Below are 144,179 nucleotides of genomic sequence, written 5' to 3'. Positions count from 1 at the left end.
CTGGATTCCAGATGGTGGTTTCAGGAGAAAGAGATGAAATTACAAGCCTCCATCGTCTTTGCTGCATCCATCCACCCTTTAACATCGGGTGTGTACATTTCAAAAAATAGAAATGAAAAATATAGTTTTTATATTATTACTAGTACTACTAATAATAATACGGCACATTACTCTCATCCTGGGATGACAACTCTTTGAACTGTAGGACGAGTTATATATCAAAATGTGTGGTTTTATCGGGATCAGTGTGCTATTACCTTTCTCTACAAAATAGAAATTTGCAAAAACTTTTGCATTGACATGAATGAGATGGGCGGGGATAAAAATAGGGAAAAAGAAAAATTGATGGAGTTTTTCAAACGTCTACTACTCAGGCATACTTTCACCTGGAGACTTCATTTAAACTAAGCTTTCAACTGTGGACACAAGTCTTGTGTATTGGTGCATTAATCCACATTTTGTTAGGTCATATAGTTTTTGATCAATCACTGTTAATGACCACGATCATGTTTGGAGAAATTTTGAGATATTAATCAATGTGTATTGCATAGAATGTTCGTGCTAGAGTGGATGACATCATCAGTTAGAGTGGGGGAAGGTGTCTGACATTGTTTGGAACTTTTCTCTTTCCACGTTCCTCCCGGCCAAAACTTACACTCAACACACAAGATTTTTTCCCCAGTTGTAGACAAACTTGTTCTGTCTCTCACAATGTGTTCGGCAAAGCAGTGAGATGTACAGAATTTAAACTGTGAGCCTCTGAGTGCGTCTATCTTTGCTCATCATTGACTCCAATGCAAAGATTTTGTCACAGAAGCAGGGGCTCCAAGTGTGTGTGTGTGTGTGTGTGTACTGTGTGTGGTGTGTGTGTGTGTGTGTGTGTGTGTGTGTGTGTGTGTGTGTGTGTTTACTGTGTGTGGTGTGTGTGGTGTGTGTACTGTGAGTGGTGTATGTGTGTGTGTGTGTGGGTGGGTGTGTACTGTGAGTGGTGTATGTGTGTGTGTGTGTGTGTGGTGTGTGTGTGTGTACTGTGTGTACTGTGTGTGGTGTGTGTGGTATGTTTGTGTGTGTGTGGTGTGTGTGTGTGTGTACTGTGTGTAGTGTGTGTGTGAGTGTGAGTGTGGTGTGTGTGTGTGTGTATGCTGTGTGTGGTGTTTGTGTGTGGTGTTTGTGTATGGTTGTGTGTGTGTACTGTGTGTACTGTGTATGGTGTGTGTGGTGTGTGTGTAGTGTGTGTGTACTGTGTGTGTATGTGGTGTGTGTGTGGTTTGAGGGATGTTTTTCATGAGTCTTGCATGAAATTCTTTTATTTTTACCGCCTTTTATGGTGAAATACCTTTTAAATCAACATCTCATTCATCAGTGTGAACATTTATTGAGTAACTGCGACACAACAGAACATATGACTGAGGAGAAGATGATGTGAGTTGACCAGACTCTCTCTGATATCCGGCTCTGTAGCGTTCAAGATGTTAAAGCTAAATAGTACAACACAGTCAAGCCCAAGTTCCATGTGTGGGCCATTGTATTATTAATATTATTATATTATATTATTATCCATTATGGATTTAGAATTGGGCGGCACTGATGCTTCCCAGCGAGAAGGTTCGGGTTTGAGTCCAGCTCAGGTGACCATGGGCCTCTTGGCTGCTTCTCTGACCAGTGCTCTCCTCGCTCGCTCTGTCAGTTTAGGTGGACGGCCATGTCTTGGTAGGCTTGCAGTTGTGTCATACTTTTTCCATTTTTGGATGATGGATTGAACAGTGGTTCTTGAGATGTTCAAAGCTTGGGATATTTTTTTTAATAACCTAACCCTGCTTTACACTTCACCACAACTTTATCCCTGACCAGTATGTCGAGTTCCTTGTTCTTCATGATGCTGTTGTTCACTAGTGCTCTCTAACAAAACACCAAGGACTTCACAGAACAGGTGTTTTTATACCATGAGTAAATTACTTACATAAGGAGTCAATTTACTAATTAGGTGACTTTTGAAGGCAATTGATTGCACTGGATTGTATTTAGGGGTGTCAGAGTACAAGGGGCTGAATACAAATGCACACCTCACTTTTCAGATTTATATTTGTTTAAAATTTTGAAATGTTATTTTCATTGCACTTCACAATTATGTGCTACTTTTTGTTGGTCTATCACATAAAATCTCAATTACAATCATGTTAAAGTGATTGTAAAGTCACAAAATGTGAAAAAGTTCAAGGGGTATGAATACACTTTCAAGGCACTGTATATCTGAACATTGCAAATGTCCAGCATTTGCAATGTGAACTTCTCATTGCACTTGGAACATCAATGCAGGAACTAAAAATGCAGATAACAGAGTCCGTGGAATTAGTTCAAGTACATGGGCGAATTAGTTTTACCCACCTAAATTTCTTTGGAAAACTCCAACCCACAGCATGTGATTTCCCAGCATTCAGTGTGTTCTCTCTATATAAACCTGATGTGGTTCTGTGGTTCTGAACAGCAGCTTTGAGCCGACGACCGATTCAAACAGCCAACCACTGTCTGCAGACACGTAAGAGTTCAACTACTTTCTGATCATCTTTAGTGTCTCTTCATCTTGTTGTGTTTTAACATGTCTTCATCCAGTCAGACTGCACATCTACAGCTCATTTTAGGTTTTACTAAATGTATTTTTGTAAAATATTTGTGTATTCTTTGAATTAACTGTTCTGTCTTGAACGAGTAAATGATCATTTCTGTGTTGCTATTTTAAATGTAATCATATGTGTAGTTTGTTACTTCATGATTTCACTCTGAAAAAGCCCTTATTTTTCAATAATGCACCTGATAGTGTGGCAGCATGTCACCAGTAGCTCCGAGATGTTTACCTTTTTAGGTTATTCTTAGCACCAATCACCATGGTTTTTCACAGTTTGTTGTCTTATTGTGGCACTTTTTTGTCATTTATTTTTTCTGGATTTTTCATATGGGGCCAGAACACTGACTTTAATCTTTGGCATTGTAACAAAAGTTGCCTGTCTTTTACGACGTCACTTTTTTTCGATCTCACTGTCTCACAATTTTGTCAGTAACACCAGTAACTGCTGTGTTGCTCCCAAGTCCAAGCTCTACCAGAACTATCTCAGGATAAAAACAAGATGGAAAGCTTGAAAACATGGAGTGGACCATGTCTCTAGACTTGAACCCCATGGAGCCGGTTTGTTATAAACTGGACAGAAAAGTGGAAGCACAGCTCCCTACAGTGACACACATTTCTGGGTAGACAAACATTGGATTTCCATTTTAGAAAGACAGAATGTCACATTAAATTAGACAAAGATGGGTGCTCTGATGAGTCCAAAGTTTAGAATAGATTTTGGGTTATATATTGACTCCATGATTTTTTTTAACAACTTCAGTAGTTTTATTTCGTCTATGCTGTCTATAAAGTGTTCTCAAAACTTTTGACCACTAGTGTACATGGTTTAGCATATTGGACTTTTCAGTCCCACTTCCGTCAAAACTGAAGTACACAGTATGATCCCAGAAATGCTGAAGAGTGATGACTTTGTCATATTTTGGGGGAAGATGTCCATGTTGTCCCGTTATGGAGTGAACATCTAGCATTTGCTTCACATCTGTGGGGGGTTTCTGAGGCAATGAAACATGAGACTGGTTGTTGTGGTGGTAGTTGTCTTTCTGCTTTGCTGGATGGACACCATACCACACTGCTGTGATGGCCGATTCATTCTTCAGGACCAGCATCATGCCCAACCTTTGCCCAGCTGTGACTGCAGTGGATCAAGCTTACTTCACACTTATGTCCACACAATCAATTTCAAAGGAGTGCATTGAGTACTGGGAGAATAATTTGATGAGACGTTGTTGAACTATAATTATACCATGGTCCGGGTGAATCCTCGATTCTGATTGGCTGCAGGGTGAACATTAAAAGTGGACAATGGACACTCATAAAGGCGTTCCGGTCAAATTGCCTAATGACAGTTCTAAATCATTGTGCTGGCTCAAACGCTTTGGTAACTGCGGAAACAGAAACACAGACACAGACTCTGTCCAGTCCACCAAGGAAGGAGGAGAATATACAGTGTTGCCAGCTTTAGGAGAAACTATCTGTGGACTCTGTGGAAATTTTGCATGATTCTCTGGAGACTCACGCGATAATAAGTGCACTGACCCTCTGAAATTATACTGTGTATCACGTAACGTTAAATAGACCACTCGGCCACTTCTTGTGAACAATGTATGATTTAAACAGTAAAAAACAACATTAACGTATTAATAATTGACCTAATATTTATTTGTTTCGTGAGTGACCATAGTATAAGCGGAGTAATGCCCTTCGAGGTGTCCATTAGACAAAATTAATGGACTTCATTTACAAAATATGCTCCCCGTACAATAGTGAGTAAAACATAAAAAAATAGACAATACTATAACAGACAGCATTATGATTTATTTTTATTTTATTTTAATCTTTAAGCTACTACACCATTTTAATGAATTTTATCTTTCTTTTTACTTTTGGTTTTTAAAAGTGAAACTAAGCTATTGTGGCCAAGTAATTTCCCTTGTGGATCATTAAAGTCTGTCTAAGTCTAAATCCTTTCTCTTTATTTGATGCAGGAAATCAAAATGACCACCTACATCACTGAACTCGCTGTGTCTCTGAATGAAGCTGAAGAGAGTCAGCTCCGTAAACGAAACTTCCAGAAAATTTATGTTAATCTGTACCAAGGAGCCGGAGAAAACGGCATCTACCTTTGGTACAAAACAGGAAGCTCTGGCCCAATCACCAGGATCCAGTTTTCATTCACCTCCGCGATGACTAAGGGTCTGAACAACACAGGGTACACAAAGATCGACAAAGATCTCAATGCTGGAACAGAGGGGGACAACATCTACCTGTGGTTCTACAATGGTTCCTCAGAGTACGATGTTCCCATCGTGAGCATTGACGTCACGCTAACAGATGATGCCCAGAAGTTTAAATCTGGCTGGGAGAGATCAGCCTGTGATCTGAACCGTGATGCTGGAGGAAAGATGATCTACCTGTGGGTGAAGAGAGAGAAACCAACGTACATCTGTGACATCACTGCCACTGAGGGTTTTGGAGGAGATGATGAGCACTTCAAGAACGGGTTCATCCGAGTGGATCAAGACACCAGCAGAGGTGCAGAAGGATCCTATGTCTTCATCTGGTTCCGTCTGACCACTGACAGTAAGAAGGCCATCAGAGATCTGCAAATCTCCATAAATCATGATCAATATGTCAACTATCAAAAGCATGGCTATCAGATGGTGAACATAGATCTCAACCAGGGTACTGGAGGAAACCAGGTGCTCCTGTGGTACAAGAAAGATCCCAAGTGTGTCAACCCCGTCAAAGATTTCACTCTGATCGTCGGCAGCGGTTTCATCGCTACATTCAAGGGGGCCGGGGTCGTGGTCATCGACAAAAGTCTCAATACAGGAAACAGCAGCTACTATGACATGTACCTGTGTTATTATCGCTGAGAGTTGTCATGGTAACAGAGCTGAGCATGCTCACTGAGGAGAAACAGAATCAAACATATTCCTGTTTAATTGCTTTGTCTGATGAAATTGGATGATTTTAATCACATATAATCTACAATGAATCAAATGAATCAAACTGTTTGATGTGTTCTTGAATAACTCTGTATCACTTCATTCTGATGATTCTCTGATTTAATAAAGTTTCTCCAGCATATCAAAAACCTTTGACTTGTTTTTCATTGAAGACGAAGAAGAGCTTTAAATAAAAAATTCTATTAAATACATGAGTGGATGATTTACTGGATGTTCAGGATGAATTAATCGATGATGAATGGATGGATGGAGCCATTAATCAAGGTATTAATGATAGAAAATAATAAATAAACCAGTCCTAATACCACCATGAGGCCCTGCAGTCCTAATATGCCTCTTGTAGACTTTTAAGATATTTACTAAAGTGTATCAGAGAACTGGTCTGGAATCAATCGGAGGGTAGCTCGATGGTATAATTCACAGTTGCGTAGTTCGGAAGCTGGAAAGAATGTGTCCCGCTTCACTGATTTCTGTCTGATATTTCCAGGTTAGCTACTCGTTTTTTCCGTTACTTCAGATGGTTATAAGCTAATGTGAATCCCCGGTGATTATTGGTCCATAAGCTAAAAGCTCGTAAAGTGTGTGAGTAAAGTGTCACGGTACGTGACTCGTGTAGTAGAGAAAATGGCGTCCGACACCGAAGCCAAACGTTTACTTTCGTTTGTTTCTTTCAGCTCCTGGGCATTTGTGGGTTATTACGGCATGTGTGAAAAACAATGCGTGTATGTGGTACATTATTTGAATTGGGGCATTTGTGGGTTGTTGCGTGTGTAGCGCATTGCTTGAAATGCTAAAGCTAATGTTAATGTGCAGGTTAGGGCCATAAATCCAGCTACGGCTACATCCTTGTTGAAGGGCACAAGTAAATCACAAACAATGAGAAGTTCACGGGTTAAAGCAGCAAGTTATGAGTCAGACGTGCTTATTATTTCAGTTTGGGTTCAGTTGTGTAAAGAGAGATTTATTCTGTCATATTAAGTGAGGACTTCTGTACACTTAAAGAAAATACTCTTGATCAGAAATAAAGAAGATGTGTGTGGATACATGATTGGCGATAGACAGATGACATGACTAACGAGGGAAATGTTTATCTTTGGTTTGATACAAACTCTGATGCGTTTATTCCTTGAAAATATGAAAGTATATGTATATTTAATGTGAATGTTATCTTAAAATGGTTAATACCAGTGTTGCTTTGAAAACGCATGGTTCTCCGAATTCTCCAATAAAACAAGATTATGCAGGTCATTTTATTTTTCCTCTGCAGCAGAACTTCATCTCTAACCAGGACCTCTTCTTCTTCATGGTGTTAATGTGTCAGTGGAGAATCACTACATCACCCATGAGTCCAGAGTCAGGACTACACACCAATTTAATATTAACTTAATTATTTAGCTGGAACCAGAACATCAGCTGGAACATTTTGAACACACTGTAGTCGTCTTGATAGTTATCAGTCCAAATCCACTGGATCCCAAACTGATCAAGTATCTGTGGGATGATCCACTGTATTTGAACGTCTACAGGAAGGCTCCGGGACCACATGGAGTGTCTCCTCCTGCCTGAAAGTCTTCACTCCGATCTTCAACAGCTCCGTGGAGTTGGTGAGGTCCCCTCCTGCCTCAAACGCTCCACCATCATCCCAGTCCCCAAGAAGTCCCCCATCACAGGATTAAGTGACTACAGACCAGTTGCCCTGACGTCTGTAAAAAAAAAATAGTATATATATGCTATTTTTTTATTCTGAAAGTCTATTATATTGTACAGTATTTCTATTTTTGCGTACATTTTTATTCTTTTACTTATTCAAGTGTTGTCTTTCATTTTGTTGTGCCATTGAGCAAAGTGTCAAGAGTCAAATTCCTTGTATGTGTTACATACCTGGCCAATAAAGCGGATTCTGATACACAGAATTTATGGCATGTTGATATTTCACGTTAACACAAATCGTTTTTTATTTTTCTGTTATATACTGTATATGATGTTTGTTTTATGTTCCAACATTTCTGTTTATTTCATATAAATATACTAGTGTAATTTTTATGTTTTGTATATATTTCTTCCTCCCAACACTTTGTAATTTTTACCCTTTTAATAACTGTCCATTGTGTCTCTAATGATGATACTGATACTCTTAAATAATTAATATAAAAACAAAGCAGGAACTTAGTCTGGCCTCTGATTAGTTACATTCACATTTTATTGCAATATTTAGTCTCACTTAAACAAACAAACTGTTTATAAACTGAACATCAGTCACTCCTCCAGCCTCAGGCCGACTCCATTCAGGAAACTGTAGATTTTACTGAAGCAGCAGTCAAACGGTCTCTTGGTTCTGGGACTTTCGTCCCTCCCGTCCCTCCATAGGGCCCAGCAGTACGGCCTGGGCCTCCAGCAGAGTGGTGTCGGTCTTGCCCCCCAGGAAGCGGGCGGTGAGCTCCATGTCCTGCAGCCGCAGACGGACCCTGGTTCCCCGCTTCAGCTTGTCTCCTCCCTCCGCCGGCCGCCGACCCACACAATGGAACTTCCCCCCGAAGTCGATGTACAGGTCGTCCTTTTTCTGTTGGTTGGTTTGTAGTATGGTTTACAAATACAAAACACTTCGGTGTCATGTGGGATTGCCTCTTCTCCCAGGTTCACCTCTTTCAGACCATAGTGAACATTGGTCTGCTCAGCATAGGCAAGTTGCAGTATTAAATATTCCCTGTTAGTTACTTCTGGTTGTAATTTGGATAATTTTATTTCCTGGTGTTTTCTCTGCAGACCTCCCTGGTTGACGTGGAGCAGGTCCACCCCTCACCTCCATTCCTATTTTCTGATGAGGAAACCCGGGAGGAAAACGTTTCGCTTGGAATAAACTGATAGACAAAGAGAAGGTGAGGACTTGGAGAACCTGGAGGACAACACAGCAGCCATTGAACATTGATTGATCAAAAACTATATGACCTAACAAAATGTGGATTAATCAAACATATTCCTGTTTAATTTCTGTTCGATGAAATTTGATGATTTTAATCACACATAAATCTACAATGAATCAAATGGATCAAACTGTTTGATGAGTTCTTGAATGACTCTGTATCACTTTATTCTGATGATTCTCTGATTTAATAAAGTTTCTCCAGCATCTCAAACACCTTTGACTCATTCAGAACTTATTTTGACAGTTTTTCATGGAACATTAAGAGGAACAAGAAATAAAGAGTAGAAGTGAAGTGTGGATTCATGGATAAATTTAAAAGCTTTCTCAACTGACTCTGATTCTGCAAACATTCTGTTGTCATCAAACAAGGAATATTATTCAATGCATCAAACAACTTGAACACAGTCCAGAAGCTGCATCTAGTAGATTTAACACGTAAACACTGGATTCCTGATGGTGGTTTCAGGAGAAAGAAATTAAATTATCAGCCCACGTCTTGAAAACAAGCCTCCATTGTCTTTGTCTTTCTGGCAGCAGGGGCGCCATAAAAATACCGTAAAATAACGGAAAATTACTTTCTTGTAAAAATACAGATATTTTCCATAATTATAAATACAGTTTGTACATGTAATTTTAACAAGATTTTGTCGTATTTTCACGTTATTTTAACATATATTTAGAAACATTTTCACATGTTAAAACAATTAGATCACCTAGAAATATGGTAAATAATGTTGTATTACGAACAATAATGCGTAAATTTACAGAAATGTGCTGTCATTAATCGGTTTTAATGACATTATTTTATGGGAAGAGATTGTATGACAATTTATATTTGATGTAATACATACATGTAATACATGTGTTTATGACACAAAATAATGTGATTAATCTTTCAAAACACGTCAAAAAACTGTTGCAAAACTAGATATTTGGTTAGACTGCAAGAATTTACTGTTAATTTTAGAAAACATCAAATGGATATTTAATTGTTTTACGTTGTTTTTAATGTTTAATTACAAACATTTTACATTTTAAAATAATGAAATTACCCATAAAGACGGCAAATTAACATTGTTATATGAATAATAACGCTTAAAGTTACAGAAATGTGCTATATTCGATTAGATGTAATATAACAGTATACAACAATAATTTGATATTTTCAAAACATGAGAACATGAGAAAAAATGAGACCAAGCTGAACAAGAACAGCTACAATTTCCCATTCTCCGTATTTTTATTCAACTGTAGCAGGTAGCCATTATTACAGCAATATTAAAAATCTATTCAATTAAAATGACTGGTTCTGAAACAAAAACAAAACCAAAACCAAATTCAACGGAACTGTTACTGAAAGAAAAAAGTTTAAAAAAATAAAAATAAAAAAAAAAATAGTTGAGTTAACAATTTACATACAAGTCACCATACATCCACAACACTGATTAGAAACTCGGTAAAACATCACTGGAAATAAATCCATACTCTATACCAGGGGTCGGCAACTCTCAACACTCAAAGAGCCATTTGGAAAGAAAACACTGGGAGCCACAAAACCCATTTGACATCTAAAATGAAGATAACACTGCATATATCGTTTTCACCTCTATGCTAGGCCCATGTTGCATTTATGAAATGAAATAACGGCTACAGAGACAACGAAATTGCATTATGCATACATAACAGGGATTTATCCATGGTTGGCTTACCTGGGGTCGAAAAGTTCAATAAATAGTGGGCTGGACCTGCAGGCGGGTGTCGTATGTCGGCAGTTGTGGCGTATATTTTGTGCAACAAAAAATTAAATACATTTTATTTTAATGTTAAAAGATAACCATCAATTCAAATTTAGAATTATATTTAAAAAACTAATGCACTAAATAAAAATACATTTGAATTAAATACTCAAAAGCAACTAGTAAATGAGCTGCAATGCACTGTGGGAGTTCAGTGTTTTTTGGTTGATATTACAACCGTGAGTGTGGTGTGGCATTCAGTGTCATTCAGTTGTTGTGTAACTCTCGCTCGTTCACTGATGAGTGACTAGTTACTAACTGCCTCGCTATTCTGAGGCAGTTAGTTAGCGTGAAAAAGTGAACGGCTTTGATCAGTGTCCTTGCTCTGCACCGCTCGCTGCAGAGAGCTGCAGCAGAGGAACGAAAGAACTGCATGTGGCTCTGGAGCCGCGGGTTTCCGACCCCTGCTCTATACAGCTGACGAGGTGTGGTGTCCATACTTGAACTACTTGTTGATCGTAGAGAAGTTGCGGTTTCTGAGCTGTAACCACCTGAAGAGAAGACAGAAAACATTAGCGGTTATTAAATAATAACAGCTAATAACAGTTTAAGAGGCAGGACCAGGATAAAGGTGCAAGAATATACAGCCTTTTCCAACACCACAGCAGTCACACGAGTCCCACTATAGATGACACCGTTTCTTTGGGACAGACAAGCTTGCAAGATCTCAACATAACACACTACAAAGAAAATACACACCAGGCTGACTATACATGGGAACTAAATGAACAACATATTGTTGTTGAGGGAACTATTGCTACTGCTGGATACAAAAGTCATTTTTTTATGTACATTGTGATAAAGTATCCTGTGTTCATCCCATAATCCCATCCCATCATTAGTTGTGTGTCTGACATACAGAATTTAAACTGTGAGCCTCTGAGTGCGTCTATCTTTGCTCATCATTGACTCCAATGCAAAGATTTTGTCACAGAAGCAGGGGCTCCAAGTGTGTGTGTGTGTGTGTGTGTGTGTAGTTTGTGGTGTTTGTGTGCGGTGTGTGTGTGTGTTTGTACTGTGTCTGTGTGTGGTGTGTGTGTGTACTGTGTGTGGTGTGTGTGTGTGTCTGTACTGTGTCTGTGTGTGGTGTGTGTGTGTGTGTACTGTGTGTGGTGTGTGAGTGTGTACTGTGTGTGTGTACTGTGTGTGGTGTGTGTGTGTGTATGTTAGTGTGTGTGTACTGGGTGTAGTGTGTGGTGTTTGTGTGTACTGTGTGTGTGGTGTGTGTGTGTGTGTGTGTGTACTGTGTGTGGTGTGTGTGCGGTGTTTGTTTGTGTATGTGTGTGTGTGTGCGTGTATGTGGTGTGTGTGTGTACTGTGTGTGGTGTGTGTGTGGTGTGTGTGTGTACTGTGTGTGTGTGTGTGGTTTGAGGGATGTTTTTCATGAGTTTTTTACTGCCTTTTATGGTGAAATACCTTTTAAATCAACATCTCATTCATCAGTGTGAACATTTATTGAGTAACTGCGACACAACAGAACATATGACTGAGGAGAAGATGATGTGAGTTGACCAGACTCTCTCTGATATCCAGCTCTGTAGCGTTCAAGATGTTAAAACTAAATAGTACAACACAGTCAAACCCAAGTTCCATGTGTGGGCCATTGTATTATTAATATTATTATATTATATTATTATCCATTATGGATTTGGAATTGGGCGGCACTGATGCCTCCCAGCGAGAAGGTCGGGGTTTGAGTCCAGCTCAGGTGACCATGGGCCTCTTGGCTGCTTCTCTGACCAGTGCTCTCCTCGCTCGCTCTGTCAGTTTAGGTGGACGGCCATGTCTTGGTAGGTTTGCAGTTGTGTCATACTGTTTCCATTTTTGATGATGGATTGAACAGTGGTTCTTGAGATGTTCAAAGCTTGGGATATTTTTTTTATAACCTAACCCTGCTTTAAACTTCACCACAACTTTATCCCTGACCAGTCTGGCGAGTTCTTTGTTCTTCATGATGCTGTTGTTCACTAGTGCTCTCTAACAAAACACCAAGGCCTTCACAGAACAAGTGTTTTTATACCATGAGTAAATTACTCACAGGAGGAGTCAATTTGCTAATTAGGTGACTTTTGAAGGCAATTGATTGCACTGGATTGTATTTAGGGGTGTCAGAGTACAAGGAGCTGAATACAAATGCACACCTCACTTTTCAGATTTATATTTGTTTAAAATTTTGAAAAATTATTTTCATTCCACTTCACAATTATGTGCTACTTTTTGTTGGTCTATCATATAAAATCTCAACTACAATCACATCAAAGTGATTGTAAGGTCACAAAATGTGAAAAAGTTCAAGGAGTAGTAAAGGCGACGGTGGCAATAACAGGAAAGTATGATACTGCTGCCACAAGATTGACCTACCAGAACAACCAACTCATCAATGCAGGAACAAAAAATACAGATAACAGATTCCGTGGAATGAGTTAAAGTACATGGGCGAATCAGTTTTACCCACCTAAATTTCTTTGGAAAACTCCAACCCACGGCATGTGATTTCCCAGCATTCAGTGCACTCATTTTAGGTTTTCCCCGGTCCGGGGATCCTCCTTAGTGAACCTGGATGAAGAGGGCAATAAAATCTTTTCCATAACGACAGTCATCACTGTAAGAAAAATATTATTATAGCATTACAGTAAGTGGAACAGAAGTGGCAAAAGCTAGCAGGCAAAGTCAAGATGTAAATTAAGGTTGATTGGGTGGAGCTGGGGACGGAGGTGGGTGGGTGGGGTCAGAGGTCAGGGGTCATGGACTAAGGAATGACATTTCTACAATAATAATAATATTTATAAAAACGATATTAAAATAATATCTGACGGCATTCAATAAAGGCGGACATTTCTAGCGATCCTGTATAAGAGACCGATATAACAAATAACCATTAATTTTTTTTCGAATCTCAAAGTGCCGAATCCTGCAGCAAAATTGACGTTACATTAAAAACCGAAATAAGACCATTAAAAATCTAGTCTAAATGAAATAAAATCAAACCTCCTTATTGTGCAGTGTCACATTGACAGTCGTCCTCATAGCACGAAATAACTTCCAATTGAAATACATCAGTTTGAAATTCGTTTCGAGCGGCATGAAAATTTGAGAAAAATCGGCAGGCACCAAACAATAGATTAATTTTCGTGACAGTTTCACATCCACTGTGAGACCGGGTTGGCATCTAACCGCTTCTTCATACAGGATCGCTAGAAATGTCCGCATTTATTGAATGCCGTCAGATATTATTTTAATATCGTTTTTATTTATATTATTATTATTGTAGAAATGTAATTCTTTAGTCCATGACCCCTGACCTCTGAACAAACCCTACAGCACTAAAGATTTGCCTCTGTTCTTCTTGTGGTTGCTATCAAATCACCTCCTGACCTCTGACCCTGAATCACCTCACCAACCCAAAGGCACTTTTAGGAGCCACATCTCTAGGACCACGCCGTGCCACTTTTGTGGCCTGTTTCATGTGTTTCATGTGTTTGTGTAATGTGCTCAGAGCATTGATAATCATTCTGATTATGTGTGTTGGTTTAAATGAAAATAAAGTGAACTAAATGCATTCCTTTTGTCTTTACTGTCCAGGCTCTCATTTCATTGTGCCTCATATTTGTTTATAATAGTCTTATATCCACAACACCTCATTTGCACTAATTTACCTAAAGCTGACAAATAACACCTATGATATTAACATTGTGCATATGGGGCAAAGATGCCAGACTCAGGACTTAGTTCATTGCACCTTTTGATTACTCATAGTAACTTATATCTGTTAATAATAGTGTCATATTGTTGTCACTTTATTTAGAGCTGACAAATAGCGCTTATGATATTGCATAGCTGTTTATAAGTGTGTGCTGTAGGGAGAGGTAAACATTATTATGACTTTATTACATATACTTATAACTACAGATATAAAGCACTATAGGTGAAGTCAAAAGTCATTATGCATCACTATGCACATTTAGCAAAGCAAAGTAGTTATGATGCATCATAAAATGAACAAGTAACTAGGCAGATATTGACATATTTATAATGCACTATTCAGATTAAAATTACAATCATTCAAAACCAGTTGTCATAATGCATCATGAAGTTGGTTATGACGACTTGTGAATATGTATAGATGGGAATAATGACCATTATAATGCTTTATAGACACCTTATAAAATATTATGAGTGCATTCATAGGGCATTATAAATACAACCTTCATAGAAAGTGTTACCGAGTTTTGGTATGTTGGTGACGAGTTGTGGTGGCTGTATGCAGTTCTGGAGCACTGGGATTTTCTTTCTGATTGTCTTGGTCACCTGTAGGTATTGGAGGAAGTTTCCATTTCTTATTTCAAACGTATCAAATAAATCTGTATGATTCATAAGTAAGTTCCCCTGGAAGAGGTGATGGAGGCGGGTAATTCCTTTATGCTTCCAAGTGCTGAGGTGAAGAGGGACTTTGTTATTCACAAACTGCCTGATGACAGTTCTAAATCATTGCGCTGGCTCAAACGCTTTGTTAACCGTGGAAACAGAATCACAGACACAGACTCTGTCCAGTCCACCAAGGAAGGAGGAGAATATACAGTGTTGCCAGTTTTAGGAGAAACTATCTGTGGAAATTTTGCATGATTCTCTGGAGACACACGCGATAATAAGTGCACTGGCCTTCTGAAATTATACTTTGTATCATGTAACGTTAAATAGTCCACTCAGCCACTTCTTGTGAAAAATGTATGATTTAAACAGTAAAAAACAACATTAACGTATTAATAATTGACCTAATATTTATTTATTTCGTGAGTGACCATAGCATAAGCGGGGTAATGCCCTTCGAGGTGTCCATTATACGAAATTAATGGACTTCGCTTACAAAATATGCTCCCCGAACAATATTGAGTAAAACATAAAAAAACATACAATACTATAATAGACAGTGACAGGAAAAAACAGCGGTAGCAAAATATGACGGTTCACCTGGAGCTCCTCAGTCGCCAGTAAGTCTGTCGTTCTCTTTTGTTCATCTAGGACCCTGTGGCATTAAATTTTATCTTGTACTTTATGACAACCGACTAACTGCAACGTTACTATGAAAAGAGTAAATAGTAAATATTACATTTTTGGGTAGCTAAGCTTAGCTAAAGTTTGTAGACTGTGTCGGTCCTTACAAAGCACAAGACAGAGTTTGACGCTGCAGGGTCCTGCGAAAATGCGTTTACATGCATGTGAAAAAAACAAATTATTGCCTAAATCGGACTTTAACAGGAGAACTTAAGTGCATGTAAACACAAGTTCTCATTATCCGATTGAGGCGCCCAGATAATGCGATTTAATTGGAGTTGTCAATCGGATAATGTGTATGCGCATGGTCCACCACCGCTGCGCTGGCATGTGACCCCGGAACAAAAACGTCCAAGAAAAGCCGATTGCAGAAGAAGAAGAAGAAGTAGAAGAGAAACGGAGCCATCTGAGGGATAGTGCAGATCTTACATGCACCAGAAGTAGCGCGAATATTACGTACAGGATTAAAAAAATGTAGTATTATACGTCTGGTTGTTGTTTGAAATGCCGGTCGGCCGCATGAACGACTCTTGTTTATTATATCACGTAAAAGGGAAATCGGGCCGTATTAACGTGATATTAACCCACTGAAAAGACACGTATTGCCACCTAGTGTGGAAGAGGAGAACAGTTATTCGATTTTCTTGCGCTGCATGTAAACTGGGGCAAGGACTGTAGTGAGGAAGTCGAATTTTGAGCATAGCTCGATTAAAATCTGCATGTAAACGCACTGACAGGCAGCAGCTGCAGAGACCACCGCTATTAGTCTCAGCCTGGAGGCACATTCACACGTTCCCTAGCCCCAAACCCTCCCCGCCAAGATCCTGCCAGTAAGTTGGCAGCTAGCGCGTAAGTTAGCGCTGATGCCTCCCAGTGAGAAGGTCCAGGTTCGAGGTCCGACTTTCTTTCTGGGTGGAGTTTGCATGTTCTCCCTGTGTCTGTGTGGGTTTTCTCCAGGTAATCCGGTTTCCTCCCACCTCCAAAGATATGCTCTTTAGGCTGATTGGTGACTCTAAATTGACCCTAGGTGTCACACCATGGTGAGGTCATGTTTTATTATTAGTGTGTTTGTCTCGTCATTTCCAGCCTTATTTTGGAAAGTAACTCTCCTCTCGTTTCTCCTTTGTTTCCTCCTTCTGGAGTGATTTTGTGTTTAGTCTTTCTTTGCTCATCCTCCCGTTATTTTGGAGTGATTCTTTGTTTTCCTAGTGTTCCTTTCCAGGTTTTGCTTCCTCCCTTTTGGAGCGCCTTTTGTTTGTCAGGGTTTTATTTTTCCCCTCCCGTTAGGTCAGGTTAATTTGTTCGTTAGTGTAGTTAGTATTGTGAGTTTCCTCCCTTTTGGAGCGCCTTTCGTTTGTAAGCTTTCATAGCCGTGAGAATCTTTGTTTTTTTTCCTCCTCTGGAGGGATTTTACTTTGATAAGATTTCATAGCCACGTCAGGAGTTTGTTTCATAGCACTTTTATTTACACTCTGTTTGAGTATCCTTCCCTGTTGATTCTGTGAAATAAAGTCACCTTAATTGCCAACCCTCTGCATCTGAGTCCTGCTTTGAGCCCGGCCTGACACTAGGTGTGACTGTGAATGGTTGTCTATGTGTTAGCCCTGCGATAGACTGGAGACCTGTCCAGGGTAGACCCCGCCTTCACCCGATGCCAGTAGCCCCTGGATTAAGCGCTATGGAAGATGAGATGTGATATCAAAACTGAAAAAAAAAAAAAAAAAAAAAAAAACAACGTAAAAAGATCGACAACTTTTGTTCTTGCCACATACTGCTGCCAGCTGCCCTGTCCCTGCTGAAGAAAAGCACAGCATGATGTTGCCACCAACATTTTTCACAGTGGGGATGGTGTGTTCAGGCTGATGAGCAGTGTTAGTTTTCCGCCACACACAGCACTTGTCATTTTGGCAAAAAAGTAAAATTTGGGTCTCACCTGACCAAAGCACCTTCTTCCACATGTTTGCGGTGCCCCCCACATGGCTAGTGGCAACTGCAAACAGGACTTCTTATGCCTTTCTTTCAACAATGGCTTTCTTCTTACCACTCTTCCATAAAGGCCAGATTTGTGGAGTGCACGACTTATAGTTGTCCTCTGGACAAATTCTTCCACCTGAGTTGTGGATTTCTGCAGCTACTCCACAGTGACCATGGGCCTCTTGGCTGCTTCTCTGACCAGTGCTCTCCTCGCTCTGTCAGTTTAGGTGGACTGCCATGTCTTGGTAGGTTTGCAGTTATGTCATACTGTTTCCATTTTTGATGATGGATTGAACAGTGGTTCTTGAGATGTTCAAAGCTTGGGATATTTTTTTAAATAACCTAACCCTGCTTTAATCTTCACCACAACTTTATCCCTGACCAGTCTGGCGAGTTCCTTGTTCTTCATGATGCTGTTGTTCACTAGTGCTCTCTAACAAAACACCAAGGACTTCACAGAACAGGTGTTTTTATACCATGAGTAAATTACTTACATAAGGAGTCAATTTACTAATTAGGTGACTTTTGAAGGCAATTGATTGCACTGGATTGTATTTAGGGGTGTCAGAGTACAAGGGGCTGAATACAAATGCACACCTCACTTTTCAGATTTATATTTGTTTAAAATTTTGAAATGTTATTTTCATTGCACTTCACAATTATGTGCTACTTTTTGTTGGTCTATCATATAAAATCTCAACTACAGTCACGTTAAAGTGATTGTAAGGTCACAAAATGTGAAAAAGTTCAAGGGGTATGAATACGTTTTCAAGGCACTGTATATCTGAACATTGCAAATGTCCAGCATTTGCAATGTGAACTTCTCATTGCACTTAGCATGTTGATTGCCAACTAATCAAGCAAAGAGTCAGCTCGCGGCAAAGGCAACGGCGGCAATAACAGGAAAGTATGTTACTGCTGCCACAAGATTAACTTACCGAAGCAACCAACTCATCAATGCAGGAACAAAAAATACAGATAACAGATTCTGTGGAATGAGTTAAAGTACATGGGCGAATCAGTTTTACCCACCTAAATTTCTTTGGAAAACTCCAACCCACAGCATGTGATTTCCCAGCATTCAGTGTGTTCTCTCTATATAAACCTGATGTGGTTCTGTGGTTCTGAACAGCAGCTTTGAGCCGACGACCGATTCAAACAGCCAACCACTGTCTGCAGACACGTAAGAGTTCAACTACTTTCTGATCATCTTTGGTGTCTCTTCATCTTGTTGTGTTTTAACATGTCTTCATCCAGTCAGACTGCACATCTACAGCTCATTTTAGGTTTTACTAAATGTATTTTTGTAAAATATTTGTGTATTCTTTGAATTTACTGTTCTGTCTTGAACGAGTAAATGATCATTTCTGTGTTTCTATTTTAAATGTAATCATATGTGTAGTTTGTTACTTCATGATTTCACTCTGAAAAAGCCCTTATTTTTCATTAATGCGCCTGATACAGTGGCAGCATGTCACCAGTAGCTCCGAGATGTTTACCTTTTTAGGTTATTCTTAGCGCGATAGTGGTCATTTTATTTGTCTTACTTGTCCTTCTCTTTTTTGTGCCGAAAAACCAGTCACCATGGTTTTTGACAGTTTGTTGTCTTATTGTGGCACTTTTTTGTAATTTTTTTTTTCTGGATTTTTCATATGGGGCCAGAACACTGACTTCAATCTTTGGCATTGTAACAAAAGTTGTCTGTCTTTTACGACGTCACTTTTTTTCAATCTCACTGTCTCACAATTTTGTCAGTAACACCAGTAACTGCTGTGTTGCTCCCAAGTCCAAGCTCTACCAGAACTATCTCAGGATAAAAAACAAGATGGAAAGCTTGAAAACATGGAGTGGACCATGTCTCTAGACTTTAACCCCATGGAGCTGGTTTGTCATAAACTGGACAGAAGAGTGAAAGCACAGCTCCCTACAAGTGACACACATTTCTGGGTAGACAAACATTGGATTTCCATTTTAGAAAGACAGAATGTCACATTAAATCAGACAAAGATGGGTGCTCTGATTTTGGGTTATATATTGATTCCATGATTTTTTTTTAACAACTGCAGTAGTTTTATTTCGTGTATGCTTTCTATGGAGTGTTCTCAAAACTTTTGACCACTAGTGTACGTGGTTTAGCATATTGGACTTTTCAGTTCCACTTCCGTCAAAACTAAAGTACACAGTATGATCCCAGAAATGCTGATGAGTGATAACTTTGTCATATATTGGGGTTAGATGTCAATGTTGTCCCATTATGGAGTGAACATCTAGCATTTGCTTCACATCTGTGGGGGGTTTCTGAGGCAATGAACCATAAGACTGGTTGTTGTGGTGGTAGTCGTCTTTCTGCTTTGCTGGATGGACACTGCTGTGATGGCTGATTCATTCTTCAGGACCAGCATCATGCCCAACCAGTGCCCAGCTGTGACTGCAGTGGATCAAGCTTACTCCACACTTATGTCCACACAATCAATTTCAAAGGAGTGCATTGAGTACTGGGAGAATAATTTGATGAGACGTTGTTGAACTATAATTATACCATGGTCCTCGATTCTGATTGGCTGCAGGGTGTACATTAAAAGTGGACAATGGACACTCATAAAGACGTTCCGGACAAATTGCCTGATGACAGTTCTAAATCACTACGCTGGCTCAAACGCTTTGGTAACTGTGGAAACAGAAACGCAGACACAGACTCTGTCCAGTCCACCAAGGAAGGAGGAGAATATACAGTGTTGCCAGTTTTTGGAGAAACTATCTGTGGACTCTGTGGAAATTTTGCATGATTCTCTGGAGACACACGCAATAATAAGTGCACTGGCCTTCTGAAATTATATTTTGTATCATGTAACGTTAAATAGTCCACTCAGCCACTTCTTGTGAAAAATGTATGATTTAAACAGTAAGAAACCACATTAACGTATTAATAATTGACCTAATATTTATTCATTTCGTGAGTGACCATAGTATATGCGGGGTAATGCCCTTCGAGGTGTCCATTATACAAAATTAATGGACTTGGCTTATAATATATGCTCCCTGTACAATATTGAGTAAATCACAAAAAAAATAGACAATACTATAATAGACAGCATTATGATTTATTTTTTATTTTATTTTAATCTTAGCTACTACACCATTTTAATCTATTTTATCTTTCTTTTCACTTTTGGTTTTTAAAAGTGAAACTAAGCTATTGTGGCCAAGTAATTTCCCTTGTGGATCATTAAAGTCTGTCTAAGTCTAAATCCTTTCTCTTTATTTGATGCAGGAAATCAAAATGACCACCTACATCACTGAACTCGCTGTGTCTCTGAATGAAGCTGAAGAGAGTCAGCTCCGTAAACGAAACTTCCAGAAAATTTGTGTTAATCTGTACCAAGGAGCCGGAGAAAATGGCATCTACCTTTGGTACAAAACAGGAAGCTCTGGCCCAATCACCAGGATCCAGTTTTCATTCACCTCCGCAATGACTAAGGGTCTGAACAACACAGGGTACACGATGATCGACAAAGATCTCAATGCTGGAACAGAGGGGGACAACATCTACCTGTGGTTCTACAATGGTTCCTCAGAGTACGATGTTCCCATCGTGAGCATTGATGTCTCGCTAACAGATGATGCCCAGAAGTTTAAATCCGGCTGGGAGAGATCAGCCTGTGATCTGAAACGTGATGCTGGAGGAAAGATGATCTACCTGTGGGTGAAGAGAGAGAAACCAACGTACATCTGTGACATCACTGCCACTGAGGGTTTTGGAGGAGATGATGAGCACTTCAAGAACGGGTTCATCCGAGTGGATGAAGACATCAGCAGAGGTGCAGGAGGATCCTATGTCTTTATCTGGTTCCGTCTGACCACTGAGAGTCAGAAGGCCATCAGAGATCTGCAAATCTCCATCAATCATGATCAATATGTCAACTATCAAAACCATGGCTATCAGATGGTGAACATGGATCTCAACCAGGGTACCGGAGGAAACCAGGAGTTCCTGTGGTACAAGAAAGATCCCAAGTGCGGCAACCCCGTCAAAGATTTCACTCTGATCGTCGGCAGCGGTTTCATTGCTCCATTCAAGAGGGCCGGGGTCGTGGTCATCGACAAAAGTGTCAATACAGGAAACCGCAGCTACTATGACATGTACCTGTGTTATTATGTCTGAGAGTTGTCATGGTAACAGAGCTGAGCATGCTCACTGAGGAGAAACAGAATCAAACATATTCCTGTTTAATTGCTTTGTCTGATGAAATTGGATGATTTTAATCACATATAATCTACAATGAATCAAATGAATCAAACTGTTTGATGTGTTCTTGAATGACTCTGTATCACTTTATTCTGATGATTCTCTGATTTAATAAAGTTTCTCCAGCATCTCAAACACCTTTGACTTGTTTTTCATTGAACATCACGAGCTTTAAATAAAAAATACAGTTAAATACATGAGTGGATGATTTACTGGATGTTCAGGATGAATTAATCGATGATGAATGGATGGATTGAGCCATTAATCAAGGTATTAATGTTAGAGAATAATAACTGAACCAGTCCTAATACCACCATGAGGCCCTGCAGTCCTTATATGCCTCTTGTAGACTTTTAATTTATTTACTAAAGTGTATCAAACAGCTGGTCTGAAATAAATCGGAGGGTAGCTCCATGGTATAATTCACAGTTGCGTAGTTCGGAAGCTGGAAAGAATGTGTCCCGCTTCACTGATTTCTGTCTGATATTTCCAGGTTAGCTACTCGCTTTTTCCGTTACTTCAGATGGTTATAAGCTAATATGAATCCCCGGTGATGTGTGGTCCATAAGCTAAAGGCTTGTAAAGTGTGTGAGTAAAGTGTCACGGTACATGACTCGTGTAGTAGAGAAAATGGCGACTGACACCAAAGCCAAATGTTTACTTTCGTTTGTTTCTTTCGGCTCCTGGGCATTTGTAGATTATTATGGCATGTGTGAAAAACAATGCGTGTATGTGGTACATTATTCGAATTGGGGCATTTGTGGGTTGTTGCTGTGTAAAAAAACAGTTGCGTGTGTAGCGCATTGCTTGAAATGCTAAAGCTAAAGCTAATGCTAATGTGCAGGTTAGGGCCATAAATCCAGCTACGGCTACATCCTTGTTGAAGGGCACAAGTAAATCACAAACAATGAGAAGTTCACGGGTTAAAGCGGCAAGTTATGAGTCAGACATGTTTATTATTTCAGTTTGGGTTCAGTTGTGTAAAGAGAGATTTATTCTGTCATATTAAGTGAGGACTTCTGTACACTTAAAGAAAATACTCTTTTGATCAGAGATAAAGAAGATGTGTGTGGATACATGATTGGTGATAGACAGATGACATGACTATCGAGGGAAATGTTTATCTTTGGTTTGATACAAACTCTGATGCGTTTATTCCTTGAAAATATGAAAGTATATTTATTTAATGTGAATGTTATCTTAAAATGGTTAATATCAGTGTTGCTTTGAAAACGCATGGTTCTCCGAATCTTCCAATAAAACAAGATTATACAGGTCATTTTATTTTTCCTCTGCAGCAGAACTTCATCTCTAACCCGGACCTCTTCTTCTTCATGGTGTTAATGTGTCAGTGGAGAATCACTTCATTACCCATGAATCCAGAGTCAGGACTACACACCACTTTAATATTAACTTAATTATTTAACTGGAACCAGAACATCAGCTGGAACATTTTGAACACACTGTAGTCGACTTGATAGTTATCAGTCCAAATCCACTGGATCCCAAATTGATCAAGTATCTGTGGGATGATCCACTGCATTTGAACATCTACAGGAAGGCTCCGGGACCACATGGAGTGTCTCTGTCCTGTCTAAAAGTCTTCACTCCAATCTTCAACAGCTCTGTGGAGTTGTGTGAGGTCCACTCCTGCCTCGAACGCTCCACCATCATCCCAGTCCCCAAGAAGTCCCCCATCACAGGATTAAGTGACTACAGACCAGTCGCCCTGACGTCTGTAAAAAAATAGTATATATATGTATATATGCTATTGTTTATTCTGAAAGTCTATTATATTGTACAGTATTTCTATTTTTGTGTACGTTTTAATTCTTTTACTTATTCAAGTGTTGTCTTTCATTTTGTTGTGCCATTGAGCAAAGTGTCCGGAGTCAAATTCCTTGTATGTGTTCACATACCTGGCCAATAAAGCGGATTCTGATGAAGCTTGTCTCCTCCCTCCGCTGGCCGCCGACACACGCAATGAAACCTCCCCCCGAAGTCGATGGACAGGTCGTCCATTTTCTGTTCAAGTATGGTTCACAAAAACAAAACACTGGCTGTTTCAATCAGTCGCTCGACTCAAAGCTGCTGTTCAGAACCACAGAATCACATCAAGTATCTACATAGAGAACGCTATGAATGCTGGGACGTCACCTCCTGTGGGTTGGGGTTTCCACCCACATACTGTGATAGTCATTCGACAGAATCTGTTATATGCATTTTTATTTCCTTCTGAAATAAATTGGTGTGAACTTAGCCGTCACAATAGAGGTGAGGTCATAAAAAGTTGTAGAGAATTCATTGTTATCAATGACCTTTAGTTAATCTGCAGTATTACCTAACTTTGTTCTTAGGAACACCTTTGTATTCCTGCACGTGTCCAATAAATTTTGTGCCAGCATTATAACATCTAAACAGCCAAAATCAGGTGTTTCATTTATTTGTCACCTTATTATTTTTCACCACTGGTTTCACAACTCTATCAGCAACATTGGATATGAATAAAAACATTGAAATAAAGTTGTTTATCTTCAGTGCCTTGTAAAAGTATTCATACCCCTTGAACTTTTTTCACATTTGCCACCTTACAACCACAGACTTAAAGGTTTTTTATTCAGATTTTATGTGGTTGATCAACGCAAAGTAGCACATAATTGTAGAGTGGAGCGGAAAGGATACATAGCTTTCAAAATTTTAATCAAATAAAAAGCTGAAAAATGTGGTGTGCATTTGTATTCAGCCCTCCTGCATCAATACTTTTTGCTCACATTCTTCTTTGCAAAATAGCTCAAACTCAGCCAGATTGGATGGAGAGCATTTGTGAACAGCAATTTTGAAGTCCTGCCAAAGATGCTTAATGGGATTTAGGTCTGGACTTTGACTGGGCCACACGTGAATATTCTTTGATCTAAACCATTCCATTGTAGCACTGGCTTTATGTTAAGGGTCATTGTCTTGATAGAAGATGAATCTCCTTCCCAGTCTCAAGTCTTTTGCAGCCTCCAACAGGTTTTCTTCCAGGATTGCCATGTATTTAGCTCCATCCATCTTCCCATCAACTCTGACCAGCTGCCCTGTCCCTGCTGAAGAAAAGCACAAAATGATGTTGCCACCACCATGTTTCACAGTGGGGATGGTGTGTTCAGGGTGATGAGCAGTGTTAGTTTGCCGCCACACACAGCACTTTGCGTATTGGCAAAAAAGTTAAATTTTGGTCTCACCTGACCAAAGCACCTTCTTCCACATGTTTGCGGTGCCCCCCACATGGCTTGTGGCAACTGCAAATGGGACTTCTTATGCCTTTCTTTCAACAATGGCTTTCTTCTTGCCACTCTTCCATAAAGGCCAGATTTATGGAGTGCAAAACTTATAGTTGTCCTCTGTACAAATTCTTCAACCTGAGTTGTGGATTTCTGCAGCTCCTCCACAGTGACCATAGGCCTCTTGGCTGCTTGAACAGTGGTTCTTGAGATGTTCAAAGCTTGGGATATTTTTTTAACAACCTAACCCTGCTTTAAACTTCACCACAACTTTATCCCTGACCAGTCTGGCGAGTTCCTTGTTCTTCATGATGCTGTTGTTCACTATTGCTCTCTAACAAAACACCAAGGCCTTCACAGAAGAGGTGTTTTTATACCATGAGTAAATTACTCACAGGAGGAGTCAATTTACTAATTAGGTGACTTTTGAAGGCAATTGATTGCACTGGATTGTATTTAGGGGTATCAGAGTACAAGGGGCTGAATACAAATGCACACCTCACTTTTCAGATTTATATTCGTTTAAAATTTTGAAATATTATTTGCATTCCAAATCACAATTATGTGCTACTTTTTGTTGGTCTATCATATAAAATCTCAACTACAATCACGTTAAAGTGATTGTAAGGTCACAAAATGTGAAAAAGTTCAAGGGGTATGAATACGTTTTCAAGGCACTGTATATCTGAACATTGCAAATGTCCAGCATTTGCAATGTGAACTTCTCATTGCACTTAGCACGTTGATTGCCAACTAAACAAGCAAAGAGTCAGCTGGCGGCAAGGCGACGGTGGCAATAACAGGAAAGTATGTTACTGCTGCCACAAGATTAACTTACCGGAGCAACCAACTCATCAATGCAGGAACAAAAAATACAGATAACAGATTCCGTGGAATGAGTGAAAGTACATGGGCGAATCAGTTTTCCCCACCTAAATTTCTTTGGAAAACTCCAACCCACAGCATGTGATTTCCCAGCATTCAGTGTGTTCTCTCTATATAAACCTGATGTGGTTCTGAGGTTCTGAACAGCAGCTTTGAGCTGACGACCGATTCAAACAGCCAACCACTGTCTGCAGACACGTAAGAGTTCAACTACTTTCTGATCATCTTTGGTGTCTCTTCATCTTATTGTGTTTTAACATGTCTTCATCCAGTCAGACTGCACATCTACAGCTCATTTTAGGTTTTACTAAATGTATTTTTGTAAAATATTTGTGTATTCTTTGAATTTACTGTTCTGTCTTGAAAGAGTAAATGATCATTTCTGTGTTGCTATTTTAAATGTAATCATATGTGTAGTTTGTTACTTCATGATTTCACTCTGAAAAGGCCGTTATTTTTCAATAATGCGCCTGATACAGTGGCAGCATGTCACCAGTAGCTTCGAGGTGTTTACCTTTTTAGGTTATTCTTAGCATGGTAGTGGTCATTTTATTTGTCTTACTTGTCCTTGTCTTTTTTGTGCCGAAAACCAGTCACCATGGTTTTTGACAGTTTGTTGTCTTATTGTGGCACTTTTTTGTCATTTATTTTTTCTGGATTTTTCATATGGGCCAGAACACTGACTTTAATCTTTGGCATTGTAACAAAAGTTGTCTGTCTTTTACGACGTCACTTTTTTTCAATCTCACTGTCTCACAATTTTGTCAGTAACACCAGTAACTGCTGTGTTGCTCCCAAGTCCAAGCTCTACCAGAACTATCTCAGGATGAAAACAAGATGGAAAGCTTGAAAACATGGAGTGGACCGTGTCTCTAGACTTTAACCACATGGAGCTGGTTTGTCATAAACTGGACAGAAGAGTGAAAGCACAGCTCCCTACAAGTGACAGACATTTCGGGGTAGACAAACATTGGATTTCCATTTTAGAAAGACGGAATGTCACATTAAATCAGACAAAATGGGTGCTCTGATGAGTCCAAAGTTTAGAATAGATTTTGGGTTATATATTGATTCCATGATTTTTTTTTAACAACTTCAGTAGTTTTATTTCGTCTATGCTTTCTATGGAGTGTTCTCAAAACTTTTGACCACTAGTGTACGTGGTTTAGCATATTGGACTTTTCAGTTCCACTTCCGTCAAAACTGAAGTACACAGTATGATCCCAGAAATGCTGATGAGTGATGACTTTGTCAAATTTTGGGGGTAGACGTCCATGTTGTCCCGTTATGGAGTGAACATATAGCATTTCCTTCACATCTGTGGGGGGTTTCTGAGGCAATGAACCATGAGACTGGTTGTTGTGGTGGTAGTTGTCTTTCTGCTTTGCTGGATGGACACCATACCACACTGCTGTGATGGCCGATTCATTCTTCAGGACCAGCATCATGCCCAACCAGTGCCCAGCTGTGACTGCAGTGGATCAAGCTTACTTCACACTTATATCCACACAATCAATTTCAAAGGAGTGCATTGAGTACTGGGAGAATAATTTGATGAGACGTTGTTGAACTATAATTATACCATGGTCGGGTGAATCCTCGATTCTGATTGGCTGCAGGGTGTACATTAAAAGTGGACAATGGACACTCATAAAGACGTTCCGGTCAAATTGCCTGATGATAGTTCTAAATCATTGCGCTGGCTCAAACACTTTGGTAACCGTGGAAACAGAAACGCAGACACAGACTCTGTCCAGTCCACCAAGGAAGGAGGAGAATATACAGTGTTGCCAGTTTTAGGAGAAACTATCTGTGGACTCTGTGGAAATTTTGCATGATTCTCTGGAGACTCACTCAATAATAAGTGCACTGGCCTTCTGAAATTATACTTTATATCACGTAACGTTAAATAGTCCACTCAGCCACTTCTTGTGAAAAATGTATGATTTAAACAGTAAAAAACAACATTAACGTATTAATAATTGACCTAATATTTATTTATTTCGTGAGTGACCATAGTATATGCGGAGTAATGCCCTTCGAGGTGTCCATTATACAAAATTAATGGACTTCACTTACAAAATATGATCGCCGTAAAATATTGAGTAAATCACAAAAAAAATAGACAATACTATAATAGACAGCATTATGATTTATTTTTTATTTTATTTTAATCTTAGCTACTACACCATTTTAATCTATTCCCTTGTGGATCATTAAAGTCTGTCTAAGTCTAAATCCTTTCTCTTTATTTGATGCAGGAAATCAAAATGACCACCTACATCACTGAACTTGCTGTGTCTCTGAATGAAGGTCAAGAGAGTCAGCTCCGTAAACGAAACTTCCAGAAAATTTATGTTAATCTGAACCAAGGAGCCGGAGAAAACGGCATCTACCTTTGGTACAAAACAGGAAGCTCTGGCCCAATCACCAGGATCCAGTTTTCATTCACCTCCGCGATGACTAAGGGTCTGAACGACACAGGGTACACAAAGATCGACAAAGATCTCAATGCTGGAACAGAGGGGGACAACATCTACCTGTGGTTCTACAATGGTTCCTCAGAGTACGATGTTCCCATCGTGAGCATTGATGTCTCGCTAACAGATGATGCCCAGAAGTTTAAATCCGGCTGGGAGAGATTAGCCTATGATCTGAAACGTGATGCTGGAGGAAAGATGATCTACCTGTGGGTGAAGAGAGAGAAATCAACGTACATCTGTGACATCACTGCCACTGAGGGTTTTGGAGGAGATGATGAGCACTTCAAGAACGGGTTCATCCGAGTGGATGAAGACATCAGCAGAGGTGCAGGAGGATCCTATGTCTTCATCTGGTTCCGTCTGACCACTGACAGTCAGAAGGCCATCAGAGATCTGCAAATCTCCATAAATCATGATCAATATGTCAACTATCAAAACCATGGCTATCAGATGGTGAACATGGATCTCAACCAGGGTACCGGAGGAAACCAGGTGCTCCTGTGGTACAAGAAAGATCCCAAGTGTGTCAGCCCCATCAAAGATTTCACTCTGATCGTCAGCAGCGGTTTCATCGCTACATTCAAGGGGGCTGGGGTCCATGTCATCGACAAAAGTCTCAATACAGGAAACGGCAGCTACTATGACATGTACCTGTGTTATCATGTCTGAGAGTTGTCATGGTAACAGAGCTGAGCATGCTCACTGAGGAGAAACAGAATCAAACATATTCTGTTTAATTTCTTTGTTTGATGAAATTGGATGATTTTAATCACATATAATCTACAATGAATCTAATGAATCAAACTGTTTGATGTGTTCTTGAATGACTCTGTATCACTTTATTCTGATGATTCTCTGATTTAATAAAGTTTCTCCAGCATATCAAACACCTTTGACTTGTTTTTCATTGAACATCACGAGCTTTAAATAAAAAATACAGTTAAATACATGAGTGGATGATTTACTGGATGTTCAGGATGAATTAATCGATGATGAATGGATGGATGGAGCCATTAATCAAGGTATTAATGATAGAAAATAATAAATAAACCAGTCCTAATACCACCATGAGGCCCTGCAGTCCTTATGTGCCTCTTGTAGACTTTTAAGATATTTACTGAAGTGTATCAGAGAACTGGTCTGGAATAAATCGGAGGGTAGCTCGATGGTATAATTCACAGTTGCGTAGTTCGGAAGCTGGAAAGAATTTGTCTCGCTTTACTGATTTCTGTCTGATATTTCCAGGTTAGCTACTCGCTTTTTCCGTTACTTCAGATGGTTATAAGCTAATATGAATCCCCAGTGATGTGTGGTCCATAAGCTAAAAGCTCGTAAGTGTGTGAGTATAGTGTCTCGCTACGTGACTCGTGTAGTAGAGAAAATGGCGTCCGACACCGAAGACAAATGTTTACTTTCGTTTGTTTCTTTCGGCTCCTGGGCATTTGTGGATTATTACGGCATGTGTGAAAAACAATGCGTGTGTGTGGTACATTTTTCGAATTGGGGCATTTGTGGGTTGTTACTGTGTAAAAAAAAACAGTTGCGTGTGTCGTGCATTGCTTGAAATGCTAAAGCTAAAGCTAATGTGCAGGTTAGGGCCATAAATCCAGCTACGGCTACATCCTTGTTGAAGGGCACAAGTAAATCACAAACAATGAGAAGTTCACGGGTTAAAGCGGCAAGTTATGAGTCAGACATGTTTATTATTTCAGTTTGGGTTCAGTTGTGTAAAGAGAGATTTATTCTGTCATATTAAGTGAGGACTTCTGTACACTTAAAGAAAATACTCTTTTGATCAGAGATAAAGAAGATGTGTGTGGATACATGATTGGTGATAGACAGATGATATGACTAACGAGGGAAATGTTTATCTTTGGTTTGATACAAACTCTGATGCGTTTATTCCTTGAAAATATGAAAGTATATGTATATTTAATGTGAATGTTATCTAAAAATGGTTAATACCAGTGTTGCTTTGAAAACGCATGGTTCTCCGAATCCTCCAATAAAACAAGATCATACAGGTCATTTTATTTTTCCTCTGCAGCAGAACTTCATCTCTAACCCGGACCTCTTCTTCTTCATGGTGTTAATGTGTCAGTGGAGAATCACTACATCACCCATGAGTCCAGAGTCAGGACTACACACCAATTTAATATTAACTTAATTATTTAAGTGGAACCAGAACATTTGCTGGACTATTTTGAACACACTGTAGTCGACTTGATAGTTATCAGTCCAAATCCACTGAATCCCAAACTGATCAAGTATATGTGGGATGATCCACTGTATTCGAACGTCTACAGGAAGGCTCCGGGACCACATGGAGTGTCTCCGTCCTGCCTGAAAGTCTGCGCTGATCAGCCAGCTCCTGTCTTCACTCCGATCTTCAACAGCTCCGTGTAGTGTGAGGTCCCCTCCTGCCTCAAACACTCCATCATCATCCCAGTCCCCAAAAAGTCCCCCATCACAGGATTAAGTGACTACAGACCAGTTGCCCTGACGTATGTAAAAAAAATTGTAGATATATGTATATATGCTATTTTTTATTCTTAAAGTCTATTATATTGTACAGTATTTCTATTTTTGTGTACGTTTTAATTCTTTTACTTAATTCTTTCATTATGTTGTGCCATTGAGCAAAGTGTCCGGAGTCAAATTCCTTGTATGTGTTCACATACCTGGCCAATAAAGCGGATTCTAATGAAGCTTGTCTCCTCCCTCCGCCAGCCGCCGACACACGCAATGGAACTTCCCCCCAAAGTCGATGGACAGGTCGTCCATTTTCTGTTCAAGTATGGTTTACAAAAACAAAACACTGGCTGTTTGAATCAGTCGCTCGACTCAAAGCTGCTGTTCAGAACCACAGAATCACATCAGGTATCTACATAGAGAACGCTATGAGTGCTGGGACGTCACCTCCTGTGGTTTGGGGTTTCCACCCACGTACCGTGATACTCATTCCACAGAATCTGTTATATGCATTTTCATTTCCTTCTGAAATAAATTGGTGTAAACGTAGCCATCACAATAGAGGTGAGATCATAAAAAGTTGGCTGGCACATGTAATAGATGAATAAATGAATTACTGGTTGTCACAACTCAGAGCATTCCTGGTTTTCACCTGTATGTTGATACAAAGGTGTATAACTGTATTCAAATCCTGAAAATATTGATGAAGCCTTACAAAGACGAGCCTTAAAATGATTATGAATCATATTCAGACAGCTGTAGATCTGTAGTCTAACTGGATGAAGACATGTTGAAAATAAGATGAAGAAACACTACAGATGATTGTTACGGGGCGCTGATTGTAAAATTTGTCAATTTGCACAATTTAGCTCCAAAATACTAAAAAAATGAGGTGTCATTTTTTTTCACATTTACTAAATGTTAAATCTAAATCTAAATATTAAACCTAAATGTAAATGCTAAATATAAATGTTAAATGTAGCGCTGGGCAAAACTAAAGATTTAGCTAAAATGCTAATTGACCCTGCTGTTCAGCGGGAGTACCAAAATAAAAGCTTGCCATGTTCAGAGTTGGTGGAGCCCTGAGGAGACATTTCTGTTGAGATACATTAGCATTAGCTTTAGGATGATGTGGACTGTAAATGTCCAGCATGTACCTCGACGCTATACATGCTAAGCTACTTGAAGGACAATCTCACATCATAACACTGCTACTTAGTTTTGCCCAGTGCTACATTTAACGTTTAGATTTAACATATAGATTTAACATTTAGATTTAACAATTAACATTTAGATTTAACTCTAACAGTAAATGTGATAAAAAAAAAAATAAAAAAAAAAAATCACACTTTTTTTTTTTTTTGTATTTTGTAGTTAAATGTAGGAAAATTTGTGTGTTAATTTTTGTTCATGGGCTACTTTACAAAAGGGGCCCCATAGATCAGAAAGTAATTGAATGTTTACATGTCTGCAGACAGTGGTTTACTGTTCGAATCAGTCGCTCGACTCAAAGCTGCTGTTCAGAACCACAGAATCACATCAGGTCTCTACATAGAGAACGCTCTGAATGCTGGGACGTCACCTCCTGTGAGTTGGGGTTTCCACCCACGTACAGAATCTGTTATCTGCATTTTTATTTCCTTCTGAAATAAACTGGTGTAAACTTAGCTGACCCAATGGAGGTGAGGTCATAAAAAGTTGTAGAGAATTCATTGTTATCAGTGACCTTTAGTTAATCTGCAGTATTACCTAACTTTGTTCTTAGGAACACTGTGTATTTCTGCACGTATCCAATAAATCTTGTGGCAGCATTATAACATCTAAACAGCCCAAATCAGGTGTTTCATTTATTTATCACCTTATTATTTTTCACCACTGGTTTCACAACTCTATCAGCAACATTGGATATGAATGTTGAGGAGCCTGATAGCTGAAGGCTCTACCTCCCATTCTACTTTTAGAAACTCTAGGAACCACAAGCAGACCTGCACTTAGAGATCGTAGTGATCTGTTGGGACAGTATGGTACTATGAGGTCTTTCATAAATGATGGAGCTAGGCCTTTCAGAGCCTTGTATGTAAGAAGGAGGATTTTAAATTAAATTCTAAATTTTAAAGGGAACCAATGAAGAGAAGCTAACACTGGAGTAATATGATCTCTCTTGCTAATTCCTGTCAGTGCTCTTGCTGCAGCGTTTTGAATCAGTTGGAGGCTTTTTAAAGAGCTACTTGGACAGTCAGACAGTAACGAGTTACAATAATCCAGCCTGGAAGACACAAATGCATGAACTAGTTTTTCCACATCACTCTGAGACAGGATGTTGCTAATGTTGATGATATTACAAAGGTGAAAGAAAGCAGTCCTAGTCACCTGCTTTATGTGAGAATTAAAGGACATATCCTGGTTAAATATAACACCAAGGTTTTTCACAGTAGTACTGGAGGCCAAGGTAATGCCATCCAACAAAAGCAGGTGATTAGATAATGAATCTCTGACATGTTTAGAGCCAAATATGATAACTTTGATTTTGTCTGAGTTTAAAAGTAGAAAATTACAGGTCATCCAAGCCTTTATGTCTTTAAGGCATGGAGTGGCATTGGAGTTTAACCAGCTGATTAGTTTCATCTGGTTTCACAGATAAATATAGCTGGGTCTCATCTGCATAGCAATAGACGTTTATGCCATGCTTTCTAATTATATTGCCTAAGGGAAGCATGTATAATGTGAATAATATTGGTCCTAGCACAGAACCCTGAGGAGCCCCATAGCTTACTTTGGTATATATAGAAGAGTTGTTGTTTACATGGACAAACTTGAATCTGTCTGACAGATATGATTCAAACCAGTCTAGTGCAGTTCCTGTAATCTTGATCACACTTTCAAGTCTCAATAGTGTCAAATGCAGCACTGAGATCTAGCAGGACAAGTATATAGACAAGTCCACCGTCTGAAGCCATGAGGAGATCATTGGTAACTTAAAACCAGAGCTGTTTCTGTACTATGATGAGCTCTAAAACCTGACTGAAACTCTTCAAACAAACCATTCCTTTTTAAATGATCAAGCAACTGATTGACAACAACCCTTTCCAAAACTTTAGAGATAAAGGGAAGGTTGGAAATTGGCCTATAGTTGGCTAAAACATCTGGGCCAAGAGTGGGTTTTTTAAGTAATGGTTTAATTACAGCAGTGTTAAAAGAGTGGGGCACATATCCTGTTAATAAAGATAAGTTTATCTGATTTAATATGGAGGTATTAATTAATGGAAAAACCTCCTTGAGTAACTTAGTCAGGATGGGGTCTAGAAGACAAGTTGATGGTTCAGATGCTGTAATAACTGAAGTGAGCTCAGGAAGATCAATTAGAGAGAAAGAATCCAAATATTGACTAGGTCCTACAGAGGTTTCTAATGCCACCGCACTTACATCTTTGACAGATGGAAGGGTGCTATGAATTTTATCTCTAATGCCAACAATTTTATCAGTGAAGAAGCTCATGAAGTCATTACTGCTGAGGTCTGAAGGAATAGATGACTCAACAGAGCTGTGACTCTTTGTCAGCCTGGCTACAGTGCTGAAAAGAAATCTGGGGTTATTCTTGTTTTCTTCTATTAATGAAGAATAATATGCTGTCCTAATCTTACGAAGAGTTTTTTTTATAAGTTGTTATTATCTTTCCAGGCTATGTGAGCTTCTTCAGAACTAGTGGAATGCCAAATTCTTTCCACCCTTTCAAACTGCCTGCTTTGAACTACGCAACTGTGAATTATACCATGGAGCTACCCTCCTTCGATTTACCACCTTCTTTTTAAGAGGAGCAACTAGATTTAGAGTTGTACTAAGCGATGCTGTCGTGCTGTCAACAAAATAATCTATTTGTGATTGAGTTAGATTGTGGTTGCTGACATCCACATCACTGACATAAGGCACTGAGGTAAATACTGAAGGTATTAATTCCTAATATCTAGTTACAGCATCATCAGATAAGTGTCTACCATAATGAAATGTCTTTCCAATTTCTGTGTAATTACTTATAGCAAATTCAAATGTTACAAGAGAATGATCGGACAATAGAGGGTTGTGAGAATATACAGTTAGACCTTCAGTTTCTATGCCATAAGTTAGTACAAGATCTAAGGTGTGATTGAAACAGTGAGTTGAACCATTTACATTCTGAGAAAAGCCAATTGAGTCTAATAATGACATAAATGAAGAGCTAAGACTGTCACTGCCGACTTCAACATGGATGTTAAAGTCACCTACTATAATGACTTTATCTGTTCTAAGCACTAAATCGCAGAGAAACTCAGAGAATTCAGCTAAAAATTCAGAGTAAGGAGCAGGTGGGCGATACACCACAACAAAGAGAATTGGTTTTTGTGTTTTCCAGTCTGGATGAGCAAGACTAAGAGTGAGGCTTTCAAACGAATTAAAGCTTTGCTTAGGTCTAGGATTAATACATAAATCAGAGTGGAAGATTGCTGCCACTCCTCCTCCTCGGCCTGTGCCTCGAGGAATGTGGTAGTTACTATGACTGGGTGGCCTGGACTTATTTAAACTGACATACTCATCATCCTGCAGCCACGTTTCAGTCAAACTAAATAGATCAATCTGATGATCAGTTGTCAAATCGGTCACTAAAAGAGATTTAGATGAGAGAGACCTGACATTCAAAAGACCACATTTAATTTTCTTTTTGCTCTGTTGCACTAGGAAATTTGTGTTGATTTAGATAAGGTTCCTATGAATAACTCCTCTATTGTTATTTTTCCATTTAAAAAATCTGGGAGCAGACAGCACATCTATGGAGTTTGTGGAGTTATGGGTGTGAGACAGTACTAGAGAAGCAGCAGAGAGGCGTGTAAGACTGCAACTCTGCCTCCTGGGCTCTACTCTGGGTTGTCATGGTTTTGGTGTGTTAATAAAATCGGCCAAATTCCTACAGATAAGAGAAGCACCCACCAAGGTGGGATGAACTCCATGTCGTCTAATCAGCCCAGGCTTTCCCCAGAAAGAGTTCCAATTATCAACATAGGCCACGTCGTTGGCTGGACACCACCTAGATAACCAGCGGTGGAATGACGACATGCGACTATATATATCGTCACTGGTCAGATTGGATAGGGGACAAGAGAAAACTACGGAGTCCGACATAGTTTTAGCAAACTTACACACCGATTCAACATTAAGTTAAGTGACCTCCGATTGGCGTAACCTTTGGTCATTACTGCCGACGTGAATAACAATTGTACCATACGTATCCTTAGCCTTAGCCAGCAGTTTGAGATAAGATTTGGTGTCGCCCGCTCTGGCCCCTGGAATGCATCTAACTGGTCGCTGGTTTCTCTAACTTCACATCCCGCAAAATCGAGTCGCCAATTACCAGAGTTGGCTTCTCAGCGGGTGTGTCGCAGAGTGGGGAAAATCTGTTTGAAACGTGAAGCGGTTGGTGGTGCTCCGTGGGCCGGGTAAGACTATGCTTCCTTCGTACCGTCACCCAGCCGCCCTGGTTTCCCAGCTGCTCGGGAGCTGCAGGGGAACAGCTAGCAGGAGCTATGCTAACGAGAGCCGCGCTTGGTCGGCCCGCACCGGCTACAGGGTGCTGGCAAGCTATTGGGTTTTGCATGGTGCAGAGCCGTGCTTCCAATTCAGAGAGCCTTGCCTCCAAAGCTACAAATAAACTACATTTATTACAGGTACCATTACCACTAAAGGAGGCAGAGGAGTAGCTAATCATGTGGCACGACTAGCAGGAGAGAGAAGGAAAAGCAGAGGGAGAGAAAGTAGCCATAGTTAACCGCTAAATATACCAAAGCTGATTAAACTGAGAAGAAACGTGAGATTAACAAGGTGCTACAGAGGACAAGTGGTTGGGTAAACTCAAAACACGAGTTTCACCACTTATACAGAAAACATTTAACGGAGCTAAAACAGTGTAAGCACACACAGCAGCGGTGCAGAATCGGGAAGTGACGCAATACGCTTACTCACGTGACGGACGTAGGACGCTTCTCACTTCTCCTTCCCAGATGAATCTCCTTCCCAGTCTCAAGTCTTTTGCAGCCTCCAACAGGTTTTCTTCCAGGACTGCCATGTATTTAGCTTCATCCATCTTCCTATCAACTCTGACCAGCTGCCCTGTCCCTGCTGAAGAAAAGCACAGCATGATGTTGCCACCACCATGTTTCACAGTGGGGATGGTGTGTTCGGGATGATGAGCAGTGTTAGTTTTCCGCCACACACAGCACTTTGCATTTTGGCCAAAAAGTTCAATTTTGCTCTTACCTGACCAAAGCACCTTCTTCCACATGTTTGCGGTGCCCCCCACATGGCTTGTGGCAACTGCAAACGAGACTTCTTATGCCTTTCGTTCAACAATGGCTTTCTTCTTGCCACTCTTCCATAAAGGCCAGATTTGTGGAGTGCACGACTTATAGTTGTCCTCTGGACAAATTCTACCACCTACAGCTCCTCCACAGTGACCATGGGCCTCTTGGCTGCTTCTCTGACCAGTGCTCTCCTCGCTCGCTCTGTCAGTTTAGGTGGACGGCCATGTCTTGGTAGGTTTGCACTTGTGTCATACTTTTTCCATTTTTGGATGGTGGATTGAACAGTGGTTCTTGAGATGTTCAAAGCTTGGGATATTTTTTTATAACCTAACCCTGCTTTAAACTTCACCACAACTTTATCCCTGACCAGTCTGGCGAGTTCCTTGTTCTTCATGATGCTGTTGTTCACTATTGCTCTCTAACAAAACACCAAGGCCTTCACAGAGCAGGTGTTTTTATACCATGAGTAAATTACTCACAGGAGGAGTCAATTTACTAATTAGGTGACTTTTGAAGGCAATTGATTGCACTGGATTGTATTTAGGGGTGTCAGAGTACAAGGAGCTGAATATAAATGCACACCTCACTTTTCAGATTTATATTTGTTTAAAATTTTGAAAAATTATTTTCATTCCACTTCACAATTATGTGCTACTTTTTGTTGGTCTATCATATAAAATCTCAACTACAATCACATCAAAGTGATTGTAAGGTCACAAAATGTGAAAAAGTTCAAGGGGTATGAATACGTTTTCAAGGCACTGTATATCTGAACATTGCAAATGTCCAGCATTTGCAATGTGAACTTCTCATTGCACTTAGCATGTTGATTGTCAACTAATCAAGCAAAGAGTCAGCTGGCGGCAAAGGCGACGGTGGCAATAACAGGAAAGTATGATTCTGCTGCCACAAGACTGACTTACCGAAGCAACCAACTCATCAATGCAGGAACAAAAAATACAGATAAAAGATTCCGTGGAATGAGTTAAAGTACATGTGCGAATCAGCTTTACCCACCTAAATTTCTTTGGAAAACTCCAACCCACGGCATGTGACTTCCCAGCATTCAGTGCACTCATTTTAGGTTTTCCCCGGTCCAGGGATCCTCCTTAGTGAACCTGGATGAAGAGGGCAATAAAATCTTTTCCATAACGACAGTCATCACTGTAAGAGAAATATTATTATAGCATTGCAGTAAGTGGAACAGAAGTGGCAAAAGCTAGCAGGCAAAGTCAAGATGTAAATTAAGGTTGAGGGAGTCGCAGAATACAGACCATTTTTTGGCAAACAGAGTCAACTGATTTTTTCAGGTAGCAGATATTTTCTCCAATGATATATAATCGGAAAGAAGGTTCAACCACTGGGAAATGTTTAGTGACTATTTGTTCTTCCAGTTCATTAGGCTTGTTTTCTTGGCGATGGTGAGAGCTACAAGGACAGATTGTGATAGATGGTGAGGAAGACTGATTGTTTCCAGGTCACCAATGAGGCACAAGTTAGGGGTTAATGGGATTCTGCAGTCCAAAATTAAGGCGAGTTTCTGTGTTACTAGTGACCAGAAGTGCTGTACCGGAGAACAGAGCCAGAGAGCGTTGAAATAAGAATCTGAATAGTTTTGGGTGCATTGCGTACATTTGTCGGATTGGGAGAAACCCATTCTATGCATCTTGTATTGAGTTGTGTGTGATCTGTGGAGTATTTCAAACCGGATTAGCTGTAAATTCGAGTTTTAGTCATTTTAAATATATTTTGGCAGATCTGAGTCCAGAAATCAAAGTCTGTAGACAGGGAAAGATCGGCTTCCCATTTTGATATTGGTACATGTATTGAATGTGTGGTTGATAGCAGCTTATATATTAAAGAGAGGGTTTTCTTCTTTTTCGGTGTGAGTTTTTTAATGTTGGTGACGAGTTGTGGTGGCTGTATGCAGTCCTGGAGCACTGGGATTTTCTTTCTGATTGTCTTGGTCACCTGTAGGTATTGGAGGAAGTTTCCATTTCTTATTTCAAACATATCAAATAAATCTGTGTGATTCATAGGTAAGTTCCCCTGGAAGAGGTGATGGAGGTGGGTGATTCCTTTATGCTTCCAAGTGCTGAGGTGAAGAGGGACTTTGATATTCACAAACTGCCTGATGACAGTTCTAAATCATCATTGCTTTGGCTCAAACGCTTTGGTAAGCGTGGAAACAGAAACACAGACACAGACTCTGTCCAGTCCACCAAGGAAGGAGGAGAATATACAGTGTTGCCAGTTTTAGGAGAAACTATCTGTGGAAATTTTGCATGATTCTCTGGAGACACACGCTGTAATAAGTGCACTGGCCTTCTGAAATTATACTTTATATCACGTAACGTTAAATAGTCCACTCAGCCACTTCTTGTGAAAAATGTATGATTTAAACATTAAAAAACAACATTAACGTATTAATAATTGACCTAATATTTATTTATTTCGTGAGTGACCATAGTATAAGCGGGGTAATGCCCTTCGAGGTGTCCATTATACGAAATTAATGGACTACGCTTACAAAATATGCTCCCCGAACAATATTGAGTAAAACATAAAAAAACATACAATACTATGATAGACAGTGACAGGAAAAAACAGCAGTAGCAAAATATGACGGTTCACCTGGAGCTCCTCAGTCGCCAGTAAGTCTGTTGTTCTCTTTTGTTCATCTAGGACCCTGTGGCATTAAATTTTATCTTGTACTTTATGACCACCGACTAACTGCAACGTTACTATGAAAAGAGTAAATAGTAAATATTACATTTTTAGGTAGCTTAGCTTAGCTAATGTTTGTAGACTGTGTCGGTCCTTACAATGCACAAGACAGAATTTAACGCTGCAGGGTCTTGCGAGAATGCGTTTACATGCATGTGAAAAAAGCAAATTATTGCCTAAATCGGACTTCAATAGGAGAACTTAAGTGCATGTAAACACAAGTTCTCATTATCCGATTGAGGCGCCCAGATAAGGCGATTAAATTGGAGTTTTCAATCGCATAATGCATTTGCGCATGGTCCACCACCGCTGCGCTGGCGTGTGACCCCGGAACAAAAACGTCCAAGAAAAGCCGATTGCAGAAGAAGAAGAAGTAGAAGAGAAACGGAGCCATCTGAGGGATAGTGCAGATCTTACATGCACCAGAAGTAGCGCGAATATTACGTACAGGATTAAAAAATTTTGTATTATCCATCTGGTTGTTGTTTGAAATGCCGGTCGGCCGCATGAACGACTCTTGTTTATTATATCACGTAATAGGGAAATCGGGCTGTATTAACGTGGTATTAACCCGCTGAAAAGACATGTATCGCCACCTAGTGTGGAAGAGGAGAACAGTTATTCGATTTTCTTGCGCTGCATGTAAACTGGGACAAGGACTGAAGTGAGAAAGTTGAATATTGAGCATAGCTCGATTAAGCTCTGCATGTAAACGCACTGACAGGCAGCAGCAGCAGAGACCACCGCCATTAGTCTCAGCCCAGTAATCCAGTTTCCTCCCACCTCCAAAGACATGCTCGTTAGGCTGATTGGTGACTCTAAATTGACCCTAGGTGTCACACCGTGGTGAGGTCATGTGTGTTTGTCTCGTCATTTCCTGCCTTATTTTGGAAAGTAACTCACCTCTCGTTTCTCCTTTGTTTCCTCCTTCTGGAGTGATTTTGTGTTTAGTCTTTCTTTGCTCATCCTCCCGTTATTTTGGAGTGATTCTTTGTTTTCCAAGTTTTCCTTTCCAGGTTTTGCTTCCTCACTTTTGGAGCGACTTTTGTTTGTCAGTGTTTTATTTTTCCCCTCCCGTTAGGTCAGGTTAATTTGTTCGTTGGTGTAGTTAGTATTGTGAGTTTCCTCCCTTTTGGAGCGCCTTTCGTTTGTAAGCTTTCATAGCCGTGAGTATCTTTGTTTTTTTTCCTCCTCTGGAGGGATTTTACTTTGATAAGATTTCATAGCCACGTCAGGAGTTTGTTTCATAGCACTTTTATTTACACTCTGTTTGAGTATCCTTCCCTGTTGATTCTGTGAAATAAAGTCACCTTAATTGCCAACCCTCTGCATCTGAGTCCTGCTTTGAGCCCAGCCTGACACTAGGTGTGACTGTGAATGGTTGTCTATGTGTTAGCCCTGCGATAGACTGGAGACCTGTCCAGGGTAGACCCCGCCTTCGCCCGATGCCAGTAGCCCCTGCGTCCTTAGTGAGGATTAAGCGCTATGGAAGATGAGATGTGATATCAAAACTGAAAAAAAAAAAAAAAAAAAAGAAACAACGTAAAAAGATCGACAACTTTTGTTCTGGCCACATACTGCTGCCAGCTGCCCTGTCCCTGCTGAAGAAAAGCACAGCATGATGTTGCCACCACCATGTTTCACAGTGGGGATGGTGTGTTCAGGGTGATGAGCAGTGTTTGTTTTCCGCCACACACAGCACTTTGCATTTTGGCAAAAAAGTTAAATTTGGGTCTCACCTGACCAAAGCACCTTCTTCCACAAGTTTGCGGTGCCCCCTACATGGCTCTTGGCAACTGCAAACGGGACATCTTATCCCCTTCTTTCAACAATGGCTTTCTTCTTGCCACTCTTCCATAAAGGCCAGATTTGTGGAGTGCACGACTTATAGTTGTCCTCTGGACAAATTCTTCCACCTGAGTTGTGGATTTCTGCAGCTCCTCCACAGTGACCATGGGCCTCTTGGCTGCCTCTCTGACCAGTGCTCTCCTCGCTTGCTCTGTCAGTTTAGGTGGACGGCCATGTCTTGGTAGGTTTGCAGTTGTGTCATACTGTTTCCATTTTTGATGATGGATTGAACAGTGGTTCTTGAGATGTTCAAAGCTTGGGATATTTTTTTATAACCTAACCCTGCTTTAAACTTCACCACAACTTTATCCCTGACCAGACTGGCGAGTTCCTTGTTCTTCATGATGCTGTTGTTCACTAGTGCTCTCTAACAAAACACCAAGGACTTCACAGAGCAGGTGTTTTTATACCATGAGTAAATTACTTACATAAGGAGTCAATTTACTAATTAGGTGACTTTTGAAGGCAATTGATTGCACTGGATTGTATTTAGGGGTGTCAGAGTACAAGGGGCTGAATACAAATGCACACCTCACAGATCAGATTTATATTTGTTTAAAGTTTTGAAATGTTATTTTCATTGCACTTCACAATTATGTGCTACTTTTTGTTGGTCTATCATAAAAAATCTCAACTACGGTCACAAAATGTGAAAAAGTTCAAGGGGTATGAATATGTTTTCAAGGCACTGTATATCTGAACATTGCAAATGTCCAGCATTTGCAATGTGAACTTCTCATTGCACTTAGCATGTTGATTGTCAACTAATCAAGCAAAGAGTCAGCTGGCAGCAAAGGCGACGGTGGCAATAACAGGAAAGTATGATACTGCTGCCACAAGATTGACTTACCGGAGCAACCAACTCATCTACGCAGGAACTAAAAATGCAGATAACAGATTCCGTGGAATGAGTGAAAGTACATGGGCGAATCAGTTTTCCCCACCTAAATTTCTTTGGAAAACTCCAACCCACAGCATGTGATTTCCCAGCATTCAGTGTGTTCTCTCTATATAAACCTGATGTGATTCTGTGGTTCTGAACAGCAGCTTTGAGCCGACGACCGATTCAAACAGCCAACCACTGTCTGCAGACACGTAAGAGTTCAACTACTTTCTCATCATCTTTGGTGTCTCTTCATCTTGTTGTGTTTTAACATGTCTTCATCCAGTCAGACTGCACATCTACAGCTCATTTTAGGTTTTACTAAATGTATTTTTGTAAAATATTTGTGTCTTCTTTTAATTTACTGTTCTGTCTTGAACGAGTAAATAATCATTTCTGTGTTGCTATTTTAAATGTAATCATATGTGTAGTTTGTTACTTCATGATTTCACTCTGAAAAAGCCGTTATTTTTCAATAATGCGCCTGATACAGTGGCAGCATGTCACCAGTAGCTCCGAGATGTTTACCTTTTTAGGTTATTCTTAGCGTGATATTGGTAATTTTATTTGTCTTACTTGTCCTTGTCTTTTTTTGTGCCGAAAAACCAGTCACCATGGTTTTTCACAGTTTGTTGTCTTATTGTGGCACTTTTTTGTCATTTATTTTTTCTGGATTTTTCATATGGGGCCAGAACACTGACTTCAATCTTTGGCATTGTAACAAAAGTTGTCTGTCTTTTACGACGTCACTTTTTTTCAATCTCACTGTCTCACAATTTTGTAAGTAACACCAGTAACTGCTGTGTTGCTCCCAAGTCCAAGCTCTACCAGAACTATCTCAGGATAAAAACAAGATGGAAAGCTTGAAAACATGGAGTGGACCATGTCTCTAGACTTGAACCCCATGGAGCTGGTTTGTCATAAACTGGACAGAAGAGTGAAATCAGAGCTCCCTACAAGTGACACACATTTCTGGGTAGACAAACATTGGATTTCCATTTTAGAAAGACAGAATGTCACATTAAATCAGACAAAGATGGGTGCTCTGATGAGTCCAAAGTTTAGAATAGATTTTCAGTTATATATTGATTCTATGATTTTTTTAACAACTTCAGTAGTTGTATTTCGTCTATGCTTTCTATGGAGTGTTCTCAAAACTTTTGACCACTAGTGTACATGGTTTAGCATATTGGACTTTTCAGTTCCACTTCCGTCAAAACTGAAGTACACAGCATGATCCCAGAAATGCTGATGAGTGATGACTTTGTCATATTTTGGGGGTAGATGTCCATGTTGTCCCGTTATGGAGTGAACATATAGCATTTGCTTTACATCTGTGGGGGGCTTCTGAGGCAATGGACCATAAGACTGGTTGTTGTGGTGGTAGTCGTCTTTCTGCTTTGCTGGATGGACACTGCTGTGATGGCTGATTCATTCTTCAGGGCCAGCATCATGCCCAACCAGTGCCCATCTGTAACTGCAGTGGATCAAGCTTACTCCACACTTATGTCCACACAATCAATTTCAAAGGAGTGCATTGCGTACTGGGAGAATAATTTGATGAGATGTTGTTGAACTATAATTATACCATGGTCCGGGTGAATCCTCGATTCTGATTGGCTGCAGGGTGTACATTAAAAGTGGACAATGGACACTCATAAAGACGTTCTGGTCAAATTGCCTGATGACAGTTCTAAATCATTGCGCTGGCTCAAACGCTTTGGTAACCGTGGAAATAGAAACGCAGACACAGACTCTGTCCAGTCCATCAAGGCAGGAGGAGAATATACAGTGTTGCCAGCTTTAGGAGAAACTATCTGTGGCCTTCTGAAATTATACTTTGTATCACGTAACGTTAAATAGTCCACTCAGCCACTTCTTGTGAAAAATGTATGATTTAAACAGTAAAAAACAACATTAACGTATTAATAATTGACCTAATATTTATTTATTTTGTGAGTGACCATAGTATAAGCGGGGTAATGCCTTTCGAGGTGTCCATTATACAAAATTAATGGACTTCGCTTACAAAATATGCTCCCCGTATAATATTGAGTAAAACATAAAAAAATAGACAATACTATAATAGACAGCATTATGATTTATTTTTATTTTATTTTAATCTTTAAGCTACTACACCATTTTAATCTATTTTATCTTTCTTTCACTTTTGGTTTTTAAAAGTGAAACTAAGCTATTGTGGCCAAGTAATTTCCCTTGTGGATCATTAAAGTCTGTCTAAGTCTAAATCCTTTCTCTTTATTTGATGCAGGAAATCAAAATGACCACCTACATCACTGAACTTGCTGTGTCTCTGAATGAAGCTGAAGAAAGTCAGCTCCATAAACGAAACTTCCAGAAAATTTATGTTAATCTGTACCAAGGAGCCGGAGAAAATGGCATCTACCTTTGGTACAAAACAGGAAGCTCTGGCCCAATCACCAGGATCCAGTTTTCATTCACCTCCGCGATGACTAAGGGTCTGAACAACACAGGGTACACGATGATCGACAAAGATCTCAATGCTGGAACAGAAGGGGACAACATCTACCTGTGGTTCTACAATGGTTCCTCAGAGTACGATGTTCCCATCGTGAGCATTGACGTCACGCTAACAGATGATGCCCAGAAGTTTAAATCCGGCTGGGAGAGATCAGCCTGTGATCTGAAACGTGATGCTGGAGGAAAGATGATCTACCTGTGGGTTAAGAGAGAGAAACCAACGTACATCTGTGACATCACTGCCACTGAGGGTTTTGGAGGAGATGATGAGCACTTCAAGAACGGGTTCATCCGAGTGGATGAAGACACCAGCAGAGATGCAGGAGGATCCTATGTCTTCATCTGGTTCCGTCTGACCACTGATAGTCAGAAGGCCATCAGAGATCTGCAAATCTCCAACAATCATGATCAATATGTCAACTATCAAAACCATGGCTATCAGATGGTGAACATGGATCTCAACCAGGGTACCGGAGGAAACCAGGTGCTCCTGTGGTACAAGAAAGATCCCATGTGCGGCAACCCCATCAAAGATTTCACTCTGATCGTCGGTAGCAGTTTCATCGCTCCATTCAAGAGGGCCGGGGTAGTGGTCATCGACAAAAGTGTCAATACAGGAAACCGCAGCTACTATGACATGTACCTGTGTTATTATCGCTGAGAGTTTTCATGGTAACAGAGCTGAGCATGCTCACTGAGGAGAAACAGAATCAAACATATTCCTGTTTAATTTCTTTGCTTGATGAAATTGGATGGTTTTAATCACAAATAATCTACAATGAATCAAATGAATCAAACTGTTTGATGTGTTCTTGAATAACTCTGTATCACTTCATTCTGATGATTCTCTGATTTAATAAAGTTTCTCCAGCATCTCAAACACCTTTGACTTGTTTTTCATTGAAGACGAAGAAGAGCTTTAAATAAAAAATTCAATTAAATACATGAGTGGATGATTTACTGGATGTTCAGGATGAATTAATCGATGATGAATGAATGGATGGAACCATTAATCAAGATATTAATGATAGAGAACAATACATGAACCAGTCCTAATATCACCCTGAGGCCCTGCAGTCCTTATGTGCCTCTTGTAGACTTTTAAGATATTTACTAAAGTGTTTCAGAGAGCTGGTCTGGAATAAATCGGAGGGTAGCTCCATGGTATAATTCACAGTTGCGTAGTTTGGAAGCTGGAAAGAATGTGTCCCGCTTCACTGATTTCTGTCTGATATTTCCAGGTTAGCTACTCGCTTTTTCCGTTACTTCAGATGGTTATAAGCTAATATGAATCCCCGGTGATGTGTGGTCCATAAGCTAAAAGCTCGTAAAGTGTGTGAGTAAAGTGTCACGGTACGTGACTCGTGTAGTAGAGAAAATGGCGTCCGACACCGAAGCCAAATGTTTACTTTCGTTTGTTTCTTTCGGCTCCTGGGCATTTGTGGATTATTACGGCATGTGTGAAAAACAATGCGTGTGTGTGGTACATTATTCAAATTTGGGCATTTGTGGGTTGTTACTGTGTAAAAAAACAGTTGCGTGTGTAGCTCATTGCTTGAAATGCTAAAGCTAAAGCTAATGCTAATGTGCAGGTTAGGGCCATAAATCCAGCTACGGCTACATCCTTGTTGAAGGGTTCAAGTAAATCACAAACAATGAGAAGTTCACGAGTTAAAGCAGCAAGTTATGAGTCAGACGTGTTTATTATTTCAGTTTGGGTTCAGTTGTGTAAATGTGAATTTTCACTGCAAGAGAGATTTATTCTGTCATATTAAGTGAGCACTTCTGTACAGTGTAGAAAAGTGTAGAAAATGCACTTTTGATGAGAGATAAAGAAGATGTGTGTGGATACATGATTGGTGATAGACAGATGACATGACTAACGAGGGAAATGTTTATCTTTGGTTTGATACAAACTCTGATGTGTTTATTCCTTGAAAATATGAAAGTATATATATTTAATGTGAATGTTATCTAAAAATGGTTAATACCAGTGTTGCTTTGAAAACGCATGGTTCTCCGAATCCTCCAATAAAACAAGATCATACAGGTCATTTTATTTTTCCTCTGCAGCAGAACTTCCTCTCTAACCCGGACCTCTTCTTCTTCATGGTGTTAATGTGTCAGTGGAGAATCACTACATTACCCATGAGTCCAGAGTCAGGACTGCACACCACTTTAATATTAACTTAATTATTTAACTCAAACCAGCACATCAGCTGGAACATTTTGAACACACTGAAGTTGACTTGATAGTTATCAGTCCAAATCCACTGGATCCCAAACTGATCAAGTATATGTGGGATGATCCACTGTATTCGAACGTCTACAGGAAGGCTCCGGGACCACATGGAGTGTCTCCGTCATGTCTGAAAGTCTGCGCTGACCAGCCGGCTTCCGTCTTCACTCCGATCTTCAACAGCTCCATGGAGTTGTGTGAGGTTCCCTCCAGCCTCAAACGCTCCACCATCATCCCAGTCCCCAAGAAGTCCCCCATCACAGGATTAAGTGACTACAGACCAGTCGCCCTGATGTCTGTAAAAAAAATAGTATTTGTATATATATACACACACATACATATATATATATATGCCATTTTTTATTCTGAAAGTCTATTATATTGTACAGTATTTCTATTTTTGTGTACGTTTTAATTCTTTTACTCATTCAAGTGTTGTCTTTCATTTTGTTGTGCCATTGAGCAAAGTGTCCGGAGTCAAATTCCTTGTATGTGTTCACATGCCTGGCCAATAAAGCGGATTCTGATGAAGCTTGTCTCCTCCCTCTGCAGGCCGCCGACACACGCAATGGAACTTCCCCCCGAAGTCGATGGACAGGTCGTCCATTTTCTGTTCAAGTATGGTTCACAAAAACAAAACACTGGCTGTTTGAATCAGTCGCTCGACTCAAAGCTGCTGTTCAGAATCACATCAGGTATCTACATAGAGAACGCTATGAGTGCTGGGACGTCACCTCCTGTGGTTTGGGGTTTCCACCCACGTACCGTGGTACTCATTCCACAGAATCTGTTATATGCATTTTTATTTCCTTCGGAAATAAATTGGTGTAAACTTAGCCGTCACAACAGAGGTGAGGTCAAAAAAAGTTGTAGAGAATTCATTGTTATCAATGACCTTTAGTTAATCTGCAGTATTACCTAACTTTGTTCTTAGTTACACCTGTGTATTCCAGCACATGTCCAATAAATCTTGTGGCAGCTTTATAACATCTAAACAGCCAAAATCAGGTGTTTCATTTATTTGTCACCTTATTATTTTTCACCACTGGTTTCACAACTCTATCAGCAACATTGGATATGAATAAAAACATCGAAATAAAGTTGTTTATCTTCAGTGCCTTGTAAAAGTATTCATACCCCTTGAACTTTTTTCACATTTGCCACCTTACAACCACAGACTTAAAGGTTTTTTATTCAGATTTTATGTGATTGATCAACGCAAAGTAGCACATAATTGTAGAGTGGAGCGGAAAGGATACATAGTTTTCAAAATTTTAATCAAATAAAAAGCTGAAAAATGTGGTGTGCATTTGTATTCAGCCCTCCTGCATCAATACTTTTTGCGCATTCTTCGTGAATATTCTTTGATCTAAACCATTCCATTGTAGCACTGGCTTTACGTTTAGGGTCATTGTCTTGCTAGTAGATGAATCTCCTTCCCAGTCTGAAGTTTTTTGCAGCCTCCAACAAGTTTTCTTCCAGGATTGCCATGTATTTAGCTCCATCCACCTTCCCATCAACTCTGACCAGCTGCCCTGTCCCTGCTGAAGAAAAGCACAGCATGATGTTGCCACCACCATGTTTGCAGTGGGGATGGTGTGTTCAGGGTGATGAGCAGTGTTAGTTTTCCGCCACACACAGCACTTTGCATTTTGGCCAAAAAGTAAAATTTTGGTCTCACCTGACCAAAGCACCTTCTTCCACATGTTTGCGGTGCCCCCAACATGGCTCGTGGCAACTGCAAACGGGACATCTTATGCCTTTCTTTCAACAATGGCTTTCTTCTTGCCACTCTTCCATAAAGCCAGATTTGTGGAGTGCACGACTTATAGTTGTCCTCTGGACAAATTCTTCCACCTGAGTTGTGGATTTCTGCAGCTCCTCCACAGTGACCATGGGCCTCTTGGCTGCTTCTCTGACCAGTGCTCTCCTCGCTCGCTCTGTCAGTTTAGGTGGACGGCCATGTCTTGGTAGGTTTGCACTTGTGTCATACTGTTTCCATTTTTTGATGATGGATTGAACAGTGGTTCTTGAGATGTTCAAAGCTTGGGATATTTTTTTTATAACCTAACCCTGCTTCAAACTTCACCACAACTTTATCCCTGACCAGTCTGGCGAGTTCCTTGTTCTTCATGATGCTGTTGTTCACTAGTGCTCTCTAACAAAACACAGAGGACTTCACAGAACAGGTGTTTTTATACCATGAGTAAATTACTCACAGGAGGAGTCAATTTACTAATTAGGTGACTTTTGAAGGCAATTGATTGCACTGGATTGCATTTAGGGGTGTCAGAGTACAAGGGGCTGAATACAAATGCACACCTCGCTATTCAGATTTATGTTTGTTTAAAATTTTGAAATATTATTTTCATTGCACTTCACAATTATGTGCTACTTTTTGTTGGTCTATCATATAAAATCTCAACTACAATCACATCAAAGTGATTGTAAGGTCACAACATGTGAAAAAGTTCAAGAGGTATGAATACATTTTCAAGGCACTGTATATCTGAACATTGCAAATGTCCAGCATTTGCAATGTGAACTTCTCATTGCACTTAGCATGTTGATTACCAACTAATCTAGCAAAGAGTGAGCTGGCAGCAAAAATAACAGGAAAGTATGATACTGCTTCCTCAATATTGACTTACCGGAGCAACCAACTCATCTACGCAGGAACTAAATATGCAGATAATAGATTCCGTGGAATGAGTTCAAATACATGGGCGAATCAGTTTTACCCACCTAAATTTCTTTGGAAAACTCCAACCCACAGCCTGTGATTTCCCAGCATTCAGTGTGTTCTCTCTATATAAACCTGATGTGATTCTGTGGTTCTGAACAGCAGCTTTGAGTCGACAACCGATTCAAACAACCAACCACTGTCTGCAGATACGTAAGAGTTCAACTACTTTCTGAACATCTTTGGTGTCTCTTCATCTTGTTGTGTTTTAACATGTCTTCATACAGTCAGACTGCACATCTACAGCTCATTTTAAGTTTTACTAATGGTATTTTTGTAAAATATTTGTGTCTTCTTTGAATTTACTGTTCTGTCTTGAACGAGTAAATGATCATTTCTGTGTTGCTATTTTAAATGTAATCATATGTGTAGTTTGTTACTTCATGATTTCACTCTGAAAAAGCCCTTATTTTTCAATAATGCGCCTGATACAGTGGCAGCATGTCACCAGTAGCTCCGAGATGTTTACCTTTTTAGGTTATTCTTAGCGTGGTAGTGGTCATTTTATTTGTCTTACTTGTCCTTGTCTTTTTTGTGCCGAAAACCAGTCACCATGGTTTTTCACAGTTTGTTGTCTTATTGTGGCACTTTTTTGTCATTTATTTTTTCTGGATTTTTCATATGGGGCCAGAACACTGACTTTAATCTTTGGCATTGTAACAAAAGTTGTCTGTCTTTTACGACGTCACTTTTTTTCAATCTCACTGTCTCACAATTTTGTCAGTAACACCAGTAACTGCTGTGTTGCTCCCAAGTCCAAGCTCTACCAGAACTATCTCAGGATAAAAACAAGATGGAAAGCTTGAAAACATGGAGTGGACCATGTCTCTAGACTTTAACCCCATGGAGCTGGTTTGTCATAAACTGGACAGAAGAGTGAAATCAGAGCTCCCTACAAGTGACACACATTTCTGGGTAGACAAACATTGGATTTCCATTTTAGAAAGACAGAATGTCACATTAAATCAGACAAAGATGGGTGCTCTGATGAGTCCAAAGTTTAGAATAGATTTTCAGTTATATATTGATTCTATGATTTTTTTAACAACTTCAGTAGTTTTATTTCGTCTATGCTTTCTATGGAGTGTTCTCAAAACTTTTGACCACTAGTGTACGTGGTTTAGCATATTGGACTTTTCAGTTCCACTTCCGTCAAAACTGAAGTACACAGTATGATCCCAGAAATGCTGATGAGTGATGACTTTGTCATATTTTGGGGGTAGATGTCCATGTTGTCCCGTTATGGAGTGAACATCTAGCATTTCCTTCACATCTGTGGGGTGCTTCTGAGGCAATGAACCATGAGACTGGTTGTTGTGGTGGTAGTCGTCTTTCTGCTTTGCTGGATGGGCACCATACCACACTGCTGTGATGGCCGATTCATTCTTCAGGACCAGCATCATGCCCAACCAGTGCCCACCTGTGACTGCAGTGGATCAAGCTTACTTCACACTTATGTCCACACAATCAATTTCAAAGGAGTGCATTGAGTACTGGGAGAATAATTTGATGAGACGTTGTTGAACTATAATTATACCATGTTCCGGGTGAATCCTCGATTCTGATTGGCTGCAGGGTGTACATTAAAAGTGGACAATGGACACTCATAAAGACGTTCCGGTCAAATTGCCTGATGACAGTTCTAAATCATTTTATGGCTCAAACGCTTTGGTAACCGTGGAAACAGAAATGCAGACACAGATTCTGTCCAGTCCACCAAGGAAGGAGGAGAATATACAGTGTTGCCAGCTTTAGGAGAAACTATCTGTGGACTCTGTGGAAATTTTGCATGATTCTCTGGAGACACACGCGATAATAAGTGCACTGACCTTCTGTCAGTCCACTCAGCCACTTCTTGTGAAAAATGTATGATTTAAACAGTAAGAAACAACATCAACGTATTAATAATTGACCTAATATTTATTTATTTCGTGAGTGACCATAGTGTAAGCAGGGTAATGCCCTTCGAGGTGTCCATTATACGAAATTAATGGACTTCGCTTACAAAATATGCTCCCCGTACAATATTGAGTAAAACATAAAAAAATAGACAATACTATAATAGACAGCATTATGATTTATTTTTATTTTATTTTAATCTTTAAACTACTACACCATTTTAATCTATTTTATCTTTCTTTTTACTTTTGGTTTTTAAAAGTGAAACTAAGCTATTGTGGCCAAGTAATTTCCCTTGTGGATCATTAAAGTCTGTCTAAGTCTAAATCCTTTCTCTTTATTTGATGCAGGAAATCAAAATGACCACCTACATCACTGAACTCGCTGTGTCTCTGAATGAAGTTGAAGAGAGTCAGCTTCGTAAACGAAACTTCCAGAAAATTTATGTTAATCTGTACCAAGGAGGCGGAGAAAATGGCATCTACCTTTGGTACAAAACAGGAAGCTCTGGCCCAATCACCAGGATCCAGTTTTCATTCACCTCCGCGATGACTAAGGGTCTGAACAACACAGGGTACACGATGATCGACAAAGATCTCAATGCTCGAAAAGAGGGGGACAACATCTACCTGTGGTTCTACAATGGTTCCTCAGAGTACGATGTTCCCATCGTGAGCATTGACGTCACACTAACAGATGATGCCCAGAAGTTTAAATCCGGCTGGGAGAGATCAGCCTGTGATCTGAAACGTGATGCTGGAGGAAAGATGATCTACCTGTGGGTGAAGAGAGAGAAACTAACGTACATCTGTGACATCACTGCCACTGAGGGTTTTGGAGGAGATGATGAGCACTTCAAGAACGGGTTCATCCGAGTGGATGAAGACATCAGCAGAGGTGCAGGAGGATCCTATGTCTTCATCTGGTTCCGTCTGACCACTGAGAGTAAGAAGGCCATCAAAGATCTGCAACTCTCCATCAATCATGATCAATATGTCAACTATCAAAACCATGGCTATCAGATGGTGAGCATAGATCTCAACCAGGGTACCGGAGGAAACCAGATGCTCCTGTGGTACAAGAAAGATCCCAAGTGTGTCAACCCCATCAAAGATTTCACTCTGATCGTCGGCAGCAGTTTCATCGCTCAATTCAAGAGGGCAGGGGTCCATGTCATCGACAAAAGTCTCAATACAGGAAACCGCAGCTACTATGACATGTACCTGTGTTATCATGTCTGAGAGTTGTCATGGTAACAGAGCTGAGCATGCTCACTGAGGAAAAACAGAATCAAACATATTCCTGTTTAATTTCTTTGTTTGATGAAATTGGATGGTTTTAATCACATATAATCTACAATGAATCAAATGAATCAAACTGTTTGTTGTGTTCTTGAATGACTTTGTATCACTTTATTCTGATGATTCTCTGATTTAATAAAGTTTCTCCAGCATCTCAAACACCTTTGACTCATTCAGAACTTATTTTTACAGTTTTTCATAGAACATTAAGAGGAACAACAAATAAAGAGTAGAAGTGAAGTGTGGATTCATGGATAAATTTAACTGACAACTGACTCGGAATATTATTCAATGCATCAAACAACTTGAACACAGTCCAGAAGCTGCACCTAGTTGACTTAACACGTAAAGACTGGATTCCAGATGGTGGTTTCAGGAGAAAGAGTTTAAATTATCAGCCCACCTCCTGAAAACAAGCCTCCATTGTCTTTGCTGCGTCCATCCAGCCTTTAACATGGGGTGTGTACATTTTTAAAAATAGCAATGAAAAATATAGTTTTTATATTATTAAAAGTACTAATAATAATAATAATGCGACACATTACTCTCATCCTGGGATGACAACTCTTTGAACTGTAGGACAAGTTATATATCAAAATGTGTGGTTTGATCGGGATCAGTGTGCTATTACTCTTGTGTATTGGTGCATTAATCCATGTTTTGTTAGGTCATATAGTTTTTGATCAATCACTGTTAATGACCACGATCATTTTTGAGATTTTAATCAGTGTGTATTGCATAGAATGTTCGCGCTAGAGTGGATCACATCATCAGTTAGAGTGGGGGAAGTTGTCTGACATCGTTTGGAACTTTTCTCTTTCCATGCTCCTCCCGGCCAAAACTTACACTCAACACACACATTTTTTTCCCCCAGTTGTAGACAAACTTGTTCTGTCTCTCACAATGTGCTCGGCAAAGCAGTGAGATGTACAGAATTTAAACTGTGAGCCTCTGAGTGCGGTCACGTCTGTCTTTGCTCATCATTGACTCCAATGCAAAGATGGAGCAGAAGGGACCCTTGTTTTTAACTCGCACGTGCCTCCAAAATATTTACCCTAGAAAGACAAATAACATATCAAAGTCTTCAGGAAGGTCTTATGACGCCCACAGTCTGCATGTTTTTCTGATAGGACCTACCGTTTTGTCACAATTAGCCCAAATGTGAGACCAGTGCAGAGCGAGAAAATCACCCTTTTTCTGTCTGTCCCTGCCCAGCGCGCTTCTGTCGTCATTGACAACCACCTCAAGTTGCTATGGCAACCTCTGATCCTCAGGCCAGAGCAACAGCTGAGACCAATTAATTAATCAGGGACTCCTTTTGATGTCTCTGCTGTTAATATTGCTGACCCCTGTCTCACATACATTTATGTTACAACAACACACACAAACACACAATCCTCTAACCAAACACCCCCCCCCCCTCCCCCCTCCCCCCACACACACACACAACACAGGTAATTTTGTGATTACAGTTACACACACATGCACACGTGTGCAAACACTCCTTTTCCTCACACATATACACACACACACAACACAGGTAACTCTATGTGATTGCAGTTACACACATGCACACAAAGACACACACATGGGTGATTTGTATGATTACAGCTCCTCAATATCAGTGCTCAGTGAAAGTGGCTCATATGTCTGTCTACCCCCGGCAGTAGCCCTATGATGATAAGAGATCTTTAATATAAGGTGACACTAAGAGTGTGTTTATCATTAGAAATGCACAAATATATTATATACCATTGGTAGTGCAAAAATAAAACTAAACAAAACACGATTTAATATTATTAATGGCTTCATTATTTACAATGAATTAAGTTGTTTCCTGACCTCCTGTTTTGATCTCATCATGAATAGTACAACCACTAGACAGCACTTTTCACTTTGACTTTGGGTCTCAACAAACAGGATGTTGGTTTATTTGAACAAATTGCATCTCTACTTTGAGGAATAAAACATCACAATTCTATCAAATTCAATTCTATCAAACATTGTCAAACTTGGACCTGAAGGCACCTGAACGGCTGTAGAACAACATCAATAACACAACTTCACATTTTCTCCAGAACTAACTGTGAACATTTGAAAGCAGCACCTGTTAAGAAATCACTCATGAACCACGTGGAGGAGAGTCATATCTGATCTGGTCTTGATGCTGCTTCACGTCAGTCTGAGTCGGTCAAATCTTGGCTGCTGTGTTGTCCTCCAGGTTTTCCAAGTCCTCACCTTCTCTTTGTCTCTCAGTTTATTTCAAGCGAGACGGTTTCCTCACGGGTTTCCTCATCAGACGAGAAAGAAGATAGGAATGGAGGTGAGGGGTGGACCTGCTCCATGTCAACCAGGGAGGTCTGCAGAGAAAACACCAGGAAATAAAATCATCCAAATTACAACCAGAAGTAACTAAAGGGGACTATTTAATACTGCAACTTGCCTATGCTGAGCAGACCAATGTTCACTATGGTCTGAAAGAGGTGAACCTGGGAGAAGAGGCAATCCCACATGACACCGTAGAACACCCTGACCTGAGGTCATCACAAAAGAAAATATTGGGCAGTGGTGCATTGTGACCTATGAAGTTCTCCTGGCCAAATCCGTGGGATGATATTCATTGGTACATGGATAACCAGATTGTGCGCATTGATGAAAGAGCCACAACCTTTAAACAAAACGTAGAGAAGACTGTGTTAAATGGTAAAGTTAATGCTAATGGTTTATGTTTCTTATTGAAGTTCTTTAATGTGAATGTTGAGTGGATTCCATTTATGAGATCTGTTTTTGTGTGTCGGGATGGGTGGTTGGATGGGACTGGGTTAAATTGTCATGGTAATGTTAACGGTTAATTGTTACTTTATTATTGGAATTGGTGTTTACCATTTTAATGTTCATGTAAATGTTGTCATGAAATGTGATTTTCACTGATATGAAGTCCACCCTGTAACTCTTCTGTCCACTCTATTTACTTTCATTAATGAAATGTGTTTTTCAGTGATATGAAAATGATATGATAAAAAAATTCCATTGAAATTTCCCTTTAGTTCGAAAAGAAACGCATTGAAATGACACCAGGCCTTAAAGTAGAGCAAGACTTTTTGTGAATATACTTGTTTGTAAATATTTGTTAAAATAAGTATTTCGGTGGTAAATTAGGGGACATTTTATCTCTCAGAAAATGGAATTATTAAATTCAAAACATACATTAATAGATATGAGAATGTCTCGTAACAGGGTGGACATTTGGTCACATTCAAAGAATTTGGTATAAATCATTAGATCATTAATATCCTGAGATGGACCAATATAGTTTCCTTGTAGTTTTACTTTTTTTTCTGATGAAGTAGGAATAATCCAGCTTGAATGCGTGGTCATGTATTATTTATGCATATTGTTTAGTTCATTTATTTGGACCTATGTTTTGCCTGGGTGTCCTGACAGGCTGCTATCATGAATTTAATGTAATTATTAGGAAAACAATGTATTGGTGCATTGATCCATGTTTTGTTAGGTCATATAGTTTTTGATCAATCATTGTTAATGACCACGATCATTTTTGGAGAAATTTTGAGATTTTAATCAGTGTGTATTGCATAGAATGTTCGTGCTAGAGTGGATGACATCATCAGTTAGAGTGGGGGAAGTTGTCTGACATTGTTTGGAGCTTTTCTCTCTCCACGCTCCTCCCGGCCGAAACTTACACTCAACACGCAAGATTTTTTCCCCAGTTGTAGACAAACTTGTTCTGTCTCTCACAATGTGCTCGGCAAAGCAGTGAGATGTACAGAATTTAAACTGTGAGCCTCTGAGTGCGTCTATCTTTGCTCATCATTGACTCCAATAAAAAGATTTTGTAAGAGAAGCAGGGGCTCCAAAGTGTGTGTGTGGTAAGTGTGTGTGGTGTGTGGTGTTTGTGTGTGTGTGGTGTGTGTGTGGTGTGTGTGTGGTGTGTACTGTGTGTGGTGTGTGTCTGTGTGTGTGTGATATCCGGCTCTGTAGCGTTCAAGATGTTAAAACTAAATAGTACAACTCGGTCAAGCCCAAGTTCCATGTGTGGGCCATTATATTATTAAATTATATTATTATCCATTATGGATTTAGAATTGGGCGGCATTGATGCCTCCCAGCGAGAACGTCTGGGTTTGAGTCCAGCTCAGGTGACCATGGGCCTCTTGGCTGCTTCTCTGACCAGTGCTCTCCTCGCTCATTCTGTGAGTTTTGGTGGACGACCATGTCTTGGTAGGTTTGCAGTTGTGTCATACTTTTTCCATTTTTGGATGGTGGATTGAACAGTGGTTCTTGAGATGTTCAAAGCTTGGGATATTTTTTTATAACCTAACCCTGCTTTAAACTTCACCACAACTTTATCCCTGACCAGTCTGGCGAGTTCCTTGTTCTTCATGATGCTGTTGTTCACTAGTGCTCTCTAACAAAACACCAAGGACTTCACAGAACAGGTGTTTTATACCAGAGTAAATTACTTACATAAGGAGTCAATTTACTAATTAGGTGACTTTTGAAGGCAATTGATTGCACTGGATTGTATTTAGGGGTGTCAGAGTACAAGGAGCTGAATACAAATGCACACCTCACTTTTCAGATTTATATTCGTTTAAAATTTTGAAAAATTATTTTCATTCCACTTCACAATTATGTGCTACTTTTTGTTGGTCTATCATATAAAATCTCAACTACAATCACATCAAAGTGATTGTAAGGTCACAAAATGTGAAAAAGTTCAAGGGGTATGAATACGTTTTCAAGGCACTGTATATCTGAACATTGCAAATGCCCAGCATTTGCAATGTGAACTTCTCATTGCACTTAGCACGTCGATTGCCAACTAATCAAGCAAAGACTCAGCTGGCATCAAAGGCGACGGTGGCAATAACAGGAAAGTAAGATACTGCTGCCACAAGATTGACTTACCGGAGCAACCACCTCATCAATGCAGGATTTAAAAGGATCTAAAAATGCAGATAACAGATTTCCTTGGAATGAGTGAAAGTACATGGGCGAATCAGTTTTACCCACCTAAATTTCTTTGGAAAGCTCCAACCCACAGCATGTGATTTCCCAGCATTCAGTGTGTTCTCTCTATATAAACCTGTCGTGGTTCTGTGGTTCTGAACAGCAGCTTTGAGCCGACGACCGATTCAAACAGCCAACCACTGTCTGCAGACACGTAAGAGTTCAACTTCTTTCTGATCATCTTTGGTGTCTCTTCATCTTGTTGTGTTTTAACATGTCTTCATCCAGTCAGACTGCACATCTACAGCTCATTTTAGGTTTTACTAAATGTATTTTTGTAAAATATTTGTGTCTTCTTTGAATTTACTGTTCTGTCTTGAACGAGTAAATAATCATTTCTGTGTTGCTATTTTAAATGTAATCATATGTGTAGTTTGTTACTTCATGATTTCACTCTGAAAAAGCCCTTATTTTTCAATAATGCGCCTGATACAGTGGCAGCATGTCACCAGTAGCTCCGAGATGTTTACCTTTTTAGGTTATTCTTAGCGTGGTAGTGGTCATTTTATTTGTCTTACTTGTCCTTGTCTTTTTTTGTGCCGAAAACCAGTCACCATGGTTTTTCACAGTTTGTTGTCTTATTGTGGCACTTTTTTGTCATTTATTTTTTCTGGATTTTTCATATGGGGCCAGAACACTGATTTTAATCTTAGACATTGTAACAAAAGTTGTCTGTCTTTTACGACGTCACTTTTTTTCAATCTCACTGTCTCACAGTTTTGTCAGTAACACCAGTAACTGCTGTGTTGCTCCCAAGTCCAAGCTCTACCAGAACTATCTCAGGATAAAAACAAGATGGAAAGCTTGAAAACATGGAGTGGACCATGTCTCTAGACTTTAACCCCATGGAGCTTGTTTTGTCATAAACTGGACAGAAGAGTGAAATCAGAGCTCCCTACAAGTGACACACATTTCTGGGTAGACAAACATTGGATTTCCATTTTAGAAAGACAGAATGTCACATTAAATCAGACAAAGATGGGTGCTCTGATGAGTCCAAAGTTTAGAATAGATTTTGGGTTATATATTGATTCCATGATTTTTTTTAACAACTTCAGTAGTTTTATTTCGTCTATGCTTTCTATGGAGTGTTCTCAAAACTTTTGACCACTAGTGTACGTGGTTTAGCATATTGGACTTTTCAGTTCCACTTCCGTCAAAACTGAAGCACACAGTATGATCCCAGAAATGCTGATGAGTGATAATTTTGTCATATTTTGGGGGCAGATGTCCATGTTGTCCCGTTATGGAGTAAACATAGAGCATTTGCTTCACATCTGTGGGGGGTTTCTGAGGCAATGAACCATAAGACTGGTTGTTGTGGTAGTAGTTGTCTTTCTGCTTTGCTGGATGGACACCATACCACACTGCTGTGATGGCCGATTCATTCTTCAGGACCAGCATCATGCCCAACCAGTGCCCACCTGTGATTGCAGTGGATCAAGCTTACTCCACACTTATGTCCACACAATCTATTTCAAAGGAGTGCATTGAGTACTTGGAGAATAATTTGATGAGAGGTTGTTGAACTTAAATTATACCATGGTCCGGGTGAATCCTCGATTCTGATTGGCTGCAGGGTGTACATTAAAAGTGGACAATGGACACTCATAAAGACGTTCCGGTCAAATTGCCTGATGACAGTTCTAAATCACTACGCTGGCTCAAACGCTTTGTTAACCGTGGAAACAGAAACGCAGACACAGACTCTGTCCAGTCCACCAAGGAAGGAGGAGAATATACAGTGTTGCCAGTTTTAGGAGAAACTATCTGTGGACTCTGTGGAAATTTTGCATGATTCTCTGGAGACACACGAGATAATAAGTGCACTGGCCTTCTGAAATTATATTTTGTATCATGTAACGTTAAATAGTCCACTCAGCCACTTCTTGTGAAAAATGTATGATTTAAACAGTAAGAAACCACATTAACGTATTAATAATTTACCTAATATTTATTCATTTCGTGAGTGACCATAGTATATGCAGGGTAATGCCCTTCGAGGTGTCCATTATACAAAATTAATGGACTTCACGTACAATATACTCCCCGTACAATATTGAATAAATCACAAAAAAAATAGACAATACTATAATAGACAGCATTATGATTTATTTTTTATTTTATTTTAATCTTAGCTACTACACCATTTTAATCTATTTTATCTTGCTTTTCACTTTTGGTTTTTAAAAGTGAAACTAAGCTATTGTGGCCAAGTAATTTCCCTTGTGGATCATTAAAGTCTGTCTAAGTCTAAATCCTTCCTCTTTATTTGATGCAGGAAATCAAAATGACCACCTACATCACTGAACTCGCTGTGTCTCTGAATGAAGCTGAAGAGAGTCAGCTCCGTAAACGAAACTTCCAGAAAATTTATGTTAATCTGAACCAAGGAGCCGGAGAAAACGGCATCTACCTTTGGTACAAAACAGGAAGCTCTGGCCCAATCACCAGGATCCAGTTTTCATTCACCTCCGCGATGACTAAGGGTCTGAACGACACAGGGTACACGATGATCGACAAAGATCTCAATGCTGGAACAGAGGGGGACAACATCTACCTGTGGTTCTACAATGGTTCCTCAGAGTACGATGTTCCCATCGTGAGCATTGACGTCACGCTAACAGATGATGCCCAGAAGTTTAAATCCGGCTGGGAGAGATCAGCCTGTGATCTGAAACGTGATGCTGGAGGAAAGATGATCTACCTGTGGGTGAAGAGAGAGAAACCAACATACATCTGTGACATCACTGCCACTGAGGGTTTTGGAGGAGATGATGAGCACTTCAAGAACGGGTTCATCCGAGTGGATGAAGACATCAGCAGAGGTGCAGGAGGATCCTATGTCTTCATCTGGTTCCGTCTGACCACTGACAGTCAGAAGGCCATCAGGGATCTGCAAATCTCCCTAAATCATGATCAATATGTCAACTATCAAAACCATGGCTATCAGATGGTGAACATGGATCTCAACCAGGGTACCGGAGGAAACCAGGAGTTCCTGTGGTACAAGAAAGATCCCATGTGCGGCAACCCCGTCAAAGATTTCACTCTGATCGTCGGCAGCGGTTTCATCGCTCCATTCAAGAGGGCCGGGGTCGTGGTCATCGACAAAAGTGTCAATACAGGAAACCGCAGCTACTATGACATGTACCTGTGTTATTATGTCTGAGAGTTGTCATGGTAACAGAGCTGAGCATGCTCACTGAGGAGAAACAGAATCAAACATATTCCTGTTTAATTTCTTTGTTTGATGAAATTGGATGATTTTAATCACATATAATCTACAATGAATCAAATGAATCAAACTGTTTGATGTGTTCTTGAATGACTCTGTATCACTTTATTCTGATGATTCTCTGATTTAATAAAGTTTCTCCAGCATCTCAAACACCTTTGACTTGTTTTTCATTGAAGACGAAGAAGAGCTTTAAATAAAAAATTCTATTAAATACATGAGTGGATGATTTACTGGATGTTCAGGATGAATTAATCAATGATGAATGGATGGATTGAGCCATTAATCAAGGTATTAATGATAGAGAATAATAATTGAACCAGTCCTAATACCACCATGAGGCCCTGCAGTCCTTATATGCCTCTTGTAGACTTTTAAGATATTTACTGAAGTGTATCAAACAGCTGGTCTGAAATAAATCGGAGGGTAGCTCGATGGTATAATTCACAATTGCGTAGTTCGGAAGCTGGAAAGAATTTGTCCAGGTTAGCTACTCGCTTTTTCCGTTACTTCAGATGGTTATAAGCTAATATGAATCCCCAGTGATGTGTGTCCATAAGCTAAAGGCTCGTAAAGTGTGTGAGTAACGTGTCACGGTACGTGACTCGTGTAGTAGAGAAAAGGGCCACCGACACCGAAGCCAAATGTTTACTTTCGTTTGTTTCTTTCGGCTCCTGGGCATTTGTGGATTATTACGGCATGTGTGAAAAACAATGCATGTGTGTGGTACATTATTCGAATTGGGGCATTTGTGGGTTGTTGCTGTGTAAAAAAACAGTTGCGTGTGTAGCGCATTGCTTGAAATGCTAAAGCTAAAGCTAATGCTAATGTGCAGGTTAGGGCCATAAATCCAGCTACGGCTATGTCCTTGTTGAAGGGCACAGGTAAATCACAAACAATGAGAAGTTCACGAGTTAAAGCGGCAAGTTATGAGTCAGACATGTTTATTATTTCAGTTTGGGTTCAGTTGTGTAAAGAGAGATTTATTCTGTCATATTAAGTGAGGACTTCTGTACACTTAAAGAAAATACTCTTTTGATCAGAGATAAAGAAGATGTGTGTGGATACATGATTGGTGATAGACAGATGACATGACTATCGAGGGAAATGTTTATCTTTGGTTTGATACAAACTCTGATGCGTTTATTCCCTGAAAATATGAAAGTATATATATTTAATGTGAATGTTATCTAAAAATGGTTAATATCAGTGTTGCTTTGAAAACGCATGGTTCTCCGAGTCCTCCAATTAAACAAGATCATACAGGTCATTTTATTTTTCCTCTGCAGCAGAACTTCATCTCTAACCCGGACCTCTTCTTCTTCATGGTGTTAATGTGTCAGTGGAGAATCACTACATTACCCATGAGTCCAGAGTCAGGACTACACACCACTTTAATATTAACTTAATTATTTAACTGGAACCAGAACATCAGCTGGAACATTTTGAACACACTGTAGTCGACTTGATAGTTATCAGTCCAAATCCACTGAATCCCAAACTGATCAAGTATCTGTGGGATGATTCACTGTATTCAAACGTCTACAGGAAGGCTCCGGGACCACATGGAGTGTCTCCGTCCTGTCTGAAAGTCTTCACTCCGATCTTCAACAGCTCCGTGGAGTTGGTGAGGTCCCCTCCTGCCTCAAACGCTCCACCATCATCCCAGTCCCCAAGAAGTCCCCCATCACAGGATTAAGTGACTACAGACCAGTTTCCTTGATGTCTGTAAAAAAAAAATAGTATATATATATATATATACATATATGCATTTTTTTATTCTGAAAGTCTATTATATTGTACAGTATTTCTATTTTTGCGTACATTTTTATTTTTTTACTTATTCAAGTGTTGTCTTTCATTTTGTTGTGCCATTGAGCAAAGTGTCCAGAGTCAAATTCCTAGTATGTGTTACATACCTGGCCAATAAAGCGAATTCTGATACACAGAATTGATGGCATGTTGATATTTCACGTTAACACAAATCGTTTTTTATTTTTCTGTTATATACTGTATATGATGTTTGTTTTATGTTCCAACATTTCTGTTTATTTCGTATAGATATACTAGTGTAATTTTTATGTTTTGTATATATTTCTTCCTCCCAACACTTTGTAATTTTTACCCTTTTAATAACTGTCCATTGTGTCTCTAATGATGATACTGATACTCTTAAATAATTAATATAAAAACAAAGCAGGAACTTAGTCTGGCCTCTGATTAATTACATTTACATTTTATTGCAATATTTAGTCTCATTTAAACAAACAAACTGTTTATAAACTGAACATTAGTCACTCCTCCAGCCTCAGGCCAGACTCCATTCAGGAAACTGCAGATTTTACTCAAGCAGCAATCAAACGGTCTCTTGGTTCTGGGACTCCCGTCCCTCCCGTCCCTCCATAGTGCCCAGCAGTACGGCCTGGGCCTCCAGCAGAGTGGTGTCGGTCTTGCCCCCCAGGAAGCGGGCGGTGAGCTCCATGTCCTGCAGCTGCAGACGGACCCTGGTTCCCTGCTTCAGCTTGTCTCCTCCCTCCGCCGGCCGTCGACACACGCAATGGAACTTCCCCCCGAAGTCGATGTACAGGTCGTCCTTTTTCTGTTGGTTGGTTTGTAGTATGGTTTACAAATACAAAACACTTCAGTGTCATGTGGGATTGCCTCTTCTCCCAGGTTCACCTATTTAAGCCCATAGTGAACATTGGTCTGCTCAGCATAGGCAAGTTGCAGTATTAAATAGTCCCCGTTAATTACTTCTGGTTGTAATTTGGATGATTTTATTTCTTGGTGTTTTCTCTGCAGACCTCCCTGGTTGACGGGGAGCAGGTCCACCCCTCACCTCCATTCCTATCTTCTTTCTCGTCTGATGAGGAAACCCGTGAGGAAAACGTTTCACTTGGAATAAACTGAGAGACAAAGAGAAGGTTAGGACTTGGAGAACCTGGAGGACAACACAGCAGCCATTGAACATTGAATGATCAAAAACTATATGACCTAACAAAATGTGGATTAATCAAACATATTCCTGTTTAATTTCTGTTTGATGAAATTGGATGATTTTATTCACACATAAATCTACAATGAATCAAATGGATCAAACTGTTTGATGTGTTCTTGAATGACTCTGTATCACTTTATTCTGATGATTCCCTGATTTAATAAAGTTTCTCCAGCATCTCAAACACCTTTGACTCATTCGGAACTTATTTTTACAGTTTTTCATGGAACATTAAGAGGAACAACAAATAAAGAGTAGAAGTGAACTGTGGATTCATGGATATATATTGAATATTATTCAATGCATTAAACAACTTGAACACAGTCCAGAAGCTGCACCTAGTTGACTTGATACGTAAAGACTGGATTCCAGATGGTGGTTTCAGGAGAAAGAGATTAAATTATCAGCCCACCTCCTGAAAACAAGCCATTGTCTTTGCTGCGTCCATCCAGCCTTTAACATCGGGTGTGTACATTTTAAAAAATAGAAATGAAAAATAATGTTTTTATATTATTACAAGTACTAATAATAATAATAATAATACGACACATTACTCTCATCCTGGGATGACAACTCTTTGAACTGTAGGACGAGTTATATATCAAAATGTGTGGTTTGATCGGGATCTCTTGTGTATTGGTGCATTAATCCACGTTTTGTTAGGTCATATAGTTTTTGATCAATCACTGTTAATGACCACGATCATTTTTGGAGAAATTTTGAGATTTTAATCAGTGTGTATTGCATAGAATGTTCGTGCTAGAGTGGATGACATCATCAGTTAGAGTGGGGGAAGTTGTCTGACATTGTCTGGAACTTTTCTCTTTCCACGCTCCTCCCGGCCAAAACTTACACTCAACACGCAAGATTTTTTCCCCAGTTGTAGACAAACTTGTTCTGTCTCTCACAATGTGCTCGGCAAAGCAGTGAGATGTACAGAAGATGTTGTCAGAGAAGCAGGGGCTCCAAGGTGTCTGTGTGGTAAGTGTGTGTGTACTGTGTGGTGTGTGTTTGATGTGTGTGGTGTGTGTGTGTGTGTGTGTGTGTGTAGTGTAGTGTTTGTGTAGTGGGTGTGTGGTGTGTGTGTGGTGTTTGTGTGTGTGTGTGTGGTGTTTGTGTGTGTGTGTGTGGTGTGTGTGTGATGTGTGTGTGTTAGTGTGTGTGTGTGTATGTGTGTAGTGTTTGTGTAGTGTGTGTGTGTGGTGTGTGTCTGTGTGTGTGTGATATCCGGCTCTGCAGCGTTCAAGATGTTAAAACTAAATAGTACAACACAGTCACGCCCAAGTTCCATGTGTGGGCCATTATATTATTAATATTATTATATTATATTATTATCCATTATGGATTTAGAATTGGGCGGCATTGATGCCCAGCGAGAAGGTCCGGGTTTGAGTCCAGCTCAGGTGACCATGGGCCTCTTGGCTGCTTCTCTGACCAGTGCTCTCCTCTCTCGTTCTGTGAGTTTTGATGGACGGCCATGTCTTGGTAGGTTTGCAGTTGTGTCATACTTTTTCCATTTTTGGATGATGGATTGAACAGTGGTTCTTGAGATGTTCAAAGCTTGGGATATTTTTTTTAATAACCTAACCCTGCTTTAAACTTCACCACAACTTTATCCCTGACCAGTCTGGCGAGTTCTTTGTTCTTCATGATGCTGTTGTTCACTAGTGCTCTCTAACAAAACACCAAGGCCTTCACAGAACAAGTGTTTTTATACCATGAGTAAATTACTCACAGGAGGAGTCAGTTTACTAATTAGGTGACTTTTGAAGGCAATTGATTGCACTGGATTGTATTTAGGGGTGTCAGAGTACAAGGAGCTGAATACAAATGCACACCTCACTTTTCAGATTTATATTCCTTTAAAATTTTGAAAAATTATTTTCATTCCACTTCACAATTATGTGCTACTTGTTGTTTGTCTATCATATAAAATCTCAACTACAATCACATCAAAGTGATTGTAAGGTCACAAAATGTGAAAAAGTTCAAGGGGTATGAATACGTTTTCAAGGCACTGTATATCTGAACATTGCAAATGTCTAGCATTTGCAATGTGAACTTCTCATTGCACTTAGCACGTTGATTGCCAACTAATCAAGCAAAGAGTCAGCTCGCGGCAACGGCGGCAATAACAGGAAAGTATGATACTGCTGCCACAAGATTAACTTACCGAAGCAACCAACTCATAAATGCAGGAACAAAAAATACAGATAACAGATTCTGTGGAATGAGTTATAGTACATGGGCGAATCAGTTTTCCCCACCTAAATTTCTTTGGAAAACTCCAACCCACAGCATGTGATTTCCCAGCATTCAGTGCACTCATTTTAGGTTTTCCCCGGTCCGGGGATCCTCCTTAGTGAACCTGGATGAAGAGGGCAATAAAATCTTTTCCATAACGACAGTCATCACTGTAAGAGAAATATTATTATAGCATTACAGTAAGTGGAACAGAAGTGGCAAAAGCTAGCAGGCAAAGTCAAGATGTAAATTAAGGTTGAGGGAGTCGCAGAATACAGACCATTTTTTGGCAAACAGAGTCAACTGATTTTTTCAGGTAGCAGATATTTTCTCCAATGATACATAATCGGAAAGAAGGTTCAACCACTGGGAAATGTTTAGTGACTGTTTGTTCTTCCAGTTCATTAGGATTGTTTTCTTGGCGATGGTGAGAGCTACAAGGACAGATTGTGATAGATGGTGAGGAAGACTGATTGTTTCCAGGTCACCAATGAGGCACAAGTTAGTGGTTAATGGGATTCTGCAGTCCAAAATTAAGGCGGGTTTCTGTGTTACTAGTGACCAGAAGTGCTGTACCAGAGAACAGAGCCAGAGAGCTTGGAAATAAGCTATCTGAATAGTTTTGGGTGCATTGCCTACATTTGTCGGATTGGGAGAAGCCCAGTGCGTAAGTTAGCGCGTAAGTTAGCGCTGATGCCTCCCAGTGAGAAGGTCCAGGTTCGAGGTCCGACTTTCTTTCTGGGTGGAGTTTGCATGTTCTCCCTGTGTCTGTGTGGGTTTTCTCCAGGTAATCCGGTTTCCTCCCACCTCCAAAGATATGCTCTTTAGGCTGATTGGTGACTCTAAAGTGACCCTAGGTGTCACACTGTGGTGAGGTCATGTTTTATTTTTAGTATGTTTGTCTCGTCATTTCCTGCCTTATTTTGGAAAGTAAATCTCCTCTCGTTTCTCGTTTGTTTCCTCCTTCTGGAGTGATTTTGTGTTTAGTCTTTCTTTGCTCATCCTCCCGTTATTTTGGAGTGATTCTTTGTTTTCCTAGTGTTCCTTTCCAGGTTTTGCTTCCTCCCTTTTGGAGCGCCTTTTGTTTGTCAGGGTTTTATTTTTCCCCTCCAGTTAGGTCAGGTTAATTTGTTCGTTAGTGTAGTTAGTATTGTGAGTTTCCTCCCTTTTGGAGCGCCTTTCGTTTGTAAGCTTTCATAGCCATGAGTATCTTTGTTTTTTTTCCTCCTCTGGAGGGATTTTACTTTGATAAGATTTCATAGCCATGTCAGGAGTTTGTTTCATAGCACTTTTATTTACACTCTGTTTGAGTATCCTTCCCTGTTGATTCTGTGAAATAAAGTCACCTTAACTGCCACCCCTCTGCATCTGAGTCCTGCTTTGAGCCCAGCCTGACACTAGGTGTGACTGTGAATGGTTGTCTATGTGTTAGCCCTGCGATAGACTGGAGACCTGTCCAGGGTAGACCCCGCCTTCACCCGATGCCAGTAGCCCCTGCGTCCCTAGTGAGGATTAAGCGGTATGGAAGATGAGATATGATATCAAAACTGAAAAAAATAAATAAATAAAAATAAACAACGTAAAAAGATCGACAACTTTTGTTCTTGCCACATACTGCTGCCAGCTGCCCTGTCCCTGCTGAAGAAAAGCACAGCATGATGTTGCCACCACCATGTTTCACAGTGGGGATGGTGTGTTCAGGGTGATGAGCAGTGTTTGTTTTCCGCTACACACAGCACTTTGCATTTTGGCAAAAAAGTTAAATTTGGGTCTCACATGACCAAAGCACCTTCTTCCACATGTTTGCTGTGCCCCCCACATGGCTAGTGGCAACTGCAAACGGGACTTCTTATGCCTTTCTTTCAACAATGGCTTTCTTCTTGCCACTCTTCCATAAAGGCCGGATTTGTGGAGTGCACGACTTATAGTTGTCCTCTGGACAAATTCTTCCACCTGAGTTGTGGATTTCTGCAGCTACTCCACAGTGACCATGGGCCTCTTGGCTGCTTCTCTGACCAGTGCTCTCCTCACTCGCTCTGTCAGTTTAGGTGGACGGCCATGTCTTGTTAGGTTTGCAGTTATGTCATACTTTTTCCATTTTTTGATGATGGATTGAACAGTGGTTCTTGAGATGTTCAAAGCTTGGGATAGTTTTTTTATAACCTAACCCTGCTTTAAACTTCACCACAACTTTATCCCTGACCAGACTGGCGAGTTCCTTGTTCTTCATGATGCTGTTGTTCACTAGTGCTCTCTAACAAAACACCAAGGACTTCACAGAACAGGTGTTTTATACCATGAGTAAATTACTTACATAAAGAGTCAATTTACTAATGAGGTGATTTTGAAGGCAATTGATTGCACTGGATTGTATTTAGGGGTGTCAGACTACAAGGGGCTGAATACAAATACACACCTCACTTTTCAGATTTATATTTGTTTAAAGTTTTGAAATGTTATTTTCATTGCACTTCACAATTATGTGCTACTTTTTGTTGGTCTATCATAAAAAATCTCAACTACAATCACGTTAAAGTGACTGTAAGGTCACAAAATGTGAAAAAGTTCAAGGTGTATGAATATGTTTTCAAGGCACTGTATATCTGAACTTCTCATTGCACTTAGCATGTTGATTGCCAACTAATCTAGCAAAGAGTCAGGTGGCGGCAAAGGCGACGGTGGCAATAACAGGAAAGTATGATACTGCTGCCACAAGATTGACTTACCGAAGCAACCAACTCATCAATGCAGGAACTAAAAATGCAGATAACAGATTCTGTGGAATGAGTTCAAGTACATGGGCGAATCAGTTTTCCCCACCTAAATTTCTTTGGAAAACTCCAACCCACAGCATGTGATTTCCTAGCATTCAGTGTGTTCTCTCTATATAAACCTGATGTGGTTCTGTGGTTCTGAACAGCAGCTTTGAGCCGACGACCGATTCAAACAGCCAACCACTGTCTGCAGACACGTAAGAGTTCAACTTCTTTCTGATCATCTTTGGTGTCTCTTCATCTTGTTGTGTTTTAACATGTCTTCATCCAGTCAGACTGCACATCTACAGCTCATTTTAGGTTTTACTAAATGTATTTTTGTAAAATATTTGTGTATTCTTTGAATTTACTGTTCTGTCTTGAACGAGTAAATGATCATTTCTGTGTTGCTATTTTAAATGTAATCATATATGTAGTTTGTTACTTCATGATTTCACTCTGAAAAAGCCCTTATTTTTCAATAATGCGCCTGATACAGTGGCAGCATGTCACCAGTAGCTCCGAGATGTTTACCTTTTTAGGTTATTCTTAGCGTGGTAGTGGTCATTTTATTTGTCTTACTTGTCCTTGTCTTTTTTGTGCCGAAAACCAGTCACCATGGTTTTTGTTGTCTTTGTTTGTTTGTTGTCTTATTGTGGCACTTTTTTGTCATTTATTTTTTCTGGATTTTTCATATGGGGCCAGAACACTGGCTTTAATCTTAGGCATTGTAACAAAAGTTGTCTGTCTTTTACGACGTCACTTTTTTTCAATCTCACTGTCTCACAGTTTTGTCAGTAACACCAGTAACTGCTGTATTGCTCCCAAGTCCAAGCTCTACCAGAACTATCTCAGGATAAAAACAAGATGGAAAGCTTGAAAACATGGAGTGGACCATGTCTCTAGACTTTAACCCCATGGAGCTGGTTTGTCATAAACTGGACAGATGAGTGAAAGCACAGCTCCCTACAAGTGACACACATTTCTGGGTAGACAAACATTGGATTTCCATTTTAGAAAGACAGAATGTCACATTAAATCAGACAAAGATGGGTGCTCTGATGAGTCCAAAGTTTAGAATAGATTTTGGGTTATATATTGATTCTATGATTTTTGTTTAACAACTTCAGTAGTTTTATTTCGTCTATGCTTTCTATGGATTGTTCTCAAAACTTTTGACCACTAGTGTACGTGGTTTAGCATATTGGACTTTTCAGTTCCACTTCCGTCAAAACTGAAGCACACAGTATGATCCCAGAAATGCTGATGAGTGATAACTTTTTGGGGGCAGATGTCCATGTTGTCCCGTTATGGAGTGAACATCTAGCATTTGCTTCACATCTGTGGGGGGTTTCTGAGGCAATGAACCATGAGACTGGTTGTTTTGGTGGTAGTTGTCTTTCTGCTTTGCTGGATGAACACCATACCACACTGCTGTGATGGCTAATTCATTCTTCAGGACCAGCATCATGCCCAACCAGTGCCAAGCTATGACTGCAGTGGATCAAGCTTACTCCATACTTATGTCCACACAATCAATTTCAAAGGAGTGCATTGAGTACTGGGAGAATAATTTGATGAGACGTTGTTGAACTATAATTATACCATGGTCTGGGTGAATCCTCAATTCTGATTGGCTGCAGGGTGTACATTAAAAGTGGACAATGGACACTCATAAAGACGTTCCGGTCAAATTGCCTGATGACAGTTCTAAATCATTGCGCTGGCTCAAACGCTTTGGTAACCGTGGAAACAGAAATGCAGACACAGACTCTGTCCAGTCCACCAAGGAAGGAGGAGAATATACAGTGTTGCCAGTTTTAGGAGAAACTATCTGTGGACTCTGTGGAAATTTTGCATGATTCTCTGGATACACACGTGATAATAAGTGCACTGACCTTCTGAAATTATACTTTGTATCATGTAACGTTAAATAGTCCACTCAGCCACTTCTTGTGAAAAATGTATGATTTAAACAGTAAGAAACAACAATAACATATTAATAATTGACCTAATATTTATTTATTTCGTGAGTGACCATACTATAAGCGGGGTAATGTCCTTCAAGGTGTCCATTATACAAAATGAATGGACTTCGCTTACAAAATATGCTCCCCGTACAATATTGAGTAAAACATAAAAAAATAGACAATACTATAATAGACAGCATTATGATTTATTTTTTATTTTATTTTAATCTTTAAGCTACTACACAATTTTAATCTATTTTATCTTTCTTTTTACTTTTGGTTTTTGAAAGTGAAACTAAGCTATTGTGGCCAAGTAATTTCCCTTGTGGATCATTAAAGTCTGTCTAAGTCTAAATCCTTTCTCTTTATTTGATGCAGGAAATCAAAATGACCACCTACATCACTGAACTTGCTGTGTCTCTGAATGAAGCTGAAGAGAGTCAGCTCCGTAAACGAAACTTCCAGAAAATTTATGTTAATCTGTACCAAGGAGCCGGAGAAAATGGCATCTACCTTTGGTACAAAACAGGAAGCTCTGGCCCAATCACCAGGATCCAGTTTTCATTCACCTCCGCGATGACTAAGGGTCTGAACGACACAGGGTACACAAAGATCGACAAAGATCTCAATGCTGTAACAGAGGGGGACAACATCTACCTGTGGTTCTACAATGGTTCCTCAGAGTACGATGTTCCCATCGTGAGCATTGACGTCACGCTAACAGATGATGCCCAGAAGTTTAAATCCGGCTGGGAGAGATCAGCCTGTGATCTGAACCGTGATGCTGGAGGAAAGATGATCTACCTGTGGGTGAAGAGAGAGAAACCAACATACATCTGTGACATCACTGCCACTGAGGGTTTTGGAGGAGATGATGAGCACTTCAAGAACGGGTTCATCCGAGTGGATGAAGACATCAGCAGAGGTGCAGGAGGATCCTATGTCTTCATCTGGTTCCGTCAGACCACTGACAGTAAGAAGGCCATCAGAGATCTGCAAATCTCCATCAATCATGATCAATATATCAACTATCAAAAGCATGGCTATCAGATGGTGAACATAGATCTCAACCAGGGTACTGGAGGAAACCAGGTGCTCCTGTGGTACAAGAAAGATCCCAAGTGTGTCAACCCCGTCAAAGATTTCACTCTGATCGTCGGCAGCGGTTTCATCGCTACATTCAAGAGGGCTGGGGTCCATGTCATCGACAAAAGTCTCAATACAGGAAACGGCAGCTACTATGACATGTACCTGTGTTATCATGTCTGAGAGTTGTCATGGTAACAGAGCTGAGCATGCTCACTGAGGAGAAACAGAATCAAACATATTCCTGTTTAATTGCTTTGTCTGATGAAATTGGATGATTTTAATCACATATAATCTACAATGAATCAAATGAATCAAACTGTTTGATGTGTTCTTGAATGACTCCGTATCACTTTATTCTGATGATTATCTGATTTAATAAAGTTTCTCCAGCATCTCAAACACCTTTGACTTGTTTTTTATTGAAGACAAAGAAGATTCATCTATGATGAATGGATAGATGGAGCCATTAATCAAGGTATCAATGATAGAGAATAATAAATGAACCTGTCCTAATACCACCATGAGGCCCTGCAGTCCTAATATGCCTCTTGTAGACTTTTAAAATATTTACTAAAGTGTATCATAGAGCTGGTCTGGAATAAATCGGAGGGTAGCTCCATGGTATAATTCACAGTTGCGCAGTTCGGAAGCTGGAAAGAATTTGTCCCGCTTCCTTGATTTCTGTCTGATATTTCCAGGTTAGCTACTCGCTTTTTCCGTTACTTCAGATGGTTATAAGCTAATATGAATCCCTGGTGATGTGTTGTTGTGTGTGAGTAAAGTGTCACGCTACGTGACTCGTGTAGTAGAGAAAATGGCGTCCGACACCGAAGCCAAATGTTTACTTTCGTTTGTTTCTTTCGGCTCCTAAGCATTTGTAGATTATTACGGTATGTGTGAAAAACAATGCGTGTGTGTGGTACATTATTCAAATTGGGGCATTTGTGGGTTGTTACTGTGTAAAAAAACAGTTGCGTGTGTAGCGCATTGCTTGAAATGCTAAAGCTAATGCTAATGCTAATGTGCAGGTTAGGGCCATAAATCCAGCTACAGCTACATCCTTGTTGAAGGGCACAAGTAAATCACAAACAATGAGAAGTTCACGGGTTAAAGCGGCAAGTTATGAGTCAGACGTGTTTATTATTTCAGTTTGGGTTCAGTTGTGTAAAGAGAGATTTATTCTGTCATATTAAGTGCGCACTGCTGTACACTTAAAGAAAATACTCTTTTGATCAGAGATAAAGAAGATGTGTGTGGATACATGATTGGTGATAGACAGATGACATGACTAACGAGGGAAATGTTTATCTTTGGTTTGATACAAACTCTGATGCGTTTATTCCTTGAAAATATGAAAGTATATTTATTTAATGTGAATGTTATCTCAAAATGGTTAATACCAGTGTTGCTTTGAAAACGCATGGTTCTCCATATCCTCCAATAAAACAAGATTATACAGGTCATTTTATTTGTCCTCTGCAGCAGAACTTCATCTCTAACCCGGACCTCTTCTTCTTCATGGTGTTAATGTGTCAGTGGAGAATCACTACATTACCCATGAGTCCAGAGTCAGGACTACACACCACTTTAATATTAACTTAATTGTTTAAGTGGAACCAGAACATCAGCTGGAACATTTTGAACACACTGTAGTCGACTTGATAGTTATCAGTCCAAATCCACTGTATCCCAAACTGATATCTGTGGGATGATCCACTGTATTTGAACATCTACAGGAAGGCTCCGGGACCACATGGAGTGTCTCCGTCCTGCCTGAAAGTCTTCACTCCGATCTTCAACAGCTCCGTGGAGTAGTGTGAGGTCCCCTCCTGCCTCAAACGCTCCACCATCATCCCAGTCCCCAAGAAGTCCCCCATCACAGGATTAAGTGACTACAGACCAGTCGCCCTGACGTCTGTAAACAAATAGTATATATATATATATATATATATATATATATATATATATATATATATATATATATATATATATATATATATATATGCTATTTTTTTTCTGAAAGTCTAATATATTGTGTTCTTGAATGACTCTGTATCACTTTATTCTGATGATTCTCTGATTTAATAAAGTTTCTCCAGCATCTCAAACACCTTTGACTCATTCAGAACTTATTTTTACAGTTTTTCATGGAACATTAAGAGGAACAACAAATAAAGAGTAGAAGTGAACTGTGGATTCATGGATAAATTTAACTGACAACTGACTCTGATTCTGCAAACATTCTGTTGTCATCAAACAACTTGAACACAGTCCAGAAGCTGCATCTAGTTGACTTCACACTTAAAGACTGGATTCCTGATGGTGATTTCAGGAGAAAGAGATTAAATTATAAGCCCTCCTCCTGAAAACAAGCCTCCATTGTCTTTGCTGCGTCCATCCAGCCTTTAACATCGGGTGTGTACATTTTGAAAATAGAAATGAAAAATATAGTTTCTATATTATCATACTTCTACTAACTATAATACGACGCTATTACCTTTCTCTACAAAATAGAAATTTGCAAAAAATTTTGCATTGACATAAATTAGATGGACGGGGACAAAAAGACGGAAAAGAACAATTTATGGAGTTTTTCAAACGTCTACTGCTCAGGCATACTTTCACCTGGAGACTTCATTTAAACTAAGCTTTAAACTGTGGACACAAGTCTTGTGTATTGGTGCATTAATCCACATTTTGTTAGGTCATATAGTTTTTGATCAATCCCTGTTCAATGAAGAATGTTCGTGCTAGAGTGGATGACATCATCTGTTAGAGTGGGGGAAGTTGTCTGATATTGTCTGGAACTTTTCTCTTTCCACTCTCCTCCCGGCCGAAACCTACACTCAACACACAAAATTTTTCCCCCAGTTGTAGTCAAACTTGTTCTGTCTCTCACAATGTGCTCGGCAAAGCAGTGAGATGTACATAATTTAAACTGTGAGCCTCTGAGTGCGGTCACGTCTGTCTTTGCTCATCATTGACTCCAATGCAAACATTTTGTGAGAGAAGCAGAAGGGACCCTTGTTTTTAACTTGCACATGCCTCCAAAATATTTACCCTAGAAAGACAAATAACATATCAAAGTCTTCAGGAAGGTCTTACGACGCCCACGGTCTGCATTATTTTCTGATAGGACCTACCGTTTTGTCACAGTAAGCCCAAATGTGAGACCAGTGCAGAGTGAAAAAATCACCCTTTTTCTGTCTGTCCCTCCAAGCGCGCTTCTGTTGTCATTGACAACCACCTCAAGTTGCTATGGCAACCTCTGATCCTCAGGCCAGAGCCACAGCTGAGACCAATTAATTAATCAGGGACTCCTTTTGATGTCTCTGCTGTTAATATTGCTGACCCCTGTCTCACATACATTTATGTTACAACAACACACACAAACACACAATCCTCTAACCAAACACACACCCCCACACACAACACAGGTAACTTTGTGATTACAGTTACACACACATGCACACAAAGACACACACACGGGTGATTTGTATGATTACAGCTCAATATTAGTGCTCAGTGAAAGTGGATCATATGTCTACCCCCGGCAGTAGCCCCCCATGGCCCTATGATGTTAACACATCTTTAATATAAGGTGACACTAAGAGTCTGTTTATCATAAGAAATGCATTAATACATTATATACCATTGGTAGTGCAAAAACAAAGCACAGTTTAAAGATTTAATATTATTAATGGCTTCATTATTTACAATTTATTAAGTTGTCTCCTGACCTCCTGTTTTGATCTCATCATGAATAGTACAACCACTAGACAGCACTTTTCACTTTGACTTTGAGTCTTAACAAACAGGATGTTGGTTTATTTGAACAAATTACATCTCTACTTTGAGGAATAAAACATCACAATTCTATCAAACATTGTCAAACGTGGACCTGAAGGCACCTCAATGGCAGTAGAACAACGTCATTAACACAACTTCATATTTTCTCCAGAACTAACTGTGAACATCTGAAAGCAGCTGTTAAGAAATCACTCATGAACCACGAGGAGGAGAGTCATATCTGATCTGGTCTTGATGCTGCTTAACGTCAGTCTGAGTCGGTCAAATCTTGGCTGCTGTGTTGTCCTCCAGGTTCTCCAAGTCCTTGCCTTCTTTTCGTCTCCTAGTTTCTGCGGAGTGAGACGTTTTCCTCGCGGATTTCCTCAGCAGATGAGGAAAAAGACTTGAATGGAGGGGACGGGTGGACCTGCTCCACATCAACCAGAGAGGTCTGCAGAGAAAACACCAGGAAACACTACAACTAGAAATATAACACAAGGATTTACATTTTTATGAAATCAAATCTTCCACACTGTGTACATGAGGCTTAGATTGACAGGTCTAGTGTGGCACTCTGTGTGACACTGTTATGACAGCTCTTGTATCGAGTGAAGTCCTGAAAGAAAGATATCATCTTCTGCCTCCATTTATCCCTTTACTACATTATGTTGGATTCATATTAATGTGAATTTGAATCTATCTATCTATCTATCTATCTATCTATCTATCTATCTATCTATCTATCTATCTATCTATCTATCTATCTATCTATCTATCTATCTATCGACAGACGAGAACAATGCTATTTTATGTTGTTGGGTATTAAGGGGTTAAGTACAGCCTTGAGACTGTTGTGTGGCGTTGTGAAAAACAAGGAGTATGTAATTATTGCTATCTCACTATAGGAGTTGTTTTCTGCTTTGCTGCAGCTTTCTCACACATTAGGATACGTCACACTCTGATATTTCGCACTTTGGAAACCAGCTAAAGCTGACTTGGCTACACATTGAAATCTACTGATTCATGAAAGGCAGCGCTCCTCCCTTTGTCCACGGGTGGAGCCTAGTTAAAAGAAAATCAAAGTGTATGTTTTTTCCACCCACTCCACCCACACATGGATACTCCAAATATGGATGTGGGGGGCTACGTCAGGGGGTGAGTCCCACCCACCCAACTTTGCTATTACCTGTTAGCTCAGGCTTGCGCCAGTCACTCAAAGTGGGAATTCCCTTAATTATGCAGAACTTTAAACCTTAATAAAAAGGAAATGAATGAGTTAGAAAAAAATTCAATAATGCTGTAAAGTTGGGCTTTTTAACATGGGGGTCTATGGGGAATTGCTCGACAAATGAGGCTAATCCACTTTTCCAAATAATGGGGTCTTCTAGTACAAAGCTGTGTTGTATAAAGTACCAAAAGGTCATACTTAGTATCAGCATAGTATTTCCTGGTGTTGAAATCAGATCCATAAATATGAGGAGAACTGATTTCTGGTCACATGTTAATATTCATGGACCATTTGTTATTTAGTAGTTAATTTTATCTGAAAATACACATTGGATCAATGCGTCAGTGCGTACCATATGGTCTGCTGTGATGTTTAAACATCTTGTCCAGGCCTCAGTTTGAGTTTCAAAGTTCAATTTGAATGTTCTGAGTTTTAGGGTTAGCATTAGATTCATGTTCAGTCACTGGTTGTGGTTGTAAAGACCAACGATCCGTCCTCCTTCACACTTTGCTTCCACTCACAAATGTCGACCTAATCTCTGACCATGATGTGTTCACTGCCCTCCTCCTCCTACCGCTGCTTAATAATAAAAACTGCTTAGGGAGTAATTGGACCCTGTGTAATCAAATAAGGAGATGAGAGCGTCTCTCACTAATGATCAGTTCGTTAGAGGATCTCAGAGGATTAATTGACCTTTAAGTCAGAGGGAGCTGCCTTTAATTAGTGAGGAGAGGACACGGTCTCAGGTTTAGCTTGTTGGCCTGGGAATAAAATCACTCTGGAAACGGAGATTCCTGTTGGAGTGTGAATTTTGTGTTCTTATATTCGTATTAATGTAACCATCGCTGGGGATTATGCCGATGTTGGAGCCTTAGAACAGTGGTTCCCAACCTTTTTTCCTTGGAGCACCCCCTACTTATATTAAAGACAAGCAAGGGGGCCCCCACCCCATACAGCCTGACTTATTCAGGCAGGGGGGCTAAACTGCAAATATTAATATAAGTAATATATATATATATATATATATATAAGTAATATATATATATATATATATATATATATATATATTTAGCTTCTTAAATTTACTCTTCACCTTTCCAACAACAGTGACTTAGATGATGCCTTCAGTAAAACTCGGAAATTCTATATTCCAACTCGGAAATTTCAGACTTCCAAAATCATAGTGTTATAATAATAATGTTATAATCATAGTAATAAAAAATAGGTGCTGCAGCTTTATTTTATTTTATTTTATTTTGGAAGGAGTAATTTTGTTTGATGACTCAGACCTCATTTTTCCCCAACTTGTCTTGAATGCAGCATCAGCTGCAGCTGGTTCTCAACCAAACTTCCCAAGACCCACTCCCACCCTACTTCTTGGCTAGTGATGTTAGTTTGGAGGGAAAGCTGCGTTACTGTCATTCCATTGGTAGATGAACTGAATTGACTGCTCCAACCTGACAATATCCCACATCAGCATTTTTTTTTTCCCTAAATGTTGATCTTTTCAATCGCGATCAAATGCCACACGATGGAGATCTGACACGGTGCTGGAATACTTTAAGACCTGCATCCTACATGTGGGGAGGCACAACCAATACAGCTTAGAAACAGGTGAAAACTGATGGTGAGCTCAGATCAAATTTTGGCGCACCCCCTGTGATCTCTGGTGTCCCACCTTAGTGGGGCGCAGACCCCAGGTTGGGAACCACTACCTTAGAGGAAGCATCATCACCTGAGTTCAACCCAACACTTGATTGGCCCAGACCATAATCAGAGAAACTCCAGGCCAGGTTTCCACCGATCCATGATCCTCGTGAAGAATGAAAAGAGACTTTCTATGCAGCCTCATTAACAGTGTAGAGTTGTGAATATATTTAACTACGGGATTAACAAAAAGAATAAATTATCTATCTGAGCTGTTTTCTGCATGAAGATACTCACTGTATTTTCTTGGGAATCTGGGCAGCTCTTCTAGCTTCAGGGTGGAGGCGGTGGTGGTGCTACAAGTAGTGCCACTGTCCATCCATCCCCACCCCAACACCACCCAGCGGACCTGTGTAACACACACAGAAACGAAGTCACAAAAAAACTACTCGGTTGAAATGAGGTGGAAGTTCTGCAGATTTTTATGAATAACAAAAGTTACAAATGATAAAGGACAAAGGTTTGGCATCTTTATATTGTGTTTGTGTGTTTACCCGTTGGTCTGATTCCCATGTGTGTCTGTTCATCCATGACGAAGCCTCCCATTGGTTGACCATCTGGGCCGTACGGTCCCGCCTGGCTCCCTGTGGACAGACGGACTCTTTTTAATTATCAACACTGAGGTGGAAGACGCTGCCTTTGCTCCTCGCCGTCCTACCGAGTGTTGCTTTTGGTTTTCAGCACGTTTGGGGCCGTAGAATAAGATAATAATGACAGAGCTGTAGGAGGAGTTAACATTAAGAAATGGATGTAAATGCTACAAAAATAAATAATAAATGAAAAGGAGTTCACATAGGACCCATGTGACCGCATTCCTTTGGTCAACACACAATGAGTCCCGGTCCCAATATAGATTAAAGACGAGAAGTTTAACTCATTCATTCATCCACTGGTAGTAATTAACCTGAATAAGAGACGTCTGTTCCTTCCTTCCTTTCAACCTTCCTACTTCCTTTCAACCTTCCTTCCTCCTTTCCTTTTTCCTTCCTTCTCTTTCCTTCCTTCCTTCCTTCTCTTTCCCTTCCTTCCTTCCTTCCTAGAGAGTAAGTAGAGATTCATTAGAGACATCAGCTGATACAATATTCTACTCACCACATGGTGATTTCAATCATATCAGAGGTTGAGACACAACCTGAAGTCTAACAAGATGATTAAATAGAGAAGACATGAAAAGATCTGATTCCGAGAATGGTTTCTTCCAAACATTAAAACATTAAAAATAAGTGTGTGGAATTAGAAATGAAAATACTGCAGCGAGGGTGTCACTTAGATTTCCTCATGTTTTTCTCTGCACTTGTTTATGATGTGTCTAATCTTTAGGGGGTGTCATTAATCAATGATGAGAACACATTAAATGAACCGTCCTCCTGGGGAAATTGGCTTCACGACACTTCATCTTCAGAAGATGTGAAGGAAGTTTTTCCACAAGTCTCCAACAGTTTCTTATAACTGTCATTTAGCTGCATATTCAAGCCTTTGTGAGGAAGTCAGGCCTGGGGGGTTAATGCTAACAAAGCTGAGGGGTCAAAAGGCTAACGGTGCTTTAGCCCCACTTCAACCCGGGCTCCGATTGGTTTTAATCCTCGGTTAAAATGTTGAATGGAGCTGGTCATTCGAGGTGATTAGCATCTTTGTCAGGCTAGAGCTAATCCTACTGGGCTTTAGAGGCCATTCAGTCCTGCAGTTTAAGCCTTTCTGTTGGCTTTAAGACAGCCGAGAGACCAGCGGCTTGTTTAGCTGGAAGTCAGTCTGCTTCTTCATTGACTGCTCACATGCACAGACGTGGTCTAGAGTTTGGAAAATACAAGTTATTAGCATGTAAACGTCTGTTTCTGATTTCAAAAAGCTGGTAAAAATTAATGTGGCAGGTGGAAGAATCCCAAACTGCCAAGAAGGTTTTGCACAATGCTTTGATTTCAGGTTTGGTCCAATTAAAAACTAGAGACTTACGTATGAAGGTTCGTCCACATGGGAAGAGACGATCAATAAGAGACCCTGAATGTTGATGAAAAATTGTAGTGATGATAGGACACCATTGGAGACGTGAGGTACCACATAGAACTAATCTAGACTAATGGGAGCCACTGACTGACTTACAAACACCGTCCACGTACTAAATAATTGGCTGTGCTCTAAAATAACTGACCTCAAGGATCTGAGAGCTTTTCGGAGTTTTTACGTTTAAGTGAGATTCCAAGTGAATTAACTAGCTACAGTGTTGGGCATGTTCACAGTAAACAAGAAGTAGTTTGAGGTTCTGTTTGCACAGATTAAAGCGAACTAGCTCAAGCTCATAATTCATCTCATCTCATCCTCATCCTTAATCCTCACTAGGGTCGCGGGGGTTGCTGGTGCCTACCCCAAAGCCTCGGCCAAGTGGTGGGGTCCACCCTGGTTAGGTCTCCAGTCCATCGTAGGGCTAACACAGTGATAAACAATCATTCACACTTACATGTACACCTAGGGTGAATTTAGAGTCACCAATCAGCCTAACGAGCATGTCTTTGGAGATGGGAGTACCCAGAGAAAACCCACCGAGCCGCTGTGGTGCGCCAAGTTCATAATTCACATTTTTCAAATTTTGAAGTACATGCATACACTCAAAATAAATTGACAGATTGTGTTTATTTTTTATTTTTTTAACTTAATGTGTTACTTCAAATTCGACATAAGCTGTGTTTTCACTACAGTTTTTTCGCAAAATAAAAGCAATATTTCTGAAATTTAGATAAGGTACAATTGCTCTCTGTACGTGTTTCCAATGACAGGAGTTTTGTGAATGAGCTGTAACTCTCGTAAAGTTTCTTCTCATGATATCCCATAATTCTCTTGAATTCTAGTCACAGAGACAGATTTTGCTTTGTGGAAGATGGACTTCAAATTAACTGGTCACATGACCCACTGTGTCATCTCCAGTAACCCAGAAATGCCAAAAAAGTGTTTCCATTGCAATTGTGCAATGAGCATCTTCTTGTGAAGGTCTCTGTCTTGGAGTGCTGCATATCTGACGTGCTTAGTTCCATAAACTACATCTGTTGTCGTGGTCTCATTAACCTTTCTCACTCTTCATGGCCTTGTCCAGTTGTCCACTCCTACCTGGATGAACAGTTCACCAACCTGCCCATGAATCCTGTTATACTCTCAAACTGTCACATAAGATCATCAGCTTTATGTTGTATGATTAGATCCTATGTGTTTCCTTCAGCTCAATATATGTATGACAGAAGTTTGTTCTCTTCTTTTCTATCTTCTCTGTTTCTACACGGCTGGCCTTCTGCAGATGGTTCCTCCATATGAGCTGGGTTCTGCTCAAGGTTTCTTTCTGTTAAAAGGGAGTTTTTCCTGCCACCATCGCCTGTCGCCCTCAGGCTGCTCTGGAGGTTTCAGGTTGTTTTTTGTAAAATGACTTGAAACAATTTGTATTGTTATTGGCACTATATAAATAAAATTGAATTGAACCGGATTGAACTTTTATATCAATACGTCTGAAAAACCACCTGATGAGAGAGTGTAAATATCCCAAGGATATTTGAGAGGTTTCTAGAGAAATAGGAGTTTTCATTATTTTTCTTTCTTATTGTGGTATTTAGATTTTGTGCATTTCTAGGGGGAATAGAAATGCAGTGATTTATGTGGTGCACGTCCAGATTTGTTTTTTCCAGTGCCCTAACCATAACTCTAACCCTAACCATAACCGGCTTAGCTCTATGGGGTCATCGATCAGTACAATTTACAATGTCTTAATCCATAATCGTTGAGTTTGATTTAAAAACATGTATAATCCAGCATATCTTTGTAACTGGTGGAGGTAAAGCAAAGCACAATGTTAATGGGTGTCAATACACAAGAGGGTTACCTAGACCAGAGCAACCATAGCCTGAGACATCCATCAGCTGTCACCTACAAACAAAGACAATGACTCCAGATGTGGACAGAGCTGTTCTCCAGATTTAAACTCCAGGAGACACATCTCCTCTGTCGTTGGAAAGACGCTTTTAATGAAGCTGTTGCAGAACCTCCTCAAGAACTTGTATCACAGAGTAACTCGACATACTAATCACACCAAGGACCAAAACTATGCAGAGTTGCGATTGATTGATGTTGTTTTACAGCAAATAGAACAATAACATTAAAGCACTTTGTTCCTGCATACAACACAAGGAAACCCTACCTGCTCTGTTGGACTGGTCAATCATTGGCTGAACAATTCGCCGCCTCGCATTGATGAACCTGAAACACAACAGAGGCAAATGAGAGGAGGAACATTGCGATGTTAGTGTTTTGGGAGAATGTGGAGCATGAAGCAAAGGAAACAACTGAAACCACAGTAGCAGCGACAACAGTTTGGTTTAAGAGCTAAAACTGATTATGTTTCATTTAATTTCATGACTAAAGTCTAAAGTCTAAACCAATTTCATCACAAATTAAAGAAGATGAGCAACCGATAGCTTAGTTACATTTCTGAGCACCTTTCTTTTTGCGTTTGTATTTTCTTTTCACAGGCGATGGAGGTTAATACAAAACAAGTCAAAAGTGTTAGCCGCAGAAGCTAACTGAAGGATGAGAATATTGAGGAACTTGCTGGGGTATCAGGGGGAAGCAGTCATACATGTCAAAATACACTCTTCAAAGCCATAAGCCTGGTATGCATGACCCATGAGCCTCTGCAGAGGACTGGTATTCCTCAGCTTAAAGGCCTCAGAAACCACCGCCGACCCCTCCCGACCCACCCCCGAGTGAAAGCTCTGAGGTTTTCCACTTGATTTATGTCCTCCTGCTGCCTCACCCCACCTCCTCACCCCTGAGTGGGACAGTTCCAGTTCAACATGAGGAGCGAGAGGGGGTAAAGGAAAAAAAAAAAAAAAAGGTTCCTTTTCAGAAAAACAAAAGCCAAAGCAGACCTTTAAGGGAGTGAAAAAGGTTTGGGGAGGAGGGTTTCTGACTAAAGACTGTTACGCCATCACCACTGCACTACTGGACTGTTCTGCACATGCACACTTTAAACAACCTGTTTGTACAGTACTATGTACCAAATACTACACTAGTTTGGTAAGATTAGGTACCTACTGCTTGTTACGCATCATGTCTTGAGTCATTATTAAGCATCGACAAATCACCACAGCCAAGAAAGTGGAGCTTCAGAATAATCACATACGTCGTTCAGAAGATTCAGGTTTAAGCCCAAAAAGATCTTGCATGTTTCTCTTCCAGTTAACGTCACTCCATTTCTCTTTAATCCCCCTTCAGACTACAACTTCTGTCTTCCCTACATTGTCTTAACTGCCATCAATAATAAAATGCAGAAACCAAAGATTCTGTTGTGTGAGTCTCAGTCCAGGCCGTTTGGTTCCTTCTAGCTGAAGTAACCATGGTAACAGTGGAGCTAAAAAAATGCCATCAGCAGCAGCATAGCTCCAGATTGAATGGACTGGTTGAAGTTTTCTCTTGTGGGTAAAAGTGGATTTCGGGGTGATTAAAGTACTAATTAAAAATGGTCAAATGGTCCCTCACGCAACTTTTATATTAGAACCTGGTGAAGATGTGAAAACTTAAAAGAAAAGAGGATCCAGAATTGACCCTTGATGAACTCCAAACCTCATTTTAGTTGATTGTACTGTTAATCTACTCCTACTACAACTATGACAACATGACTAATATTTAGCCTCCAGACACTCCAGGTCTCTAATCCCATTAGAGGATCAGTTAACGATGTGATCCCAACGATAAAACTTGCTTGTTAAGCGTTATGTTTCTGTAAACATCCTTCAAGTCTCTAACTCCCAATTAACTCCCCAATTAAGAGCCTCCTGCCCTTGGTGACTGTGTTTGGAGGAAACCCGCAGGAATTAATCATTCAAGTCATTAACATCGGGGCCCGAGGGGCCGACCGCTGACGCCACCGACACTCACCAGTTGTTGACCTGCAGGATGGTGAGGCCCGTGTCCTGAGCCAGATGCTTCTTCTGATCCTCCGATGGGTACGGGTGCTGCAGTGGGACAAAACACAGAGACGTCTGTAAAACAGCACCAGCAGTTTGTTGTTCCTGTTGTTGTTGCTGCTGTGTTAAAGTTACGATTAATCAGAGTTAACGAAGCAGGAAACCAATTAGAGAAGGCAGTTGTGACTGATTTCAGCCTCGTAAAAGACCAGAGAACAATAATAACTGATTAGTATTTATTAATCTGGACTCTGCTCTGATGTCTTATCAACTGTATAAGCTGTTTTCCAAAGATTTCTGTCAGAAACAAATCCAGGCAAATGTTCCACGTTCATAAAAGTTTTCAGACCTTGAGTGGGAATTTTACAATGAGAACAAAACTGTGTTCTGCTGAAAAAAGGGGAAATTGGCAAAATGTTGTTCAATGTCCCAGTGAACTAAATTGAAGTCTGTGGTTGTTAGAAAATTTCTTTTGATCCACCCACTGCCTCATAGCTTAATTTTCAGACCGCCTCATTCTGAGTATGTGTGAGTGGACATGGGGTTTAAGGGGTGGGGTGAGAGGTCATTAAGGCGACCCAGGCCCTCAGGGGTCCTGTCACAGAGGTAATGGATGATGTTTTCTCTACGGGACGAGGGAACCAGAGAACAGCCTTCCTCCACCGTCTGATCACTTAGGGTTTAACTTGGACCCAGACAGGAGATGGAGAGCATCAAGGCTGATTAGAGCCAGTGCAGACATCCTGCAACGCTTTAACCTGGTTGACTGCTCTATGTTTATTTTGGCCTGAAACTGGTAAAAGTGTTGAAGTAGCTGAATCAGGAAATAGATTTTCATCGAAAGGGATCAGGAACTACAACCCTGAACTGGTTTTATGGAGATGAAATCCAGGTAAACACTCACATGTGTGAACCTGGAGAGAACAACAGTTAAGTCCTCGTCTACAGTGATTCTCTGAAAGTTGGGTCTAGTGGACGTCCTGGACTCAGAACTCAAAAGTATGTCTATTGTATGGACGGAGGTAGCTAGAGGTAGCTTGTATTCCAAAAGAAAATATTGTAAACTGCATCTGGATTCACCCATTATACTCCAAGCTGATATGGGAGGATCTGGTGGCAGCATGACCCTAAAACCAGCTAACATCAACCAAAACCATGTGGGCCAAACATGCTCAGAGAACAGATTTATTCCAGCACTGAAGAAACAATACCTCCAGAAACCTCTGCTCTTCTGGTTATTCTTACTGTTAGGTGCTGGAACAGCCAGGCTCTCAGGATGTTGGTGGCCACTTTGGGGAAGATGCCTCTCTTCTTGTTGGCTAGTTTGTCTCTTTCAGGGTCGTCGTCGTCGCCAGTGCTTGGAGACCTTGCGTCGTTATCCAGACAATCACCTGATCGACACGAGAGGGTTACAACACCACAAAGTACAACACAGCAAAATTAAATTAAAGGTAGATTAAATAACTAAGGCATGGATTAATCCATCAACAGAAGGTGTTTAATGAACATGTTAAGTCCAGATATATTCCCTTCTTTCATGAGTCACGATTAATATAGATTAAAAATTAAAGAAATTTGATTGGGATTAATCGAAATTAATCCACAGCAACGCTGAGATTAATCTGATTAAAAATTGTAATCATTTCACAGCGCTGTAAATAACTTAAAAACCAGCCTTAACATATGATAGGTATGAGCAGACAGACAGTATTTGAATAGCAGAGTAAGTCCTTTGGTTTGTTTTTGTGACAAACCAAAGATAAATCAAAAAATGTTTGTAGATTAGAAATGACAACCAATACAATGCCATAAAAGTAGAAGTAAAATTAAACTGAAAGTAAATTAAATAACTAAGGCTGTCAAAAGCACCATCATGATTAAACTGATTAAATAGATTTTAACGCATTCAACCCTATGCAGCAGAATAACCATGAATGTCTCATGATGAATGTTTCATTATGAAGATGGAAGACTCTAAACAGCACGTTGGTCCTCTCCATGGGAAATTTGAGTACTTAAAAAAAACAAACAAAAAAAAAAACAAGACAGAACGGTGGACCTACATAAAGTATCATCAGACCCTGCAAGAAGAAGCTTTCTTTCCATCGAAGCACTTCCAACTTCAAATAGCACATTAATGTCTAGCATACGTAAGTCTGGGATTCTGCTAGCACTTGGGCTAATGCATCGCACAGTTTGAGACAAACAAAGACAAGCTGGAAATGCTGGGTTGCAAACACCTGGCCAAATAAGAAGTCTTTCGTCTTAGTAGCTGCTGAAAGAGGAGGAACAGGGCCACATTCATGTGGAGAAATGTTGGTTTAAAAAAGACACAAACAGTTGTTCAGTTAAGTGCAGTATATTCCCTTCTTTCTTGAGTGTGTTTGTTCAGGAGGCTCATTAAGGATATTTAACCATGATTAATTGAAATAAATCCACAGCAACCCTCGGATTAATCTGATTAATTGTCTGACAGCACTATAAATAACTTATTAAACATCTTAAAGGGTTCAAACCAGTGATCTTTAAGCCACGAGCCGCCGCCTCTAACCAGCTGCTCTCTCTCTCTGCTGGTTTAATGAAGCTCATTTTCTCCTCAGTGTTTTTATCGGTGCCAGGCCGAGGTGACGCCGAGGACGGTGACCTGGGCCTCGCCCTGCTTCAGCAGAGACTGTGGCGACGTGGAAATAATCATAAAATGACGTGAGACTCCATAAACAAGCTCTAAGCCTCATTAGGACGAACTGCCATCTCCTCAAGGATGATTTACACCACACCTCAAAACACCTCTACCTCCTCCAACACGCTCCTCCTGAAGAAAAAAAAGGTCCAACACAACCTGCTAATGGTTTGTGACAACTTGGCCTCATAACAAGTTAAACCAGAAGGTGGATTCGTCCAGTTTCTAAAACATTTCATTGTCCATGGTCTGTTGGAGGAGAGTCCTCGAAGGCAAGAAACTTTATCTTCAACCTCATTTCCGAGGTCAATCAAACACTCTGATGAAGGCGACGTGGAATTAAAACACAGAGTTGGTCAATGTAGTGTAAAAAGGTTGGGAGTGTCTCTGGATACAGTAAATGTGATCAGCCTCATAGAGACATAAAAGCATCAGAGGATCATCGGGAAGGATCTTGTGGAGACCAAGCACGTAAAAAAGATTAGACGCCCACGTAACCTGGCGTGTTCACGTCATTATGAACCTGTTTCAGCTGATACAGACACAAAGTACCTCTGCACACATCCCATTTTCTTTACATGGTCTTGTCCGTTTGCTAACTTATACGAACGTAGAAAACATGGCATAAAATCAGGCCTGAGCCAGAGTTTGTTAATGAAACGTAGCTTCATAACGCTTTCACTTTGAGTACTGCTCTTTGGTTTTGATCCTTCTACAAATTGGACATGGACATGGACATTAGCCTCGCAGCCTCTCTGCCCTGGTGGCCAACCATGGTTTTACAAAATAAATAAAATCTTTTCTTGACAACTGTTTTTTAACCTTCCTATCAGTTTAACTATGGGATGATATTTATTATCAAATCTTCAAGATTATAACATTTCTAAAAACTGACTTTCTTTTTCAATGATGCATGCATTACACTCTTTATTATGGTTATGAGCTGCTCTTAGGGTCAACATGGATCGGCCTTAGGATTTTTGATGTGAAATGTTTAGGTGTACCTTGTTCACTGCTATTATCTCCACTGTGAGACGTGTGTCCTCCGCTGGAGGGTCCTGGCGTCCCGGCCGACCTGATGGACGCCGAGTCATCTTGATCTCTGCTCCACGAAACCTGTGATGAGTAAAGAAGAATGACACGTGATTTATTCATGGAGTCATTTTCCCACAGAAACTCTCAGGAAACAAAGTAGGATTTATTATTCTTGTTGAATGGTTGAAATTATAACGAAAGACACTTTTCCTGGGTCTATGGGATTTGGTAGATTGGTTATTTTATTCTCAAGGTTCAGGAAAAGTCGATCAGTGATATATCGTTAGCATATATAACAACATCATATAGCATATATCGTTAGCCTTATAGCATAACTGCCGAAGTCATTTTTTAATTAACTGTTATAATATCAATAAAAATGTGCTTGGTGTAAATTCATTTTTTTTCTTGTTTTCCGAAAACGTCCAAATACATAGTAGGTGGTTACCAAGTTAAAGTAATCTCAACCAGTGGGAGCGACTGATCCAGTATTTTCTTTTCCAGTAGAAGAAGAGGTAACTCCATCCATACACGAGCACTGTTAATGACTCCCTCCACCTAAAGCAACCTCAAAGAATGATGCTGCTACCACCATGCTTCAGGTGATGTCTTTGTTTTCTACGATATATCTTGGTATACATCGATATTGTTCACCTGACCTACTGTATCAGCACCAACATAGGAAATTGTAGTCTTTCTGATATTTCCTCAAGAATTGAACTTTAAGAGGATGCAGCTAAAATCAGAGCTCACCTGGTCCACATTGTTCTCAGACAGCCTCCCAAACTCCTCGCTGTCCGACCTGCTTTCGTCTTTGTCGTCTATAACCAGATCGAGTGGCATTTTGCCTTTCAGACAGCCAATGTACCGATGGCAGAAATTATCACAGAGTTCGTGAACCTGGAGATAAAATGAATCATTACAGGGATCTAAATAGAGAACTAGAAACATATCACGCATGGCTTAATGCAGAAATGATCCTGGTTGTCAATCTTAAATGGCGGATGTTTGTAGATCTAAATCTCCAAAAAGTCTCACGAATAAAAAACTATCGAATGCTCTGTTGATGTTTCTCTGACCTTCTCCAGCTCCAGCAGGTGGAAACGCAGCACCTGTATTGCTTGAATCATCTGTAGAGGAAATTCATTAACATTCATTAGCATATGTTAATGTTTGGGATTAAATAAGATACTCCAATTTAGCATACGATGGAGGGAAACTGGAAGGACCACTGACAGCTGGTGGTTAGGAAGCTAGGATTTACATGCCTTAAACAACAGCCACATGGAGGAAATGTTAATATTCATATGGATTCTATAATGTGCACAATAGTGGAATGTGATGATGTCCAGACTAAATAAAATGTTCTAAGTTGAATTGTGTGTACGTTGCCTTCTATAGTGAATCAGTAGTATATTGTAGATTCCAGATTCTCTTTCAACAGGTAAAAACCCAACATGGAGGAACACTTTGGGCTCTTTGGTTTTATCTTAATGTCCAAATGGAGAGTGGGCCCGGTCCTATTTTTACTAAAACCTTTGTAAAATATGTGAACTTTGTGGTATTTCACTTAGTCCAGTTCTAGTCAAGGAGCCGATCAATGGGTTCAGAATGATATCATCGCTACTAGGGTGTTTTCTACCATCACAACAGTTTCGGAGCGATTTACTTATTTATTTGGTCTCTTTAGTTGAGGATTAAATTGCGTTAGCTCTGCAGACTAACCATCTTCCTTCATAGAGAAGAAAACAAAGGAGACTTGAATTATTAATATGATGACGTTACAGTTGAATCTACTCACCAAGTTATCCATGTCTGGGTTTGATGAAAATAAAGTCTTCTCCGATCGGATCTGCACAAACAATTAATGTGTGAATTTATCCATTCTGAACATGACTTGAATTAATTCAAACTTCGTTTTGTATTTGCTTGAGTGCTGCCTGGTTTTCATATCATCAGCTTATCAACATAGTGTGAGCGGAAGAAAGGTTACAATAGGAATAAATGGGATCAACCACAGCTGTGTCTAGCCCATTTTTAGCCCACTGCTAAGCTTTGTCCCAGCACCCCTAAAAATATGATTTGAATTTAATTTTTTCGTCAAGTGCGTAGGTGAAACATCTTCAGAAGAATCTGAAGTGTTTTGCACTTATTGTTCTTACTTCATTTTCTTATTTAAATGCAATTTATTTTATTTTATGTTTTGAACCAAATGATAGCTTTGTGATACAATAGTTTGACATTAAAGCCCCCCTAAAGCCTCAAACTGACCCTGGGATCAACTCGATCTGAAGCCTCGACAACAATAATCCAGGAATATTTTCTACAGACGTTTATTTCCAGGACATTTTTCGTTTTAATTTTCTCTCCAAAACTACACCCGGATTAATCCGACCCCTGCCTCAGTTGAGACGAGTCGTCCCTCTGCCGTCTACCTGTTTGGAGAAGACGCCGATGTCCTCGCTGAATGAGTCCGAGGAGCAGACGTCTCCTCCGGCCTCCCCGCTCTCCCTCGGTGTGCAGGTCGCCAGTTCACATTTCTCAAAAATCAGCACCAGCAGAGGGAACAATGGATGTCTGCAGGAGACCACGAGAGCATCAGAAAGTTCCCCTGCATGTTTTCCATCACGGACATCGGCTAAAAGCGACGCTAAAGGTTTATTCAATGAATATTCCATAAAAACACAGAAGCGGCCGTCTTTACTCCAGCAGATGGTTTTGGTTTGAAGATGCCCGCCTCCCTCCTCCAGCGCACAGCGCTTGGTTTTGTTTTTCTCCCTCATTTTCAACTTTTAACTTATTTACAAATAAAATCAGCTAACCTCCAAGTAACGGCCTGAACATGAAGCCGTGCGCACGCCTACACAGATAAAACTAAAATGAGAAAAGCACAAAACAACAAATGAATTCCCAAGAAGCAAAAAGGTTGAGGAGGAGGAATTTTAACTGATGTGTGAATGAGATTTTACTGAAGTCAAGACTTCAAATCATTCATCATAATCAGTCATTTTGAAGAAAACACGTGAAGGATGAGAAACTAGAAGAAGGAGACTGAGGAGTTACCACAAACCTCTGGAACCAAGGACAGCATTAGTTTTAGTTTGAAAACAGAAATATGTCTAAATGAATCGTTTCAGGAGGTCAGTGACACAGAGCCACGGTTACAAAACGCTCTGATCTGGTTTCAGGGCAAAGAGTTAAACTCCTGGAATAAATCTTCTTCAGTATAATTGTTATTCATCCTAGTTTTCAGGGTTTTTTTTTTCTCAAATGTCATTCATCAAACCGAGGACTCTAGGAAGTAGTTTTCTTAAGTTGAATGCAGGACTTTTCTTGGTTGCTAGGGAAACTCTTCGTACCCATAAATGGCGTCTTTGTCTCTCTTGACGCCATCCCCGGCCGAGGCGGCGGACTGGGCGTACTGGTGCAGAGGGTAGAGGCCAGGCTGGTGGTGGTGGAGGTGGTGGTGGTGGTGGTGTGGAGGGTCTCCATAGACTCCAGCTGGGCCGTCCGGCCCGTAGTAGTGAGCCAGGTCCTCAAACTGAAGAAACATAAGAGAGGTGAGTGACCTTTGACCTCAGAAACAGAAAAATAAGAATAATAGGAACATCTGGACAAGAAAAATCTGTATCCACTAAAAATTTTCAGCAAAACATTTAACACAGCTAATAATAATAATAATAATAATAACCACAACAACAACAACAACAACAATAATAATAATGAGAAGAAGAATAACAGGAAACAGGCGTGTTTATATCTTTTACCTTTTCATTGTAAATAACCTGTGTTGGTTTTAAATTCTCCAAAAATATATATATATAGTATTATATATATATATATATATATATATATATATATATATATATATATATATATATATATATATATATACCATTCCTTTATATAAACCTGATACACCACATGTAGCTAGTAATATATGTGTGTGTGTGTATATATATATATATATATATACATACGTACATAAATAAATATATATGTATGTATGTTGTCATTTGTGAACAAAACATTTATTTTATTTACAACATTTTTAATAAAGTTCCTTAGTTTAAACAACGTGTTATTTAACGATCTAATTTGATAATAAAATTTATCTTTGTTTCACTTTTTTCTTCTTTTTTTATTTGCGTTTTAATTTCCTTATTTCCTTTCCTTATTTTTGTATTAGTTTGTGTTAGCGTGGCTTATTGTGTCTCTATAATTAGATGTATTTCTGATTTGTTCGGCTTAATTTATTTTATCGGGGGAAAAACAGATATAGAAAGAATAAAACAGCTTATTTAACTTTTCAAACGTTTTTTCACAAATCAAAACAAACTAATTATTGTGAACGTTTTCTTATTTATTTTAGTTTCAGTGGTTGTTGTTGTTGTTTTTTTGTTTGTTGTTTTTTGTTTTTTTAGTAAAGATTCCAGGTTATTTTTTACGCAAAGGAACGACGGAACAAATATGATTGAAACTTGTTTTCATTGGGTTCTTCTTAGTTTCGTGTCTACATGAAAAAATAAATTAATTCATTAATAAAAAATCCCTCATGTTCATTTAACTTGAACTTATTTTTTTCACACAAACGCAGGTTTTTACGCACCCGTTGCGCCATCGGCCCCGTTTCTCCTCCCGGACTCCAGGTGACTTCTGCGGGGCAAAATACACATCCAGCTCCCGGTGCCGGGGCGATGGTTAATCCAGATTTTATCCCAAAGTGTCCGGGAGAAAAAAAAAAACACACACACACACGGAACCCGCGCACAGAGAAGCGGAAGCACGGCGGCCCACTGCAGGCTCCAGAAACCGACCGAAGACAGCGGCAGCCCGGCCGGACTCTGTCCTACTCCCGGCCTGGCCTCCAACTCTAGGGAACCAGGCCCAGTCCGATCAGGGGACGCCTAAACCGGGGGATGGGGTGAGGCGGAGCTGGTGGAGGTGCGTTCAAATCCCGTTTCCAAGACGAAAAGTGTGTGTGTGTGTGTGTGTGTGTGTGTGTGTGTGTCAAAAGATGAGACACGTCGCGCGTCCCCGTGAAGGCGCGCTGCCGCGAAGAGATGGATGAATGGAAGACAGATTTTGTGAAGTTTATATTTTATTCACATTTTATTAAGTATTTAAACATTAAGACTATATATACAAACTACCACAAAGTAAATATATACAGGCCTATATATATAATATCACTGTCTAACTTCCCAATTTTTAACACACTGACAAATATTTATTTTAGTACAAAATTTTAAATGTTTATTTGAAACTCCTAACAAGGCTAATTTTAAAGAACTAAAGGATTATTTGTAGAAAAAAAGTTAAAGTCTGTCTGCCACCTGGTGTTTTGAGCCTGTTGCTGCAGTTTTATCGATCTCATGAAGATTTGATTCAGTTATTTTTTCTATCCAGATTTAAAACTGCTGTTTATCAGTTGGTCTAAAGAAAAAAAGATCAAATTAAACATTTATTAATCTTCAAATGAAATAACGTCTGCCCAACCCAACAAGTTTTAACATCCTTTTTTCTACATCTCTGCATTAAAAAACTAAAAACATCCTGTTGACAAAGAGAACCCAATCAAACACATGGAAGTGAAGCATTATACATAAGAGATGTCCCTGAGGTGCTAAAGTGAGTGCACCTCTAGGATGACAAGTTCATTTCAATTTTCAATTCATTCAACTTTATTTATATAGCGCCAATAACAATACAAATTGCCTCAAGACGCTTCACAAAAACCCGCCTGCAACCTCCAGAGCAGCCTGAGGGTGACGGTGGCAGGAAAAACACCTTTTAACAGGAAGAAACCTTGAGCAGAACCCAGCTCATATGGAGGAACCATCAGCCGAAGGCCAGCCGGGTAGAAACAGAGAAGATAGAGAGAAAAGAAGAGCAGGAGAAACAAGATAAACAAACTTCTGTCATAGATACAAACATCAAGCAGAATGAAACATGTAGGGTCTAGTAATATAACACATAGCTGATGATCTGTGAAATAAATAAGTATAAATGTCAGATTTCCATTTACACACAGCAAATTGAGAAGAGTTGAATTCTTGGTGTTAAACTAGACATACACTAGTAGAGTTAATTATTCTCTGGGTAGAGTTAATCCGTTATAATTAACTCTCAGTCGATAAATAGTTGTTGTCAAAACCGAGTGTGCTAACCACCCGAGCACCTGCTTAATGAGCTAGAGGTTAGCATGGTTAGCATGCATGCCTGGCCTCACTGTAACATAGAAAGTGAGTAACGGCAGTAAACGGTACATTTGGATTGACATTTTGTCTGAGTGAGTCGAGTCATGCACTTTGTAACCATAGATATAAAATGTGATAAGATGATGCTAATGGTTCGGAGTTGCTAGCTAGTGTGCTAAAGTGGTGCTTCAACTCTTACAGTGTTAATTTGGGTATGCTGATTTTACTGTGCATATTTGTGGCAATGTGACTACTTACAACGCCTGAGTCACTCTGTTGACAAACTGTCAGTCTCTTTGCATTTGGTCAAGCTTATATTGATTTATTCTTATACAGATATATTTATATGCCAACAAATATGGTGACGTTACGCCTCCGTGGCACTCAGGTTGCACACATTGCCTCCGTTGCGTTTTGTTTGCTCAAAACCACCTCATGGATACTGGACAATTTTGCTCCACTGTTTATGTATTTGTTTATTTTTATTTTTCATATTTACACAATAGCTGGGATAGACTCCAGGACCCGCCACCCTAATTAGGATAAACAGTTACAAGAAGAGAATGAGATATGAGATATTTACACAGTGTCCACACAGAGCACCTAAGCCACCATGGTCTTCAAAGTAGGTGTCCATCTTGCAGCCCTTGTCAATGAATTCTTGACAAAACACCTCATAATCAGTTTTGTATTGGAAGCGAAACACAAACTTCAGTTGTGCTGGTGTGACCTCGCCATCCTCCTCCTCATTATCAAAGTCTCTCAAGGCTTGAAGCTGGTCCTCACTATATAAATTTGTCACTTCTGGGAGAGTGACTGTTCCCTTGAAGGTATACCTGCACCAACTAGCTGCCAACAACGTGTGCTTCAGCGCCCCTGTAAAACTGCTCCCGGCCCCTGTTGTGGCCCCTGTGCTGAACGGATAATAGATCTTTTAATTTCTTACAGCGACATGCGGTGACTGGAAGATCGGAACTAATGCGACGGAGCGTTCTACGCGGACCTTGTAGTACTACACATAAAGTGTTACCCTCTACTGAAAGACCGGCGGTGTGAATTCGGAACATTGGATGTGAAAGGAACAGCCAGCATTCCTGCATGGACGACTGCAAAGAGGTCAAGGTAGGAAAACGATTAACTGTCACATATTCGTGCTACTGTTGTTCACTACAATGATAAAATCAGTTTTTATTGCGCTTAATCACGGCTTGGTCTTGTTATGTTTGTGAATAAGAAGCTATTGAAGTCAGTAAACATGATGTCATACTTGGGAAATGGGTGAAATAACCAACAGCATGTAGCTTCTTGTTTAATGAAAAACTTGAATGGCCTTCTGAGAGTAGATGCTACAGTCCTTAGTAGGCTGTCATCATCAAACTAAGCAAGAAGGACATTTTGTCCTTATTTATTTCTATTTCTCCTCCTTACTGTACATAAAGAAAGAGGGAGATGATGAGTGTGATTTAGATAAAGATAGTGTGATTGTACATTTAAGCCTCATGCTGTGAAAAAGAACACTGCATGTAGCTAAATGCTTAGATTAAAAAAATGTCCTTGTGCAGATAAAATTTTAATTTTATGTAAGAACAGAAATCTTATTTTACATAAAAGACAAACATGGTTTCAACGTTTAATGAGCACATTTTATTTTATGTTTCTTGAGACAAAGAATGTTTGTCTTATTGTAGTTAAAAAGTTCCTGAATCGATTTCAAGTTACTGAATCGTTTCGGATCGTATCGTTCTAAATGAACGAAAATTGTCCTTGAATCGTATGGGCAACCACAAATCGTGAATCGAATCAAATCGTTATGAAAACAAATCGTTACACTCCTAATACTTATGAATATTTACAGAGTGTGAATGAAGACAGTTTGATTGACAGGACAGATGATCAGAGGTGCAGAGTTTTTACCACCACGATTCAACTCAGGACTGAAGAATGGATAAAGTTTGTCATTGAAGGAGCAGCCAGTAAAGGAGTAGATAAGAGCTGCGGTATCTACATCATGAAAGGAGACCAGACCCTCCTCATAATCCACAAACACCCCCACCTTCTCAGGACGAGAATCAAGAGAAAGACTGACTCGAGCCTTATCCAGAGCTTTGTATTCATTTCCATTTCTCAACCATACAGTCCAGAAACCATTCTGAGGACTCAGTTTGATGTTTCCCTTCCTGTTGATTGACTCTCTGGCCACTCCTAGATCCCAGTCAGTCTTTCCTTTAACCTGAACCTGAAAATAAAATCTACCTGAAGAGAAACTCTTCTTTCCTAAAACACAAATACATGTAGAAAATCTCTCTGGGTTGTCTGGAAATTTCTTCCTCACGTCACGATGATTCACTTGTTTTCCATCATCAGACAGGATGAGGTGAGGATTTGCTGTATCAGGATCTAGAGTCACATCCACTGCATACTGTTGGACCCTCTTCAGCTCAGCCTCAAGCTGCTTCTTCATGTTTTTACTGAGTTTCTCCTCCAGCTGAGTCACAGCTCTCACCACAGTCACCTCATATGATGGTGGACGGACACTGACCTCTGTCCAGTCCTTGGTGGGTAGAGCAGCTTTCAGGGAGGAGAAGCTTTGGAGGAGGTGGAGGTGGTCTTCAGAGCGTGAGAGCTGCTTTACCTCAGAGCTCCTCTTCATCAGCTCAGAGACGTCCTGTTCCAGATCTTTGATGAAACCTTCAGCCTGTTTCTCTGTTGTTTTCTGCTTGTCTTCGATCTCCTTTATAAGCTGGTCCAGAGCTCTCTCAACAGACTCCATCAGAGTAGTGAAGATCTGAACACCTTTTGCTATCTCTCTGTCTGCAGCATCTTTACTCATCTTCACTGACTCTTTCATCTCCTCAATCTTCAGTCGTCTCACCTGGATCATCTGCTGAATTTCATCCTCTGTCTTCCCCAGCTTTGCCTTCTTTCCTTCATATCCTTCTTTCAGAGGAACAACCTCATGTGTCTTGTGGTCTAAAACAGAGCAGAGCGTGCAGACACATGTCTGGTCGGTCTTACAGAACAGCTCCAGAGGTTTATCGTGCTTCCTACACATCCTGTCTTCCAGGTTGTCCACAGGGTGGATCAGCTGATGTCTTTTCAGGCCTGACATTGTCAGATGAGGCTCCAGGTGAGAGTCACAGTAGGAGAGCAGACACACCAGGCAGGACTTCAGGGCCTTCAGTTTGGTTCCAGTGCAGACGTCACAGGGAACTTCTCCTGGTTTGGCAGCTTGTTGCACTGAGCTGCTGCTGCTGGCTTTCTGTTGAGCTTCATGTCTGAACTCAGCAACCACCTCACGGATGAAAGTGTTGATCTTCAGCTGAGGCCTAGTGTGGAACATCTCTGTACAAAGGGGACACCTGTATCGATCAGTAGTATCCCAGTGTTGAGTGATGCAGTGTTTGCAGAAGTTGTGTCCACATGGTGTAGAGACTGGATCAGTGAACACATCCAGACAGATGGAGCACAGAAACTGATCTTCAGATCTCAGACATCTGGCAGCAGACATGTCTACACACCGGCAACAAGAGAGAAAGAGAGAAAAACACAGTTTAAGTAAGTAGTATTGGACTTCCGATATAGGTTTAAAATACACTGAGATCTTTAATTATTTTATTTCCTCATGTCAGTTTATAGCAGCTCATAAAAAGAGGTCAATAACTGTTTTATAACCATCGACCCGCAATCTAAAGTTCATCAAACTGTCCTCGTGGTTGTCGTTTTACTGAGCTCTGGTAGAGACAGAGATGAACTAATGAACTATTACATATTCAGTGTTGATCACTCTTTGCAAAAACAACATTCAAGCTTCGTCCCTCCTTCACCAGAGAGGGAGCAGAAGAGTTTGAGTGAGCTAGAGAATAAATGAAAGAGAGGGGAAGGTGTTAGTGGGAATTGAATCAAGGCAGGTAAGGTTTTCTTGGGATTCTATATTTTGTTCTCAAGCACAAATGTCTGGTAAATATTATCATCTATACTCACCAGTATTTGAGTCAGATGTTGAGAAAGAACAGATGAACTAAGATGAATTTTCTTCAGACAGAAACACAGAGGTTTGTCTGGACTGCAGCTCTGCTGTCGCTCTGACAAACTTTGACTTCCAAAGTTGACTTTGGTCTTTACAGTTTAGCTCCTCCTTTGATTACAGCTCTCTTTATCATGATTAGTTTCCTTCTTCCTGCTCAAGTTAAGCTCTATGGAGGACCAGTTCTGCCACAATGAATAATAAAAAATAAATGAATAAAAAAATACCTACAGATGTATGACATAAATAAATAAATGATAAATACCTAAATATATATCAGAAATCATTAATTAAATAAATAAATACCTAAATATATGCCACAAATGCTATTTATTTATTTGTTTATTTACTGATGGACTCACATAAGCATCCACAACAAAAAGTTAAGCAGATAAGGGGGCTGTCCACACTGGCTGAACTTTTCACCTATTGGCTAATCGGAGGGTGCATGGATCAACAGCACATTCCTTGCTTTTCACAGCCAGTTAGGTGGTTTGATTTGAAATGGCGCAGAAACGGCAGGCGGGAGCTAACATAGACATATCAGTAATAAAGGGTGGATTCCGGTGCATTCGTGGACATAATAAAGAGTGGACACAGCGTTGTCTGCTCCAGTGCAAGAGATGTCACTGCCATCTTGGACTGGTCTAAACTCAGTCTCCAGCTGCAGCTACTACGGTACTGAAGCACTGGACTGGAGCACTGTGAAGCTTCTCCTGTAAAATCAGGGGACTGAACAAAACAGGACACAACGAATTAGAGCATCTCTATTGGTTGTATTTAGTCAATGCAATACATACTGTCCTGTAATAATCAGTTCAGTCATGGCTAGCTAATTAGGGCCAATTCATATTTAGTGGTAGTTCTGAAAGTTATGCTATGAAAGTTAAATGTATGAAACTTTATAAATCATGTATCTATAACACAGATGTAGATTACAGCTGACATTATGAATGCACTGAAAGGGACTTTTTCCTGCCACCACTGTATTCATGCTGCTCTGTAGATTTCAGGCCATTTTTTGTAAAGTGTTTTTGGACAATTTGCATTGTTATTGATGGTATATGAATAAAATTAAATGAATTCAATTGACTAGACTATTTTAAACTGGGTGGCACAGACAGAGCAACTGTTTCCATCTCTAACCAGTAAAATATTTCTCATGTCACATACCTACACAACCTACTTTCATATACAATAGTGTTACGTTTTTTGTTGATTAAGTGTAAGTATGCTACATATGTAAATATATTATATGATACAGGTGCAGCAAGGATCACTTGGAGCTTCTGTTGAAGCCTCAGGTAGGGTTCATGCTTTTCTAATTACAATGAATTCGACAAATATGTTATTATTATTATTTTATGTTTTGTATGTGTTTTTCCTACAAAGGGGATGGAACAATAATCCATCTGCACAACAGTTCCAGTCCACCTTCCACCGCCTGATGGTTCGGTGTCAGTCAGACAATGTGGTGTACAGGATGCCGCTGTGTCCCTGTCTGCAGTGGACATGTCCTCTGTCCTTTGTTGCTCAGGGAACACATTGAGGAGACACCATTCCATTGGTAACCATCATTCAAATTTGTTGTCATTGGTTGTGTCCATGTTCCTTAAAATAAGGCTTCACCACATCACTAAACTCACCCCTTTCACCAATGAATGGATAAATTAGATAAGACATTAGGTTGCTAAATATGTTACTAGGTTATTAAATAAATAAGACTGATTAAATAGTTCAATACGTAGTAGGGCTCAGAAGGGAATAGGCAGTAACACTGGAGGAGTCAAGCACCAGCTACTAGTTCATAGTGCAGTCACCCAAGACTACAAGAAAGCCTATGATTCCATGCCACACACATGGATACCGGAGGAGTCTGGAACTGTATAAGATCAACAGGAACCTAAGGGCCTTCATCCAGAACTTGATGGGAATGTGGAAGACAACCCTAGAGGCCAACTCAAAGCTGATTACCCAAATCAACATCAAGTGTGGCATATACCAAGGAGATGGGCTGTCACCACTGCTGTTCTGCATAGGCCTGAAACCCCCTCAGTCAGATCATCACAAAGAGCAGATATGGGTACCAATTCCGAAGTGGAGCAACAATCAGCCACCTGCTTTATATGGATGACATCAAGCTGTATGCCAAGAATGAGTGGGAAATCAACTCAATGATCCACACCACAGGATCTACAGCAGTGACATAGGGTTGGCATTCAGATTGGACAAGTGTGGCCGGATGGTCTCCAAGAGAGGCAAGATGATCAGAACTGAAGAGGTCGACCTACAGCCACAGGCTAATGTAAACCATGAGGAGGCTACAGTCCAGGACGAAACATTGAAAATCCAAGAATACATAAAAAACTTTCTTCTCTTAGCAAAATTCTGCTAGGAGAATGTCTCAGACAACAGAAATCCAATGAGCCTGTAGAGGAAGAGGAGCAGACAACTTGGAGGGAAAAGCCCCAACACAGCAATTAAAGAAGTGGCACATATAAAGAGAAACTACCAATGGCTGGAAAATGCTGGACTGACAGACAGCCCAGAGGCACTAATCATGGTAGCACAAGAACAGGCCCTAAGTACAAGAGCCATAGAGGCCAAGATATACCAGGACAGATCAGACCCAAGCTGCAAACTTTGCAAAAATGCCCTGAGACAGTCCATCACATAGTAGCAGGGTGTAAGATGCTACACGGATCAATGTACATGGAGAGGCACAACCAAGTGGCCGGGATATTGTACAGGAACATTTGTACCCAGTATGGAACAGAAGTACCCAAGTCTCAATGGGCCATATCACAGAGGGTGGTTGAGAACAACAGGGCTAAGGTTCTGTGGAACTTCAGCTTCCAGACTGACAAACAGGTCCAGGCTAACCAACTAGACATAATGGTTGTGGACAAAGAGCAGAAGATACCAGCTGACTCCAACATCATAAAGAAGGAACACGAAAAGGTTGAGAAGTACCAAGGGTGAAAAGAGCAGCTGGAACAGATGTGGAAGGTTAAGGTGAGTGTGGTCCCTGTGGTAGTAGGAGCACTCAGGGCAGTGATCCCCAACTGGGACAATGGCTCCAACAGATCGCAGGAACAACACCTGTAGCCTCAGTCCAGAAAAGCACAGTCCTAGGAACAACTAAGATATTGCGCAGAATCCTCAAACCCTCAGGTCTCTGGTAGAGGACCCGAACTCGAGAATGACACAGATGCTACCTCGTGAGGATGAGTGAGTCATTTACACACACACACACAGACATACATATAAATTTAATATGTTTCTGATCCTTGTCTTTCACAAACTCTCTTTGTGGTAGTCATTACACTGGTCACCTGAATACAGAGAAGACAACGGATGGACTAGTTAGTCTTTCTTGGGTTGATGACCCATAGTCTATGCTTCACCTCAAGCTCCTCCACTGTGAAGTTTGAGCTGTTGTGGGCCACAGGGTTTGGTGCAACTGCCTCAGATGACTTTATCTCAAATTGGGAAAACAAGTGCTTTAGCTTCTCTGCTAGTGAGGCGTCAACTTCAGCTCCGAGGTTGGAATTGTACTTGGTGATGTGCTGGTCTCCCTGCCACATCGATCACATCTTGTTGTTGATGTTCAGATGGCCCTCAGTCCTTCTTCTATAGTGGTCACTACCACAGAGAACTGTGGTTTAATGCACATTGAAAACCCTACCTCACCACTGATCCCTATAAATGAGCTTCAGATGGTTGAACTTGTCTTGCTGCAGTTCTTAATGGACTCCCGTCCAAACTCTCTATCCCTAAACCTAACAGAATTGAGAAGAAGTGTGTTAAAGTGTGGTACCCATCTGCTTCTCTGAATCAGCAGCAACACATCTGACAAGAGATATTTCCCCCGGTTCATATGTGGTGAATGTTTCAGTGATTTTGTTTTGATTTTGTTTTACCAAATAAGTGACCTATATTTCAGTAAACAGGAGCTTTGTGGCCACTGTTAGCTAGGAATGTTTGCAATAAAATTGGACTTGGTTGGAAACACTTTTGCTTGACACTTAGAATGAAAACAAAATGACAAATGTTGTCTTTTATGGATATTTAATAAAAGGTTTTGAATGACACTCAATTATGTATCAAAGGAGCTCATAACTGACTACAAGAACCAGAAAACAGGGGAAGATAAGACGTCAGGGCGACCAGAGGAAAATTAATACCAACCAGATGATTCCTAACAAGTACAACCTCAGTTATGAACAAGATCACATAACCGAATCATCATCTCTTTTCATCTTTTTACATACTTGATCTGAAGCTGATTAAACACTAAAGCACTTCTGGTTATTTGTTGTTAAACTGTTCTTTGTCACGGTTAAACATGTACTTTGTAATTACTGTAGAACATCCATGGCAAAAGGTATTCCTTTTTGCAGTACAGTCCAAACCCTGGATGTCCACCAGTGCAGTGTGAAGTGGTTTCCTGCTGAAGTTGATCACCACCTCCTTTGTCTTGGTGACTTTGATGTGCAGGTGGTTCAGTGCACACCAGTCTACAAAGTTGGTGATGAGCTCCCTGTACTCCAGCAATGGCTGCATCATCAGAAAACAGAGGTCTGCCAGTAAGGGAGAGAGCACAGTAGACTACCACATTACACACACAGTTGTGAAGCCTAACATACTACAATCTGTTGGTGAGACAGTTGGTGATCCATGCACCCAAGCCACTGGCAACTCCAGCTCCTTCCAGCTTCCCCCTCAGCAGCGATGGTTAAACAGAGTTGAACACCCTGGAAAAGTCAAGGAATGTGACCCCCACAGTGGTACTGGTGTTCTCTAGGTGAGAAAAGGTGAGAAAGACATCATCTTCCAAACCTATACCTATTCAAAATGCAAACTGCAGTGGGTCGGATGTGACGGACGTGGCCAAGATGATCCTCTCCATGGTCTTCATCAGGTGAGAGGTTTAGACTACTGGCGTGAAGTGATGGTTCTGGATATAGAGACCAAAAGGGAGTTGGCAAAACATCCCAATAACAATTATAGCATCTGGATAATTAAACACTTCCTCGCTAGTCACCGAGTTATTGGCTTTTATTGAAGCATGTTAATATGACAAGGCCAGAACAGTGAACATCTACACAGAATTTGCTCACCTCCTGCGATAAACCTGTAGTTAGTCACAAACTTGTTTTGCGTCTCATGGAAATTATTCAGTTACTCATTAAAATCTTACTAAAGAAATGTGATTGTCACACAGATAACTTTGATCCTCTTTCCACAGCATCACACTGACAACAACATGTACTGTCCACAAAAATGACTGTAAATCCTCATCCATGAGTCCCATTTGGATGTGAATAGGTTTTTACAACAAAATGTATCACTGCCAAAATATACTCTATATGGACGTGAGTGTACTGATATACTTGTCTTGACAGTAGAATTAAATCATATTTGTTCAGAATGCAGTTTGATTGACAGGACAGATGACAGGACAGATGATCAGAGGTGCAGAGTTTTTACCACCACGATTCAACTCAGGACTGAAGAATGGGTAAAGTTTGTCATTGAAGGAGCAGCCAGTAAAGGAGTAGATAACAGCTGCAGTATCGACATCATGAAAGGAGACCAGACCCTCCTCATAATCCACAAACACCCCCACCTTCACAGGACGAGAACCAAGAGAGAGACTGACTCGAGCCTCATCCAGAGCTTTGTACTCATTTCCATTTCTCAACCATATAGTCCAGAAACCATTCTGAGGTCTCAGTTTGATGTCTCCCTTCCTGTTGATTGACTCTCTGGCCACTCCTAGATCCCAGTCAGTCTTTCCTTTAACCTGAACCTGAAAGTACAATCTGCCTGAAGAGAAACTCTTCTTTCCTAAAACACAAATACATGTAGAAAATCTCTCTGGGTTGTCTGGAAGTTTCTTCCTCACGTCACGATGATTCACTTGTTTTCCATCATCAGACAGGATGAGGTGAGGATTTGCTGTATCAGGATCTAGAGTCACATCCACTGCATACTGCTGGACCCTCTTCAGCTCAGCCTCAAGCAGCTTCTTCATGTTTTTACTGAGTTTCTCCTCCAGCTGAGTCACAGCTCTCACCACAGTCCCCTCATATGATGGACGACGGACGCTGACCTCTGTCCAGTCCTTGGTGGGTGGAGTAGCTTTCAGGGAGGAGAAGCTTTGGAGGAGGTGGAGGTGGTCTTCAGAGCGTGAGAGCTGCTTTACCTCAGAGCTCCTCTTCATCAGCTGAAAGACTTCCTGTTCCAGATCTTTGATGAAACCTTCAGCCTGTTTCTCTGTTGTTTTCTGTTTGTCTTCAATCTCCTTTATGAGCTGGTCCAGGCCTCTCTCAACAGACTCCTTCAGAGCACTGAAGACCTGAACACCTTCTGCTTTCTCTCTGTCTGCAGCATCTTTACTCATCTTCACTGACTCTTTCATCTCCTCAATCTTCAGTCGTCTCCTCTGGATCATCAGCTGAATTTGATCCTCTGTCTTCCCCAGCTCTGCCTTCTTTCCTTCATATTCTTCTTTCAGAGGAACAACATCATGTGTCTTGTGGTCTAAAACAGGGCAGAGCATGCAGACACATGTCTGGTCGGTCTTACAGAACAACTCCAGAGGTTTATCGTGCTTCCTACACATCCTGTCTTCCAGGTTGTCCACAGGGTGGATCAGCTGATGTGTTTTCAGACGTGACACTGTCAGATGAGGCTCCAGGTGAGAGTCACAGTAGGAGAGCAGACACACCAGGCAGGACTTCAGGGCCTTCAGTTTGGTTCCAGTGCAGACGTCACAGGGAACTTCTCCTGGTTTGGCAGCTTGTTGTTCTGAGCTGCTGCTGTTGGCGTTCTGTTGAGCTTCATGTCTGAACTCAGCAACCATCTCATGGATGAAACTGTTGATGTTAAGTTCAGGTCTTTTCACAAACACTTTTTTACACAGTGGACACTTAGATAGATGAGCAGTATCCCAGTACTCAGTGATGCAGAGTTTGCAGAAGTTGTGTCCACATGGTATAGAGACTGGATCAGTGAACACATCCAGACAGATGGAGCACAGAAACTGATCTTCAGATCTGGCAGCAGACATGTCTACACACTGACAACAAAAGAGAAAGAGCGAAAAACACAGTTTAAATAAGTAGTAAGTAGTATTGGACTTCCGACATAGTTTAAAATACACTGAGATCTTTAATTATTTTATTTCCTCATGTCGGTTTATAGCAGCTCATAAAAAGAGGTCAATAACTGTTTTATAACCATCGACCCGCAATCTAAAGTTCATCAAACTGTCCTCGTGGTTGTCGTTTTACTGAGCTCTGGTAGAGACAGAGATGAACTAATGAACTATTACATAGTCAGTGGTGATCACTCTTTGCAAAAACAACATTCAAGCTTCGTCCCTCCTTCACCAGAGAGGGAGCAGAAGAGTTTGAGTGAACTAGAGAATAAATGAAAGAGAGGGGAAGGTGTTAGTGGGAATTGAATCAAGGCAGGTAAGGTTTTCTTGGGATTTTATATTTTGTTCTCAAGCACAAATGTCTGGTAAATATTATCATCTATACTCACCAGTATTTGAGTCAGATGTTAAGAAAGAACAGATGAACTAAGACGAATTTTCTTCAGACAGAAACACAGAGGATTGTCCAGACTGCAGCTCTGCCGTCGCTCTGACAAACTTTGACTTTCAAAGTTGACTCTTGTCTTTACAGTTTAGCTCCTCCTCTGATTACAGCTCTCTTTATCATGATTAGTTTCCTCCTTCCTGCTTGAGTTAAACTCTGTGGAGGACCAATTCTGCCACAATGAATAATAAAAAATAAATGAATAAATAAATACCAACAGATGTATGCCATAAATAAATAAATGATAAATACCTAAATATATGTCAGAAATCATTAATTAAATAATTAACTACCTAAATATATGCCACAAATGCTATTTATTTATTTATTTGTTAATTTACTGATGGACCCACATCAGCATCCACAACAAAATGTTAAGCAGATAAGGGGGCTGTCCACACTGGCTGAACTTTTCACCTATTGGCTAATCGGAGGGTACATGGATCAACAGCACATTCCTTGCTTTTCACAGCCAGTTAGGTGGTTTGATTTGAAATGGCGCAGAAACGGCAGGCGGGAGCTAACATAGACATATCAGTAATAAAGGGTGGATTCCGGTGCATTCATGGACATAATAAAGAGTGGACACAGCGTTGTCTGCTCCAGCGCAAGGAATGTCGCCACCATCTTGGACTGGTCTAAACTCAGTCTCCAGCTGCAGCTACTACGGTACTGAAGCACTGGACTGGAGCACTGTGAAGCTTCTCCTGTAAAATCAGGGGACTGAACAAAACAGGACACAACGAATTAGAGCATCTCTATTGGTTGTATTTAGTCAATGCAATACATACTGTCCTGTAATAATCAGTTCAGTCATGGCTAGCTAATTAGGGCCAATTCATATTTAGTGGTAGTTCTGAAAGTTATGCTATGAAAGTTAAATGTATGAAACTTTATAAATCATGTATCTATAACACAGATGTAGATTACAGCTGACATTATGAATGCACTGAAAGGGACTTTTTCCTGCCACCACTGTATTCATGCTGCTCTGTAGATTTCAGGCCATTTTTTGTAAAGTGTTTTTGGACAATTTGCATTGTTATTGATGGTATATGAATAAAATTAAATGAATTCAATTGACTAGACTATTTTAAACTGGGTGGCACAGACAGAGCAACTGTTTCCATCTCTAACCAGTAAAATATTTCTCATGTCACATACCTACACAACCTACTTTCATATACAATAGTGTTACGTTTTTTGTTGATTAAGTGTAAGTATGCTACATATGTAAATATATTATATGATACAGGTGCAGCAAGGATCACTTGGAGCTTCTGTTGAAGCCTCAGGTAGGGTTCATGCTTTTCTAATTACAATGAATTCGACAAATATGTTATTATTATTATTTTATGTTTTGTATGTGTTTTTCCTACAAAGGGGATGGAACAATAATCCATCTGCACAACAGTTCCAGTCCACCTTCCACCGCCTGATGGTTCGGTGTCAGTCAGACAATGTGGTGTACAGGATGCCGCTGTGTCCCTGTCTGCAGTGGACATGTCCTCTGTCCTTTGTTGCTCAGGGAACACATTGAGGAGACACCATTCCATTGGTAACCATCATTCAAATTTGTTGTCATTGGTTGTGTCCATGTTCCTTAAAATAAGGCTTCACCACATCACTAAACTCACCCCTTTCACCAATGAATGGATAAATTAGATAAGACATTAGGTTGCTAAATATGTTACTAGGTTATTAAATAAATAAGACTGATTAAATAGTTCAATACGTAGTAGGGCTCAGAAGGGAATAGGCAGTAACACTGGAGGAGTCAAGCACCAGCTACTAGTTCATAGTGCAGTCACCCAAGACTACAAGAAAGCCTATGATTCCATGCCACACACATGGATACCGGAGGAGTCTGGAACTGTATAAGATCAACAGGAACCTAAGGGCCTTCATCCAGAACTTGATGGGAATGTGGAAGACAACCCTAGAGGCCAACTCAAAGCTGATTACCCAAATCAACATCAAGTGTGGCATATACCAAGGAGATGGGCTGTCACCACTGCTGTTCTGCATAGGCCTGAAACCCCCTCAGTCAGATCATCACAAAGAGCAGATATGGGTACCAATTCCGAAGTGGAGCAACAATCAGCCACCTGCTTTATATGGATGACATCAAGCTGTATGCCAAGAATGAGTGGGAAATCAACTCAATGATCCACACCACAGGATCTACAGCAGTGACATAGGGTTGGCATTCAGATTGGACAAGTGTGGCCGGATGGTCTCCAAGAGAGGCAAGATGATCAGAACTGAAGAGGTCGACCTACAGCCACAGGCTAATGTAAACCATGAGGAGGCTACAGTCCAGGACGAAACATTGAAAATCCAAGAATACATAAAAAACTTTCTTCTCTTAGCAAAATTCTGCTAGGAGAATGTCTCAGACAACAGAAATCCAATGAGCCTGTAGAGGAAGAGGAGCAGACAACTTGGAGGGAAAAGCCCCAACACAGCAATTAAAGAAGTGGCACATATAAAGAGAAACTACCAATGGCTGGAAAATGCTGGACTGACAGACAGCCCAGAGGCACTAATCATGGTAGCACAAGAACAGGCCCTAAGTACAAGAGCCATAGAGGCCAAGATATACCAGGACAGATCAGACCCAAGCTGCAAACTTTGCAAAAATGCCCCTGAGACAGTCCATCACATAGTAGCAGGGTGTAAGATGCTACACGGATCAATGTACATGGAGAGGCACAACCAAGTGGCCGGGATATTGTACAGGAACATTTGTACCCAGTATGGAACAGAAGTACCCAAGTCTCAATGGGCCATATCACAGAGGGTGGTTGAGAACAACAGGGCTAAGGTTCTGTGGAACTTCAGCTTCCAGACTGACAAACAGGTCCAGGCTAACCAACTAGACATAATGGTTGTGGACAAAGAGCAGAAGATACCAGCTGACTCCAACATCATAAAGAAGGAACACGAAAAGGTTGAGAAGTACCAAGGGTGAAAAGAGCAGCTGGAACAGATGTGGAAGGTTAAGGTGAGTGTGGTCCCTGTGGTAGTAGGAGCACTCAGGGCAGTGATCCCCAACTGGGACAATGGCTCCAACAGATCGCAGGAACAACACCTGTAGCCTCAGTCCAGAAAAGCACAGTCCTAGGAACAACTAAGATATTGCGCAGAATCCTCAAACCCTCAGGTCTCTGGTAGAGGACCCGAACTCGAGAATGACACAGATGCTACCTCGTGAGGATGAGTGAGTCATTTACACACACACACACAGACATACATATAAATTTAATATGTTTCTGATCCTTGTCTTTCACAAACTCTCTTTGTGGTAGTCATTACACTGGTCACCTGAATACAGAGAAGACAACGGATGGACTAGTTAGTCTTTCTTGGGTTGATGACCCATAGTCTATGCTTCACCTCAAGCTCCTCCACTGTGAAGTTTGAGCTGTTGTGGGCCACAGGGTTTGGTGCAACTGCCTCAGATGACTTTATCTCAAATTGGGAAAACAAGTGCTTTAGCTTCTCTGCTAGTGAGGCGTCAACTTCAGCTCCGAGGTTGGAATTGTACTTGGTGATGTGCTGGTCTCCCTGCCACATCGATCACATCTTGTTGTTGATGTTCAGATGGCCCTCAGTCCTTCTTCTATAGTGGTCACTACCACAGAGAACTGTGGTTTAATGCACATTGAAAACCCTACCTCACCACTGATCCCTATAAATGAGCTTCAGATGGTTGAACTTGTCTTGCTGCAGTTCTTAATGGACTCCCGTCCAAACTCTCTATCCCTAAACCTAACAGAATTGAGAAGAAGTGTGTTAAAGTGTGGTACCCATCTGCTTCTCTGAATCAGCAGCAACACATCTGACAAGAGATATTTCCCCCGGTTCATATGTGGTGAATGTTTCAGTGATTTTGTTTTGATTTTGTTTTACCAAATAAGTGACCTATATTTCAGTAAACAGGAGCTTTGTGGCCACTGTTAGCTAGGAATGTTTGCAATAAAATTGGACTTGGTTGGAAACACTTTTGCTTGACACTTAGAATGAAAACAAAATGACAAATGTTGTCTTTTATGGATATTTAATAAAAGGTTTTGAATGACACTCAATTATGTATCAAAGGAGCTCATAACTGACTACAAGAACCAGAAAACAGGGGAAGATAAGACGTCAGGGCGACCAGAGGAAAATTAATACCAACCAGATGATTCCTAACAAGTACAACCTCAGTTATGAACAAGATCACATAACCGAATCATCATCTCTTTTCATCTTTTTACATACTTGATCTGAAGCTGATTAAACACTAAAGCACTTCTGGTTATTTGTTGTTAAACTGTTCTTTGTCACGGTTAAACATGTACTTTGTAATTACTGTAGAACATCCATGGCAAAAGGTATTCCTTTTTGCAGTACAGTCCAAACCCTGGATGTCCACCAGTGCAGTGTGAAGTGGTTTCCTGCTGAAGTTGATCACCACCTCCTTTGTCTTGGTGACTTTGATGTGCAGGTGGTTCAGTGCACACCAGTCTACAAAGTTGGTGATGAGCTCCCTGTACTCCAGCAATGGCTGCATCATCAGAAAACAGAGGTCTGCCAGTAAGGGAGAGAGCACAGTAGACTACCACATTACACACACAGTTGTGAAGCCTAACATACTACAATCTGTTGGTGAGACAGTTGGTGATCCATGCACCCAGGCCACTGGCAACTCCAGCTCCTTCCAGCTTCCCCCTCAGCAGCGATGGTTAAACAGAGTTGAACACCCTGGAAAAGTCAAGGAATGTGACCCCCACAGTGGTACTGGTGTTCTCTAGGTGAGAAAAGGTGAGAAAGACATCATCTTCCAAACCTATACCTATTCAAAATGCAAACTGCAGTGGGTCGGATGTGACGGACGTGGCCAAGATGATCCTCTCCATGGTCTTCATCAGGTGAGAGGTTTAGACTACTGGCGTGAAGTGATGGTTCTGGATATAGAGACCAAAAGGGAGTTGGCAAAACATCCCAATAACAATTATAGCATCTGGATAATTAAACACTTCCTCGCTAGTCACCGAGTTATTGGCTTTTATTGAAGCATGTTAATATGACAAGGCCAGAACAGTGAACATCTACACAGAATTTGCTCACCTCCTGCGATAAACCTGTAGTTAGTCACAAACTTGTTTTGCGTCTCATGGAAATTATTCAGTTACTCATTAAAATCTTACTAAAGAAATGTGATTGTCACACAGATAACTTTGATCCTCTTTCCACAGCATCACACTGACAACAACATGTACTGTCCACAAAAATGACTGTAAATCCTCATCCATGAGTCCCATTTGGATGTGAATAGGTTTTTACAACAAAATGTATCACTGCCAAAATATACTCTATATGGACGTGAGTGTACTGATATACTTGTCTTGACAGTAGAATTAAATCATATTTGTTCAGAATGCAGTTTGATTGACAGGACAGATGACAGGACAGATGATCAGAGGTGCAGAGTTTTTACCACCACGATTCAACTCAGGACTGAAGAATGGGTAAAGTTTGTCATTGAAGGAGCAGCCAGTAAAGGAGTAGATAACAGCTGCAGTATCGACATCATGAAAGGAGACCAGACCCTCCTCATAATCCACAAACACCCCCACCTTCACAGGACGAGAACCAAGAGAGAGACTGACTCGAGCCTCATCCAGAGCTTTGTACTCATTTCCATTTCTCAACCATATAGTCCAGAAACCATTCTGAGGTCTCAGTTTGATGTCTCCCTTCCTGTTGATTGACTCTCTGGCCACTCCTAGATCCCAGTCAGTCTTTCCTTTAACCTGAACCTGAAAGTACAATCTGCCTGAAGAGAAACTCTTCTTTCCTAAAACACAAATACATGTAGAAAATCTCTCTGGGTTGTCTGGAAGTTTCTTCCTCACGTCACGATGATTCACTTGTTTTCCATCATCAGACAGGATGAGGTGAGGATTTGCTGTATCAGGATCTAGAGTCACATCCACTGCATACTGCTGGACCCTCTTCAGCTCAGCCTCAAGCAGCTTCTTCATGTTTTTACTGAGTTTCTCCTCCAGCTGAGTCACAGCTCTCACCACAGTCCCCTCATATGATGGACGACGGACGCTGACCTCTGTCCAGTCCTTGGTGGGTGGAGTAGCTTTCAGGGAGGAGAAGCTTTGGAGGAGGTGGAGGTGGTCTTCAGAGCGTGAGAGCTGCTTTACCTCAGAGCTCCTCTTCATCAGCTGAAAGACTTCCTGTTCCAGATCTTTGATGAAACCTTCAGCCTGTTTCTCTGTTGTTTTCTGTTTGTCTTCAATCTCCTTTATGAGCTGGTCCAGGCCTCTCTCAACAGACTCCTTCAGAGCACTGAAGACCTGAACACCTTCTGCTTTCTCTCTGTCTGCAGCATCTTTACTCATCTTCACTGACTCTTTCATCTCCTCAATCTTCAGTCGTCTCCTCTGGATCATCAGCTGAATTTGATCCTCTGTCTTCCCCAGCTCTGCCTTCTTTCCTTCATATTCTTCTTTCAGAGGAACAACATCATGTGTCTTGTGGTCTAAAACAGGGCAGAGCATGCAGACACATGTCTGGTCGGTCTTACAGAACAACTCCAGAGGTTTATCGTGCTTCCTACACATCCTGTCTTCCAGGTTGTCCACAGGGTGGATCAGCTGATGTGTTTTCAGACGTGACACTGTCAGATGAGGCTCCAGGTGAGAGTCACAGTAGGAGAGCAGACACACCAGGCAGGACTTCAGGGCCTTCAGTTTGGTTCCAGTGCAGACGTCACAGGGAACTTCTCCTGGTTTGGCAGCTTGTTGTTCTGAGCTGCTGCTGTTGGCGTTCTGTTGAGCTTCATGTCTGAACTCAGCAACCATCTCATGGATGAAACTGTTGATGTTAAGTTCAGGTCTTTTCACAAACACTTTTTTACACAGTGGACACTTAGATAGATGAGCAGTATCCCAGTACTCAGTGATGCAGAGTTTGCAGAAGTTGTGTCCACATGGTATAGAGACTGGATCAGTGAACACATCCAGACAGATGGAGCACAGAAACTGATCTTCAGATCTGGCAGCAGACATGTCTACACACTGACAACAAAAGAGAAAGAGCGAAAAACACAGTTTAAATAAGTAGTAAGTAGTATTGGACTTCCGACATAGTTTAAAATACACTGAGATCTTTAATTATTTTATTTCCTCATGTCGGTTTATAGCAGCTCATAAAAAGAGGTCAATAACTGTTTTATAACCATCGACCCGCAATCTAAAGTTCATCAAACTGTCCTCGTGGTTGTCGTTTTACTGAGCTCTGGTAGAGACAGAGATGAACTAATGAACTATTACATAGTCAGTGGTGATCACTCTTTGCAAAAACAACATTCAAGCTTCGTCCCTCCTTCACCAGAGAGGGAGCAGAAGAGTTTGAGTGAACTAGAGAATAAATGAAAGAGAGGGGAAGGTGTTAGTGGGAATTGAATCAAGGCAGGTAAGGTTTTCTTGGGATTTTATATTTTGTTCTCAAGCACAAATGTCTGGTAAATATTATCATCTATACTCACCAGTATTTGAGTCAGATGTTAAGAAAGAACAGATGAACTAAGACGAATTTTCTTCAGACAGAAACACAGAGGATTGTCCAGACTGCAGCTCTGCCGTCGCTCTGACAAACTTTGACTTTCAAAGTTGACTCTTGTCTTTACAGTTTAGCTCCTCCTCTGATTACAGCTCTCTTTATCATGATTAGTTTCCTCCTTGAAGCTTGAGTTAAACTCTGTGGAGGACCAATTCTGCCACAATGAATAATAAAAAATAAATGAATAAATAAATACCAACAGATGTATGCCATAAATAAATAAATGATAAATACCTAAATATATGTCAGAAATCATTAATTAAATAATTAACTACCTAAATATATGCCACAAATGCTATTTATTTATTTATTTGTTAATTTACTGATGGACCCACATCAGCATCCACAACAAAATGTTAAGCAGATAAGGGGGCTGTCCACACTGGCTGAACTTTTCACCTATTGGCTAATCGGAGGGTACATGGATCAACAGCACATTCCTTGCTTTTCACAGCCAGTTAGGTGGTTTGATTTGAAATGGCGCAGAAACGGCAGGCGGGAGCTAACATAGACATATCAGTAATAAAGGGTGGATTCCGGTGCATTCATGGACATAATAAAGAGTGGACACAGCGTTGTCTGCTCCAGCGCAAGGAATGTCGCCACCATCTTGGACTGGTCTAAACTCAGTCTCCAGCTGCAGCTACTACGGTACTGAAGCACTGGACTGGAGCACTGTGAAGCTTCTCCTGTAAAATCAGGGGACTGAACAAAACAGGACACAACGAATTAGAGCATCTCTATTGGTTGTATTTAGTCAATGCAATACTTACTGTCCTGTAATAATCAGTTCAGTCGTGGCTAGCTAATTAGAGCCAATTCATATTTAGTGGTAGTTATGAAAGTTATGCTATGAAATTTAAATGTATGAAACTGTATAAATCATGTATCTATAACACAGATGTAGATTACAGCTGACATTATGAATGCACTGAAAGGGACTTTTTCCTGCCACCAATGTATTCATGCTGCTCTGTAGATTTCAGGCCATTTTTTGTAAAGTGTTTTTGGACAATTTGCATTGTTATTGACGCTATATGAATAAAATTAAACGAATGCAATTGACTAGAGTATTTCACACAGGGTGGCACAGACAGAGCAACTGTTTCCATCTCTAACCAGTAAAATATTTCTCATGTCACATACCTACACAACCTACTTTCATATACAATAGTGTTACGTTTTTTGTTGATTAAGTGTAAGTATGCTACATATGTAAATATATTATATGATACAGGTGCAGCAAGGATCACTTGGAGCTTCTGTTGAAGCCTCAGGTAGGGTTCATGCTTTTCTAATTACAATGAATTCGACAAATATGTTATTATTATTATTTTATGTTTTGTATGTGTTTTTCCTACAAAGGGGATGGAACAATAATCCATCTGCACAACAGTTCCAGTCCACCTTCCACCGCCTGATGGTTCGGTGTCAGTCAGACAATGTGGTGTACAGGATGCCGCTGTGTCCCTGTCTGCAGTGGACATGTCCTATGTCCTTTGTTGCTCAGGGAACACATTGAGGAGACACCATGCCATTGGTATACATCATTCAAATTTGTTGTCATTGGTTGTGTCCATGTTCCTTAAAATAAGGCTTCACCACATCACTAAACTCACCCCTTTCACCAATGAATGGATAAATTAGATAAGACATTAGGTTGCTAAATATGTTATTAGGTTATTAAATAAATAAGACTGATTAAATAGTTCAATACGTAGTAGGGCTCAGAAGGGAATTGGCAGTAACACTGGAGGAGTCAAGCACCAGCTACTAGTTCATAGTGCAGTCATCCAAGACTACACGAAAGCCTATGATTCCATGCCACACACATGGATACCGGAGGAGTCTGGAACTGTATAAGATCAACAGGAACCTAAGGGCCTTCATCCAGAACTTGATGGGAATGTGGAAGACAACCCTAGAGGCCAACTCAAAGCTGATTACCCAAATCAACATCAAGTGTGGCATATAACAAGGAGATGGGCTGTCACCACTGCTGTTCTGCATAGGCCTGAAACCCCCTCAGTCAGATCATCACAAAGAGCAGATATGGGTACCAATTCCGAAGTGGAGCAACAATCAGCCACCTGCTTTATATGGATGACATCAAGCTGTATGCCAAGAATGAGTGGGAAATCAACTCAATGATCCACACCACAGGATCTACAGCAGTGACATAGGGTGGTCATTCAGATTGGACAAGTGTGGCCGGATGGTCTCCAAGAGAGGCAAGATGATCAGAACTGAAGAGGTCGACCTACAGCCACAGGCTAATGTAAACCATGAGGAGGCTACAGTCCAGGACGAAACATTGAAAATCCAAGAATACATAAAAAACTTTCTTCTCTTAGCAAAATTCTGCTAGGAGAATGTCTCAGACAACAGAAATCCAATGAGCCTGTAGAGGAAGAGGAGCAGACAACTTGGAGGGAAAAGCCCCAACACAGCAATTGAAGAAGTGGCTGATATAAAGAGAAACTATCAATGGCTGGAAAATGCTGGACTGACAGACAGCCCAGAGGCACTAATCATGATAGCACAAGAACAGGCCCTAAGTACAAGAGCCATAGAGGCCAAGATATACCAGGACAAATCAGACCCAAGCTGCAAACTTTGCAAAAATGCCCCTGAGACAGTCCATCACATAGTAGCAGGGTGTAAGATGCTACACGGATCAATGTACATGGAGAGGCACAACCAAGTGGCCAGGATATTGTACAGGAACATTTGTACCCAGTATGGAATAGAAGTACCCAAGTCTCAATGGGCCATATCACAGAGGGTGGTTGAGAACAACAGGGCTAAGGTTCTGTGGAACTTCAGCTTCCAGACTGACAAACAGGTCCAGGCTAACCAACTGGACATAATGGTTGTGGACAAAGAGCAGAAGATACCAGCTGACTCCAACATCATAAAGAAGGAACACGAAAAGGTCGAGAAGTACCAAGGGTGGAAAGGGCAGCTGAAACAGATGTGGAAGGTTAAGGTGAGTGCAGTCCCTGTGTAGGAGCACTCAGGGCAGTGATCCCCAACTGGGACAATGGCTCCAACAGATCGCAGGAACAACACCTGTAGCCTCAGTCCAGAAAAGCACAGTCCTAGGAACAACTTAGATATTGCGCAGAACCCTCAAACCCTCAGGTCTCTGGTAGAGGACCCGAACTCGATGATGACACAGATACTACCATGTGAGGATGAGTGGGCCATTTACACACACATACATATAAATTTAATATGTTTCTGATCCTTGTCTTTCACAAACTCTCTTTGTGGTTGTCATTACACTGGTCACCTGAATACAGAGAAGACAACGGGTTCTTGGGTTGATGACCCATAGCCTATGCTTCACCTCAAGCTCCTCCACTGTGAAGTTTGAGCTGTTGTGGGCCACGAGGTTTGACGAAACTGCCTCAGATGACTTTACCTCAAATTGGGAAAACAAGTGCTTTAGCTTCTCTGCTAGTGAGGCCTCAACTTCAGCTCTGAGATTGGAACTGTACTTGGTGATGTGCTGGCCTCCCTGTTTGAACTGAGTAACTATGTCACTAATGAAAGTGTTGATCTTCAACTGAGGTCTAGTGTAGAACATCTCTTTACACATTGGACACTGGAACGTGTCATTATGATCCCAGTGTTGAGTGATGCAGTGTTTGCAGAAGTTGTGTCCACATGATGTAGTGACTGGATCAGTGAACACATCCAGACAGATGGAGCACAGAAACTGATCTTCAGATCTCAGACATCTGGCAGCAGACATGTCTACACACCGACAACAAGAGAGAAAGAGAGAAAAACACAGTTTAAGTAGAGATTTTTTGATTATTGATGAGTTATTCAACTTCAGACATAATGACTTTGAAATACACTTAGATCTCTAAGCATTTTATCTCCTGGTGCCTCCAGTTTATAGCAGCTCATAAAAAGAGGCTAGGTAGGTAGAGCGGGTTGTCCATAAAAGCGCTTTGAGTACCTTTGAGTAGGTAGAAAAGCGCTGTATAAGAGCAACACCATTACTGTTACAGTATCAAGCTGTTGTGTATTTATGGGCCGCGAGCATCCTGATAGCCCCGTAACAATCCTTATATAATAACAACATATTTCATCACAGTCTGTTTTAGAGCCATCTGGAGCTCAGTCTGAGTCTAAAATTCATGAAACTTTCCCGATGGCTGTCGCTTTATTGACCTATTTATTGACTTGGATGGAGACAGAGAGAAACTATATCAGACTTCATGGAATGTAAGAGACAGTCTAACTAATGGGGAGAGATGATTTCAAAATATACAGTCTATGTTCAGGAGTAATAAGAAAAACACAACATGCAAGTCATTCAACAAAATTCATAGTGTCTGTAATGTTGATAGCTTTTCTTTGGATTTTGATCTCTGAAGAAAAGGGAAGCACCTCGGTCAGGTATGTTTCAAACAATCTAATAGTATGTGACAAAAAAGAAATCACACGAAAAACATGCACACTTTGTTTGAATTGTGCAAAAATATTTCTTAATAGTTTCGAGACCATGACCGAGTAAATTAGACCCTGGCAGGTCGCTATAGTTTTCACATGATGTGAAACCCTGACCAACATTCAGACTTTGTCCCTCCTTCACCAGAGTATGAGCAGAGAAGTTTTACAGAGCTGGAGAGTGGATGAAGAGAGGCAGAGGTGTTAGTGGGAATTGGACTGAATCAGATGATTTTTTAGGATTTTATATTTTGTTCTAAAGCACTAATGTCTGGACTGAAGCTCTGGGTTTTGATGCTAGCTATTTAAATACAGTAAATATTATCAGTTGTACTCACCTGTCTTCGAGTCAGATGTTGAGAAAGAACAGATGAACTTTTCCTTTTCTTTTCCTCAAACAGAAACACAGAGATTTGTCTGCACTGCAGCCATGCCGCCGTCGCTCTGACAAACTTTTAATCTGTTCTTTACAGTTTAGCTTCTCCTCTGACTGCAGTTTTGTTTGTGTTTTCTGCTTCGAGGTGAGACATGAATATAAAAACAAACACATTCCATAATATTTTTCCTCTCGAGCTACAGACACAGATGTAGTCTATGTCATAGAAACTGTATGAGTCACAAGTCAGCACACCTTGAAAACAAACTATAGACTATATATATTACATATATATCCCCATTCATTTCAAGATAAACTCCAAATTCTTTTGATTGTTTAGAAACCCCTCCAGAAATCCCTCCATGGTCTCGCCCCTTCATATATCCCTGAGCATCTCACCCCTTACACCACGGCCTCAGACCCTCAGATCGTGTCTTTTCTGTTGCAGCCCCTTGGCTCTGGAACATCCTGTCAGAAATTATTAGGAGCTCTGACTCTGTTAAAGCCCTCATCCTTTTTCCTTGGCCGTAATAGTATCTGATCTGTTTATATTCTTTCATCTGATCACCCCGGGTGTCAATAGCTTTTCATTTGTTGATACATTGATGGTGACCTGTAATTTCCATGTTTTATACGATATGTTGAATGTGAAGCACTTTGGCGCAAATGGTCTTTGCTTTTAAGGTGCTATATAAATGAAATAAACTTGTTAGTCAGGAATATTAGCAATGAAACTGGGCCTTGCTGGAAAAAAACATTTGTTTGATGAAATAAACACCAAACATGCTTTGCTACAAGAATAGACTGCAAGAGCAAATTAGGACGTGGCAACTCAAGATCTTTCCCATGACTGAACTCTGGAAGAGCGTTCAGTATGCATGTCAGAACACTTACTGCGTCCTCAGCAGGCATCTCAGGGATACGGGTATTTTGCTCTTTAACATGTACAACTCTCCCGGGTCTCCTGGGTCACCTGCAGAGGGGTTCCAGCTGCATTTCCTTGTCAGCCACAGCCACCTGGAGATGGTCTCGGTTGCTGTGATGGCTGTCGCTTTTTTGACCTTTTTATTGACTTGGATGGAGACAGAGAGAAACTATATCCGACTCTGAACATATTAATTGAACCCTGAAAATATTGAATTAAACTCTGAATATATTGAATGAAACTTTGAATATATTGAATCAACCCTGAATATATTGAATGAAACTCCGAATATATTGCATGAAACTTTGAATATATTGAATGAAACTTTGTATTCTGCCCCGCTATTACAGATAGACCAAGGTTCCAGGAAAAACTCTGACTCAGAGGATAGATTATTTACCTGAGAAACACTGTAAAACTGGACAAACAAAATTCACAAATTAGTTTTATATACCGAAAATACTGTTTTACAAATATGCGTTAGCTTCCGGCTAACGTTAACACATTCCCCTTTGATGAAGGCCACAACAGGGAGCATGGCCCTCATGGCCACCATGGAGGCAGGCCTGCTGGCTGGCAGCCATTGACGCCCCAGGGGTCGCCCACATGGTTGCTGCGCCACAGGACAGCTAACAGCTAACAGCCCAACTGTTGTTGATTCTCTCCAGGAGGCACAGGACACTGGATTTTCCAGGTTTGAACTGCATGAATGCCCAAGTGCCCATCGTTTTCAGAGAGCTCAGAATCCATCAAATCATGAATAGATGGGATCATCACAGTAATGTCGTCCATGAAGGCTCTGCGGGCTGGAAGTCTTGTCTTGTCCTGTCATCTGCTAGTGGCCCTCTACACTTCATTTCTCCTGCCTTGAGTAGCTGATCCATGGCAGCCACAAACAGAGCAATTGAAAAGTCTATCCCATTCTCTGCAGGAGGTTTGACAGGTTACACAGTTTCAACCATGGTCTCGGTCTTCTTTATAGCATCTCCTGATGAATAGTTCTTCCTCCAGTTGGTTTTCTTCTCTTCAGGGAACTCTGACTCTTGAGGGAATATCAGGTGCTTGATTCATTGAATAAAAACAAAATAACAAAGGTTTGTTTTTTATGGATATTTAATAAAGGTTTTGGATTACACTTGAGTATGGATCAGAGGAGCTTGCAAAACTGTGCATGAGGGCCAGCAAACAGGGGAGGATACAGTATCAGAATAAACAAAGGTAAGTTACTACCAGCCACATGAGTCCTTAAAAGTGGCATAACAGTTATGAATACCATCACATAATCAAATTGTCTCTTATCACTACGAACTTTGTCTGAAGCTTAAAACTCTTCTTGTCAATCAGACATTCAGTTTGTAACTACTGTAAAACACACAGAGCTGTATGAAAGTAATAAGACAAACATAAATATGGAGCTGTTTGTGGATTATTCTGGAATTAGAGACCAAACAGACGCAGACAAAAAAAAACAAAAAAACATCTGGATAATTAAATATTTCCTTGCTAGTGGCTCTAATTGAAAAATGTTAACATGATGAGGCCAGAATAGTTGTTATGCCCCAAGTTAGGGGTGCTAGAGCACAACATGAAAAATGACCATCTTCCCCAAGTCCCAAGCAGCCACCAGCAGATTTTAGTTTGAATGCAAAAAAAATATTTATTTACAAGGGGAGGAAGAAATTTATCCACACCAATAATCTTCTAATAAGGTAACTAGGGGCTTCAGGGTGGACCAAGGCCACAACAACAAACAAAACAACTCTGTCTGGAAAATAAAGAAACTAACCTCCACAAACAAAACAACAAAGGCTTACTTTCCTAACTAAAATAAACAGGAGAAAACGATCAAGACAAAATGGCAGTCCACCCCTACTATTCAAAGATAACTGGAATAATGTCATTAAGCTTTGGCATGAGGTTGTGACCAGTTAGGAAATGCGAACGATAGAGCCTGCTGCCGCCCGATACCTGCCATCTTGGTTCCTTAAAAGGTGGGAGAGCATCCAGTTGCAGCCGATCACATGTTAGGTGTGGCCCATTCTCCCAATCACCTCTTCGCTATGGCACAGCCCTTTTTGCAAATGGGATTAGAAAAAAACACAGGACACAAGCAGCACACGTGGCAGCCCTCTAAAATGACCACAGTCATAACACAGTAAACATCTAAACAGGCTTTCCTTGTCTCCAGCTGCGCCTCTTTCAATTACTCATTACTCATTAAAAGCTCACACACATAACTTTGATCCCATTTCTGCAGCATCACACTGACAGCAACACATGTCCTGTTCAAAAAAATGGTCATAAATCTTCATATATTTGTCCAATTTGGATGTGAATACCTCTTGTCTCTCTCGTCTTCGTCCGCTTATCTGGGTCCGCAGCAGCTTTAGGAGAGAGGTCCAGACGGCCCTCTCCCCAGCCACTTCCACCAGCTGCTCCGGATTAATCTCCAGGTACTCCCAGGCCAGACGGGAGATATAATCCCTCCATCACATCCTGGGGCGACCCCAAGGCCTCCTACCGGTGGGACATGCCCGGAACACCTCTAAAGGGAGGTGTTCGGAGGCATCGTCACCAGATGCCTGAACCACCTCAACTGACTCCTCTCCTCTGCCCGGCCACCCTACGGAGGAAACTCATTTGGGCTGCTTGTATCTGCGATCTGGTGCTTTCGGTCATCACCCAATGCTGATGACCATAGGTGACGGTTGGAACATAGATCGATCGGTAAATTGAGAGCTTCGCCTTTCTGCTTTGTTCTCTCTTCACCACGACGGAATGTTTCAGTGCCCGCAACGCTGCAGATGCCACTTCGATCCGTCTGTCGATCTCCCGCTCCATTCTACCCTCACTCGTGAACAAGATCCTCCACTTAAGGCAGGACTTCCTCCCCAACCCGGACTGAGCAATCCACCCTTTTCCAACTGAGAACCATGGCCTCAGACTTGGAGGTGCTGATCTTCATCCCAGCTGCTTCACATTTGGCTGCAAACCACCCCAGCAAAAGTTGGAGGTCGCATTCGATGAAGCTAAGAGGACCACATCATCTGCAAAAAGCAGGGACGAGATCCTCTGATCACCTAACTCGACACCCTCCACCGTTTAGTTAGGAACCAAGTTATGAACAGAACCGGTGACAAAGGGCAGCCCTGGCGGAGTCCGACCCTCACTGGGAACAAGTGCGACTTACAACTGGCTACACGGACCAAACTTGCACTCCTTGGTACAGGAACTGAATGGCCGTTAGCAAGGGGCCATCCACCCCATACTCCCGGAGCACCCCCCACAGGATGCCCCTGGGGACACGGTCGTAGGCCTTCTCCAAATCCACAAAACACATGTGGACTGGTTGGGCAAACTCCCATCTCCCCTCCAGCACCCTAGCGAGGGTAAAGAGCTGTTCCATGGCTCCACGCCTGGGACGAAATCCGCATTGTTCCTCCTCGATCTGAGGTTCAACCATCGATCTGACCCTCTTTTCCAGCACGTTGGCGTAGACTTTCCCGTGGAGGCTGAGGAGTGTGATCCCCTTAAAGTTGAAATACACCCTCTGGTCCCCTTTCTTAAAGATGGGAACCACCACCCCGGTCTGCCACTCCAAAGGCACTGCCCCCGATGACCATGCAATGTTGCAGGGGCATGTCAACCAAGACAGCCCTACAACATCCAGAGCCTTAAGATACTCAGGGCGGATCTCTTCCTCTCCTGGGGCTTCACTGCCAGGTAGTTGCTTCATCACCTCAGCGACTTCTGCCCAAGAGATTGGACGACCAACCCCAGGCCCTCCGGCTCTGTTTCCCTTACGGAATGCATGTTGGTGGGATTGAGGAGCTCCTCAAAGTATTCCTTCCACCACCGGACAATAGTCCCAGGAGTCATCAGCAGCTCCCCGCCTGCACCAAAAACAGTGTGGGGAAGTTGCTGTCTTCCGCTCCTGAGACGCTGGACGGTTTGCCAGAACCTCTTTGGAGCTGATCGATAATCTTCTTCCATGGCCTCACTGAACTCCTCCCATGCCCGTTTTTGCCTCAGCAACTGCCCTGGCCGCAGACTGTTTAGCCATCTGGTACCGGTCAGCTGCTTCCGGAGACCCAGAGACCAACTATGTCCTGTAGGCCTCCTTCAGCCTGATGGCTCCCTTCACCTCTGGCGTCCACCAGCAGGTTCGGGGCTTACCACCACGACCAGCACCAGCGACCTTGCGGCCACAACTCACAACAGCTGTCTCGACAATGGCAGATCGCAACATGGTCCATTCGGACTCAATGTCCCCCACCACCCCTGGATCCAACTGAAGCTCTGTCGGAGGTGGGAATATAATACCATTTTGACAGGTTCTTCCACCAGGCGTTCCCAGCAGACTCTCACTATTCGTTTGGTTGGCTTCTTCCCCTGCCATCTGATCCAACTCACCACCAGGTGGTGATCAGTTGACAGCTCCTCCTCTCTTCACCCGAGTGTCCAGAACATGCGGTTGCAGGTCAGATGATACGACTATAAAGTCAATCATCGACCTATGATCTAGGCTGTCATGGTGCCAAGAGCACCAATGAACAACCTTATGTTCGAACATGGTGTTAGTTATGGACAAACTGTGACTTGCACAGAAGTCCAATAACTGAACACTGCTAGGGTTCAGATCAGGCAGGCCGTTCCTCCTAATCATGCCCCTCCAGGTCATGCTGTCATTGCCTACGTGAGCGTTGAAGTCCCCCAGAAGGACAATGGAGTCCCCAGTCGGGACACAATCCAGCGCCCGACCTAAGGTCTCCAAAAAGGGCGGGTACTCTACACTGCTGTTCGGCGCGTATGCGCAAATAACAGTCAGGACCCGTTCCCTGACCTGAAGGCGCAGGGAAGCAACCCTTTCCTCCATCCAGGAGAACTCCACCACAACAGTCTTGGGGCAAGCAAAAAGCCCACCCCGGCCCTCCGCCTCACCCGGAGCAACTCCAGCAAAGAAGAAAGTCCAACCCCTCTCAAGGACTTGGGTTCCGGAGCTGACGCTATATGTCGAGGTGAGGCCGACTATATCTAGTCGATAATGATCCACATCTTCCACAAGCCCCGGCTCCTTCCCCGCCAGAGAGGTGATGTTCCACGTCCCAAAAGCCAGTTTCCATAACCGAGGATCAGACTGTCAAGGCCCCTGCCTCGGTCTGCCGGCCAATCCATACTACACCGGACCCTTCCTGGACCTCCTGCGGGTGGTGGGCCCACAGGGAGGCGAAACCATGAAACCAGTTCGGACAAAGGCCCCACCACCAGGCACTCGCCCACAAGCCCCAACCCCAGGCCTGGCTCCAGGGCGGGGCCCCGGTAGAACCTCCGGGCCAGGTACACTGGCTCTCATTTGAATTTCTCATTCAGGGTCTTTGGAACTGTCCTTTGTCTGGCCCTTCGCCTAGGACCAATCTGCCTTGGGAGACCCTACCGGGGCAAAATGCCCTGGACAGCGTAGCTCCAAGGGTCATTAGGGCACTCAAACACGTCCACCACAATAATGTGAATACCTCTTTACACAAAATGTGTCAAAATTTATTGTATATGGACTTAAACGTATTGACAGTTTTGTACTGACCAGTATTGTAGTATTAAAGCATGTATGTACGGACCATGAAAAACAGTTTGACGATCAACAAGTTCATTTGATCAGTTTGATTGACAGGGTAGATTATCAGAGGTGCAGAGTTTTACCACCATCATTTATACAGGGACAGAAGTATGGATAAAGCAACATCATGTGTCTTGTGCTCTTTAGATCCTTGGAGCATGTCTGTTCTGATACTGTCTTTCGATGTCCGTTTTGGGTTCTGTAATTGTCTTTTGTATGAATGTTGTTTTAAAGTCTTCTTTGTCTGTGTTGTGTCTGCTTTGGGACTATGGCTAAAAATTAACATTTGTGTTAAGACTGGCACATTTACACAAACGCATCAATGTTGATTAATGTGCATTGTCCCAATTCAATAAACTAATAATGATGGAAAAAATAATGGCTTCTCCTTGCACTTTGACAAGGTCCAGCGAGGAGGTCCGGAGTACGGGTGTGTCTCCTGAACCTGGTCCTCCATCAAATGACTAGCAGAGCTAATAAACTCTGAGATGACTCTTTGGGTTATATTAGGTGCTTGATTCGTAGAATGAAAACAAAATGAGAAAGGTTTGTCTTTTACAGATATTTAATAGGTTTTGAATCACACTTGGGTATGGATTTGCGGAACTTGCAAAACTCAGCATGAGGGCCAGAAAATGGGAAGAAATAAGGATAAACAACTACTAGATCGGAACTAACGTGATGGAGCATTCTACACGGACTGTTTGTAACATTTAAGTCTCATGCTGTGAAATGAACTCTGCATGAGTTTTTTAGATTAAAAAAGTGTCCTTGTGCCGCCTGAAAAAACACTTACCCCACCTCTGCGCCCCTGGTGATTTTGATCTAGAACCGCCACTGCTGAGTAGGTATTTATTTCAGTCACTGGTTTAATTTTTAGCTAAAAAGTTATTGAACCAATTTAAGTCACTGATTTGTTTTGGATCGTATCGTTCTAAATGAACCAAAATCGTCCTTGAATCGTAACGGCAACCACGAATCGTGAATCGAATCGAATCGTTGTTAAAATGAATTGTTACACCCCTATTAAATTACCAACCACGTGATGCCCAATAAGTAGCACGACAGTTATAACACATAATCAAATCGTCGTCTCTTTTCACTAAAACTTTTAACTGAAGGTGAGAACTGCTCTTGTCAACCAAACAGTCAGTATGTAACTACTCTAAATCGTCTAGAGCTGTTTGAAAGTAATGAAACCTCAGACATCAGAGTAAATATGGAGTTGCTTGCGGATGGTTCTGGATTTAGAGACCAAAAGGGAGTCGACATTTCATCTGGATAATTATACACTTCCTCATTACTCACTGAGCTAATGGCTCTTATAGAAGCATGTTAATATGATGAGGCCAGAACAGTGAACATCTACACAGACTTTCCTCACTTCCTCTGATAAACCTCTAGTGAGTAACAAACTTATTTCAGCTCTCCTGGAAGATATTCTGGATTACTAAAGAAACATGATGCTCACACAAATAATTTTGATCCTGTTTCCACAGCATCACAGTGACAGTAACACGTTTCCAGGTCAAAATGGTCGTAAATCCTCATCCATTTGTCCTATTTGGATGTGAATACCTCTTTATAACAAATCGTGTCATTGTCAAAATATACTGTATATGGATGTAACTGTACAGCCTTGTATTGACACCAGCATTGAAGAATTAAAGCATATTTGTGAATAAAGAGTGAAGATCAATAACTTCATTCATTGATCTCAAAGTTTCATCATTAAATGGATCAGACAGTTTGAGTGACAGGACAGATAAGCAGAGGTGCAGAGTTTTTACCATAGTTAGAAAGAAAAGGACTGAAGAATGGGTAAAGTTTGTCAGTGAAGGAGCAGCCAGTAAAGGAGTAGATAAGAGCTGCAGTATCTATATCATGAAAGGAGACCAGACCCTCCTCATAATCCACAAACACCCCCACCTTCTCAGGACGAGAACCAAGAGAGAGACTGACTGGAGGACCAGAAAGAGCTTTGTACTCATTTCCATTTCTCAACCATACAGTCCAGTAACCATTCTGAGGACTCAGTTTGATGTCTCCCTTCCTGTTGATTGACCCTCTGGCCACTCCTAGATCCCAGTCAGTCTTTCCTTTAACCTGAACCTGAAAGTAAAATCTACCTGAAGAGAAACTCGTCTTTCCTAAAACACAAATACATGTAGAAAATCTCTCTGGGTTGTCTGGACGCTTCTTCCTCACATCACGATGAGTCACTTGTTTTCCATCATCAGACAGAATGAGGTGAGGATTTGCTGTATCAGGATCTAGAGTCACATCCACTGCATACTGCTGGACCCTCTTCAACTCAGCTTCAAGCAGCTTCTTCTTGTCTTTACTGAGTGTCTCCTCCAGCTGAGTCACAGCTCTCACCACAGTCCCCTCATATGATGGTGGACTGACGCTGACCTCTGTCCAGTCCTTGGTGGGTGGAGTATCTTTCAGGGCGGAGAAGCTTTGGAGGAGGTGGAGGTGGTCTTCAGAGCGTGAGAGCTGCTTTACCTCAGAGCTCCTCTTCATCAGCTCAGAGACTTCCTGTTCCAGATCTCTGATGAAACCTTCAGCCTGTTTCTCTGTTGTTTTCTGTTTGTCTTCAATCTCCTTTATGAGCTGGTCCAGGCCTCTCTCAACAGACTCCTTCAGAGCAGTGAAGACCTGAACACCTTCTGCTTTCTCTCTGTCTGCAGCATCTTTACTCATCTTCACTGACTCTTTCATCTCCTCAATCTTCAGTCGTCTCTTCTGGATCATCTGCTGAATTTTATCCTCTGTCTTCCCCAGCTCTGCCTTCTTTCCTTCATATTCTTCTTTCAGAGGAACAACATCATGTGTCTTGTGGTCTAAAACAGAGCAGAACATGCAGACGCATGTCTGGTTGGTCTTACAGAACAGCTCCAGAGGTTTATCATGCTTCCTACACCTCCTGTCTTCCAGGTTGTCCACAGGGTGGATCAGCTGATGTCCCTTTAGACCTGACACTGTCAGATGAGGCTCCAGGTGAGAGTCACAGTAGGAGAGCAGACACACCAAGCAGGACTTCAGGGCCTTCAGTTTGGTTCCAGTGCAGACGTCACAGGGAACTTCTCCTGGTTTGGTAGCTTGTTGCTCTGAGATGCTGCTGCTGGTTTTCTGTTGAGCTTCATGTCTGAACTCAGCAACAATCTCACGGATGAAAGTGTTGATCTTCAGCTGAGGTCTAGTGTTGAAAATCTCTTTACACAGGGGACACTTACATACATCAGTAGTATCCCAATGTTGAGTGATGCAGTGTTTGCAGAAGTTGTGTCCACATGGTGTAGTGACTGGATCAGTGAACACATCCAGACAGATGGAGCACAGAAACTGATTTTCAGATCTCCGACATTTGGCAGCAGACATGTCTACACACTGACAACAAGAGAGAAAGAGCAATTTTGAGATTTTTTGATGACTGATTAACATTTGAACATTCATGAGAGTTCATACATACAGAGTTTACACTGTACACAGACGTCTTCATTTTTTTTTTCCTGGTGTCAGTTTATTGCCAGTCAGTAGATCTGTTTTACCACCATCTGCAGCTCCTCGATGTAAAATTCACTAAAGTCGCTTGACATTTTACCGATCTCAGGTAGAGACCGAGAAGAGCAGCATTTGTTGATCAGTCTTTGTTCACCTTTTACACCCATTCAAAATGATTCAAGTTTACAAAATTAACTTTTCCTTTGATTACCTTATCAGGAAGTAAATATTGAAAAATAATGTACTTTGACAAGTGAACACCTCAATGCACAACATAAGAAAATCTATATCTCATTTAATCTGCGTTGTACCTGAATTCACGCTAAAGTAGCAAATATAAATAAACTTTACTGATCTATTTCTGTGGTGTGAAATGACCAGTGTCACTAGCCACCTACTGTTAAGGAGTATGGAAGTGAGAGCCGATGAATAACACTGTCTTAACATGTTTTGTTTGTTTTTTTTGCCAAGACAAAGGCCTCCATCCCATTGAAAACAGGATTGTGACCCATTTCTGGATCACATCAAGGGAGTACTGTTAGTGGGAACTGTGTTGATTCTGATTCAGAAGGTTTTTTTCTAGGATTTTATATTTTGTTCCAATGCACTAATGATTAAACTCAAGCTCAAGTATTTGATACTAGCTGTTGAAACACAGTAAATATTATCAGCTGTACTCACCAGTATTTTAGTCCAATGTTGAGAAAGAATAGATGAACTGAGATGAATTTTCTTCAGACAGAAACACAGAGATTTGTCTGGACTGCAGCTCTGCCGTCGCTCTGACAGACATGTGGTTTATTTGTGGAAACTGACATTGAATCTGGTCTTTCCGGTTTCTCTCTAACAGTTTATTTCCTGCTTCAAGTTGAGACATGAATATGAAAACAAATACATTGCACCATAGTTTTTCTGTTTGAACAATAGACACAGACGTAGTCTTTGTCACAGAGACTGTAGGAATTACAAGTTGTTATACATTGAAAACAAAATAAAATAAACGTAGGGGAAGGGAGATAGACACACAACATGCTATGAGTAGTAGGGTAGGATAAATTAAAGCATAGGAGCACAATGCGCGAGAGAGGAAAGTAGAGGTGAGACAGAATGTGAAATGTTGAGGATATGGTGAAAGAAGGCAGTCCTTGTCACTTGCTTTATGTGAGAACACCAAGTTTTCTCACAGTAGAACTGGACCCAAGGTAAAGCCATCCAGAGAAAGTGATTAGATAATGAATCTCTGAGATGTTTAGGGCCAAATACAATGATTTCTGTTTAGTCTGATTTTAAGACTAGGAAGTTATAGCTCATCCTTTATGTTGTTAAGACTTTAACCAGCTGATTAGTTTCATCTGGTTTCTTGAATAAATACAGCTGGGTGTCATCTGCATAGCAATTAATGTTTATGCCATGTTTCCTAATAATATTGCCTAAGGGAAGCATGTTATTACAGTGGATTATATTCATCCTAAAGCCAAAATTAAGGATGCATCATCCGTAATGTTGTTCTTGTTCTCTGTTTCTAAAGCTTTTCCCGCGATTCCCCAAATTTTATAATTGGTGGTTTTAATACTTGCAGTATTATTTATTATTATCCTTTATTTAACAAGGTCAATCCTGTCAAGATAAAATGACATATTTTCTAAGGGAAGCCTGGCAAAGACCGCAACCTAGGAAAGTTGTGACAGAAACTCACTCAATAACATAAATAAAATACATGGAAGATAAAAATGAAACACGAGTAAGACTAGGGATTTACACTAAAACAAGAACAAGTGTGATACATAGCTGCTCCAAAGTCTCTCACATGGTTTTTCAAAATCCAAGTGTAATGATTTTCTTTAATTTTAAAGTTTTCTGCAATGAGTTCCAAGCAGCAGGTGCAGAGTACTTAAAACAGTGTTTACCAAATTCAGAGTGGGTTTTGGACACGTTTAAAACATACAAATCGTTGGAATGCAAAGAATACTTGCTTTGTGTTTTAGAGATGTAATTGCATAAATAGTCTGGGAATACAAGTAAGATATTAAAAAAAACATATGCCATTGTGTAAGGCGGTGTTGCCAGAGATGGCCACTCAGCTCATTCATATAAGGTGCAGTGATGATGACATAAATTGTGATAATCCTTAAGGCACCATGATTCACTGGATGCAGAGATTACAGACAGTTTGAAGAAGCATTCATACATGAAAGGTATCAAGGTATCTTAATCAAGTGTAAGGAGGAAGATAGCAACAACCAACTTTTTCCTTTTTCCTGGCAGCAAAAGAAAAACAAGACATGTGATGGAAAAAGAACTCAAGTTTAAATTGTGTTTTTCTTTTTTTTCTAGGTTTTCTATCTCACACCCTTGTAATGATAAAATGCTGGGAGGAGACAGGTACTCTCCTGCCATTGGAAAACAATCATCAGTTTGGTTCTGGCAGGATTTAAAACTAGTCTATTAGCTATCAATCAATCAATCAATCAATCAATCAATCAATCAATCAATCAATCAATCAATTATTATCAATAAGCTGACGTTCCGCCAGCTTGAAAAAGCAATCTGCAATTTCCCAAAGGCCTCAACAAGAGTAGAGTCATAGCAATATAAGATTGTGTCATCAGCATAGAAATGAAATTTGAAATAAATTCTTAAAAAATCCCTCTGTCGCCTTTACCAGTATGTAATGTGTCCAACAAGACATGGTAAGGTACTGGACTTATGCTACGGCACTATAAAGGGGCCACTTATATCCTATAAAATTGTGTCACTTGGGGTTTACTGATACTAATTTCATCTTTTTTAGCACCAGTCTATCAACTGACCCTCAAGAGAGGAAAAGTTGAAAGAAAATAGGCTGCTGTGTGGACAGAGGGCTCAGCTCACCAGCTGAATGGACGTTTTAACAGCACTAACTGCGATGATTTCAAAGACACTTTTACTGATTTAGATGAGCTGATGAACACTGTATCTGAATACTTTTTCTTTTGTGAACAAATGACAATCACAATATACCCAAATAATAAACCTTTGGTCACTAAACTAAAAAACTAAACTAAACTAAATATTTGTCCCAAACTGGGAAATTTCGTCAATATTCTAAATCAGAAATGCTTTCCACCAAGGAGACATTCACCAACAAGAAGAGGCCCATAGACTGGTGAAGAAGTAAATAAAACTGGCCAAAATAAAATTGAAAGGGAAATTAAAGGATGAACTCGGGAGTGGCAACTCCCACAGTGCCTAGAGAGGAATTAAATCTATGGTGGGAAATAAAAGAAAAAAGACATATTTTGGCATTTACTTTCATGAATCAATTAATTTCAAAATGTATTTTAAAAATAAGTCATAAACATTAACTTAGAATCTCAGTCATATATGCGTATTTATATTTAAACACCAAAACTCATCTTTTTGTTTTTCTCAAAATTTACATCAACATTTCAAATGAAGCTCACAAACTCGAAATCATACAACTCAAAACAGTTTGATTGACAGAGATGGTACCCCCGGCAGTTGCCCTTTCAAAATTCCCCAGACAGAATTTTCTAGTTTCTTCTATCTTACTACTCAACGCTGTGTGCTTATACTGTGTTGTGTCTCCCCCTTGTATCTCCTTTCAGACTATGTCTGTGTCCGAGTAGCGAAACATCCAGTTGCCTTTATTCAACTATTCACCTTTAGATAACCTCTGACGAACCTGCAACGGGATTGCAGGCTGGTCGCCGTAATCAAGTATAGGGAGCAAGATGGCAGCAAACAACTTTTTTCCTGGCAGTAAAAGAAAAAGAAGACCTGACCTTTTTATCATGATGTCTACATGAGTTTTAAAAGAAAGTTAGTCATCAATTAAAATGCCAAGGTACTTGTAACCAGTCAGAAGTTCTATCTCACACCTTTGCAATGATAAAATGCTGGGTGGAGACACAGGTACTCGCCTGTGCAGATATCAATATACCAAGCAGATATCTCAGATCATTTGTTCCCACAGCTGTAGAGTTTCTAAATAACTTTTAGGCATGGTCTTGCAATGTAGGCTGCATATACTCTATGGTCATGATAACTCACCTGATGACTTTTATTATTTATTCTGTGTTGTTTTGTACAGTACTGTTTTATGATCTGAATTTGGTTGGTGACTGCTGTTGCAAAGTAAATTGCCCAAATTGGGACAATAAAGAATTTTCTGATCTAATGATCCCAGCACAGAACCCAGAGGAACCAAAACTGGAATCTGTTTGACGGATAGGATTCAAGTAAGTCTAATTTATTTCATTTCCTCCTTTAAACTCCTTCATCGAGCTGTAGCCATGTTTCAGTCAAAATGGATAGATCAATCTGATGACCAGTTGGTTACAACGGTAATAGGCTCTGTACTGCCACAGAGAGTTGAAGTTTATTGTTTATAAAAACTCTTCATCCCTGGCAATTTTATGTCAGGGTCAGGTGGTCTCTCAGGATGGTTGAGATCTGTTTTCTCTCCAGTGAATTCATGAACCACCCTGGTAACTCACCTCTTTACAATCCTGGAGTCCTCTTCAGATTCCATACCAACCCACCTGGACTCCTTTGATATGATAAAGCAGCATCTCTGCCTCCAGATGAATCACTACCTTAATGTGGTGGAGGGGTTTTGTCCATGTGATACTGAGATCCTGTTATTGGGTCTCAGGGAAGGGGGCAAACAATCCAAAGACCTTAAATAGGGACCTTACACCTCAACCACAAGAGGGAAAACTCTGTCTAGAAACTGAGCTTTCCTCCATGAGCCTAAGCCGGGCTAGTCCAAAGAAACAATCTAGAGTCATCTCCCTGTTGGCCCACCCCTGCAGGAAGTTAGGACCAGTTTCAGTAGGTGTGCAGCAAGTAAAGTCAGGGCCCAAGATGTCCTGACTTCTGGCATCACAAACTGGTTCTAGTAACAACTTGTCAACAGTGAAGAATTCTTAATCAGTAAAATGAACAAATGTCAACAACAAAATGACAATAAAAAGTTGAAGCTGCAGAGGTCATCAAGCTGCCACCTTTCTGTGTCTCCCAGTGGTTCATCTATGAAATTCATTCAATAGTAAAATCACTCCTTCCTCTGCAACGTTTGTCTTTGAGCTCCAATAAGAAAGCATCACTAATATCACCAAGACCATGGGTCCATGTCTCTTGATATCACTTAAACATCTCCCGTCCTTCATCTCAGCACCAAAGGTACTGAAGGTTGCTGCGGTTGATGGAAGTAGAATGAGGGGGCCACTAGGTGACAGCCAGTGGTTTTAGAAGAGGCTCTTATTTTAAAGAGAGGTTTGAGTGTTGAAAAACCCTTCCTCACCACTGATCTCGGTAAATGAGGTTCAGATGGTTTACCTTGTCGTCTTGCAGATCTTGGTCAACCTCCACCCTACCCCTGTGTCCCTGAATCTAACTGAATTGGGAAGAAGGGAGTTAAGGTGTGGTACTCCATCTACTTCTCTGAATCAGCTGCAACACATCTGAGAGGAGATGTTTCCGTTGGTTGATATGTGGTGAATGTTTCAGTGATTCTGTTGTTTTAACAAATATGTGACCTGTATTTCAGTAAACTGTTTTTTTGGAAATGGTTACTAGCTTTGTGGCTATGGAATGACAACAAAATGACAAAGGCTAGTCTTTTATGGATATTTTTAAAAGGTTTTGAATCACATTAAAGTATGAATCAGAGAAGCTCACAACACTGACCATGAGCACCAGAAAACATTGGAGGACAAGACATCGGGATGAACAGAGGAAAATTACTAACAATGATGATGATTCCCAAAAAGTAGCACAACAGTTATGAACAACATAACATAATCACATCATTGTCCCTTTTCATTACAAACTTTTTTCTTGAAACTGTTCTTTTCAATCAGACTTTCCTCAGAGCTGTATGAAAGTAATAAGATCAACATCATCGTAAATACAGAGCTGTTTGGGGATGATTCTGGAATTTGAGACCTGAACGGAGTCGACTAAACATCCCAATCACAATTATAATCTGGATATTATCTGGATAATTAAATATTTCCTCACTAGTGACTGGGGTAGTAGTTCTTATTGAAGCATGTTAACACGATGATGCCAGGACAGTGAAAATCTACACAGGCTTTCCTCACCTTTTTTGGTAAACCTGTAGTGAGTGACAAATTTGATTCAACTATCCTGGACATTATTCTGTTACTTCTTAACATGAAGACATTGAACCTATGACTTCTGGTGGATTGAAGATGGCGCCAGTGTGTGTGTGGCCCGTCGTCTCTTGCTGGAAATGTTGTTTATGTTTGTGCTCTTTGTGTCAATTGTTATCTCTACTGTCAGCTCATTGCTTGTGTACGACCGCCAAACACTGCTGGATCTTCGCCCCTCTGCCAAGGATTTGGTGAAAGTCGACTACGATGGTCATACAACGTTTCAGGCGCCTCACTTCCCCGTAACTGTACTGTCATCTTGCGTTCTCAGCTGTACCAGTATTGTAGTATTAAAGCATATATGTACAGAGTGTGAATAAAGAGTGAAGATCAATAAGTTCATTCATTGACCTCAAAGCTTCATCATTAAATGGATCAGACAGTTTGATTGACAGGACAGATGATGAGAGGTGCAGAGTTTTTACCACCACTGTTATTACAGGGACTGATGTATGGATAAAGTTTGTCATTGAAGGAGCAGCCAGTAAAGGAGTAGATAAGAGCTGCAGTATCTACATCATGAAAGGAGACCAGACCCTCCTCATAATCCACAAACACCCCCACCTTTTCAGGACGAGAACCAAGAGACAGACGCACTGGAGGACTAGCATTAGCTTTGTATTCATTTCCATTTCTCAACCATATAGTCCAGAAACCATTCTTAGGACTCAGAGTGATGTTTCCCTTCCTATTGATTGACTTTCTAGCCACTCCTAGATCCCAGTCAATCTTTCCTTTAACCTGAACCTGAAAGTAAAATCTACCTGAAGAGAAACTCTTCTTTCCTAAAACATTTACACATGTAGAAAATCTATCTGGGTTGTCTGGAAGTTCCTTCTTCACGTCACGATGAGTCACTTGTTTTCCATCATCAGACAGGATGAGTCTAGGATGTGCTGTAACAGGATCTAGAGTCACATCCACTGCATACTGCTGGACCCTCTTCAGTTCAGCCTCAGAAAGAAGCTTTTTCATGTCTTTACTGAGTTTCTCCTCCAGCTGAGTCACAGCTCTCACCACAGTCCCCTCATATGATGGTGGACTGACGCTGACCTCTGTCCAATCCTTGGTGGGTGGAGCAGCTGTCGGGAGGAGAAGCTTTGGAGGAGGTGGAGGTGGTCTTCAGAGTGTGAGAGCTGCTTTACCTCAGAGCTCCTCTTCATCAGCTCAGAGACTTCCTGTTCCATATCTTTGATGAAACCTTCAGCCTGTTTCTCTGTTGTTTTCTGTTTGTCTTCGATCTCCTTTATGAGCTGCTCCAGGCCTCTCTCAACAGACTCCTTCAGAGCAGTGAAGACCTGAACACCTTCTGCTTTCTCTCTGTCTGCAGCATCTTTACTCATCTTCACTGACTCTTTCATCTCCTCAATCTTCAGTCGTCTCTTCTGGATCATCTGCTGAATTTGATCTTCTGTCTTCCCCAGCTCTGCCTTCTTTCCTTCATATTCTTTTTTCAGAGGAACAACATCATGTGTCTTGTGGTCTAAAACAGGGCAAAGCAGGCAGACACATGTCTGGTCGGTCTTACAGAACAGCTCCAGAGGTTTATCGTGTTTCCTACACATCCTGTCTTCCAGGTTGTCCACGGGGTGGATCAGCTGATGTCTTTTCAGACGTGACATTGTCAGATGAGGCTCCAGGTGAGAGTCACAGTAGGAGAGCAGACACACCAGGCAGGACTTCAGGGCCTTCAGTTTGGTTCCAGTGCAGACGTCACAGGGAACTTCTCCTGGTTTGGCAGCTTGTTGTTCTGAGCTGCTGCTGCTGGCTTTCTGTTGAGCTTCATGTCTGAACTCAGCAACAATCTCATTGATGAAAGTGTTGATCTTCAGCTGAGGTCTATTGTAGAACATCTCTTTACACAGGGGACACTTACATAGATCAGTGGTATCCCAGTGTTGAGTGATGCAGTGTTTGCAGAAGTTGTGTCCACATGATGTAGTGACTGGATCAGTGAACACATCCAGACAGATGGAGCACAGAAAGTGATCTTCAGATTTCAGACATGTGGCAGCAGACATGTCTACACACTGACAACAAGAGAGAAAGAGAGAAAAACACAGTTTAAGTAGAGATTTATTGATTATTGATGAGTTATTCATCTTGCATCAAACTTCAGACATAATGACTTTGAAATACATTCACATATTTTATCTCCTGGAGTTCAATTCATAGCAGCTTATAAAAAGAGGTTAGTAGGTCTGTGTGGTATCCTCGTAAATAACAGATTCACATCCGACACGATTATACTGTTACAGTATAAAGCTGCTGTTTATTCATGGACCGCAAGCATCCCAAAGTACTTCCTCGTTGACCATCTGCAGTTGTCTTGTGTGCCCTCTAGAGTCCCAGTTCTGTGGCAATCTATTTACAATAACACAACACATTTCATAACAGCCCATTTTACAACAATCTACAGCTCACCCTGAGTCTAAAGTTCATCAAACTTTCCTGATGGTTGTTGTTTTATTGACCTCAGGTGGAGACAGAGAGGAACTATGTGAGACTTCATTTAAATTATGAATTATTAAGGCCACATCTACCTGTACCAAACTGATGCCCCCCCCCCCCCCCCCCCCCTCCCCCCCCCTTCGGTTTTCCTTGGAGTTATTTCTAGAATTTTTTAATACAGTTCGATCCATTGCAAAACTGCTTCTAGTTGTAGAAATGCTGTAAAATACTGTAATAACAAGCATATTGGATTCAGCATTAGCAGCAACCTGTGCAGTTCATCATTTCATCGACAAGAATACTAAACATAATACCGTTGAGAGGCGGCATTCTATGGACAATTGTTTGTAAGATTAAATGAAGAACCAGCGAATAAATTGAATTTATAGCAAACAACTGACTTTCAATCTAACTATACTAGCTGGTGCTTATTTAGTAGCTTGTAAACTTATGCTTAGTTTTCATTTAAACAGACACCCTCTTATTTTTTTGTTAATGTTTGAACCATTCTTACATGTTTATGTACACTTTTTACAAAAGCAATACGCTTTTGCATCAGCAGATGGCGCTCACTCAGCAGTGGATTATGGAAGAGAGTATCCTTAAGTTACTGCTCTCTCAAGAGAGGGATAAAAAACAAATAAATGTGTGGTTTCAGGTCATAAAACGTGTCGAAAATGGGACCCTGTTAGTTGATGTGTACGTGTGCCACAAACACCTATGATGCTAACGTTACCTAATGTCAGTCGTCAGAGTTGTTAGTTATGTTAAAAACTCCAAATTCATGGTAAAAAGTCAAAGTAGTGAATGTTGATGCTGAACTGAAATGACAGTAGGTAACGACAGAGCACAGAGTTACATTAATGTAAAGCATTTTTTTTTTTTTTTAATAAAAGGTTTAACGTTGGCTAAGCTTCATGCTGTATTTACGTCATATATATGATATTACCATCATGATAATTATGAATTAATGATAGATGTCATACGTTAGTGGGTGATTCGATGAGGTGAGAGTAAATATCCGGGTATGACACCTCCGGTCACTGAGTGGGATTGTTGAAAAAGGCTATATGGACATGCGGCCCCTATTTAAAAAATAAATTAATAAATAACATTGCCGATCAATGCTCTGCAATGACATTATATATCGTATCGTGTCTTTCTGACCAATGTTAGTCATTTCACCTTCTTTCCAGCCAACAAACGCTAGCAACACAAAATTGCTACATACACTGTGCTTCCTAGCCTGTGTAACCTTTACTTAGATTATCCCTAGGTCTGGTGCCGGTAACACTTATAAAGTTAAGGTCGTATTCACACCAGGCTTGTTTAGTCTGCTTGAAACAGACCTTTTCTGTGATGCGGACCTTTTGGGTAGGTGTGAGTACAAATCAGCGGACTCTGGTGCGGACCAAACAAGTGAACTGAGACAACCCCCGCAGCTGGGACTCGGTTCACTTGTTTGGTTCGCACCAGAGTCCGTGAGACATCTCAGCGTCTTTACAGATTAAACGGGATTCCGTTTGTAACAATTCACCATACACACAAGAGGGATCTTGTCAGGACAACAGTACCTTTTAATGTAATTAATATCTTACGGAAAAAACTGAGCCCACCTTTGAAACCACCAATACAACACAGAAAAGCCTGAGACGTGTAGGGCATCCCGCATTTAATTAACAGAAGCAATGTCCTTTTTACATTATGTAAATTTAGAATAATTACATATCTAACGAAAAAGCTTAAATTTTCCCCATTCATTCTTAAATGTTTAATGTTTAAATGATATTAAATTTGTTTAACTTCACAGCCACCAATGCCACGAAGTTGAACAAACTCAGTATAATCCATTAGCCGCAGTTGTCCAAAGGAAAAATAAGCTACAGTTTCGTCCACAAAAACGTTGTGATCGTGATCGTCGTTTCATTCTTTTCTATTTAATACCAACAATGAGCTGTGGGTCAGCGTGGGGCACAGAAGAGACGCACTGCCTCCTCGATATGTGGTTGGAGGAGAGCATATGTCAGCTGCTAGATGCACAAAAATACTGACGTCTACGGCCAAATCGCCAAGAAAATGTGTGACATAGGCTTTACCTGGACTCCGACGCAGTGTCAGCTTAAAGTAAAAGATCCCGCCAATAATCATATCCAGTGGCCTAGTGGCTATGGGATACACATGGGTCTGTTTACAATGTTGGTCCACTTGTCAAAAAATGCAATGTGAATACAAACCGAAAAAAGCATTTTTTTTAAAAGGTCCAGACCCAAGCAAGTGAACTATTGGACTTTCCTGGTGTGAATACGCCCTATTTCCTCCGGGTTTTGACCAACTCTCTTAATAATGTTACTCTCCATGGTCTAAAAAACATCAGTACAAACATTGGATTTTAAACAGAGGCGGTAACATCAATTTTTGTTAGTGAACAACACAAATAGCTTCACAACTTGTGCCGTTTTCAACAGATCAGGTGAATGGTCCGTGTGGACGGAAGTTGGTGATTTCAGGGATGTTCACGAGTAATAGGAAAAACAACATGCACACAAAGTTATCCAACAAAATTCATAGTGTGTGATAAAAAAGAAATCACAAGAAAAACACGCACACTGTTGTTTGAAATGTGCAAAAATATTTCTAAATTGTTTTGAGACTATGGTTGAATAGATTAGACCCTGGCAGGTCGCTATAGTGTTCACATTATGTGAAACCCTGACCAATATTCAGACTTTGTCCCTCCTTCACCAGAGACTGAGCAGAGACTGAGCTAGAGAGTGAATGAATAGAGGCAGATGTGTTAGTGGGAACTGGACTGAATCAGATAATTTTTTAGTATTTTATATTTTATTCTAAAGCACTAATGTCTGGACTAAAGCTCTGGATTTTGATGCTAGTTATTTAAATATAGTGAATATTATCAGATTTACTCACCTGTCTTTGAGTCAGATGTTAAGAAAGAATAGACGAACTCTTTAATTTATCTTCAGACAGAAACAGAGAGTTGTCTGGACTGTAGCCCTGTCGCCGTCGCTTTGACAAACTCTCTGACTGCAGTTTTGTTTGTTTTCTACTTCAAGTTGAGACATGCATATAAAAACAAACACATTCCACAATAGTCTCTCTCTTAGTTTCTCTTTCAGCTATAGACACAGACGTAGTGTCTGACACAGAGTCTGTAGGAATCACAAGTCAGCACACCTTGAAAACAAACTTTAACGAGATGGAGAGAGGGACACACATCTATTAACATGATATACAGTAGAAGCACACACCGCAGTTTCCTTCAGCTCAGAACATCTCAAAAACCAGGCGCTTCCCATCACCCTCCGACCGAGTTTTTCATGCATTCACCTCATTCAGGCTGGACTACTGCAACTCCCTCTACTCAGGTATGACCACCACCTCCCATCTCCACCTGGTTATTAACAAAGTCAAAGAAGCGAGACATATCACTCCCATTCTTGCATAATTACACTGGCTCCCCGTTCATTTCAGGATACACTTCAAAATTCTTCTTCAGGGATATTACCAATAAACTGAGGCTGGCTGGAAAAACATTTGCTTGATGAAATAAACATCAAACATTCTTTGATACAAGCAGAGGCTGCAAGAGCAAATTAAGACATGTCAACTGAAGATCTCTCCTGGGATAGAACTGTGGAAGAGCAGTCAGTATGCATGCGGGAACACTTACTGCATCCTCAGCAGATACCACAGGGTCACAGGTATTTTAACTGTACACCTCTTCTAAGTCATCTGCATAGAGGCCCAGTCTTTTGTAATGCACTGATCCTGAATTTCTTTGCCTTGGGAACCTTTCTGCCCTCTGTTTGAAAGGCCATGAATCTGGGTGTTTGTGCCTGATGTATGTTGGTCCTGACTCTCTGCAGCTCGGTCCATTTAGCAATCTCTACAGGGACTTTGCCTTGGACATCCAGTCAAGATGTGGTGGCAAGAGGTTGGCTACAGCACATAGCAGAAAGTTTAACTTGCCCTGGGCAGTACCCCAGAGCCCCTTCTAAGAAAACAGCCACTCAAGTACCTCATCCTGCTGCATCCAACAGGCCTGGAAGGGCAGTTCCACCCCTTTGATACGATTTTCCTCTTCTGCTGTACCCCTGACCTTTTGACCCACGAGCTCCCTTCTTCCTCTGGCATCAGCATTATCCAACTCTTGGTGCCATAGTTTCCGATACACCATGCCAATGATTCAATCAATTCCTTGGATAGTAGTAGCGTACAGACTGCCCTTGCCTTGGCAGCCTTGAATTCTTCCACAACTGACGAGAGTGGTAAACTGAGCTTTGTAGACTTTCTGTTAGTCAAACAGACTCCACTGGAGTCTTGGTATGGTCCTTACTGGAAACATAATAGTGCCCAGCAGCAAACTGTTCTCAATTTCCTTCAACCAAGCATTCAGTTGAGTTGTGGTCATTTTAAGGTTTCCTTCAGGGTACTATCATAACACTTTCATTGACAGCGAATTCCTTGCTCCTAGATAGTAGGAATTTCTGACCCCTGGATACTAAAGGTGTTATCAGGGTTTGTTTTCCCTTCAGGAGGCAAAGGCTCCTGGATTTTGAAGGCTTTGCGGTCTGGGTGTCTTATCCAGTTATCTGCTAATGGCCCTCTGCACTGCATCCCTCCTGCCTTGAGTAACAGGTCATGGCAGCCACAAACAGAGTAACTGAAATTGTGCATTCTGCCATGATGTCCTGTTCAAGTCTCTGCCAATTGCCAATTTTACCTGATGTGGTACTTGTGGGTAGGCTTTGGCGAGGTCTAGCTAGGCCACAGGAAGCGTGTTGTTGCTCCTCTTGGCCTCCTTGATGATCTGGCTAATCACTGATGTGTGTTTCTGGATGCTTGCATTTTCTGGCGACAATTGCTTTTCCCCCAAAGGAAGATGCTATCCTCCACTTCCCCATTGGAACATGTCAGGCTTCGACTCTTTGGCTGCCCGAGGTGGTCACATAGAAACTGGATAGAAACTGTTGTTGAAGCAGGTCTTTCTCTGCTGAGGTTTCTCTTTCTACCTTCTCTGGTTTGTCTCCACCAGCTGTAGCATAATTTTCAGGACCCTTGAGCTTAGCTCACTTAGGGCTCGTCTGCTTTCCACCTTCTTGTTTTTTGACTGTATTCAGACCATTGTTCAGTTTAGCTTACTGGTGTTGCCTCCTTCTGGGACCTGCGGGAGGTTTGACAGGCTTCCCTTCCTTGACTCCAGATATGTCGCACCACACTCGATGCACCATGGTCCCAGGGGTCTGAAGTGTAGCCTTCCTGCAGTACCGGAGTCCAACAGAGAAGCAGCAGCAGCAGGAAAGTAATCTGTGTTCATAGCCTGCCCGGCCGAGAAGAAGTGTGTCTTCCTCTCTGATGCTGTTTCTTGTGATGATTCTGCGAGTTCAAATCGAGATTTGTCAGATGGACGTAGCTACACATAGAACATGGTGGACATAACAATTTTTTTCTCAGCGGCGGCTCAACGACCCACCAGCAACACCAACGCCGGAACAGATGTTTCAAGTCTGTGAATTTTTAGATTAACACTCGGTGTGAAACAAGTTACTGACTGATGAAGTTATAGTTTTTGCTAGATGGTTTTCATTAGCGTCAGTTGTAATAAGAGTTAGCATACGCAATGAGAGTGAATAACAACATTAACGCTTGTTACACACCCCAGCTTGTTATGGGAAAAGGGAAGTAACACACGCACAATCAGATGAAAAGATTGTGGTAAGATGCGTATTTATTTGAAAGACAATGTGGATAACAGAAATGGACCTCCAGGTGCTGTTAAATCAAATAAAGAAATACAACAAAAAGAGGACTCCTTGAAAATAAAACTGAGCTTTCTTTCTAAACACTAAAGTGAAAGTGTTGGTCATAATAAACGTAAATGTTCATAAAACAAAAACTATCTAGCTACTCTAACATGCGCAAAACCAAAAATACAAAGGAACAGCACCTCTATGCCTGGTGTTTCTAAACAATCGTAAAAACTAGCAATGAGTGCAAGAACAATAAATCAGTAAGAATTTGATTGACAGGACACTGTTCAGCCTAGTGAGGAATGTACAGACTTGTACATTGGGGAAACAAAACAACCCATCCACAAACACATGGCCCAACACAGGAGAGCCAGCTCATCAGGAAACAACGCAGTCCACCTCGACCTGAAGGACAAAGGACACTCCTTTGAAGATACCAACATCAAAGTCCTGGCCAGAGAGTACAGATGGTTTGAGAGAGGAGTTAAGGAAGCCATCTATGTCAAAGTGGAAAAACCTTCTCTAAACAGAGGAGGTGGCCTGAGATTTAATTTACCAACAATTTATA

At 40.7% G+C, this 144,179-nt stretch overlaps 10 protein-coding genes across 11 annotated transcripts; 4 read left to right on the top strand and 6 right to left on the bottom strand.

Annotated features, from left to right (window-relative positions):
- The first annotated feature begins 2,401 nt into the window (after positions 1 to 2,401).
- LOC125004076 lies at positions 2,402 to 5,714 on the top strand. Its single transcript, XM_047578430.1, has 2 exons — positions 2,402 to 2,536; positions 4,609 to 5,714. Exon 2 carries the CDS (start codon positions 4,618 to 4,620, stop codon positions 5,497 to 5,499), a length of 882 nt encoding a protein of 293 aa, XP_047434386.1. The 5' UTR covers positions 2,402 to 2,536; positions 4,609 to 4,617; the 3' UTR covers positions 5,500 to 5,714.
- Positions 5,715 to 18,385: 12,671 nt separating this feature from the next.
- Positions 18,386 to 21,499, top strand: LOC125003926. Its single transcript, XM_047578193.1, has 2 exons — positions 18,386 to 18,520; positions 20,609 to 21,499. Exon 2 carries the CDS (start codon positions 20,618 to 20,620, stop codon positions 21,497 to 21,499), a length of 882 nt encoding a protein of 293 aa, XP_047434149.1. The 5' UTR covers positions 18,386 to 18,520; positions 20,609 to 20,617.
- Positions 21,500 to 58,308: 36,809 nt separating this feature from the next.
- On the top strand, positions 58,309 to 61,579 carry LOC125004075. Its single transcript, XM_047578429.1, has 2 exons — positions 58,309 to 58,342; positions 60,470 to 61,579. The coding sequence occupies exon 2, from the start codon at positions 60,479 to 60,481 to the stop codon at positions 61,358 to 61,360; it is 882 nt and encodes a 293-aa protein (XP_047434385.1). The 5' UTR covers positions 58,309 to 58,342; positions 60,470 to 60,478; the 3' UTR covers positions 61,361 to 61,579.
- A 3,777-nt stretch (positions 61,580 to 65,356) lies between these two features.
- Positions 65,357 to 72,879, top strand: LOC125004073. Its single transcript, XM_047578426.1, has 2 exons — positions 65,357 to 65,405; positions 71,770 to 72,879. The coding sequence occupies exons 1-2, from the start codon at positions 65,367 to 65,369 to the stop codon at positions 72,658 to 72,660; spliced, it is 930 nt and encodes a 309-aa protein (XP_047434382.1). The 5' UTR covers positions 65,357 to 65,366; the 3' UTR covers positions 72,661 to 72,879.
- Positions 72,880 to 76,154: 3,275 nt separating this feature from the next.
- LOC125004068 (homeobox protein Meis1-like) lies at positions 76,155 to 93,789 on the bottom strand. Of its 2 annotated transcripts, none has more exons than XM_047578421.1 (13): positions 93,468 to 93,789; positions 92,218 to 92,399; positions 91,294 to 91,435; positions 90,660 to 90,710; positions 89,938 to 89,988; positions 89,612 to 89,758; positions 88,828 to 88,939; positions 86,389 to 86,534; positions 85,115 to 85,191; positions 83,376 to 83,434; positions 79,699 to 79,788; positions 79,442 to 79,553; positions 76,155 to 76,750 (listed from the first exon to the last, which is right to left on the bottom strand). In XM_047578421.1, exons 1-12 carry the CDS (start codon positions 93,477 to 93,479, stop codon positions 79,501 to 79,503), a joined length of 1,122 nt encoding a protein of 373 aa, XP_047434377.1. In that variant the 5' UTR covers positions 93,480 to 93,789; the 3' UTR covers positions 76,155 to 76,750; positions 79,442 to 79,500. The 2 variants fall into 2 exon arrangements, with proteins under 2 accessions (XP_047434377.1, XP_047434376.1); XM_047578420.1 differs by having other exon boundaries at positions 76,155 to 76,720; positions 93,468 to 93,787.
- Positions 93,790 to 96,782: 2,993 nt separating this feature from the next.
- LOC125004048 (E3 ubiquitin-protein ligase TRIM21-like) lies at positions 96,783 to 99,132 on the bottom strand. The gene is made up of 2 exons (XM_047578399.1): positions 99,040 to 99,132; positions 96,783 to 98,575 (listed from the first exon to the last, which is right to left on the bottom strand). The coding sequence occupies exon 2, from the start codon at positions 98,564 to 98,566 to the stop codon at positions 96,908 to 96,910; it is 1,659 nt and encodes a 552-aa protein (XP_047434355.1). The 5' UTR covers positions 98,567 to 98,575; positions 99,040 to 99,132; the 3' UTR covers positions 96,783 to 96,907.
- Positions 99,133 to 103,961: 4,829 nt separating this feature from the next.
- On the bottom strand, positions 103,962 to 106,164 carry LOC125004050 (zinc-binding protein A33-like). Its single transcript, XM_047578401.1, has one exon. The coding sequence runs from the start codon at positions 106,158 to 106,160 to the stop codon at positions 104,511 to 104,513; it is 1,650 nt and encodes a 549-aa protein (XP_047434357.1). The 5' UTR covers positions 106,161 to 106,164; the 3' UTR covers positions 103,962 to 104,510.
- Positions 106,165 to 111,566: 5,402 nt separating this feature from the next.
- On the bottom strand, positions 111,567 to 114,346 carry LOC125004049 (zinc-binding protein A33-like). Its single transcript, XM_047578400.1, has 2 exons — positions 114,245 to 114,346; positions 111,567 to 113,774 (listed from the first exon to the last, which is right to left on the bottom strand). The coding sequence occupies exon 2, from the start codon at positions 113,763 to 113,765 to the stop codon at positions 112,116 to 112,118; it is 1,650 nt and encodes a 549-aa protein (XP_047434356.1). The 5' UTR covers positions 113,766 to 113,774; positions 114,245 to 114,346; the 3' UTR covers positions 111,567 to 112,115.
- Positions 114,347 to 127,357: 13,011 nt separating this feature from the next.
- On the bottom strand, positions 127,358 to 129,087 carry LOC125004070 (zinc-binding protein A33-like). The gene has a single exon (XM_047578423.1). The coding sequence runs from the start codon at positions 129,082 to 129,084 to the stop codon at positions 127,441 to 127,443; it is 1,644 nt and encodes a 547-aa protein (XP_047434379.1). The 5' UTR covers positions 129,085 to 129,087; the 3' UTR covers positions 127,358 to 127,440.
- Positions 129,088 to 135,003: 5,916 nt separating this feature from the next.
- Positions 135,004 to 137,410, bottom strand: LOC125004060 (E3 ubiquitin-protein ligase TRIM21-like). Its single transcript, XM_047578410.1, has 2 exons — positions 136,535 to 137,410; positions 135,004 to 136,487 (listed from the first exon to the last, which is right to left on the bottom strand). Exons 1-2 carry the CDS (start codon positions 137,408 to 137,410, stop codon positions 135,765 to 135,767), a joined length of 1,599 nt encoding a protein of 532 aa, XP_047434366.1. The 3' UTR covers positions 135,004 to 135,764.
- Between the last annotated feature and the right edge of the window lie 6,769 nt (positions 137,411 to 144,179).

Source organism: Mugil cephalus, chromosome 2, assembly GCF_022458985.1.
Source record: "Mugil cephalus isolate CIBA_MC_2020 chromosome 2, CIBA_Mcephalus_1.1, whole genome shotgun sequence".
NCBI lineage: Eukaryota > Metazoa > Chordata > Actinopteri > Mugiliformes > Mugilidae > Mugil > Mugil cephalus.
This window is presented reverse-complemented; position numbering and strand designations above follow the sequence as displayed.

Coding starts and splice junctions, on each gene's coding strand:
- LOC125004075 (XM_047578429.1), top strand. CDS start 60,479: ATGACCACCTACATCACTGAACTCGCTGTGTCTCTGAATGAAGCTGAA.
- LOC125004048 (XM_047578399.1), bottom strand. CDS start 98,566: ATGTCTGCTGCCAGATGTCTGAGATCTGAAGATCAGTTTCTGTGCTCC.
- LOC125004073 (XM_047578426.1), top strand. CDS start 65,367: ATGTTGTCAGAGAAGCAGGGGCTCCAAGGTGTCTGTGTG. Junction 65,406..71,769: donor GGCTCCAAGGTGTCTGTGTG/GTAAGTGTGTGT, acceptor TATTTGATGCAG/GAAATCAAAATGACCACCTA.
- LOC125004070 (XM_047578423.1), bottom strand. CDS start 129,084: ATGTCTGCTGCCAAATGTCGGAGATCTGAAAATCAGTTTCTGTGCTCC.
- LOC125004068 (XM_047578421.1), bottom strand. Junction 91,436..92,217: donor GACAAAGACGCCATTTATGG/GTACGAAGAGTT, acceptor GGTCTCCTGCAG/ACATCCATTGTTCCCTCTGC. Junction 79,789..83,375: donor TGACCAGTCCAACAGAGCAG/GTAGGGTTTCCT, acceptor GTCTGTCCACAG/GGAGCCAGGCGGGACCGTAC.
- LOC125004050 (XM_047578401.1), bottom strand. CDS start 106,160: ATGTCTGCTGCCAGATCTGAAGATCAGTTTCTGTGCTCCATCTGTCTG.
- LOC125004060 (XM_047578410.1), bottom strand. CDS start 137,410: ATGTCTGCTGCCACATGTCTGAAATCTGAAGATCACTTTCTGTGCTCC. Junction 136,488..136,534: donor TGATGAAGAGGAGCTCTGAG/GTAAAGCAGCTC, acceptor CCTCCTCCAAAG/CTTCTCCTCCCGACAGCTGC.
- LOC125003926 (XM_047578193.1), top strand. CDS start 20,618: ATGACCACCTACATCACTGAACTCGCTGTGTCTCTGAATGAAGCTGAA.
- LOC125004049 (XM_047578400.1), bottom strand. CDS start 113,765: ATGTCTGCTGCCAGATCTGAAGATCAGTTTCTGTGCTCCATCTGTCTG.
- LOC125004076 (XM_047578430.1), top strand. CDS start 4,618: ATGACCACCTACATCACTGAACTCGCTGTGTCTCTGAATGAAGCTGAA.